This window comes from Silurus meridionalis, chromosome 11, assembly GCF_014805685.1.
Source record: "Silurus meridionalis isolate SWU-2019-XX chromosome 11, ASM1480568v1, whole genome shotgun sequence".
In the NCBI taxonomy this organism is placed as follows: Eukaryota; Metazoa; Chordata; class Actinopteri; order Siluriformes; family Siluridae; genus Silurus; species Silurus meridionalis.
In genome coordinates this window covers 17246326-17387178 of record NC_060894.1, presented here as the reverse complement: position 1 = coordinate 17387178, position 140853 = coordinate 17246326, and the positions used below count along the sequence as shown (strand labels likewise).

At 37.4% G+C, this 140853-nt stretch overlaps 14 protein-coding genes, 1 long non-coding RNA gene, 3 other non-coding genes and 1 pseudogene across 52 annotated transcripts in view; 9 read left to right on the top strand and 10 right to left on the bottom strand.

Annotated features, from left to right (window-relative positions):
* The window catches only part of dlg2 (discs, large homolog 2 (Drosophila)), a 243802-nt gene extending 217590 nt beyond the window's left edge, over window positions 1-26212 (top strand). For 20 of the 34 annotated variants that reach the window (XM_046861013.1, XM_046861026.1, XM_046861015.1 and 17 more), the window contains 11 exons: window positions 7328-7442; window positions 11993-12169; window positions 12737-12812; window positions 15027-15126; window positions 20054-20104; window positions 20257-20358; window positions 20891-20914; window positions 21213-21385; window positions 21610-21719; window positions 22013-22104; window positions 23193-26212. In XM_046861013.1, the coding sequence (XP_046716969.1) occupies window positions 7328-7442; window positions 11993-12169; window positions 12737-12812; window positions 15027-15126; window positions 20054-20104; window positions 20257-20358; window positions 20891-20914; window positions 21213-21385; window positions 21610-21719; window positions 22013-22104; window positions 23193-23299 (1127 nt within the window). In that variant the 3' untranslated portion in view covers window positions 23300-26212. Of the gene's footprint in view, window positions 1-7327; window positions 7443-11992; window positions 12170-12736; window positions 12813-15026; window positions 15127-15361; window positions 15408-20053; window positions 20105-20228; window positions 20359-20890; window positions 20915-21212; window positions 21386-21609; window positions 21720-22012; window positions 22105-23192 lie in introns of those variants that run through there. The other 14 variants (XM_046861033.1, XM_046861027.1, XM_046861014.1 and 11 more) reach the window with 6 other exon arrangements.
* LOC124393311 lies at window positions 8416-16842 on the bottom strand. The gene is made up of 3 exons (XR_006927311.1): window positions 16486-16842; window positions 12034-12156; window positions 8416-9118 (listed from the first exon to the last, which is right to left on the bottom strand). It is a non-coding gene; the product is annotated as an uncharacterized LOC124393311 (long non-coding RNA).
* LOC124393309 lies at window positions 25946-31614 on the bottom strand. 2 transcript variants are annotated; one of them, XM_046861042.1, is made up of 8 exons: window positions 31444-31614; window positions 30877-31200; window positions 30679-30750; window positions 30186-30314; window positions 29637-29669; window positions 29402-29433; window positions 29084-29247; window positions 25946-28738 (listed from the first exon to the last, which is right to left on the bottom strand). In XM_046861042.1, the coding sequence occupies exons 1-7, from the start codon at window positions 31493-31495 to the stop codon at window positions 29092-29094; spliced, it is 798 nt and encodes a 265-aa protein (XP_046716998.1). In that variant the 5' UTR covers window positions 31496-31614; the 3' UTR covers window positions 25946-28738; window positions 29084-29091. The 2 variants fall into 2 exon arrangements, with proteins under 2 accessions (XP_046716998.1, XP_046716999.1); XM_046861043.1 differs by having other exon boundaries at window positions 30186-30251.
* Window positions 31615-31674: 60 nt separating this feature from the next.
* Window positions 31675-39001, bottom strand: ift46 (intraflagellar transport 46 homolog (Chlamydomonas)). The gene is made up of 12 exons (XM_046861038.1): window positions 38845-39001; window positions 36269-36365; window positions 36111-36187; window positions 35307-35452; window positions 34336-34410; window positions 34071-34164; window positions 33799-33927; window positions 33518-33636; window positions 33264-33330; window positions 32884-32944; window positions 32726-32811; window positions 31675-32123 (listed from the first exon to the last, which is right to left on the bottom strand). The coding sequence occupies exons 1-12, from the start codon at window positions 38866-38868 to the stop codon at window positions 32031-32033; spliced, it is 1068 nt and encodes a 355-aa protein (XP_046716994.1). The 5' UTR covers window positions 38869-39001; the 3' UTR covers window positions 31675-32030.
* Window positions 39002-43068: 4067 nt separating this feature from the next.
* On the bottom strand, window positions 43069-45719 carry LOC124393789 (carcinoembryonic antigen-related cell adhesion molecule 2). The gene is made up of 4 exons (XM_046861812.1): window positions 45631-45719; window positions 45100-45423; window positions 44740-44985; window positions 43069-43900 (listed from the first exon to the last, which is right to left on the bottom strand). The coding sequence occupies exons 1-4, from the start codon at window positions 45683-45685 to the stop codon at window positions 43836-43838; spliced, it is 690 nt and encodes a 229-aa protein (XP_046717768.1). The 5' UTR covers window positions 45686-45719; the 3' UTR covers window positions 43069-43835.
* A 3645-nt stretch (window positions 45720-49364) lies between these two features.
* vps11 (VPS11 core subunit of CORVET and HOPS complexes) lies at window positions 49365-59711 on the bottom strand. The gene is made up of 16 exons (XM_046860971.1): window positions 59529-59711; window positions 59121-59269; window positions 58867-59002; window positions 57861-58024; window positions 57466-57713; window positions 57092-57293; window positions 56764-56915; window positions 56482-56668; window positions 54442-54585; window positions 53450-53647; window positions 52923-53084; window positions 51557-51690; window positions 51064-51266; window positions 50227-50398; window positions 49847-50069; window positions 49365-49753 (listed from the first exon to the last, which is right to left on the bottom strand). The coding sequence occupies exons 1-16, from the start codon at window positions 59668-59670 to the stop codon at window positions 49586-49588; spliced, it is 2784 nt and encodes a 927-aa protein (XP_046716927.1). The 5' UTR covers window positions 59671-59711; the 3' UTR covers window positions 49365-49585.
* Window positions 59712-61985: 2274 nt separating this feature from the next.
* On the top strand, window positions 61986-75133 carry hyou1 (hypoxia up-regulated 1). The gene is made up of 24 exons (XM_046860969.1): window positions 61986-62306; window positions 63120-63192; window positions 63420-63513; window positions 63631-63709; window positions 63801-63955; window positions 64886-64962; window positions 65060-65241; window positions 65326-65441; window positions 65649-65835; window positions 65957-66091; window positions 66205-66287; window positions 67365-67497; window positions 67593-67777; window positions 68481-68619; window positions 68751-68808; window positions 68924-69000; window positions 69796-69975; window positions 70110-70303; window positions 70419-70506; window positions 70955-71211; window positions 71489-71573; window positions 71688-71937; window positions 72041-72145; window positions 73229-75133. The coding sequence occupies exons 2-24, from the start codon at window positions 63126-63128 to the stop codon at window positions 73276-73278; spliced, it is 2976 nt and encodes a 991-aa protein (XP_046716925.1). The 5' UTR covers window positions 61986-62306; window positions 63120-63125; the 3' UTR covers window positions 73279-75133.
* A 3299-nt stretch (window positions 75134-78432) lies between these two features.
* LOC124393445 (histone H2B 3) lies at window positions 78433-79323 on the bottom strand. Its single transcript, XM_046861285.1, has one exon. It carries the CDS (start codon window positions 79254-79256, stop codon window positions 78876-78878), a length of 381 nt encoding a protein of 126 aa, XP_046717241.1. The 5' UTR covers window positions 79257-79323; the 3' UTR covers window positions 78433-78875.
* A 172-nt stretch (window positions 79324-79495) lies between these two features.
* On the top strand, window positions 79496-80417 carry LOC124393444 (histone H2A). The gene has a single exon (XM_046861284.1). The coding sequence runs from the start codon at window positions 79588-79590 to the stop codon at window positions 79972-79974; it is 387 nt and encodes a 128-aa protein (XP_046717240.1). The 5' UTR covers window positions 79496-79587; the 3' UTR covers window positions 79975-80417.
* A 153-nt stretch (window positions 80418-80570) lies between these two features.
* On the bottom strand, window positions 80571-89862 carry zpr1 (ZPR1 zinc finger). The gene is made up of 13 exons (XM_046861283.1): window positions 89625-89862; window positions 89364-89525; window positions 87873-87963; window positions 87716-87786; window positions 87020-87106; window positions 86792-86914; window positions 86529-86655; window positions 84842-84912; window positions 83615-83704; window positions 82412-82522; window positions 82223-82312; window positions 81136-81201; window positions 80571-81038 (listed from the first exon to the last, which is right to left on the bottom strand). The coding sequence occupies exons 1-13, from the start codon at window positions 89739-89741 to the stop codon at window positions 80916-80918; spliced, it is 1329 nt and encodes a 442-aa protein (XP_046717239.1). The 5' UTR covers window positions 89742-89862; the 3' UTR covers window positions 80571-80915.
* A 2129-nt stretch (window positions 89863-91991) lies between these two features.
* pwp1 (PWP1 homolog, endonuclein) lies at window positions 91992-93773 on the bottom strand. The gene has a single exon (XM_046861282.1). It carries the CDS (start codon window positions 93633-93635, stop codon window positions 92178-92180), a length of 1458 nt encoding a protein of 485 aa, XP_046717238.1. The 5' UTR covers window positions 93636-93773; the 3' UTR covers window positions 91992-92177.
* A 2025-nt stretch (window positions 93774-95798) lies between these two features.
* On the bottom strand, window positions 95799-99912 carry LOC124393441 (annotated as a pseudogene).
* A 3405-nt stretch (window positions 99913-103317) lies between these two features.
* On the top strand, window positions 103318-108081 carry LOC124393855 (cytotoxic and regulatory T-cell molecule). The gene is made up of 12 exons (XM_046861898.1): window positions 103318-103386; window positions 104489-104632; window positions 104776-104928; window positions 105156-105275; window positions 105529-105690; window positions 105969-106058; window positions 106247-106300; window positions 106440-106505; window positions 106846-106977; window positions 107155-107304; window positions 107419-107505; window positions 107621-108081. The coding sequence occupies exons 1-12, from the start codon at window positions 103323-103325 to the stop codon at window positions 107758-107760; spliced, it is 1362 nt and encodes a 453-aa protein (XP_046717854.1). The 5' UTR covers window positions 103318-103322; the 3' UTR covers window positions 107761-108081.
* Window positions 108082-110296: 2215 nt separating this feature from the next.
* Window positions 110297-114817, top strand: LOC124393854 (heat shock cognate 71 kDa protein). The gene is made up of 9 exons (XM_046861897.1): window positions 110297-110450; window positions 111098-111307; window positions 111714-111919; window positions 112021-112173; window positions 112428-112983; window positions 113192-113394; window positions 113620-113818; window positions 113904-114136; window positions 114339-114817. The coding sequence occupies exons 2-9, from the start codon at window positions 111103-111105 to the stop codon at window positions 114531-114533; spliced, it is 1950 nt and encodes a 649-aa protein (XP_046717853.1). The 5' UTR covers window positions 110297-110450; window positions 111098-111102; the 3' UTR covers window positions 114534-114817.
* Window positions 112247-112343, top strand: LOC124393999. The gene has a single exon (XR_006927417.1). It is a non-coding gene; the product is annotated as a small nucleolar RNA SNORD14 (small nucleolar RNA).
* On the top strand, window positions 113025-113121 carry LOC124393998. Its single transcript, XR_006927416.1, has one exon. It is a non-coding gene; the product is annotated as a small nucleolar RNA SNORD14 (small nucleolar RNA).
* On the top strand, window positions 113428-113524 carry LOC124394003. The gene has a single exon (XR_006927420.1). It is a non-coding gene; the product is annotated as a small nucleolar RNA SNORD14 (small nucleolar RNA).
* A 1459-nt stretch (window positions 114818-116276) lies between the features above and the next one.
* Window positions 116277-131863, top strand: jhy (junctional cadherin complex regulator). Its single transcript, XM_046861895.1, has 9 exons — window positions 116277-116358; window positions 116659-116949; window positions 120768-121344; window positions 124821-124925; window positions 125794-126209; window positions 126363-126633; window positions 129373-129459; window positions 129971-130105; window positions 131264-131863. The coding sequence occupies exons 2-9, from the start codon at window positions 116660-116662 to the stop codon at window positions 131507-131509; spliced, it is 2127 nt and encodes a 708-aa protein (XP_046717851.1). The 5' UTR covers window positions 116277-116358; window position 116659; the 3' UTR covers window positions 131510-131863.
* Window positions 131864-134057: 2194 nt separating this feature from the next.
* bsx (brain-specific homeobox) lies at window positions 134058-135339 on the bottom strand. Its single transcript, XM_046861911.1, has 3 exons — window positions 135087-135339; window positions 134397-134587; window positions 134058-134300 (listed from the first exon to the last, which is right to left on the bottom strand). The coding sequence occupies exons 1-3, from the start codon at window positions 135337-135339 to the stop codon at window positions 134058-134060; spliced, it is 687 nt and encodes a 228-aa protein (XP_046717867.1).
* Window positions 135340-140853: the final 5514 nt, after the last annotated feature.

Genomic DNA, 140853 nt, shown 5'->3' with positions numbered 1-140853 from the left:
TTCTTCCTAGCATTTGCATCTCCATTCACTGCTGGTGATTTTTGGACCTCATCAAAACGGATGCTTTGTGAAGCAGTAGTTATGGTGGATCTTTTGCACCCTGATTGATTCTACAAGCTTTCCATATCTGTCAACCCCGGTATGAATTTCTACACAGAAACCTTGAAATGTCTGTAATAAGATCATTTTCCAGGGCATGCATTTTTCTGTGAAATAGAAACCTCTGGCATCTCTGGATGTGTTTATCTTCTTTTAGCAAAGATTCCATAACCTTTGATAACAAGTAATGATGAGCTGCATTGCTATATGATTTTTGCAAAAGGCCGAAGAGTTTGAAGTACATTTTCGATAATTTCACGTCAGCATGCAATACTACAAGGTTCTCTTGGGGTGAGATCTCACGGGCTAACATGACATAAAAATGCTGTTCCCCCACTTGGTTCTGACTTCGGAAAAATCTTACAGGTGTAGCCAGGGATGTTCTGGTAACTAATACTGCTTAAGTCACCCTCTTATTTCCCTCTTTGACCTATATAATTGTTAGCAGTTGGTACCAGGCCCATTGTTGTCGTCATGGTTGGGCAAAGATACATCAAAATGTATTTTTAAACTACAAAATACAGCAGTCACACCATGTATTAAACTACTGTATTTGTGTATTTTAAAAATACTAAAAAATACTTTTATAGGGGAGCATTAAATTTCTTCCCAAAACATCTATCAATTGGCCTATTTGATCTGTTCCTTCACCATTACACTGACAAATTTAAAAATGTTTGATAGCAACAGCTTTTCAGTCGTGCAATAAATCTGACATATGCAACCAGTTAACAGATCAAATATTTGCATATATATCTCTGTGATCTCCCAGATAAAGTTTAGTTGTAAAGTAATCAACAGTTTAATGCTGAACAGTTTGTGAATGACTCGTAATTTATCCTAATTTAGTTACTTTGTGTTTGGTAACAAAGGGCTACTTTGCATCAGCAACACTGCCTCAATGACAAACAAGTCATGCATAAGAAGACAACTGATTGCACCTGTTTTCATAGCATCTAGTTTCTAACTAATTAATTTGATTGTTATGTGTCAGGTGGTCATTCATGCAATGGTGTGCAAAATCATGATTCTACTAAACAGCTTTAATTAGGGTGCAATATTCGGCAATCAAATATTTATTTATCAGTCATTGGACACCTATTTGAAAGCTGGGAGCCTGCATGTTTCTTACCACCTGGATTAATTTTCTGTTTTGATCTTAACAAGTCTGGCAAACTACTGAGTAGGCACCAATCAGAGGCTGCATTTTTAGGATGTCATCATGTCGACTTATAAAGTATTTTACAGTATTTTAAAACTACAAAAATACAAAACACCTAAGTATGTTACTAAAGTATAATATGAAGCCATTTTTATCAATCCTATTAAATACAAATTACTAAATCCTATTTTATTTTTATACGTATTTGAAATACTTATCTTGTAATGAATGAGAGAGAGGGGTGGATGATGTGGAGATGGTGAAGCAGGAAGTGGATAGGATTAGTAAGGAGGAAGTGAGAGCAGCGATTAAGAGGATGAAGAGTGGACAGTGGGTTGGACCAGATGACATACCAGTCGAATCGTGGAGATGTTTAGGAGAGATGGCAGTAGAGTTTTTAACCAGGTTGTTCAACAGGATTTTGGAAGGTGAGAGGATGCTTTACGAATGAAGATGGAGTGTGTGGGTAACAGTTTTTATGAATAAGAAAGATGTGCAGACCTGCAGTAAATACAGGGGAATAAAGTTGATAAATCACACCTTGAAGTTATGGGAAAGAGTAGTGGAAGCCAGGCTGAGAGAAGAGGCGACCATCTGTGAGCAACAGTATGGTTTCATGCGGAGAAAAAGCACTACAGACTCATTATTTGCTTTGACAAGTATAGAGAAGGTCAGAAGGAGTTGCATTGTGAGTTTGTGGATTTAGAGAAAGCGTACGACAGGGTGCTATGAGAGGAGTTGTTGGTGGTGCAGGACATGTATGAGGACAGTGTGACAGCTGTGAAGTGTGCAGTAGGAACAGCCCGAGCCCTTTCCTGTTTGCAGTGGGGATGGACAGGTTGACGGACGAGGTCAGACAGAAGCCTCCGTGGACTATGATGTTTTCGGATGATATTGTGAAATGTGGTGAGAGTAGTGAGCAGGTTAAGAAGAGCCTGGAGTGGTGGAGGTACGTGCTGGAGAGAAGGAGAATAAAAGTCAGTAGGAGTAAGAGAGTACATGTGTGTGAATGAGAGTGAGGGCAGTGGAGTAGTGTGGTGAAGGTGAAGGAGTTCAGGTACCTGGGGTCAACAGTGCACAGTAATAGAGAGCGTGTTAGAGAAGTGACGAAAAGAGTGCAGGCAGGGTGGAGTGGGTGGAGAAGAGTGGCAGGAGTGATTTGTGATAGAAGAGTATCTGCAAGAGTGAAAGGGAAAGTTTATAGGACTGTGGTGAGACCTGCGATGTTGTATGGTTTAGAGACAGTAACATTGACTAAAAGACAGATGTTGAGATTTTCATTGGGAGTAACAAGAATGGACAGGATTAGTAACTAGTTTATAAGAGGGACAGCGCATGTAGGACGTTTTGGAGACAAAGTGAGAGAGGCCTGATTGAGATGGTTTAGACATATGCAGAGAAGGGACATGGGGTATATTGGTACGAGAATCCTGAGGATGGAGCCACCAGGAACGAGGAAAAGACGAAGGCTAAAGAGGAGGTTTATGGATGTGGTGGATGGAAGACATGCAGGTTGTTGGTTTGAAAGACAGATGAAGAGGACAGAGTAGTATGGAGACGGATGATCCGTTGTGGCGTCCCCTAATGGAAGAAGCTAAAAGAAGAAGAAGAAGAAAATCTGAAACGCTTATCTTAAATACTGCTCATCACTGGTTAAGCTCAGTGTGAATGATTTGGGGGAATAAACCGCCTAGTCAAAAAATGTGAAAAACAATGAATAAAATTATCCAATCAGGAGAGTAAATTACACTTGAAGGAAAAATAGCAGATTATATGTACTGTTGAAGCACTTAAAACGCACTGAAGTTAATTATTTACCTGTCGCATTTTAAATTTTCCTTTAGATGACTTCTTGGTTATTGCTTATATGAATATTCAACATGCTGTACGCTATATGTACAAAGTGATTACTGTAAAGTGCCACCTCACTATTATTAAAGCGTAAGGCTGATTTTATAGTCAATGAATTTATACTCAGTGTATTACTGCAAATCCTGTAACTTCATTCATTTTTTTTTACCATGCAATAGCGCACGTATTTGATTATCTGTTTATTGTTTGTATTCCTCTTTTTAATAAGTCTTGATGAATATGTAAGAAGGTACCCATATCATTGTAAAAAACATACTTTGCATGCAGATTTGTTCTGCTTTTTGGTTTATATATTCCTGAAACCTAAAAAAAGATCCGGGGTTGAATAAAAGGACACCGGCAAACAGATAGAATAGGATTTGACCCTTTGTGATGGGTTTGTGAGCAGAGACACATTGATGTACAGTGTTATTAATATGCTGCAGTAGTAGAATGGCACTGTAGTATAGGGAGAGCCAGGACACAGAGAAAAGGAAAGAAAGAGACTCATATTGTGCGGTAGACACATTTTGTGTGTGTGTGTGTGTGTGTGTGTGTGTGTGTGTGTGTGTGTGTGTGTGTGTGTGTGTGTGTGTGTGTGTGTGTGTGTGTGTGTGTGTGTGTGTGTGTGTGTGTGTGTGTGTGTGTGTGAGAGAGTGAGAGAGAGAGAGAGAGAGAGAGAAAGCGTGCATATGGGGAGCGGCCAATCCCTCTCACTGCTGCAGACACTCAGCATCTCTCTCTGTCCCACTCGCATCCTCTTCACCATTCCTCATATTCATTCACTTGCTTTCTCTCTCTCTCTCTTTCTCTCCCTCTTTCTCTCTCTCCATCCTTTCTGTGCTCATTTCTTTCAGTCCTTTTCTCTTTCCCTGCTTGCCCTGTTCTCTTTACAATCTCTGCCATTCTTTCCTTTTCACTAGCACACACTCACTCGCTCCATGCTGGTCAAGTCTTTGTTCTTTGGAGCACTTTTTCATCTGTGTGACTGCTAAGCACGGTGTGTGTTAGTGTGCTTGTTCGAATGTGTGTGCTGGATATGGACTAAAGTGTAAGATTAAGAGGTTCAGAATCTCTCTAAGACCACAGCTGTAGAAAGCAGGGGGTGTGGACGCAGGACTCAGAACGGTAAGTGGGTACTGTACTGGTACTTTCACTGGTTTCCTGGTGGTGTGTATTTATAGGTGTGTGTGTGTGTGTGTGTGTTGTGTGCATGTGAGCTGGTACAAATCCTCCATCATGTGTGAGGAAGCTGTAGCGTAAACCTATGCCATGAAGCAGTCTCCTGTACAGATTTTTGTTCCTGGTTGAGATTAGGTCACTGTTATGTTCGAGATCTATATTTAGAAATTATTCCTATGGCAGTGCCTTCTTTCTGCCATGTGGTGGTTTTATATTTGTGATCTTTTCACTAATGTGTCTCACAGATGCATCGAAGAAGCCACAGTTCTCTCTTTTTCCATTTCAAACAAATGCTCAGAGAATATTCACTCTTGAAGACATTAGATATAAGTGAGTCTTTCAGTCATTTCCTGAAGCCTTTAAAAAATGTGCTTGCCTGCAGTTACACACTCTCTCTCTCTCTCTCTCTCTCTCTCTCTCTCTCTCTCTCCCTTTCTCTCTCTTCCCCTTTCTCTCTTTTTCATTCTCTATTTTTTTCTCTCTCTCTTTGCTTATTTGCTTTGGGTTATAGAAAGTCTACTATTTGAGTGTCAGCTGCCTAAACTAATTTATTTCATTGATTATTTGTTGAATGTTTCATGTATATATTTAATGGAATAACTGATCTTTTTCATCTTACAGAGACACTTGACTGTTACACGAAAGGAAAACTTGTTTGCTCAGAAACTGCAGCTTTTTTTAAAAACTAATAGAATTAATAGAGTAAATGTGATTTCTTTTGGTTGCTGAGGATATCTAAGGTTAAGGTGTACATTAGACATCGCATTGAATGGTCAATGGAAGGTCCTTAGAAAGAGACTCTCTGAAAAGTGCGCCATCACCTGCATAAACATCACTTTTTGCAGTCATTACTATGTAATTATGAAAATAATTAAAAGTACAGTGTGTAAAAAAAAGTATATACAATGTGTAAAGCTATTGAGTTAATACTGTGATGGAGAATTCTCTGTCTGAGTTTTTTAGCTGTAGTTGTTAAAGTTTTGCCCTGCACATGTGATCATGCCTGTGTGACTGGACTGTCCTTTCTCTACTCTACCATTGTGTTCTGAAGGTCATGATTGCCAGCCAGCCAGCTTCTTTATGGTGTACCTTTTGAATCACACATTCTTCTCTCTACAAATACTGGTCTCAAATTGTAGACTTGTCTTTAAGTGGATTTACTATAATACAATGATAAATCATTATTTGGATACACCTACACATTTTCCCTAGAAGTAAAAAATATATTCTTTGAAAGCATTGTCATCTGAAGTAACACCAAATAATTACTATATTTGGTTGCTTATTTTATTAATAAGCATCCCTATATATTACAACGCTTATGGGTGACAATTTGAAAAAAAAATTTATTAAGTAAGGTGTTGGTCCACCAAGAGACACCAATACATCTTCTGTGTTTCAAAATCAGAATACTTTATTGATCCCCTAGGGAAATTTTTTAAGTTGTGTTTTAACAGTACTTGAGAAAAGAACACCATTTTTCCAAACAATATACCCTGAATTAGTGCTGTGATGCTGTGGATAGTGGCACAGTCTAAAATGTTCTATCAAAATCTTCCCTAGATGTTTAGTTGGATTTTGATCTGGTGACTGTAAAGACCTGAACACATGAGTTACTCCAGTTTTATCCTCATCAAACCATTTCGAGAGTTCTCATTCCTGTCATGGGGGGTGGGGGGTCTATCATGGAGATCATTTCCATCGAACAGTAGCAAAGTTCAGCCGGAATAATTTTATTGATATGCAGTAACACTTCTCTCTAAGGGAAGAACCCAAGCAATGTGTCACTTTATTGTTGATGAAACTGTGACAGGTTCGTGAAGCTCCTTTATTATACTTTTCTCTTCGAAAGCAGGACACATGACATCTCAGGCCATACACTTCCACTTTTCCATAGAATTTTAAGTCTGATTTTTGCAGTGATTCCTCTGTAAATTGGTCTTAGAGGGAAGTGTTTCTGCTTTGTTGTACTTTGAAAATGAGAAGTGTGGTGTTTTTTATGTAAAACTAAAGACAATTAGGCTAATGAGTGGTTTTGTATTCATAGACCATTTTTGACTGTCAATAATCTTTCATGTGAATTTATTTTTTTTTAATATATGAGGGGGACTTTCAGAAATTCAATTCAATCAGTTTTATTTGTATAGTGCTTTTAACAATGTCACTAAGCAGCTTTACAGAAATTGGGGGGAAAAATTGGTTTTGGTACAGTTTTGTCTGCTAGCCTTTTTGTTTAATAAAATTCTAATGCACAAACACAACCAGACAAAATGCTTCTATAGTTATTCATCAAACACTTCACACTTCATTTTTTTATACTTTTAAATTATACATTTAGATTGTAGTGTACATTTTTATTTTTTTATTTAATTTTTTTGCCAGTAACTGAACTGCAAGTATAAAGACATTTTGTTAATGCAACACTTATCCATAAAATGCTTTTGTACCACTTGCTTACCTAAATGGAATTATGGTTAATCATATGGGTAGGTTGTGTTTTAGGGAGATACAAACTCTTAGAAGTCTCTCAGATGTGTCTTCTGGTTTAGTTCAGTCAGAATGAGAAGCAGCGGTTTCTTGGTTTCTTGGATGTACTTTCACTGAACTCTACTATTTTAACCCTTACCCTAGTAACTCTAGTATACAAAACCTAGGTTCTTCCCCCCCCCCGCTCCCTCTCTCTCTCACTCTCTCTCTCTCTGTGGCTGTATTGTATTGTGATGGTGGCTTGACCTTGAGCATTTCAGAGCACTTTACTACTGTCAGAGCTCAGCCACAAAAGGACTGTGTATTGATGTTTGGTATTGATCCCTACAGGCACCTCATATCTCTGCAGATCAAGGACAAACTCCAAGAAGAACCCCAAGAGCATCTATGTCAGTTTTTAACCTGTGAAGAGCTCGTGTGTATTTTATGTTTGGCTCTCCCATTTGCAGTGCACTTTGTCAGAGATGGGAGTGCATTAGTAAATATGTGTATGAAAGTTACAAGCAGCAACGTGTTGACAGGAAGTGTTTATGTCTGTGTTCTCAGAATACGCACGCTTCGAGGCCAAGATTCATGACCTGAGAGAGCAGATGATGAACCACAGTATGAGCTCCGGATCAGGGTCCCTCCGAACCAATCAGAAACGCACCTTATATGTCAGGTACACACACATGAACACATCGGACACATGCTCATTTATCCACTGTACACCAGTAACTGCTAATAGAAGCATAATCAATGTCTACTATATTCTTTGATGTAAAAGAAAGAAAATTATCTTCAGGAAGCTGACTTGAGTTCTGGTGTTGCATCATAGTCATAGATATGTACTCTCATGCAAATCCTTTGTTTTACAGCCGCTCTACCTTTGTACTGCAGGTGAAAGATAAACGACCTGTAACATACTGTAGCACCATGCTGAAAGCGTACTGTAGGTAATAGAGTAGAGGGAGAGGAATAGAAAGAGAGCTTAGCTTGCTAAATGTAAATCCCACTGGGACTCATTTACCTCCTGGAGAGTAACAAAGTGATGTTTCTAACGTTATAATAGCTGTACAAGCCCATAAATCACCTTGCAAACGCTCACAAGACACAAAACCCGCTGTTGTTCTCTGTGTTCTAACCTTATCTCTTACCTTAACCCTTAACCTTATCCCTAAAACCAGCAGCAACTCATAGATATTGTGATTGTAGATTTGGGTCATTCTTTAATAGGCAGTTGAGAGTCATCCATCATATAATCTACTAGCTCATTTCTAATGAGCTTTTATCCCATATATGTAATACCCATGTTTGTCAGGTCTAGTACAGCCCATTTAGTTACCTTGCATGCACTTACAATTTCTTTGCAGCAAATTATTAAATGTTTTATTTTATTTTTTATCGTAAATGAGACCTTTGCAGCCACTGAGAACCAATCTGACAACCCCATTAAAAGTCATATTAGCGGCTTCTCTCCATTCAGCTTGGGGAAGCATGATTCATTCCCCAATGGGCCTCATTATTTAAATGATTGGCCACTCATATTTTATTTCAGCTGAATTTTAAATGGTTAAAGTTTATTATTATAATATACATTTGTTGGATGTTTGGGTTCTGCCCCACCTCCCCTTTTAACAAGCTACCACTTGTTATGTTGTAAACCTCAAATCTATCCATATTTTATTTTTTGGATCATAATTTTATACTTACATGTAATCCATTCTTTATCCAGGGGCCTAATCTAAACCATCTTAAACCAAAATATAACCTTAAGCATTCCAAATCTCAACCTGAAACTAGTCCTAAAGCTGAATAAAATGTATTGGAAAATGCTTGTTTAGGATTTTTGTTAATTTCAATTCAATCAATCATAATGCTGTGAGGAATTAATGTTTAATGGAAGCCTATACCAATGCATAACAAAAGTCGATATACACACAGTCAAACTCATTCATATGAAAGTCCCCAAATGTTTTTATTTTATTTTTACAAATAAAACAGAAATATTCATGATGGAAATATTCAGGTTTCATTATTTATGCACTGTTTACCATCTCAAAAGATGTAACCATAGGAACAGACCCCATCAATTCACCTCTCTTTTTTGCAAAGATATCACTGTGTGCATATGTGTGTCTGTGTGCTTGTGTGTGTTTGTGTGTTTGTGTAATATTGCAGCAATGGCAGTGTTTCAATTCTGACAGCAGTGCCATATGATAGACCACGCCACTGCATGAGTAATCCAAAAGACTATTGCAGATACTTTGCCCATAATACCGTAAATTCGACTGCATATCTCTGGTATCTTTGTGTATTTTCCACTGGTCTCTAGATTTATCCTTTTTGACTGATGACCTGACAAAACACAGACACTTTAATTGGCAAAAAATATTGTAACCAATCTGCATATGCTCTTCAGGGTTTCCATGGAAGCCAGTTTTCTTTAAAAGACAGTGGGTGTGCATGTTTTCTGACTGTGTATATGTATGTGTGTATGACTGTAGGTCATGTGTATATGACTGTAGGGGGTGTGTGTGTGTGTGTGTGTGTGTGTGTGTGTGCGCGCATTTCCCTATTCACTCTATGAAGTTTTGCTAATGATAACATAATAATAGCAAGTATTATATGTTTTTGTGGTGTACACAAACAATCAAGGTGTGTTCCTTTGATTACTTGCTCTTGTTGTCATCATTTAGAAGGAATATATAAATATACAAATAGATTTTTACATTGAATTCTGAATCTATAATATAGAATTTGATGTTGACAGTGTAACAACTATATATACAGACGCTCCCCACCTTACGAACTAGTTACGTCCCGAACGTTCGTACCATGAATTTTATTTGTTCGTAAGTTGTTATTGTGTTCGTTATTAAATACGCATGTCTCCTAATGATGTAAGCACTATAAATACTATCAAATAAACAATACAATATATTAAAACAAATCGAAATAATGTGTACAATATTTTGTATTAAGTTATAAAAAAATCATAAAAATTATTTTTTTTTAAATTTACTTAAAAAAATTAATTGGCCCTAGTCCAGTGCACATCATGTAGACTCATTATGGTCGATGACTACTTAGCAGCGGCTCTTCTCTGTTCTGAATTCTTTCAACTCCGAACAAATTTCAGTTTGAGGACAGGTTTGTTCGTATCCGCGGAAGTCCGTAAAGTGAATGTTCGTAAAAGTGGGAGCATCTGTATATATAACAAACCCTTTCCCTGGCTGAGACACGTTAGCTAGCTTTGGGGTTGTCCGACCTCTCCTCACGATGACCAACCATTCAGAGGACAGAAAAATGCTGATGCTATTCTGGGCCAGCTAGCTGGAGCTGTGAGGCGAATTTTGATTTGAGCATAGCTTGAATTCTTTTCTTCCTGTTGCCATTCAGCATGCCATTATTATAAAGTTACATTTAGGAAAGGTTTCTACTAGTCACACAGGAAACAGTAAAATTTTATTTATTGCTTCAGCTCTGTCTATTGTAAACTTAGAGTGCACTTTATTAGGAAAACCTGTAAATTTGGGCAATGATATAATTACCCAATCATATGGCAGCAGTGCAAAGCAGAAACTTGTGCAGATTGTGTATTTTTGTATTTTTGAAATGTGATAGTGATTTTGACTGTTGGTAAAAGATTTGAACTGGTTAAGGTATTTCTGTAACTGCTCGGATTTTCACATAAACATTCAGCTCTGAACATGGAAATGAGAGAGGTCAAGAGAATAGCCAGACTGATTGAAAGGCTGCAGCAACTTAAATAAACACTCTGTACAATTGTGGTGATCAAAGAGACATCTCAGAACACAACATATCAAACCTTGAAGTAAACAGGATACGGCAGCAGAAGACCTAATTGGGTTCCACTGAGGCCGCAGTGGGTACAGGCTCATGAAAACTATACAGTTGACGACTCGATAAAAACATAGCTGTAGCTAAATCTGGGTGATTTAGTGGTTTTGGTGTGATTTAGTGATTTCACATTCATTGTTTGCAGGTGTGTGTGTGTGTGTGTGTGTGTGTGTGTGTGTGTGTGTGTGTGTGTGTGTGTGTGTGTGTGTCTGTGTGTGTGTGTGTGCAGTACTTATGTTTAAATACCATTTCCTATTCCCAAATGCACACACAAAACCTGCAATGGCACAAGCTCACTCTTTCAACCTCATAGGTTTTTTCACATACCACATTCATTTAAAGCAGACTGGTTGTGTACTTTATATCCTGTATGTAATTGTTTATTGACCTGCATACTTCATTCAATTTTTTCTTCTGGATGCAAGCTTTCCTTATCTAAATCAGGCTGAATGAGAGCCCAGAGCTGGCATAGTAACAACTGAGTGACTCACCAGCACCAGAAGGATTGGAGCAGGAAATATAGACCACACAAGGAAATCTACACACTGAGATTTACTAGAGAGTTTCAGACTTTTTCAATCAAAATGTCTTTGTTCTTTAACTGTAATGTTAATTAGTGGTTTTCTCAAGTTTGCTCGGAGGATTTTGGTGCCCTCTGGCTTTGTTAACATTAGGGCCCTCAGCTTTACCCACTTTACTGTTTTCTTGGAAAACCAGTTACATTTAAGATCAATTAAAGCTACATTCAATTCTAGTTGAATTTATGGTCTTCCCTAAAATGTTCATTCCTGTGTACCCCTCCTGACACTCATGTTGGAATTGGGCATCTTTTATCAAAATTATTTGTGAGATTGGCTTTCTTCTGATAATGTCAGTGGGCGTCAGGTTTCCTGGGAGATTCGACTGCAGAATTGAGATCCTGCAGTTGCTTCCCTTTTCCTCTGTCTCGGAAATAGAGAAGCAAAAAAGAACAGAGCGAAAGAGAGAGACAGCCCAGAGCTGTAAGCCAAGCCACCGCAGACAAGACCACAGTTCTAACAGATTGTATCATGCTTTCACAGGAAATCAGTCGCAGGTGCTAACCGATAGAAATCTGCTTTTTCACAAAATTAACCTAGTTCATTTTTACTAATACTCATTTAACATCTAAAACATGTAAAAATGCTGTAAGGTTGAGTGTGAGATATATTCTCGTGGAACTTTTTTTGTGCTTTAAGACACATTGAGCCATTACTCCCAATTTGGGTTGTCATAGAGACAGACTACTGCAGACAAGGATGTTTGTACTAAGTGTGTGTATACTGTGTGTGTGTGTGTGTGTGTGTGTGTGTGTGTGTGTGTGTGTGTGTGTGTGTCGTATTTCTGCAGGGCACTGTTTGACTATGACCGGTTGAAGGACAGTGGCTTACCCAGTCAGGGACTCAGCTTCCGTTATGGAGACATCTTGCATGTGATTAATGCGTCAGATGATGAATGGTGGCAGGCACGAAGAGTCACTCCAGACGGAGACAGCGAGGAGATGGGGGTGATCCCTAGCAAGAGGAGGTATACACTATTACAGTGGTTTTCATCATATATTTTAGTTTGGCACACAATTAATCATTAAAAACCAAAGTTGCCAGTGTGTTGTGGCCAAAATCACACTTTCAGCATCATGTTTACCAGGGGCACCATTTACCAGGATACACGTATATTGTACACCATCATGGTCATTTTAACAAGCTGTCAAAGCCAATTTGCATACTGTTTATTTATATTTGCACAAAGGCAAAAGCCTCGAAGCCTCGAATCAAACACCAAAATCAACCATGGTGCACACATACGTTTGGAAACATAGTAGAAGTTCTGTTTGGTCTCCTGATGATTTACGTTATTTAAAACACTATTATTAATTTAAACCATTTACAAGAATATTTTGTTTTCATGCTCTATGTTAAATATGGTTTCACTAATAATAGACATGCATTTGCATAAAGCATCGATATTTAGCCATGTTGAACAGAGTATCAAAAATCTCAAGTAGCCTTTTATTAGACATACAATTTATTAATCATATTTTTATAGGCATATCTTCTCTCTCTCACTCTCTCTTTCTCACTATGTCTCTATAAGGGTGGAGAGAAAAGAGCGTGCTCGCCTGAAGACAGTCAAATTCAACGCAAAGCCTGGCAGCATTGACTCTAAAGGGGTAAGAATGGAATACTTTAACATATTTCTTTCTCTCCAACTCGTCTCTATGGCGAGCAAGATTTATCAGTGCCAATACAGTCCATAAAATGCAAATACTGTTACACTTGACACAAAATTTCTTTACTTGCCACAGTGTTAAATTTGCTGTCAGTCCAAAAGAGTCTCAACATAGGATCAGTTTTGCTATGGCATTTTTTTTTTTTTACAGGAACACACAAACACACACACATATATATTAATCCCAGATTTTCATCAGAGTCGTATTCACTGTTTCCTGCCAAATCAGCCCTCTAATTGTATCAATTTCGGCCTTTTATATACATGAGAAACTCAGGTAAATATAATTGGTTGTATCACAAATTGTGTCTTATCTATCAATGGCCATTTGAAATATACTGTAATCAAAGACAAGAATTTTTTCAGATATCAAAATACATTCCTGTTCACATTTTGATCCCTTGCTGCAATATGTAAAAATATCCATAGCAACAGCATATACTTGTTTTTTTTTTCTTGGTTTGTGTTTTTCAATAGCACTAGTTCTGGTGGCTTTTCAGAAGCAGAAGCAGAATACGTTAGAGATCCCACATGAAAATTGTTAAACTTGTTTAATTTGTAAGAAATGTTAACAATGTGGATAATGTGTTAACAAGAAGGATTTCTGTATAAAATTGGCACTGAGGAATCTGGACCTTTCTGGCCTGACATGCCTGCTGGCAAATGATGTCTATAATGTATTATATGTATATTGCATCATATTAGTGTTTTATTAATGTCCTTCTGTCAAACTGTGATTTAAAAGAAATATATTGTTGTTGTAAAGGCTCTGAAATGGTGTATTTACTGTCTTAGAATTAAGAGAATATGTTGAGGCTTCAAACATATATATATATATATATATATATCTGATATACAGTGTATATAATAGTGTGAAATGTGAAAAAACATATGAGACATGAATGTTAGTACAGAATACTGCACTGTTTAAATGAGCACAGGCAGACATGAAGCATAACATTATCATTTAACAGGTCCGTTTTACTTTATCAAAACACTTTTCTCCAAAATCACTTTTACTAGATCATTACTAGAACATTAAGGGCTGTATTTAGAGTAAGTACATATAGTGGAAATTTAATATAGCAACATCTGCGCTTCTGTATTTAGACTTCGGACATATAGACTGAATCACAACTCAAGCAGCTTTTGCATTACTTTTGCATTGGGTATTAATGTCAAATTCGAACTGGATTAGTCATATAGCATTATTGTGGTAATATACTAGAATCCTACTAAAATTTCACTTGAATGCTGGCTTCTGCATATTTATATACCAACTTATGTTTTTTATTTTGTTTGTTTTATTTTTAAATTGTGTGTTGCTTCTAAGTTACGTCATAATGCAGTTGACAGCGGAAACGTTATCTGCATCTTCAGTCTTCAGTCTAGATGCTATTTTACAAAAAAAGAATGAAATAATAATCTTACATATTTTCATAATAATCTAAATGGGCTGTCGATACTTAAGGAGCTATAATAACGTAAATAAATCCAGATAACTTTCACCACATTTGTACTAATGTGAGATTTGTACTAAAGTCCTCGATGTAACTCTAAATACAGCCCTACATAGACATAAACTGCAATCGTGCTCTAGCCCATTTCAGCATATCAGCTGCGCAGTTTATGTAGCACTACTGCTGAGTCGAGCCCCGAAGCCTCTCAACATCCTGCATGCTTGATTTCTTTATTTGAAATGCTGTTGAATGTTACATGTGTTTCTCAGCATGACTCGGCTCCCCTCTGCTGCATGGCTGGAAACCAGCTTCAGGCGTCTCCTGTCTGGTTCTGTGTCTGATCATGTTGCTTTGGTTTCTATTTGTTTGACTTGTCTGGCAAGTCGGCCAGGGTAGAGATGCTATGGACAGCAGCGATAGTGTCGAAAAGATTTTATCAGTGAAGCATTTGTTAAAAAATAAGATAAGTTAAATCACTACCAGTACATTGGTTAATAAATGAGAATAGATATTTGCCAAGTCTTTGATTTGAAATCCTTTCATTTTTCAAAGATCATGCATTATGCAAATGGTTTTATTACTTTAGCCATGGCTGCTGTTCTTCTCAACTCTCTTTTGGCCCATTATTGTTTTGTCAGCATGAATGTAATGCACATCAAGCCCCCTGTCTGCCCCATGCTTTCTTTCCCACACAGTCATTCAGTGAAAATCGTAGAAAGACCTCCATCTTTTCACGAAAGTTCCCTTTCTACAAGAACAAGGAGCTGGATGAGCAAGATGGCAGCGATTCAGAACGTGAGTAGCTGCACACCCATTCGCACATGCACGTAGGCACATGACTGCACACACGTCTGCGGTAGGGTGTGAGGTCTCCGAGTACTGTAACTCCAGGGATGCGAGTGTGTGCACTCTCTCTCTAACTGTACTGCTATGGATATTCTTCTTTCCTCTCTCTGTCTCTTCTCTGTGTGTCCTCTCTCCTCTCTCTTTAATCTTTGCCACTGTTTCTGTGGACGGCTATCTCATGTAGGACATCTCTGGATTAGGGGACGACGGGTATGGGACAAAGACCATGAGTAAGTCTCTAAAGGAATGGTCCCACCTCTTTTAATCCCACCCCCACAAAACAAGTATATTTTTACATTTTATATATGTTTATTTATCCTGATTAATCTTTCATTCAGATTTTTTTTTTAAGTTTTACTTTCTTTGTAAAAATCTAATAATGTAATGACACACCACTCTTTTAATGCCATCTTTCTATTCGGTTAAAATTAAGGTGTAGCATGAGTACACTAAAACATTCTCATTTAGAAACAACTCAGCCTGGTCACTATCCCACAAAAGGCATGCCATTTTAACCCAAATGGTGTTTATCCATTATGATGCTTATTACAATGGCTTGTGGTGCAGTCACCATCCAATTTCATCCCTAAGGTGTTTAGTGTAGGTGATATCACGGCTCTAAGCATCCTACTCCAGTTCTCAGTAAACCATCGGGCACATGGGTATTGTCATAGGTTGGTGTGTAATGTTAGCGCTTGCAAAGATATTATGATTATGTGCTTCAGACATGGTTGCAACAGTCGGAGAAGATCCACATATGGTTCTGATGGACATATAATGTACTACACGTTCAACAGATTATATGTCAATACATTGTACACATTTACATGTTGTACACGTGTTCATGTACAAGGAATGTACAGAGAGGAGAAACCCAAATGCTTATTAAAATAGTGCACATGATGAGCAATGTCAAATAAAAAAATAGAGCAGCTTTAATAAGACCTCTAATACTGACCTCATTTCGTAATGTAACAACCTGAAACAGATTTTTTTTAACCAATTGATTTATACTTATGTCTAAACACTGTTTTTCAAAAGGTTTTTCAAAGCCACCACCATGCTTTGTTGTGTAAATGACAATTTCAGAAAGATTGCTCTTGGCAGGTTTGAATTTTTGCCAAATGTACTATTGTGCCAAGGCTAAAAAAGGCTTTCTAGGTGTCCAAATATAAATTTATTCCAAATGGCATGTTTTGTATGTTTTTTTTTCCATGAATGGCTTTTTTCTCGATACTCTTCTATAAAGCCTGGCCATGTAGAGTGTCCAGTTACTTTGATTGCTTCTTTTTTCAATGCCATCCTTACCTGGTCACAAATGTTTGTTGGATAGCCTCCTTTAAGCATTAAAGTCATCACCGTGGCATATTCCTGACATTTTAATAATGGTGGCTTTAATGGTGTACCACTGGATCTTTAAAAAAAAAAAAAAAAGCCCTGATGGATGTTTTTTTTGTTTTTTTGAAAGTTCTTCTGTTTTCACGGTGTAATCTGTTTAGGTATGTTCTCTAACAAACTCTGGGGCCTTCTAGAGACAGAAGTATTTATACAGAGATCATGTGACACTTTAATTGCATGCAGGTGGACTCAACTCTTTCAACTAATTATGTGTCTTCTGGTGGTAACTGTTTGCACCAGAAGTAATTTATGGCTTCGGCAGCAATGCGGGTAAAAACTTATTCAACTTTTGCTAATTTTTATATACTGTATGTAAATCATTTGGCAAAAATTTTTGACTTTTTGTGTATATTCATATCACATTTTCCATTAGAAAGTTGTTAGTTGAATACTACAAAATTCAGCAGGGATGAATACTTGGACAATGCACTTTAAATGTTGAACACAGAGATTTGAATGAAAGATTCTGGTGTATTCCCTTAATATCCAAAATGTGCAGCAGCTAAGTAGTTTACAGTGAATGATTTTAGGACCATAGGCAGTCCAGAGAGAGAGATTCAGCTCCAGAAATGTATACTAATCACTATCAAAAGGAATTGGTTCATTTCACACCAGCTATTATCCCTCCATGGCTTACGACTCTTAAGTGCCATTTAATGAGCTGGAAATACATGAAATTCTTTGTATTTTGGTTCTAAATACATTTCACTGAATGAGTTTTTGATTGCTTGAAAAAAAAGGAAACACAGGTGTTGAATAAGAAAGTGTAGGCTCTGGGTATTTTCGGAGAAGAACAGTAGAGTGGAGAGACTGTATAGACAGGCAGTAGAAAAGGATGACAGGCAGTTGTGGGGTTTCCAGTGCATATTTAGAAACCTAGAGCCCAGTGCTCTTCTCTTATCTCTTTGTCTATCTGATCATATCTGGTTCAGGAAACTGTTCTACTGCATGGCTCTCAGCTTGAAGGGGCACGAAGCATCATCGTTGCAAAACAACTTGATTTTGTTAGCCTGGTTACTTCCATCTTTTTTCTGAGCTAATTGTCTCCGTTCATATTTTGTGAAATAAACAGTTTAATTGCATACTGTGATCCATCATCTTGTCTCTACTGATAAAGACGTTTGCACTGCAGAAGTGATGAAGACGTTGATGCAAGCCATTGCAGTACCTCAATACTTGAGAATATGAGGAAACCACAATGGTATTGGCACCAAAACAGGAAGTGGCCTCATTTATCCTGGTGTATGAGGATGAAAAGTACCAATATGCACAAAACTAATAAACATTACATTAGTAGATTGTTGCAGAGGAGAGAAGTAATGATAAATACTTTGTTACGGTACTTAAGTAGATTTTTCTGGTATCAGAAGGCAACAAGAAGTGCAGTATAGCTAACAGACGGAGACTGATGATCACCTGATCATCATCATTGAAGACTTGTGTTCTATATGGTGGATGTTCAGCCTAAATACATTCATTAGTTAACAAAATGTGAAATTCGATTTGTATTATTAATATATTTATTAGGGCTGTCAAAAAAAACGTGTTAACGCAAATTCATTTTAACTGCACTGATTATATTAACGGGTGATTACGCACCGGCGCGTTTTGTGGCAGTTTTGCCTCCTTTTCAGATAAGAGCAATACATCATTAGATTCTGTAAAGGGTCTACTTTTATTTGTAAAAGTATTGTATTGGCACTCTCTCGTCTCTGTCATCTCTCTTCACAGACACATAAATAAAACAACCTGAATCTCAGTAAATGCTCGCCTCACAGACATAATAAATATTTAAATAGCAAGCTCTAAATGTCTACTTTTAAACAATTAAATTAAAAATATTATCTTATTATTTAACCCGTATGAAAGTTAGATGAGGTACAGTTTCTTACTTCATTAACCATCCATGTGGAAACATAGCAAAAGTTCCAATTGGTGTCCTGATGATTTACGTAATTTAAAACAAATTTAAACTTTAACAAGAATATTTTGTCTTGATGCCCTATCTTGAGTTTGGTTTCACTAATACATTTGCTTTAAGTATTAGGGTAGTAATGCTTAGAGTATAGTTAATGAGAAAAGTATTAATTTAAGATACATTCAGAACAGGTAAAAATGTGTGATTAAGTTGCGTTATGACAATCATGCAGTTAATCACAATTAAATATAAATATTTTATTAAAATGATCATAATTTACCCTAACTGCCCTAAAATGAATATAATGTGACGTCCAGTTACCAACATGTAAAAAGTCAGACAACAGACAACCAACAAGTAAAAGTCAGAGCTCAGACTTCTTTACTTAAATTCGAGTAAAACGTATAGTCAGAACTTTAACTTTTACCAGAGTATTTTAAAACATGAGTTTCTGTATTTCTACTTAAGTGAAGAAGAAATACAGAAACTGACACTTTTGCCACCTCTGGATTGTTGTAATGATTTTACTGGTTCACTCCTTAATTTCTGTTAAATCCCTGATTTTGCACTCACCCTGAAATGTCCTTCTTTCACCAGTCATTACCAGTGCAGTTTATTCTTCACTCCACTGTAGCTATGCACAATAGTTTTGGAATTAGCTTTTTTCAGTTTTTACAAATGCCATCTTGCAGAATAGTCAGAAATTCCTGACGTCTAATACTTTCTACATCAATCAGGCCTAAAATTAGGACATTATAACATTATGACTGGTGAAGTAAATAACACTGATTATCTCTTCATCATAGCACCTGTTAGAGTGTGAGATTTATTAGTCAGCGAGTGAACATTTTGTCCTCAAAGTTGACGTGTTAGAAGCAGGAAAAATGGGCAAGTGTAAGGATTTGAGTGAGTTTGATGGGGGCCAAATTGTGATGGCTAGACGACTGGGTCAGAGCATCTCCAAAACTGCAGCTCTTGTGGGCTGTTTGCCTTGATGCGTCAGGACTGTTTTAGCAGCAAAAGAGGAACCCACACAATAATAATGAAATGTCTGATTGGCATATATATATATATATATATATATATATATATATATATATATATATATATATATATATATATATATATATATATATATGACTTTTTATACCATTCTGCTTTTATCAGACGAAGAAGTCTGCTTTCGCTGTCTGCAGCGTTCACTTTAATTCTCGTTGGTGTAACATTCGTGTTCACCTGAGCAGAGGGTGTTAATGTAATCTTGATGTGACCTTGCCTATTTGCATGCAACGATGTTACACATTCGGTAATCTATTTACAGATCGCCTGAAGCTGCTGTTCTGCTGATATAGCCGCTTCCTCAAACTCCATCCTGTACACCATTCACACATGCAGTTAAACAGACATTGTGGTTTAATCCTGTGGCTTAACAAGTATTTGTTCCTTCTTGTTCTTTCTCTCTCTATATCTATCGCTCTCATTTTGACACTTACTTTCTATCTCTCTCTCTCTCTCTCTCTCTCTCTCTCTCTCTCTCTCTCTCTCTCTCTCTCTCTCTAGGGAGCCAAGAGGATGTTGTCCTCTCCTATGAGCCTGTGATTCGGCAAGAAAGTAAGCACCACACTTGAACCAACAGAGCATGACCCAGCATTAAACACTACTGTGACTTAGCAAGTCTTGTGTTAGATTTGTTTCCTTTTAGCCTCTATTTTCAGTGCGTAATAACTCAGTACAGACTGGTTGTTCTTTTCCATTGAATACAGTCACCTATGCCAGACCTGTGATCATTCTGGGGCCCATGAAAGACAGAATCAATGATGATCTTATCTCTGAATTTCCAGACAAGTTTGGTTCATGTGTGCCACGTGAGTACACCCACTCACACAGACACACACTATACTTTCATGAAAACCCTTTTTTTTTACTCCAAATTGAGTATAATTATTTTCATGTTATATTAGATCAAATTTTTTAGGTTAATCGTTCAAAAAATGATTTCCCCCAAAACATTTCTTTAATTCGCACCATTTAGGACCGTTGACATTTGTCAGGTATTGTGCAACTCAGATAGGATGTACTTCCTGTTCTCAGAAAGTGTTACTCATTTATTTTTACTGCTGCATAATGATTTTTGTTTTTTATCTTGATGATGATTGATCTTGATGTCAAATTCAAGCCACTGAAGCTTCCATTTCACTACTAATTTAATAGTGTGGTGACTTGATATAATTTCCAGAAGCACACTATTGAAGCAAAACATTTTATTTGCGTGCAATTTCATATGTTGTGTCCTTTTGATTTATGTCTTTTTTTGTGTGTGTTTTATTTTTGCTTAACCATTTGCATGTTTTTTCAAATTTAATTTATTGTTGTTCATTTCTATAATCTTCGAAAAAGCGGATAACAGTGCAGGGCAAAAGGGTAAGTGTGAAAAGTTCTCATCAATAAACAGCGAGTTTATTGATGTTTCGTAAAAGCCTAAGGGTTTAATGTCTTGTTGGTGTAGTCTAAAGTTAACCCCAAACACTGACATAATGCAAACTGAAAGAAAAAAAGAATTAAGGACATTTACTAACAAATAACTTCACACTCTACATAAGACCACAGATTATGTATATTATTTGTCATGGAAAATTTTTTTTGTGATTGTCTGCCTTTACACATTTGTTTACATTGTAGAAGGATTTGGACTTACATGGTTTGTTCTGGTGTAATTCAGATACCACAAGATCAAAGCGAGATTACGAAGTTGATGGACGAGATTACCACTTTGTCATGTCGCGAGAGCAAATGGAGAAGGACATACAAGAGCACAAGTTCATCGAGGCCGGACAGTACAATGAGAACCTGTATGGGACCAGCGTCCAGTCGGTTAGATACGTGGCTGAGAGGGTTAGTGCAATGCAGCTTTGCACTTTAGCAAGATATTTGCTATATAGGAAAAGGAAATGCGAATGCAAATGAAGAGCAAAGTGCAAACGTTCCTGTGAATTGAAATGATTCTACTGCACATAACTAACTGTCTTAGCATTTTCAGTCATTGTCGCACATTGTGTTTGAATTTAGGCTAGTTTTATGTTACGTGTTATTGATGTTTTCTGTTTGTGTTATTGCAGGGAAAGCACTGCATACTTGACGTATCAGGAAATGCCATAAAGCGGCTACAAGTAGCACAACTCTACCCCATTGCCATCTTTATAAAGCCTAAATCCATCGAATCATTAATGTAAGCACACTGTGTTTGCAGTATTTTATGGTTTAAAAGAATGGATCATTCTGTTACACACACACACACACACACACACACACACACACACACACACACACACACACACAATCCTCTCTCACAATAAACATACATTACAAGCCATCAAGTCAGATAACTATTATAGAGCTACTCTGATGTTATTATACTGTATAATGGAGAATTATTATAGCCAAAACCTAAAAAATATGTTTTACACACACACATACACACACAAATACACACACATTTGAATTAACTTGTCTTGTTTTCAGGGAGATGAACAAGAGGTTAACGGACGAGCAGGCGAAGAAGACTTATGACCGGGCCCTGAAGCTTGAACAGGAGTTTGGCGAGTACTTTACAGGTAACTACAGAACATGCTCTGCAAACTTTTTAAATGTATTTCGTAACCTTTCCGGGGGAATTAAATTATTGCACGTCCTAATCTGTACTGATAACACTGTATATCGGTTGCCAATATAAAATACCAATAGATTTCTTTTTCTCAGGTATCTGAGAACTACTATCTGATTAACTACTGAGATATCACAAATCCCACGCACACATATCTGTCTAAACCGCTTAATTTCCACAGATAAATGAGTGCATGGGTGTAGATGTATCCGTGATATGAGTGCAAATTCCCCCACCAAGTAATGATTTATTATTAAACATACAAGTGCACCCACACAGAGTGCCTGAGAAAACAGAGAACGGTGTACTATAGTAAGGCAATTGCACAGAGTCATGTGCCCAGATAAAATGTGAAATGTACAGTATGATCATAAAACCTGACCTGATGTGTCCACAATTTAATCCAGATTGAGTGCTAGTCAATTTGTTATAATACTTACACCTTACACTTACAATCTTATTCAAATATTACTGCTCACATGTTCTACTGTTGGTCATGAGTCATGGCTAACGGCCAATCAGGCATAGCATTGACATTATAACATTACAACTGGTGAGTGAATAGCACTGATATACTGATTATCTCTCTATCATCATACATGGTGGTGGGTGAGATACAAGGGAACATTTTGTCCTCAAATGTTATGTGTTAGAAGCAGGAAAAATGGGCAAACTTGAGGCTTTGAGTGAGTTTGACAAGCATTGTGTCGGCTAGACGACTGGGTCAGAGAATCTTCAAAACTGCAGCTCTTGTGAGGTGTTCTTGGTCTGCAGGGGTCAGTATTTTTCAAAAGTGGTCCAAGGTGGTGAAACGGCAACAGGGTCATGGACATTCGAGGCACATTGATGCATGTCGGGAGCAAAAAAGCTGGCCCGTGTGGTCCGATTCAACAGACGAGCTCCTGTAATTCAAATTGCTAAAGAAGTTAATGCTGTTATTTTTTTTGGGAGTCTACCAAAAACTTTGATCAATAATAATATTAAAATCAATGTAAATTTAGCAAATTAACATTCCAATGTGTTTTCTCTCATTCATAGCACTGGTGCAAGCAGACACTTTGGAGGATATTTACACTCAATGTAAGATGGTAATAGAGGAGCAGTCAGGACCTTATATCTGGATTCCATCCAAAGAGAAGCTATAAGGGGAATAAACCCTGCCCGGGACATCTGGACTACAAAAAACCACATAGGCACCATTTGTAACATACGATAAATTATTATGGTAATGTTTCTTATTGATAATTCTAGTGACTATAATTTCATTTGTTTGTTGTTTGTTTGTTTATCAGTTATGTTGCGATTTTTTTTTTTCTCACTTTTAATATGAATGTTTCCGAATGTACACCACGAAGTGTTGGAGACATTTTTTGCCTCGAAAAAAAGGGACTGTTTGTATATATATTGGATAGTATTTTTCATTAAGTGAAAAAAATGTATCAAGATGCATCAAAATGTACACTGGCCGTTTTCCTTTATGATCATCCCGGTATGAGTTTGAACAGGAAGGACGAAGCAGACAGGGTCAGGACTGTGGAAGATGGACGATCTTCACACCACCGACATCATCGCGAACAATTTAATTTTTTGCCAGCTTTGTTGCCAGCCGTTGCCCTGCAGGACCCTTCTCCCCACTATCAGCTTTCTCTGCATTACTCTACATCTCGCCCAGTGGAGTTTTCGGATCTATGCATTCCACTTTTCCTTATTTTGTACATTGATTTATGTATTTAGTTTTGTTTCATGTCATCCCCTTAATTTGAGTGTTTGCTTGAAGATTTCTGATTTCGAATCCTACCCATAGCTGTTGAACTTTCCAAAAAAAAACAAAAAAAAAAACAACCTGAACGTTGAACGATGCTTTAATTTGTGAATTGTAAAAAGGGGATACAGCTAGGTATAAGAAATATGACACTATATTTTGCTATTTATATTGCTATAGGGCACAAGAGAACAGAACTATTTATAAATATGTATAACTTTGTTTTAAAAAGGAAACACTTTTGAAAGAAGAAAAAAAAAAAGAATTTTATTGGTGTAAGATACAGTGGTGGAAGTAGAAGTAGAAATGGCTGGGGTGTTGTGCCTCCTGTGAGAACTAGTCTTCATTAAGGAAGTGTGGCTGTTTGGGTGGGTGTGTGTGTTTGTTGGTAATGCATGATGGTGACCAATACTTTTCCTGATCAAACTCAAGCGGTTTGACTGCAAAAAAAAAAAAAAGAAGCGCAGAAACACAACGTTGTCTAAATTCTGGCTTCCAATTAGATGTCTAAAAATCGCAGCGAAAGTAAAAACAGTTTTATTTAGTTGCCGAGGTCGGTGCCATGTTTCAAGTTGAGTTCCTGTTTGCTGTGCAAGGCATGTCTCTATTAATACAATACAACAACATACAGAGGCTTTAGATATGTATATGGCCAGAATCTCTGTGTGTGTTTGTGTGCGCAAAGCTGCATTTACATGCAGAGTAAGGCATTTTTATATATATATATATATATATATATATATATATGTATGTGCCCGTACACTGCTTAGAACAAGGACTAAGCGTTTTTCTAGCGGAAAGTTCAACCACAAAGGTCAAAACGCAACATGTGCAGAGCAGGAAATCATATTGTTCCAGTCCTTATGCTGGCATGCAGGGTGTTGTATAGAGGCCTACTGATTTATTGGTCACCACTTGCCTTAACGATGAATGATGATTTTTCTTTTTTTTTTTTTGACTGAGAGGAAATTTTTCTATTCGCTCTGACTGATAGCATTTTTGCTGAATTTCATTCTAGTTCAAATTGTGTGACCGATGATGTGAGTAAGCAAGAAAGTAGAATATTCATCTTCTATATACAGAGTGAATGAGGCTCACGATGATTTGCCGTTCAAATAGAATCAAATATAAAGTCAATTTTCCAGAATGTCCTCGTTTTTATGCAGCCTATTGTTCCTAAAATGTTAAATTGTTAATATATTTAAGGCCTGAATATGCTGGAGGAAATTCATTGTCAGGAGTCTTTACAATCACATTTTTATGAACTGGAGGGGAAAAAGAGAACTCCTGCCAGGAGTCCATTCACTACAGCGAGCCTAACACACAAGAGACAAAGCAATAATTTGCATAATACCAATCTAAATTCGTTATTATTGTCACAGTGGCACTGCTTGTGATTCAACCCGAACAGCTGGCTGTCATTTCAGCATATCCAGGCCTTTGTGCATCCACGTCATGTTTCATTTCACCATTTCATATGTGCATCAAATAGTTACCTTTTTTCCTCTGAGATGCTTTTCAAGATGTAACCGTACAGACTGTGTGCACTGGAGAGAGGGTTCCTGCAGCATTATGGTGCTCCCTGTGTCATCTAGTCCCCTAAAACCAGTCACCGTAATAAACAACTGTCAGAATATGGAGCTGTGGTTTTTTTCTCAGGGTTGCCACATAGGGCGTAATTACTGATCCACCAAACCCCAGAGGGCAACGTGTTCAAATTAGTTACAAATAAAGCCTTTTAGTTTCTCTCCTGAACTTCCTTAGCACACTAAAGTACTGTACTTAATTAAAATAGGATTACACACCTCCACTTCCCCCACTCATCCCCCACTCTTTCACACCTAATAATGTGCAATGTTGTAAATAACGTTCCATTAGCACTTTAGTCATATTGAAAACAACTTCCTGCCCAGCACCTTTTTTTTATTGGCTTTATTTCTCTTCAAAACCTTTCATGCTCCCCTTCACTTCATTGTACATACAGAGTTGTTTCATTCCATGGGTGTAAACATTTAAAGCACACTTATCATGTTATCACTATCATATGTTGGTTTAGAAACCGTTTTTTTTTTTTGTTTGTTTATTTTTGGTATTTATATTTTCAAAGGAGAACAATGAAACGAAGGAACATGTCTTTTTGCATCCTGTTGCAGTATGTACCCCCAATTGCTTTGGGGAAAAAAAAAAAAAAATCACAATAAACCTTTGCTTTAGGCATATAAAAAAAAAAAAGCACTCCACTCATGTCTATTAATGTAAATTAAAGATTTGGTGGGACTTTTCCCACGCAAGCCAACTACGTGTCTTCGCATCATGTGCTTTCTCTCTGGACCCACTCCCTCTTTCACCCTTCACTGGTTTTATCTGACTCACAATGTTACTGTCTGTGCCCACAGTGTGAAGTTACAGTTGTCACCTGGCTCCCATTGGCCCAGATACGGACCCACAAAGCATTTCAGCAACCGGGCATTTTGAAACAATACAAGTGAGCTGACGATTGCATTAAAAAATGTGATGTCTTGAAGGCAGTTCATCAGACCAGACTGTAGCTAAAGGGGTAAAAAGTGGAAAGTACCACAGCCGGTACCAACCAAAACCATTTTAGATCGTGTTATGTTGCCATTTTGTGTGAGGAGAAAGGAGATCATCAAGAAAACAAAACTAGACTAGCTGATCTTTTGTAAAGCATCTCTGTACCCAAACAAAACATTTCCTGTGGTAAGAAGCTTCAAAAGCAAAGGAAATAATATGTATAACACCACTTATTGCTGTGCGAGCAATAAAGTGAGGAGATCACGATCAGAAGTATGGATCCTTGGAGAGAACGTCATGCTTTGACAGCTATCACATAAATTATTTTCAATATTTCACCATTTACAGCCTGAGACACACTTTGACTGTGTAACTGATAAAGACCTGAATAAAACATCCTGTTTCTTTGGAAACCGTATACAATATGCTGCTCATTTTACTACCTTTATACACTGCTACGGTGATCGGAAAACGAGCATAAAGTGACAAAAGGTGACTAAAAGGGTGACAAAACCTGCCATAAAATGAAAGAGAGAGAAAAAAAACTAAAGACAAAAAGAGATTTACAACACATTGATTCAGAACTGAAAACACCTTCTGGCTGTGTTACACAAATTAGTAGAGACAGACAAACTTCCTCATGAGTCTTATTGCATGATATGTGCATAAGCCTTAGGTTAATGATAGTTTCTACAGAAGGACCACAAGAGGTTCATGTGGTTTGTGATTTTTAAGCGTTTTTTCCAGCACCACTGCAACAATGGACTCAAATTTCCCCCCTGATTTTCCTTGATTTCTGCCTGATGAGTACATTGTATTCATTTGACATTTAATCTTAGGTAATAAACTTTGCAAATGAGCAAGGCTGACCTTTTCAGTATTTTATCAGTACGTCATATTAACGAAAACCGATGTTATAATTTTCCAAATTTTCTGCATGTGCAGTTGAATCTGATTTAAAGATTATCATATTGTGTCATCCAACCGATTGTAAAAAGTTCTTGAAATGAAAAAAGTGTCTCTGTGTGCTTTATTTAAAATAACAGACTAAACATAATACATGCAAATATGCAAAAAGTGATCCAGGATACTGACTGCAAACTTATTGAGATATTTCAGATTTTTTTTTCCCCTGACACTTTTCAGCAATTTTATCTTATATATAAAAATAAATAAATAAATAATAAATAAAATATTTCTATCTAACCTATTTTAAAAAATTGTATTTGGAATTCTAAAATTATTATAACATTAAGTTAGTAAAATCTGCTAGCAAGCTGTTTGAACCTAAATCATTAGGTTCAAATGCAAGCATACACAGAAATACCATCAGAGACACATAGAGGGGAAGTCAGACACCAGAGAGACAACATAAGTGACAAAAAGCAAAAGAGGTCCCCAAGCTGTTGAAATTTGTAAGTCGTCTTACTGAGGGTGAACAGAGATGGTGCGTGTTTTCTAATCCTCAAGCGACAGCACACTTCTTCCATACGGACTGATACGCACACAAGTTGCACCCCTGTGTATCATAGCCTAAACGTACAGAGCTTTTTTTGTAAGCAGTCTTTTGCAGGCCAGAGTAATGCTTCAGATCAATTTGTGAAGAAATCCATGGCTACCAGAATGCACTGTTGTTGACACCATTGAGTTGCTCAGTAGTTCCTGGTTCCATAACTTCAAATGACTGTATAAGACTGTAGAAAGGACATTACTCATAATCTTACTTATGTAAGATTTGTGTAAAGCTGCTTTGAGACAATGTCTGTTGTGAAAAGCGCTATACAAATAAACCTGACTTGACATGTAAGTTCTCACTCTCCGGAGATGTGATCCAATTCCTCATTCCCCTTTTGAGTCTGGTTCTTCTCAAGGTTTCTTCCTCATAACATCTAATGGAGTTTTTTCTCGCCACAGTCACCATAGGCTGCTCACCAGGAATAAATACACATCGCTCACCTTAACTCTTAATTCTGTAAAGCTGCTTTGAGGCAATGTCCGTTGTGAAAAGCGCTATAGAAATAAACTTGACTTGACCATTGAAGGGAAAATGCTATTTCTCCTATTTTATCCAGACGAATATCTTCAAAGTAACACTGCAATACAGGGACTCTTCAGAGGCATGGGAGAACTGACTTGTCCACGTCACGACAGCTGGGCAAATGGACATCATATGCTGGATAACTGGGTTGTCTATATCCACTGGCCCATCCACTAGCAGTTGCCAAAGCATACAACCAGGAAAAGTGTCCTCTCTGTGCTGATTCACAAGACTGGAATGGACTGGGAGTCACTGTGAGTGACAATAAGACACTATTAAGTATTGCAGTTTTTTTTTTCTTAAAAAATTTATTTGCGACATAATAAATAAGAAAATGCAGTTTGAACATTACATTTTTAGCCCACAAAAACAAAAGAAATAATTAATTAATAATGTCTGTATTCTGAAATACAAGTGTCTTTTGGTCCTGGTACACAAACCAGGAAAACATCTTGTTCTCCCAAAAAATGATGATTCATTCAGAATCACTACAAGTTCAGTGGAGAAAATGAAATTTGCACAAGAACTCAGAACGCAGAATTGCAGTCTATGTTATACACCGTACAAAGTGACCCATGCTCCTAATAGGTCTTTTACCTTGCTGCTTATGTAGGTTGTGAAAGCTGTATTCTCTCCAGAACATCTGGAATGGTGGAGTAGCCAAAGTCTTCTGACTGTTCGAACTGATGGGAATCTTTTGGTTTTATAAAGTCTTGATAGACAACTACCAACGGGTTCACAGACAGGGGTATAGCTTCTTCCTGAAGAATATGCACAATACATGTATGCATCAAAATTTGCTGAACAAAATCACAGATATTATTTTAGATAGTAATAAAATGAACATCTATGTTGCATTCAAAATATTATTATTTTTTTATTTTTCCTTTGATTTCGGAGTATTTTTTATTTTACCTGAACAAATGTGACTTCGTTGTAAATCGCTTCTGAAAAGAAAAAAAAAGAAAGAAAGAAAGAAAGATAGAAAGAAAGATAGAAAGAAAGAATGAAAGAAAGAAAGAAAGAAAGAAAGAAAGAAAGAAAGAAAGAAAGAAAGAAAGAAAGAAAGAAAAAGAAAGTGAGACCACTTTAAAAAGAGACTCTCAACAACAAGATACATTATGTGTACAAATCTGGGGAATCTTAATACCTTCCGTTGAAGGCGGTTTCATATTTCTACGCCCTGAAATTAAAAAAAAAATGAACGATGTGATGAGATTCATCAAAATCAGAAACATCAACTAAGTGGACTTTGTGTACTTTTATACAGCCTATAAAACTTTATAAAACTCAGACTCAAGGCTTCAACAAGTCTTTTTTAGATCTTTAACAAGAAATAACCTCTTTCATCCCCTAAATGTATTTATTCTATTTATTCAATTCATTCATTCTGAGAGTTAAACTTACAAGTTCATGGGAAATTCTATCGTTAATGGTTTAAAATCAGTGACATGAAATTATAATGAGTGGAAACCATTGAGCTGATTTGAAACCACCTGTCATTTTTGGTAGCAAAAATGCTGAAAATTGAATGCCAGTGGTAAAATCATTATATCTGTTGAACCATTCCTTTATGTGTTTACAACTAGAATATTTAAGATGAATATATTAAAATCTATGCAGTGAGAAAGTGTTTCATTACCATTCAATATAATAATAATAGTAAAATAATAATAATAATAATAAATGCAATATTTACTGGAACGTTTGCAGATGTAAATGAAAATGAAGCACAAAACCAGCAGGCCAGCGAGGGACGATCCAGCTAGGAACACAGGGTGTTTCAAATGATCAAAAAATGGTGAACTAGTACTGTTTAGATAAACTTCTAGAATAAAAAAGAAAGAAAGAAATGCAATAAGAAAACAAGTAAAAATATGATAATTACTAAATCATGTATTTTTCTAATTCAAAATATTTGATGAATATGAACTAATGCTATCTGTGTATCATTTTGTTGTCTAGAGACAAAATTACAGGCAAGACTTGGATTCGACATACAATAATAAAAATAATCATAATAATAATAATTTTCCGTATCGCAAACACATTATAAAATATTGTTGTTAAGTTCCCAGTTCTTTAGATTAGGAGTGGCATAACTTGTTGACTTATGTTTTGAAATTAACAGTATAAAACACCGTGACTGAATTCACCTGATTCACTTTTTAAGGAATGTACAAATTCCTCACCTGTGACCGTGACTTGCACCTTTGATGTGGTCAGAGAGCCAGGAGTAGAAGAGATAGTGGTGTTGGATCCATCTGGAGAAATTAGACCCGAAACCATAATTAGAACACAAAGTACCCTATGTTTAAAATTGATAAGCTAGCTAGCAATAATATTAATCATATTCAGTAAAAGCAGTAAAGGTGAAATATGATACTCACCCAGCAAAGACAACGTGAAATTAAAATATATAACTGTGTTATTTTTCAGTGTAGTTTTCTCCTCATAAGTGCCTTCATCTTCTAGTGTCAAATTAACCAGAATAAGACTCATATTCTGTAAATTAAAGTCTATATGCCTGCAGGGATCCATGCATGTAGTAATGTTTGGCTTAAAAACCAGAAATAGCAATTTCCTTGTTGAATTATCAGGTGGATATTTAGCCCATTCCACTTTGTCCACATCTGGACTTTGTCCATAACGTCCATGAAGCTCCACTCTCCCATGTAACACTCCAGTCACTCTCTCACCATCAGCCCCCCTGCCTGCAAAACAATGTCAGATGTACCAGTGCTTTCATGATTAAAAGTTATTAAGTTTTGAATGCCGGTAGCATGTGCTAATCATTTAACCATGCATATAAACTTCTTTCATAGGCTCAGTACTTATATTTTGTACAATGAATATAAAATCTAATCTAAAAATAAGTTTTTTAAAGCTTCAACATGCCTAATGTATGTTATGAAAAAATGTAAAAAAAAAAAAAAAAAAAAAAAACAGATTCTTACCAATTAATGTCCAAAGAAGAAGCATCACAATGAAAAAGTCTCCTCTTGGCATTGTGAATATAATCCTAATTCATTTTACTGCTGAGCAACTAAACACTCTAGAATGAATTCTACTTACTAGAGCAGCATTAAACACAGTACTGATGCTTATAAGCACAGTCATTGCAAAAGTGAGTTGATGTCAGCACCACGTGGTTTGACGTGTTAAAGGAAGGAACAACGATGCATTAATCAGTCTGAGAGAAAAAGGTTTTTATTTGTAAAATCAAGGCACAGAGAAAAAGGTGTAGCAATACATACAGTTGGTAAAAAGTATATTATTTTATATTATATATACAGAAAATACCTTATAAAAAAAATTATAAATCATACTGACAACTTAAATGAATGCTGCTGACACTTGGGAGGGGTGGGTGTGGAGTGGTGCTTAACGGCTCTTCTATAGGGTCTTTGTGGGTTAGGGTTATGTGCGGGCATGTGTGTGAGTGAGAGAGAAAGAGTGGCAGAGAGAGAGAGAGAGAGAGAGAGAGAGAGAGAGAGAGGGAGGGAGGGAGGGAGAGCAAAAGGGTAGGAGAGACAGAGATAGATCACTCTAGCTTGAACGTCTCAGCTTCTGCAGTAGCAACATGTCGACTGGATGACGCGTTGGACTTGCGGCCCTCTGCCAAATTTTTAAAATGCTAAAGAAAAGGAGATTGAGAAATATTTTTGTAACGTGCTCTCATCAGCTGTGATGCAAAGCTGGTGTTTTACACAGACATATCAAATTTACGCACTGTGCTGACGTCGTTTGAAAATGTACAGGAAAGCAGAAGTTTATCAGATTTTTCCACCGTATTCAGTTCCTCAAAATATTCTTTTTAGCGCATAGTGTTTCGCTCTGAAAACGATGTGCCAATATCGCTTGTTGTAGGAAGGTCTTTATAAATAATTAAGCTACAGCATTTGAAGAATGATAATATACCATTACACTAAGACATGCATTGTAGTGGTAAGGAAATAACAATACAGATGTTCACATATGGGTTATTTTTGTATCTATAGTAAAGGTTCCGTGATGAAAGATCTTCACTGTAGGCAAAAGCAAGGTGTTAAACCACAATCCAGTGTTAACTGAAGCACCCCTTTTTCTAACGAAGCTGGTAACAGATTTCAACAGATTTATCACTGTGGAACAAATCTACTCTAAAACACACTTTTACATCCATTTTTTTTCCAGAAGCTATTTAAGCTGCACAATGTGGGGACAAATAAATCTGACATCTCAGAAAGTCAAACAAACCTGGGAGTTTTTAAATTCCGAATAGAGTGTGAACAGGACATGGAGAGACTGGATTCGGTTCTTATACACCGGAATATCCAAGATACCTATAGAAAGTAATGCAGATATTAAAAATGAAAAGAATAAATACATAAGAAAAAAAAATTAGTGTCACTAACCACAAATGATGTCAATGTATTCTGCAAGGTCACAACTGATATCGGCTGTTGGAAGGTTCATCTTGAAAAGAGAGAGAGTGAGAACGAGAGAGAGAGCGAGAGAGAGAGAGAGAGAGAGAGAGAGAGAGAGAGAGAGGGAGAGAGAGAAAGAAGTTAGGAAGCCATCTGTTAGAAAGTCAGGTTTTATTCTACTGTACATTCCCTTAGCGTGATATCACTAAGAAATACACTATAAAAATGTAATACTCTTGCTTGGAAAAATAATAAGATGCATAGTAGACTACATTTTTCCCAGGCAGAATTTTTCAAGCAGTATTTGTTACACACCTTAATATAAATCATATAAATAGAATTAGTTCCAAAACTGTTTCCAAACTAACCTTGTTTAAAAGTTCCTCAAACTCAGGTGGCCACTCCTGCATCAGGGTATCGATATCTGGCATTGGTCTAAGGAAATGAATGCAGGAACTAATTAAAGATGCCATTTTCTTTCTTCTACACCAGCTGTACCATCTGAACCATTTTATGTTGTTGTACAGACTGTGTTTAATCGGTATTGTGTTTACAGGATGTGAATGATTGCTATACTAAGTGTTATTATATGCTGTAAAGTACAATGTGGTAGAATTTGTACCTTGTGTAGTGTACAGTCGCAGGTGGTTTGGAGCGATGTAGGTCACTGATGTTCTCAATCCAGTTATCTATAGCTTTTGGGTTCTTCTGAGGGTTCTCAATGCTCTTCACTTTTACCTCCTATCAAAAATATGTTTGTGTTTCATTGTGCAGTGGAAAGAATAATGATTTATCTCACAAACTACATGCTCAATTCATGGCTCTGTTTCTACAGTATGAAGCAGCTTCAAATTTATTTCTGCACTGCATTTCAGACAATTGTTTGTGAGTGAAGACACTCACAGTCACATTGTGTTGTTTACTGTTCTCTGAAAGCCACAGGGAGAGCACTGTGGGGTCTGACTGCTTAGCACAGGGTTCATCCAACACCAGCAAGCCCAGTCCGTCCACCTTTCCATCCGGCCGAGGAACCTTGAAATTAAATAAAAAATAAAAGAAACACAATGTTTAAACATGGGCTCTCCAGGTTTTTAAGGTTTAAAAATGATTTTATGATTTAGAAAAGAAGTTTTTGAATCCCTTATTATTATTGTTATTATTTTATTACTACTTACTTTAAGGAAAGCATCAATGTCGCCTACAGCTGGAATAAAGTCAGGAATAAAAGGTTTCAGCTTATGGTCCAATTCAATAGTCTGTGGTGTGTATCTGAAATGGAGAGCCAGTTATATTCATAAGATCTTGTGTTTGACTATAGGAAAATGTGTGAGCACATATAATTTCCAATTTTACATAACACTTTATCAATTTAAGCTATAAGTCAGAAGTGAGAATGTTTGTGGTTTGTGTGGGACTTCGTATGGAACGTTTACATCTTACCGTGTGATGTACTGGAAAAGTTCTTTAATTTCTGAGGTGACACGAAGATGGTCATAATCCGCCGGATCGTACGCGCTGTAGGCAGACACGCGCCCAGATAAGATTAGGACAAGCACTAACAATGGCGTGTAGTTCAGTGGGTTCTGAAAGTATTCAGATATCCAGGTGTGCAAAGCTTGTAGAGAATACTCCAAATAAACTGAAGCTGTAATTGATTCTACTAGAGACTGAACAAATGGTGTGAACACTTCTCTCAGTTTCAGATTTTCAGTAAGTTATGGATTATTGTGTTTAAATTGGTAGACAAAAAAATATATGCTCTATTTTAAATTTAATCTATAAAACAACAAAGTGTACAAAAATGTAAGGGCTAAATGCTCTTGGAGCCCACTGAATTTAAAGTTCATTATAAAACAAACCATTTATTATGTGGTCATTTGTTTTTTTTAAGTAGATTTAGTAGAACTTATTTGATTTCTGTTTCTTAGACATGTGATAGCAAAATCTGTTATAATATTTTATATACATTTAATATTGTAATATTTTATAGAAGTGTCAGGCTGACGACGCGGAAGCGGAAATAGCTCGAGCATTGTCTTTATTCACACAAAACAGTTCAACAAACGAACACTCACTGCTGCCGAGGCGAGAAAACAAACAAGGAAAATCCGCTCGAGACGAGTAATCCAAAACTGAAACCTAGAGTCCGAAACGAAAGTAAACAGCAGTGGCTAAGAGTAATCCAGAAGGAACAGAACCAGGATACAAAACCAGCGGGGAATGCTGGCGGTCGAGCAGCCACGGATATCACCAGCATGACAATACAAGAACCGACAGCCTGTGACTCGAGAACGTGTGTTTATATAGTCTGCACCATAACGAGTCACAGCTGTCGGTGATCAGGCAGGCACAGGATATTGATAAACAAATAAATAAATAATATGACAAATGGCATGCAAGGGGTTACCTACCCTTCCGGAGCTAAACCTGGCTCTCCATCATCTTCATCTGACTCGGTTTCATCAGAATCATCATCATCATCATCATCGTCATCATCATCTTCGTCGTCATTATTTTCGGTTGCTTCACGTGAACTAGCAAGTGGACTCTTCTTTTTCTGTTGTAAAATTTCAGCATGAATTCAAAGCAAGGTTTATACATATACACACACTATATTTCCAAAAGTACTGGGACACCTGAACTTTCCTGCTATATGTGGTTCTTTTCCAAACTGTTACCACAAATCTGGAGGCACTCAATTATATAGGACGTCTATAGACGCGCTATAATAAAATTTTGCATTCACTTCAACTCGGAACCCCAAATGTGCATGCCATGGCAATGCCCCTGAGCTCCTTGAAGATATGCTTTACATGCTTTGAAGAGGAAGATCTTAAGTGGCCTGCTATAGAGCTCTCATCTCATCCCGACACCTTTGGGATGAATTGGAACGCTGCACCCCAGTCCTCCTCACCTACATCTTTTTAATACCCTTGTGGCTGATGAACACAAATATCCATAAGCACACTCCAAAATCTAGTGGAACATCTTTCCAGAATATATACATATATATAAACAACAGTGTGTATTTTCTATACACTGTTAATCACTCGTTCAAGCATATAAAGGTAGGAGATAGATTTTCTTAAGGCGTACAGAGGGTTTGTTTGAGTACTAAAAAAGCGTCACTATCGGATCAGTATCAAATAACACTCACAATCTGAGGTTGGTATCATGCTGGTGCATTTCCTGGAGCTTATAGCAGACTCATTTACCTTAGTAACATCTTCAAACTCATCACTACCACTATTAGCCATGTTAGTCAGCTGCTGTCGGCTTGTGTTCTTCAAGACTGAAATCACAACATACTGTATTTTAGCATTATATTCAGCATATGGTTTATTATATAAGACATTAGGAGTCTTCAGATGACCTGCTTGCCGTGGAGTAGGTGTGTATAAACTGGCCACTTCCTCTGTGTCGTTGATGTCCAGAGACTCGTCGTATGGCTGGTTGGTGATCAGCTGAGTCTGAAAAGGAGTTATAATTAGTGTTGGCAACTCTTGCATGTCAAATAAGCTTCCACACGTCCACAGCAACTGTGTAAATTGATGTAATAAATGAGCCTGCAACATATTAAAGTGAAACCACACAGAATTTATGATCACCCAGCAAAATTTGATCAGAGAGATGGAAAAGGAGAGTCGGACAGTAATGGGAGACCATGTAACATAACCATATAGTTATAGCTTAATACATTAGAACCATATGTATGTGTCTACTACAACTATACACCTGATCTATATACAGACCGCTTGACCAATCAGGTCTTTAAGATGCTTATCCTTGTACTGTGTTGTACTTTGTTTTGCCATAATTTAATCACTTTGTGGGTGGCATTCCCTGTGGAAATGTACATGTGTCTATTTATTAGTGGAAGGCCATCAGGGCCAGCAAGGATTCGCTGATAATTATTAATGCACATTTTTATTTAACGGCAAGAATTTGAACATGTATTCATTAAGGTGATTGCAAACAGTGGCTCAGAATGTCAGGTTGAACAAATTCATCAACAAATTTACAGATCAAATACCTACGATGTATCAATCTTTATACACTGCAAATGAAATACAAGATAGGTTTAAATTAAACAAAATTATATTTAGTGCAAAGTAGCACATGCATCAGTTTCCAATTATATCATGCTTTACACCTTCATGTGGTTTGTGAGGGCAGATCTATGTTTTTTTGTGTCTTGACATATGTTTGCTTTATGAATTCTTAACGGACAATAAATACATTTCACAGACATGATTTTATCTAACAAGAGAAGGTTCATCTAGGACACAGGTACCATATGACAATAATGTGTAAAACAAAATAAAAGTTAGAGGGGAAAAAAAAAACATATGCATGTGCCTACTTATCAGTGGAAGGCCATTAGGGCCAGCAGGGCTTTCCCTGCTAAACACTTTTAGAATTACTGACTTATATTTTAATGTTTTTGTCCATGAATATGTATAAAATTATTCCCAATAGTATATTCTCTTCATTTCATAGCGATTCCCTCAAGTGTCTGGTTATATTAGAGTTTCTATCCAATCATATTTCAGCCATCATTTACATATTGAAGCCTTTAAAAAGGAACAATGCGGGAGCATGCAGTGTACAGTTCATGACGCTTGAAGGCTGTTGCTTTAACCAATCAGATTTCGAGTTACCAGTTGCTTTAACCAATCAGATTTTGAGTTAGCAGCACTGGGGCCATTTAGCAGGCGTTCAATAACATCAGCATTTTCACGTCGTTTGATTGGATGATCAGAGTGTGCACAAGTCTGAGCTCGCAAATCAGATCTGTAGCAAAGTGTGCACGCTCAAATATATTATTTATGAAGATTTAATAGCTTTTTCTTATTCCGCAATGACTGACAGAGGAGAAGAAATTAATTTACTTACAAGATACACTTACAAGGACATTTACAAGACTGACTTTTCGAGAAAAGCTGGACATCACAAGGAAAGATTGTCCAATTCAAATTCAGTTGTTAAGTTTTTGGGGTTTTTTAAAGACCCATTTATACTTTTAGTTTTAATCTTTTCTGTAGAATTTGCACAAAAAAACACAATTTGCCTTCATTTCAAATTCCCAGGAAAATTATAATGCATTGAAAAAATGCAGTGATCCTGTATTCAGTTAATGAGCTTAATTCTTCTGCTAGAGATGATGTACAAGGGCAGTGCAGCTGTGGCTGCAGTAAAAGAAGACTTGCTTAATTGTGGTCATTGGGTTTCTTGCTTTAGTAATATCTTTCATTCTCATTGTATGAGAATACTGTCTGTGATGCAACGCCCTGTTATATTGTGTCTCTATAATATTGATGGTTTCTATAGCCGTGGTTTCATAAGGATTGCATTGTAAGAGGTGTATTGAAATTAGTGTTTTTTTTCTCCAATAAAGGGAAGGTAGAAGGCGGTCTATGTGGGGGGGTTCAGAATTACACTACAGCAGAGATATTTATGAGCCTGTGGGTAGACAGTGTCAGTCGATGCACTGGAAAAAATAACAACAGGGGACACGTGATTTTTTTTTCAAGTCACATCCAAAGCCGCGTATTAAAAGCGGATATGGCAACACTTTTGTATAAGTCACACTGCAGGGACCATAATTGATGTACTCTAAAGATACTTGTTAATGCCAAATTGCCAAATAATTAGAATTAACACTTTAATAAATGAAAGCATCATGCAGTAAATATCAGTATCAGTATAAGGCAGTAGAGTGCATCATATACGTGCATATATATGCATTAACTATCCTATACTCAGCATCCATACTAGCTACTAAGACTTAGCATTGATAACATTGCTAGCTAATTTCAAAGCTTAGCTAGCTAGCTACAACGCGTTGAAATATAATTCTGGGATAATTAACATTAATTCTGTACGCAACAATGAAACGTCGTTGTTCATGTTAATGTATATATATAAATGAATGTGCAACATGGTTACCTTCTGTCGCCCAGACCTCTCCATGAAAGCTATGTGATGTACAGTTACCAAGCGACCCTAATCTCGCGATGTTTTCTGCGATACTTGGATCGACGCATATTACCGGATGGTTGCGTCTAAAATCGTTTACTCGTTCACTCAGTCCCTAAACCCTACCTGGTGCATGGGAATAAAAACGAGGGCGCAAAGTCAGACAGTGACGTAAACATCATGCGACGGAGAAGAGAGGCTGTCTCCTCCTGTCCTGTAGCAACATCTTCATTCATCACACAAACAATTTAGCCTTTTGTCACTCAGTCAGAGAGCAGATGTAAAAGATTTTACTGATAAATTACTAATAACTTTTAAAAATACACCATGAATTAAAAAAACAAAACAAAACAAAAAACAGCATTTCATAAAGTTATTGGCACCAGTGTCATCGATTCTGTCTTTGAAAGTACTTAGTATTGGATCGAAAAGAAAATAAGTGTTATCACCTATACTATAGTGCATCCGGAAAGTATTCACAGCACTTCACTTTTACCACATTTTATGCTACAGACTTATTCCAAAATAGATTAAATTCAATATTTTCCTCACAATTCTACAAACAAAAAGATTTCAAACACACTTCTTTTACAATGTCATTATGGGGTATTGTTTGTAGAATTTTGAGGAAAAAGAATGAATTGAATCCATTTTTGGAATAAAGCTGTAACATAACAAATTGTGGAAAAGGTGAAGCGCTGTGAATGTTTCCAGATGGCTTTCTCAAATGACACAATATTAGTTTCTGCATCAAAATTTCTACACTGCTGCACTTAACAGTATGCTAAAGATGCATGTAACCTGCAGCAGCATACTATATCACTTTGCACACAAGCACAGGCTGTTATTTAAGTGGGTGATATAAATAAATATAAATAAATATAAATAAAAATGATAGAAATAAATATCCAAATATTGCCCTAACTCTAACCCTCCAGTTTTGCTAAGATGACAAATAATTGAAGACTTCAACAATATGTGCTTCACTGGCTTTTATTTAATGGCAAGATGAAAGATAAAACAAACAAAATGAAAGATAAAATAATTTACAGGATCGTTATACCTTTCATTTAAATATGACCTAACACACATGACCTAAAACACAACAAAAAGTACGATTTGAATATAAAAAAGAAACAAACTGCCAGATAGTAAAACAAAATCATTCTTATTGACCTGATTTTAAATAACTTGCAGGCTTTTATTGCAAAATATGATGTATGACCTGAATGTATGTCTTTACCAGTAAACTGTGTTTGTGTTGTAAGAAGAAAATAATAATACAACAATCAACGATTGTATTACTTGCTCCTAAAATGACTGCCATATTTACCATAGTTTTAGCAAATGTAGATTAGACTGAAACACAAAAACAGTCATCCGATGAAGGAGAATCTTTACAAACTTCAGTATTTTCACCTGGAATAAAAATTAAATAAATCAATGAGAGAGTCAGAACATGATATATTGTATATATTTAGTGTTTTTGCAAGTGATGAAGAAAGAAAGAAGAAAGAAAGAAAGAAAGAAAGAAAGAAAGAAAGAAAGAAAGAAAGAAAGAAAGAAAGAAAGTAAGAAAGAAAGAAAGAAAGAAAGAAAGAAAGTATGTTTATAATCGAAACGCAGGCACCAAGAATATTAATCATATTCAGTATTTAAAAAAGTGACTGAATTCACCTGATTTAATTTTTACAGAATATAGAAATTCCTCACCTGTGACACTGACTTGCACCTCTGATGTGGTCAGAGAGCCAGGAGAAATAGTGGTGTTGAATTCATTTGGAGAAATTAAACCGAAACCATAATCAGAACACAAAAATACTGTATGTTTATAATCGATAAGCTAGCTAGCAAGAATATTAATCATATTCAGTAAAAGCAGTAAAGGTGAAATATGATACTCACCCAGCAAAGACAACGTGAAATTAAAATATTTAAATGTGTTATTTTTCAGTGTAGTTTTCTCCTCATATGTGCCTTCATCTTCTAGTGTCAAATTAACCAGAATAAGACTCATATTCTGTAAATTAAAGTCTATATTTCTGCAGGGATCCATGCATGCAGTAATGTTTGGCTTAAAAACCAGAAATAGCAATTTCCTTGTTGAATTATCAGGTGGATATTTAGCCCATTCCACTTTGTCCACATCTGGACTTTGTCCATAGCGTCCATGAAGCTCCACTCGCCCATGTAACACTCCAGTCACTCTCTCACCATCAGCCCCCCTGCCTGCAAAACAATGTCAGATATACCAGTGCTTTCATGATTAAAAATATGATATAATTTTATATGCTAGTAACAAGGCTTAATCATTTTCTGTGTATAAAAGGACATTATGACATAAAAACGTTTAATGTGGCAGATATTATCATTTACTTTTGTTCATGTGATGTAGATTCTTACCAACAAAGGTCCAAAGAAGAAGAAACATCCACAGGAAAAAGTTCCCTCCTGCCATTTTTCCTTCAGCAGTGAAGTTTTGTAAATTTGTACTAATCGAGCAGCACTACGTACCGACACCTACAAGCAGTATGTAAAGTGTGAATGTGAAAGTGAGCTAATATTAGTGCCACATGGTTTCACACAGACATATCTGATCAAGGAAGTATTAGTGTTTATTGTAAAGACATTTGAAAATTTGTAAATTTTACTGCAAAAACACATATTTGTACAAATTGTATATCGATGTAAAATTTTTTGTAATTTGATAATATATTGATGCCACAGTATGTAAATAAAACAGCATGATCGCTTGTAAATTGAGGAGTGGCCATGGGTGATTTGAACAAGAGTGAGAATAGATAAGGATATATACATTGAAAAAGTGGGATGAACCAAAAAAGAAGATTCAACAAAATAAATAAATAAATGACAGTACAGATCCTAAATTAACTTTGTACACATTTGAAATGTTAAAATGTGTACTAAAGTTGCTGTGATGTAACATCCTGGAGACAACAATGTGTTCCACAACAAACCACTTTTAAACCATAGCAACCCCTTTATCACACCAAGATAACAGATTTGCAGAATAAACCTCTTGTAAAGGACAGACACAAAACCGTTATTGTTAAAGGAGTTGTTGCGGGTTCAAAAACAATATAATAATAATAATGTGGGGTTTTTTTTATTGTTCTTACAAGGAGAGCACAGTACACCCAGTGAGACCAGTCTCAACCTATTTGGCTGTGGAAACTCCACACTTCAATTATGATTTGAAAAATGATGATTATTATTATTAATATTAATTTTAATTTTAGGACTGCACTCACATTAAGGATAATATCAATGTCACCTACAGCTGAAATCATTTCTGGGATTAAAGCCTTTAGATAATGAATCCATGTATGAAGAGCCATTTATATTAATTAAATTTAATGGTCGACTATAGAAAAATGTTTGAACATGTAATTTTAATATTTAAGAAATATTTCAACCAATTAGTCAGTACTGAGAGTGTGGTTTGTGTGAGACTGTGTGAGAGCATTCAGATCATTGTTTATCATATAAAAATACAATAAATATAAAAATTATTAAAATATTCACTACTGTATGTCACTTTTCTTTATTTAAAAAAAAATGAAATAAAATTCAACAAGAATAAATAGGTATATGGACATACATTATGTACAGAACATGTAATGTACAGTTATGCTAATTTGCTCATTTTGCTTTTGGTGAAACTTTTTTCCTAAAGAGAAGATTTTCACTTGCACTTAGTCACACAGGAGTACCAAAAATAATTTGTTAGTGAGTATACATCAGATGTGCATTCAAAATCAGAGTGCATTGTGAGTACAAAAAAAATTTGTAAATGTAGGAAATTAAGTTAGACGCCTGGGACAATTCAGGCTCTGGTGTCTCTAAAGGCTCCACTTTACATAACCTCTGCTGGGTGTGCATCAGTTATGCTTGGGTTTACTATTTTGAAAAGGGCATTTCATCACATGACAGGGAAGGAAAATCAGAAAAGAGAGATTTATGGAACCTCCAGAGTCAAAGACCCCAGTCATCTTATGTATTTCTTTCTGATATTTCAGCAGTCACACATCATGATTACATATAGATTGCTATAGATACAACCGCAATTACAAAAAAAGTTGAGACATTGTGTAAAATGTAAATAACAACAGAATGCAATTATTGAAAATCTCATAAACCCATGTTTTATTCACAACACAACATAGAAACAAATTAAACAGTTGGAGAAACATTTTGCAACTGATTAGGTTCATTGACAACAGGCCAGTCAGATGATTGGGTCTAAGTAGTGTATCTTAGAGAGGCAGAGTCTCTTAGAAGTAAAGATGGTCAGGACTTCACCAATCAGTGAAAGACTGTGTCTACAAATTGAGGAACAATTTCAGAATAATGTTCCACAACATAAAATTGCAAAACGGTTGAATATCTAATCATTTACTGTACATTATGTCATCAAAGTTTCAAAGAATCTGTAGAAATCTCTGTGCACAAGGGACAAAGGCGAAAATCAAAATTGGATTCCCATGATCCTCGGGTCCTCAGGTGGCACTGCATTTAAAATCACTGCATGGACTCATTAACACCTCCAGAAATCGTTGTCTGTCAACACAGTTTGCCATGACATCCAAAAATGCAGGTAAAAATATAAAGAAGGCATACGTGAACATGATCCAGAAATGCCGCCATCCTCTCTGGGCCAAAACTCAATGCTAACCGCATACTGCACCTATTAGAGTAGTCTGAGTTTGTAGTAAAAGGGTCCAGGAGCTAAACTGTCCTGCCTGCAGTGTAGACCTTTCACCATGGTGAAAATCAGCTCATTAGCATGACCAAGTAGATTTGATAGTATTTAGCTCTGGAGTCAGCTGACTCTGACTCCAATAGACTCTGACTCCAGCTGACTCTGACTCTAGCTGACTCTGAATCCATATGGTCCTGTAATGGCTGCCATATTTACCATAATATTATTCAAATGTAGATTAGACGTTTACACAAAACCAGGCATCTGATGATGGAGAATCTTCACAAACTTCAGGAATTTCACCTAGAATCAAAAACATTTAAAAATAAATCAGAGAAATTCAGAAGATGGTAGTTATTACAACATGGTGTTTATAATTGAAACTATTTTAGCAGTTAGAATAAAAGAAAGAAAGAAAGAAAGAAAGAAAGAAAGAAAGAAAGAAAGAAAGAAAGAAAGAAAGAAAGAAAGAAAGAAAGAAAGAAAGAAAGAAAGAAAGAAAGAAATAATAAATGCAGGTGGCGAGTAAATGGTATCAGTTTATCATTTGACAAAATAAGCAGTCTGTTGGACAAAACTTGTTTTAATATAAATAAATTCAACAACAACAAAAATAATGATATGAAGTAAAAAAAGAAGAGGAAGATTCAAGGGGACTCGGTGAACTTCACATTCACTAATGCATTGTAACTGTTTATGCTATGACTTTAGACAAGGACAGTGGTGGAGCTTTCTGACTGTAGAAAGAAAGATCTAGATAAACTAATAGGGTGGAGTTTTAGCAATAATGGTAGTTACATTTTAGGAATGTATTATTGTTATTAACTATTTACCAGTGGTATAGTAGCAGGACATCATAGTCCTAAAGAAGTGTTGTGTACATTTGAAATAATAAAAACTTGTTACTTCCTGCTTGGTCACTGTGCTGTTGAGGTATTTATGAGCCTTCTGCCAAATTGTATAACTTCATAACAACAACAACAACAACAATAATAATAATAATAATAATAATAATAATAATAATAATCATCATAATAATACAATTCTAAAAATTTGTTATTGTGTAAGTCCCCAGTTATTTATAATTAGCCTGATTAAAGTTATAGGATAAGACGTTTTAAGGAAATGCACAAATATCTCACCTGTGACACTGACTTTCACTTCTGATGTTTCATTTTCATTTGAAACTTGACATGTGTATGTGCCACAGTCTGATCTGACTGGATTGGACACCTTCATGGTCTTGTTGTTCTCAGTGAAGGAGAATCTCTGGTCATCTGGCAGTGAAAGGTCATTTCTGAACCATCGCAGCAGCTTAAACTCCCCGAAGATCTCACACTTCAAGGTCAGAAAGCCAGGAGAAGAAGAGATAGTGATGTTGGATGCATCTGGAGAAATTGGACCAAAACCAAAATGTAAAAATATGTTTATAATTGATAAGCAGTTACCAAGAATATTAATCATATTCAGTAAAAGCAGTACAGGTGAAATATGATACTCACACAGCAAAGACAACATAAAATTAAAATATTTAACTGTGTTATTTTTCAGTGTAGTTTTCTCCTCATAAGTGCCTTCATCTTCAAGTGTCAAATTAACCAGAATAAGCGTCATAGTCTGTAAATCAAAGTCTATATTTCTGCAGGGATCTGTGCATGTAGTAATGTTTGGCTTTATAACCATAAATATCAATTTCCTAGTTGAAGTATCAGCTGAATGTTTAGTCCATTCCACTCTGTCCACATCTGGACTTTGTCCATAGCGTCCATGAAGCTCCACTCGCCCATGTAACACTCCAGTCACTCTCTCACCATCAGCCCCCCTGCCTGCAAACCAATGTTAGATGTACCAGTGCATTTATAATTAAAATTAACAATGGTTCAGAGCCAAGATTAACAAATGTATATGTTAGTTTTATGGTTTAATCATTTTCATGAAAAAAGTACACTATAAAAGGATATTATAAAATAAAAACTTTTAAAGTCACAGATAGAATCATTTCTAACTTTTGTTCATGTGATATAGGTTCTTACCAACAAAAGTGCAAAGAAGAGGAAACATCCAAATAAAAATGTATCCTCCTTGCATTTTCCCTACAACAGTGAAGTTTTCTAATTTTGTACTGCTATAACAGCACTTTGTACCAACACTCTAAAAGCAGTAAATAAAGTAATTGTGGAAGTGAACCATGTGGTTTCACACGAACAAAACTAATAAAGGAAGTCATTTTTTTGTATAGATATTTGTAAATTTCTAATGTTGAATCCAAAAACACATATTTGCAACTATACATATATTTTGTTCAGACTGTATATTGATATACATTTATAGTATTACAATATATATATATAAGATATTGATGTCACAGTATGTAAATAAAACAGCATGTTCTTTTGTATGGGGAGGAGTGGCCATGGCTACTGAGAGTGCATGGGTGTACATAAAAGAGGAAGACAAAGGAAGAGAGGGGTGATTAGATTAGAACAAAAGTGAGAAGAGAAAAGGCCAAATACATAGAATGATATGGGTAGTGGCATGAACCAAAAAAAGAACATTCAACTAAACAAACAAACAAATAAATAAATAAATAAACTAATTAATTTATTAGTTGATTGATTGATTAATTGATTGATTTAATGATTGGTTGATTGATTGGTTAGTACAGGTCCTAAATTAAGATAATTTTTTATTGTTAGAATTGCTTAAATGTGTAGTAAAGGTGCTGTGATGTAACATCCTGTAGGTAACAAGGTTTTCCACAACCCACTGTTAAAATTTAGCTAACCATTTCTCACAGATTTGTCAAATACAGCTGTTATGAAGAGCAGACACTAACCCAGTATTGTTTCAGAAGTTGTTGCAGATCGGAAAACTACAGCACATAGGAGTAAGCCCCGTCTGTCCACCATCCTATCCGTCTACAAAAACTCTACACTTTATTGTGATAAAAATCATTAATGTTCTAATTATTATTGCAATAATTATTATTATTAGTACCGCTGCACTCACATTAAGGAAAATATCAATGTGATCTACAGCTGAAATAAAGGCAGGGAGTAAAAGCTCCAGCTAATGAAGGTGTGTATCTGAAAGGGAGAGCCGTTTATATTTATTTATTTATTTAGATTATAGGAAAATGTTTAAACATGTAATTTCCAATGTTAAGCAATATTCCAACCAATTAAGCTTTAAGTCAGAACTGAGAGCGTTTGTGGTTTGTGTGGGACTGTGTAAGAACTTTCACACAACTTATCATGTGTTGTACTGGAAAAGTTCTTTGGCATCTGATGTCACACTAAGGTGGTCACAATCTGCCGATACATATACTCTGTAGGCATAAAGACCACCCCACATATACACACACACACACACACACACACACACACACACACACACACACACACACACACACGCACACACACAGGCACACATACAAAAATTTTACCCATTTTAAAACAATAACGTATGGAAAAACTTTATACTTTCCAAGCCAATTTCTCAAGGTTCATTAAAAATAACATTTGGAAAATAGCATTTGGAATGTACACTAATGGGTAGTTATTTAAAAACAAAAAAACATAGATCATAGTAGAAATGTACAGTTCAGTGTCCGATATCAGGATAAAGTGATAGTAGTTGTGTTTACTTCAGCGTTTAGTTTGGCATTCAGTAGGCTGACAGCTGATGGGAAGAAACTGTTTTGAGCGTGCCAGTGTGACAGCGAAGACTCCTGAAGCATTTTCCAGATGGTAAAAAAGTAAACAGACAATAATCAGAGTAAGAGGTGATCATGTTTCTCACTCTTTGTAGGCAGCATTTGTGTTGGCAGCCTTTGATCGACAGTAGTCAGACACCAGTGATGTATCGTGCAGCTTTTACTTCTCTCGGAAGGACCTTCTGACCTGAGACGGTGCAGTCGCCATAAAACACTGTGAGAAAGTTTGTGAGGATGCTTTTAATAGTACAGCGGTAAATGTTATTGTAGCATAGCTGAGCTTTTCTTAGTTTCCTGAGAAAGTAAAGATGCTGTTGGACATTCTTTATTTGTCTTGTCCATTAGAGATATGGACAGCATGATATAACAAACATTAAGTAATACAAGCATTTCTGTAAACATCTGTTTAGCGATATCAAATGCCTGTGCGCCAAAGACAAGACCTTGGAAAAATGTCGTGAAGTGGTGCACAGTAGGCCTGCACTATTTTTATACTATCTAAAGCCCATCTGGTACATAGCACAGTGACTATATTTGCATAGCATGCATCTCCACTGCTTATTTAAGTTACATTTTTTAAATAGACAACAGTTAGTTACCATAAGCCACAAGTTCATATGTGCTCTGGTTTTTACCATGACTGGCCTGACCTCGGTCTGAGATGTGGTTTAAAAACAATACTTGTGTGCTGCACTTGATGCGCATTACACTCACGTCTAAAATAGATTTGGAAACACTTCAAATGTCATGCTGCCAGTGGTTCACCAGAAAATAGTACACATTTAATAGAATCATTTAAATCTAATCTGCTGTCAAACAATCTTTTGAAACATTGCCATACAATAGATTTCATACATATATTTTAACTGAAAATGATTAAATAACACCAATAATGCAGAAATTGTACCTTATGTAATACATTCTGATCTACTATTCTTTTTGCAGTAAACTCATGCATCTGCCCATTAAATTAATTAATAAATCTGGCACTCTGATTAACATTATTTTGCATTTTTTCATTTTGCTGTGCAACCAGTAGTGGACAGCAAAGTAGATAGTTACTAAATGTAATTTGTTACTGTGCTTAAGTAGATTTTTTTTGGGGGGTATCTGTACTTTACTTGAAGCATTTCCATTTGTCCATATATATATGGATAAAAACTGGTCAAGCATGCAGCAAGCCACCAATCAGGGTAGCGTGCAACCTCTGTTTTGAACTTGTTTTGATTGTGGCTTGGTGGTATCTACTTAGCCTCCAACATACAGCAGAATATTTTGAGATGGAAGAAACTTTTGACTTGCCACAACACCTTATTTGCATTATTTTGAAGTTGAAAAAAGGTTTTTGGGCTCATGATCATTTTAAAAGATATCAATCAGTGTTTGACTGATTAATAACATTGTTTTAATAGATTGTTGTGCTAAGCGCAACATTAGGGTCTTTTCACATAAAAGTTGATTAAGAAATAGTCTTTTGACAAAAATGATAATAGGGCATTATAGCCATAATAAATCATAGTACTTTGGATAATTAAGTACACTCTTTTATACTTTTACTCGAGTGAACGTTTAACAGGAGCATGTTTACTTTTACTGGAGTAATATTTTACCTATTGTATCTCTACTCCAACTCAAGTACATGGTTTGTCTACTTCGTCCGCCACTTCAATGAACTACATTAAAGAAACAAACATGCTCAATTTTTACCGACAAACAGGCAAACAATCTTAAAACCATCCATCATGGCTCTTCAGATATTTAGACTACCAATGTTCAATTGATTCAAAGCCAATTTGTTGGCAATAGGATTATAAAGTCACATAACCAGTTCAGGCTTCTATATAGGTAGGTGTATTATGTATTATAGAACCAATTACCCAAGTTTGCTAACACAACAAATAACTGAATATTACAACTCACATGCTATTCATTGCCTTTTATTAAATGCCAGAAATTCAAACATGTATTTATTAAGTCGAGAGACAAACGACACAGACTTTACACCAAACATGCAATCATTATACAGTGCAAATAAAGAGCATACAAGAAAAGCAACGTCCATAAATTTATTGATTAGATTTGCTCATAAGCTATATTAGATTAACAGGGTTTTATTATCAGTTTGGGCCTGAAATTCCAGAAGGTCCATCACAGAGAAGAGTAGCACAATAGGATTTAGTAATAACTAACCTTTGTCCTATAATTCAGTCATATTTATGAGAGTATAACTGAAAAATCACATTGTCTTCCACTTTGAGAATCAATGTGATTTTTCAGGCATTTCTTTTGGTATGAGTGAGGAGGTCTCTCTGTAGATCCGCTTCGAAATTCCCAGACCCAGTCTTGCCCCCTGGAGGATCTGTTATCAGAGTTAGTTTATTGAAAACTCCACGGCCGAAGTAGTCCGCCACCACCGAGAAGCCATCGTTAGAACTCCTCAACTGCAAAAAGGAGAAAAAGAAAAAAAAATTTTATTTCAAAAGTCATTAAAAATGTGCCATATAAATTATTTACTGCACATTTATTCACTGTACCTGTTGATTAAAGTGTTCGTGTAGATCTCGTTTTTGCTCCTGCGCCCGTAACATGTCCATCACCTTTCTGTTTTCAGGAGTGCACGTTGGACACTCGGCCTCATTCTCTGCATAGCTCTCGAAGCAGTGCTGATGGAAAGAATGACCACAAAGGAAATGCACCGATGGCAACTCTAGGGGGCTGTTACACATGCTGCACTTTGTCTTCTGGAAAATCTTTGCACTGTGAGGAAAAAGAATTAATCAACTGATGAAGATTATTCAGTCCTGTATAATTAATCTATGAATAAAATCTCTATTAGAAAGAACCACGGAATATAGTTTTAACGACAGAATGTTCATTTATTCCCACATATACACAGCCTTCTTAGTAGTTCTACCTGGTGCTGAGTTCCTGGATCTCGGCGCGCAGGTGCGCGGTCTCCTCGCGATACTGATGGATCTTTCTTTCATCTTCTTCAATCTGCTTGCTCTCTCTTTGCAATTTGGTAATCAGATAATCTTTGATCACTGACAGTGTTGCGGTGGAGTTATGGGCCAAGGTCTGTACAACTGAAACAGGGGGTGGTTGGTGTCAAAATAACCATACTTCCTTGTACAGTCATGGGAAAGAAAATACCATCATTCAATTCTATGCAACAATTACAGAACAAGTATAAAGAATTGTGTAATATAGTTCTAGAAAAAGAAGACCTTAGTTGACCAAAAAACCCACTAGAGATTTCAGTAAGTAGTCATTTTTGCCAAAAAAAAAAAAAAACAAAGCAGGCAGAATAATGCAAGTACACCCAACAACTTTAACAACAATAACATTATCTGGTTTTTATACAACTTTGGAGAACATCTAACCCACTCTTCTTTACAACACTGCTTCAGTACATTGATGTTTGAGGGTTTTTATTTTCATACTTACGATTCAACCAGAACATCTCAATGTGGTTAAAGTATTTCAGGTATACAAAATTATTTATGTTGTGAAATGTCAAACTTTCTTTTCCCTATTACAATATGTTTTTGAGGCACAATAAAAAACTGCTTAACTTAAGCAGGATGAATCTTACTATTAATGCAATTAATGAAATGAACATATTACTTATCACTCATTTTGGCAAAGCATCAAGCTGCAAAATATATGCTGCAAACAATGTGCTGCCCCTGAAGAAGGTGTGAAAACCAAAAAAAAAAAAGCACAATGCGTCTGTTTACTGGTAACTTACCGAGCAGTGGAGGCATGAGGTTATTCAGGTCTATATGTTCTAAGACCTCACTAATGTAGGTTTTGCAATCTTCTTCTTTGCGTGCAAAGTAGCCCAAGGCCTGTTCCCACAGACAAACTTCCTGATCGCCGTATCGCTTACACGCCTCCACCACTTTAGAGTACTCTTCATTCTGCATGTGGTAGTGCATGATCTGCTGGTACCTACAGAAAAACATGTTCATTTTGAACAGTGGTACAGAATTGATCTGTGTTCAGTTTGTGTCTGTACAAAGTCATACTGGTCCTATACATGTTATGTTAACATGTATAATGTTATTTGATGCAAATGATCACAAAACCAACAAAATCCAATTTGTTAGGACTTTTTTAAGAAATTGTTAAACATTTTATTTTTGCCATTGGATTTATTTTTTTTTATTTTTTTTGCATTTTCGCCATATTTGATCCTAAATGAAGAATAAGTACTACAACGGTGTTATGGTAGTACTTACAGTTTGCCCTTCTCATACAGATAAAGCACTCCTTCTTTAAAGTTGTGCATTTGGCAGAGAACCAGCGCTTTATCGAAAACTGTGTTTTCAGTCGTCAGCAGCAGCAATGCTGCCTCCTGCAGGCTTGACTTTTTCTGGACAAGAATAAAAGGGTGTTAAAGAACTACACCTACATTTTCTAAATGATCTTTAAAATATTTACTTCATCATTCAGTGAAAATGTTTGTCTACCGAATTCTGCAATCTGGTGATCAGCTGGACACCTGACCAGAAGATTTGTATGTATTTTTTTTCAAGATCCCATTCCACATTTAATCCCCATTTGAGGTTATAATAACCTCCATTCTTCTGAGATGTTCCACTATATTTTGGAGTGTGTTTGTGAAGATTTGTGCTCATTCAGTCACAAATGCTTTAGTAAAGTCAGGTACTAATGAAGGCTGCAGAGCCCCAAAATATGTTAAATGGGGTTGAGGTCAGCACAGCAGGCCACTCAAGATCTTTCAAGATCGTTGTGGTAATGGTTTGAGGAAGAAACACATACGTGGAAAACTCAGGTGTATTACATATAGTGCATAATAAAAGCCATCTTCATTTATAATTTATTATTATTTAATTTGATTTTAATTTTGAAGAAGCAAAAATGTAAATTGAAATAAAGAGAATATAACTGAATTTGGTAAAACATTTAAAAAAAAAAATAAGGATCAGCTTCATGTCCCTTATTTTAACTAGAAAACCTTCAAAGTAAAACTGCATTTGTTACGCAGATTACAGAGTAATGTTTTCCAGTAATTTATTTATTTCTAAATAGTATATAATCATAAATGAGCTGAACCATGGCAACTTTAATTTTAATATCATACAGTTTGGTATAATGTAATTTTCGGCCCATGGTCCTTAAATTTTTGGCACTTCTTTTCAAGTCAAGTTTATTTCTATAGCGCTTTTTACAACAGACATTGTCTCAAAGCACCTTTACAGAATTTAACAGTTAAGGTGAACGATGTGTGTGTATCCCTGATGAGCAGCCACAGTGACTGTGGCAAGGAAAAACTCCCTTAGATATTGTGAGGAAGAAACCTTGAGAGGAACCAGACTTATAAGGGGAACTATCCTCATTTATGCCATTTATGATCACACTCTTGATGTCACCCTCAAGAGTGTGATCATAAATCTTTAAACAATACAGAACACTGGAGAGAGAACTAACATGAGCACCGGAATGTAAGATTATGAGTAATGATCTTTCTACAGTCTTTTGTGGTTATAAAACTAGGAACTACTGAGGAACTCATAAAATAGCTCAACATTTGCGATCATCATAGAATTAACTTCTTTTGAAAAATAAATATACTGTGTTTACCTCAGGGTCTTGTTCATGGGCCCAGTCCTGCAGCTGAAGCTCAAGCAGCGTATCGTACACACCTTGTGGAGAAAATGGTTCTACCACAATCATGTGCTCAAGAAATGCTCGTAGCTCTCTTCGGTTATTAGCAAAGATAGGAATGAATTCTTCTGAATTGGCCTGAGGAACATAAAAAATGTCAAGTTGAGAGTAAGACCAATTAAGACCAAACACTGCTTAAACTGTGTATTACTCAAATTGGAGATGATACAATCTTTGAGTGTGCAATATTATTAGTGTTTGTGTAAATCAGCATCATGCAACATTGATTATCGACTGCGCACTTCAATTAAAATCGGTTTAAAGTGTCTTTTACTCAGGGTAAATAACCGCAGGGTAATTTCTCGGCAAATCTTTTAGAACATTATTCCTTTATATACTACATTAACATTCACAATTGCATTAAACTTGAATCTGATCCAGTAATGTTTTCAGTAAAATGCACTGCCCCAATGAGCTTCTACAAGACACCTCAGACTAATCACCTTGTTCACTGTTAATTTGTCCACATTATCCTGGTCAGTAGAGTCCTGGATAGGTTGGTAATTGGTACAAAGCCTCTTTAGCAGCACAGTGGTATCCTCAGGAACATGGTGCATCAGAGTTTTCCCATAATGCTTCATGTTAGTTTCGGCCTGCTCAAATGGCAGCCGCCCAATATAGCGCAAAGCCTCCTGGTAGTTCTGTCCACAACAACAAATAAAAATAAATAAATACAAGAATTCAAAGAATTACATGTTTTTATTTTTTATTTTATTTAAACTAGTATGTCTCAAATTGCCCACATTAAACAATTATTAAATTCAAACATTTACAAATATTTTCTATAATATTTAATGATTTTAATGCAAACTATTTAGGACATAGGCAGCATTTTACTTTAGAATTTAGTGTATTAAGACACTAAGTTTCCAAAGGTTTGTGGACACCCATATGTTCTTTTTAAAAATTCCACTCCACATTTTGACCCCAAGGAAAGCTTTCCGATAGATTTTGGAGCATGGATGAAGGACTTGCCCATTTAGCCACAAGAACTTTAGGTCAGAGACTGAGGTTAGTGAGGAGGTCTGGTTAGCAGTCAGCATGCCAGTTCAGTCCAAAGGAGTTCAGTGGGGGGTGAGGTCAGGGCTCTGTGCAGGCCACTCAAGTTATTCCAGCACATCCATCGCAAAGCATGTCTTCACAGACTTCACTTTGTGCACTAGAGCTTTGCCATGCTAGATCATGCTTGGGCCCTTAACTCTGTTAACTAATTTTAATGCTACGGCATACAAACATGTACAATTGTGTGCTCCCACTGTTACAGCAAAAGCTATGGGTAGACACACACATCTCGGGTGTGATGGTAAGGTGTCCACATACTTTTGGTCATATGGAGTGCCTCTAAGATTGACGCAAAATACTAGTCACTAATTCAATTCACCTCCACAGTGTTGAAGTTAGACATGTAGTACATTTCTGTGAGGATCTCCCTTACCTTTAAATCCTCTAGCTGAATCTTCAGGTACCACTCATGGTGGAAGTGTTTCTCTGCCAGGAACACTGCGTGGCTATGGTACCCGGCCTGGCGCAGAACCTTAATGGCGATCTCCACATCAAAATGCACTTCGCTCTCGCTGCTCTGAAGGACACAGAGAAATTAATATAGTGATCAGTCTGACTTGTGATTTTTATAAAAAAATAAAAAATCTTATTGTGGCAGCAGGGACATGTTCTAGTGCTGGTTTGGGAATGGAGGCCAGAGGTAGGGAAATTTAATAATAAAAATTCCACACATGGGTGAAAATATTGATTACTGATTGCCCTGTTTTTTAAGGAGCAGCGGCAATTAAAAAGTGTGGAGAAAAGAGCTCCCGGAAAGAAAGAGCTGTAAAGCATAATGCCTTGTATGGTTTAAAATACTGAATAGCGACTAAAAAAGACGGTAAAATAACACAAACCAAGAAACTGTAAACCTTAAAAAAAAAAAATAATAAACCACACAAAAAGAAAAGAAAACCCTTTTTGACTGAGTTTAACAGCATTCTTCTTCTATGACATTCGCCTGTACTAGGCAATATATACTGTATGTAACTATACAGCACAGTGCATCACTGCTCTATATGTTTTATATTTTCGTGTCTTTTTTTGGCATTTTCTCACTCAGCGTAAAGAGGTAGTCACCTGGAATTTCCAACAGTCTTGAGGAGTTCCCAGAGGTAATGAGTGCATGTTGGCTGCTTTTCCTTCATTCTCTGGTCCCAAACTCATCTTAAACTATCTCAACTGTACGTAGATCAGGTGAATATGAATGCCAAATCATATGATGCAGCAATCCACCACTCTTCTTTTTGAACAAAGGGGTCTTACATAAACTAGAGGTGTGTTTGGGGTCAAATGATGGCCCCACCAAGTGCAAACCAGATGGGATGGCATGTCAATGCAAAATACTGTAGTAGCCATACTAGTTATGTGTGCCCTCAGTTTGGACTAAATTCAGCAAAGCACCTCCATACAATTACACCTCCTCCTACATGCTTTGTGGAGGGAATCACCCATCCAGGAACTGTTTTCTCACCTTCTGTACATCTAACAGAGACTGTTTGGTTAGAACCAAAAACCATACATTTGGACTCATCAGACCAATGGACAGTTTTCCACTGATCTAATGTCCATTTCTTTTGTTTCTTGGCCAAAGGAAGTCTTTTCTGTTTGATATTTTTCCAAAGTAATGGTTTCTTTGTCACAATTGGACCATGAATGCTTGACTCATGCGGTCTGCTTCGAACACTGGATGTTGAAATATGTCTGCCACTTAAACTCCAAGAAGCATTTATGTAAATTGGTGGTTTCCAAGGCTGGTAATTCTAATACAATGTATACATTTATTATCACTCTGCAGCAAAGGCAGCTCTTGGTCTTCCTTTCCTGAGATGGTCCTTAAGAAAGCCTGTTAGATCATAGCATTTGATGGTTTTAGAGACTGCATTTGGGAATTAAAGTAATAATGGACTGTTATTTCTTTTTACTTAACTGAAGGTTTCTTGCCACACAATGGATTTGTACGATAATTGAAGTAACACTGATAGGACTATTGACTCTGTACACACACTTTCCTTTGCACAAGACAACTGATGATCTAAAGCACATTAAGAAGGCAAGAAATGTCATGAATGAACTCTTGATAAGGCACACCTGTGAACTGAAAACTATTCCAGGTGACTACCTCGTGAATCTGATCTGAGAATGCCAGGATTTTGCCAAGCTGTCATTAATCACAATTTCTGTTTACTACATTATTCTATATATGTTTTTTCATAGTTTGGATAATTTCAGTATTAATGTGCAATGTTAAAAATAAAGAACGGCAACTGGTACTGTATCTGTACACACTGTAGTCATACCATTCAGAGGTTAAAAATCTGAAAAAAAAAAAATGATCTGAAAAGTAAGCAAACATCACCATCAAATAAATAATTTGTGGGTTTCCATGGTACTGTTTTCTCCAGACCAACTCAAACTCTGTGTTTTAACAAACCTTAATGAACTCCTCTAGCTTGGAGCTGTCCTTCAGCTTGGTGTAGCAGTTGAGGAGCAGCGTGGTGTGATCTGCATTGGCTAGCGATTTCCTGTGGAGGGCCTGCAAATATGCAGTAAGGTTGTGTATTCTTTGAGTGTCCAGAAATTTACGGATGACATATGATGGCTCTAGCTTCCCAATGGCTCTAGAAAAGGAAATGTAATTGTGGTTGTTGTTACTCTGTATACGTGGAGTAGAACTAAGCATCATTTTAGAAATGACAACAAAAGATACTCTTACAGAATATACTGTTGGATAGCGCCGTCATGGTCGCCTTTGATGTACAGATGATCTCCGTATTGTCTAAATATCTCAGAAAGGCCATCGTTATCCCGATGCTGGCTCTTTGCAAGATTAATTGCCATTGCATACAGGTTCTTTTTAAACAGCATCTATGACAAAAAGGACAAAATATTTAATTAATGAATTAATAATCACTATTGAAATTGAGCAGTTTTGTACAAACTTCCATTTACTACAATACTGTTCGTCGTGTGATGGAAATTATTGAAGTAACAACTATTAATTTTTACTCTGCAATATTAGAAAGCAGTAGAATTAAACAAACCTCTAGCTTAGTCTGGGTGTCCTTCTCCTGTAACATAAACATCTTTCCATCTCTTGTCAGGACATAAAACGAGCCCCACTCTGCCAGGACATCTACAATGTCATCAAATGCTGCGCTGTAGGCAATGAACTTATTGTCCAGATCATAAATAGTCAGGACCTGCTTCTCTGTTGGAGACAACTGTCTTGATCCAAAGTCAGGCCTGCACCAAAAAAAATAATATTTCAAGTATAGATTTTTACTGTTATGCAAAAAGTAGGTCCCATCTACAGAAAAGAATATTTGAATGCTTTTCAGTATGTGCATTGCACATACACATATATGAGATAATATCGTGGTAGAAATCGAAGATGAAATATTTTAGTGACTCCTACTTGTTAGGTGACTTGGCGTCTCGGGAAATCAGCAGTAAGTAACCCCTGTGCCAGTGCGCCAGGAGTTTCTGTCCATCAAAAGCAAAGCAGGGTCCTCTTTCATCAGGCTGATACAGATATACACAGTCATCACCTGCTACAATGAACTGCGAGTCCTGAGAGGGATCAGTGAGGGCGGAGCAGCGTAAAGCACAACCGTGGGTGTCCAGCTCTACGCGAGGATACTCCTTCATAGACAACGTGTAACACTGACAACACAATAAACGAAGGCCGATCATAATGGATTCGAATAACACTTTTGCAAACAGCTCATTTACACAATGCACAGACCAGGCCCAGAAAAAAGAAGAGAGTATAAGCTGGAACATTCACTCAATCAAACAACTAAAGCATACCTGTACTTTCTCAAGAGTAGCCACAAACAAGTGGGTGACTTTTCCTGCCTGGCGAAAAGCCAGACCTGTGACAGGACAGCTCCCTTCATGCAGGGTTAGTGTTTTACTGTGTCTGTCTCTGGTGATGTCACCTTTGGTCAAAACTACACTGCCATCTGTAAAGCCTGAAAAATAATATCACATTTAAAAAGTCAGTATTTTCATATTCTATCTTAAAATTAAGCCTGATTTTTTATAAGCTTAGTAGCATAAGGCAAACACAATTACTGATTTTACCATTATTTTGTAATCACATCCTATTTTATTACGTAAGTAAACCTATTATAAAGATCAACAATTACTGAGACTGCCGAATATATGTTAGTGGGTGGGCCGATAGTAGAGGCACCAATGGTTGATTGCTGAAACTATCAGCAACAATCAATACTAATAGTTTTTCCGGGTTACATCTTAGAAAGTACGTCATTATGAGAGCGGCCTCTAGAGGCGAATCACTGATGCCAAGTGCTGTTTGTTTTTACACACGTGACTGTGCGATGGACAGGGAGAGCATGGTATTACAATTATTATTTATTATATACTGTATTTATAAATCATCATTTATTATTATTTATATAATTATATTAATACAATCAACACTATACTGTTTTTTTTCTATTTTTTTTTAATACAGTAATATTTTACATGGAGTGTCATTTTTGTTTTTTATTTATCCAGTATACATTTGAAAAACTATTGGCCAATATAATATAATATAATATAATATAATATATACACACACACACACACACAGATACACACATAACTACACACACACACACACACACACACACACACACACAAAACTATACACATACAAAGAGTATTTACAAAGGCATGCATCTGTAATAAAGTGACCCAGAAGAATAAAGTTTTTAAACATCCCAATCACTCAGCAACCCAGACACCGGCATGGTACCATCAGTAACGTTCATCAAAAACAAAAAAGGCAGGAGTACAACTGTACCTATGGCCATAAAATTGAGGTTCTCATGTACACTGAGGCAGGACACTTCTGCAGGTTTGTTTCCAGGAATGGCTGGAAAAATACGAGTGCACAGAGGACTGCCACTGTCTCTTTTATCAGTGTTCCACACCTTCACCTGATTGACGTACGTACACAGACAGACAAAACACAGACATGTGTAAGCATCAGTTGATTAGGAGTGAATTTAGATTGTTTTAACTGCAGATCTTCTATGTCTTAAGTAAAGGACTTACCAATGGATTAATGCCATGCTCATCCTGACCCACTGATACAAGGATGCTGTGTTGTTTCAGCTGGAACAGATGTGTTACTCGCAGTTTATATGCCTGGAAGGATGTCAGCTGCAACGATCGTGATAAAAACCAAATCTGGCCATCCATATGTACAGCAGATGAGTTAAGGAAATCAGAGAGATATTCAATCCACAATAGTTATTGCTTAACTACAGCTTCTACCCAAGATCACGAATCACTTTCAAAGCCCAGGTGAATGTTTTGTCAAGTATACAAACCACATGTAAAATCACTGAGAAAGAGCAGATGTTATAAATTGATTATAAATGCTCTGATTACAGGACGCTGGCTAGTCATATGAAACTATCAATATCAACAACAAACAACAAACATGGCAGTAAAGGATATCTCCGAGAACAACATGCCCCCTGCCTGAATCACAAGCCGATATTCCTAACGGCAACGCAAAGTTCTTCGCATTTTCTACCGGATCTTTCACTGTTTCTTTATCGAAAAAAACAAATCGCCTCCACTGCAAGAACGCAGCCATTTTGCCACCAATCCCAGTTCAGATCATGTGACGTACGTCTTGGTCACGTGAGCTAAGTTCCTCTTAGTGACGCCACAGCAACCCAGACACCGGCAAGGTATCATCAGTAATAAATCAGAACTCAAAGACAAAATAAGCAGGAGTGCCACTGCCTTATCCATGTAGTATAGCTTTACCTGATTGAAATACGTACACACTGCAGATCTGAAGGTCTTTAATTGCATAAGTAAGAGATTTGTGAGGTAATAATGTGGGTTTTCTTCATTTGATATATCAGGGAAAATCCCTAATCATTCCATTTCACAATACCTTTCAATACTCACTGTTATAATAAAAATCTCTACATGCTCCACATTATGTAAAAATTATATTTTGATTGGATAACTTACCCCTACATCCCTGTTTGTTCATGTATTAAGATAAATTCAAATATTTTTGTAAGTATTATATTTCTGTCCAATGGCAGCACATGGTGTCTGAGATTCAAACAGCCTAAATGAACAAATCTTCAACCTCAAACTGAGTAATTATGTGACATAATGTGTACAATAAAATGACAGATCTAAATCTCTGTTTAAGCATTAGCAGGTTTACTTAGTGTGATACATTGGGGAAGGTCACAGTGTAGGTAACAGTAATTACCAGGTAATAATAGGTTATATGCTAATAACAGAACCCTGGGTAGCCATGACTGTTTTCTGTTATACTTTAAATATATTTGCATGGCTTAAACAGCCATAACAATGTAAAATGTAAAAATCAACTAAAGTAAAAAAAAAAAAAAGAAAAAAAAAAGAAAAGAGGTTATAATAATCTATCTATCTATCTATCTATCTATCTATCTATCTATCTATCTATCTATCTATCTATCTATCTATCTATCTATCTATCTATATTATGACTCACTACTTACTTGTCAGTTCTTAGATTTTACATTTTAAAGGTTAATCTTTTGAGTAATCTCTATATCGCAAGTACCTAACCTGTATTTGGTTTGTTGTAAAAAATAGCATTGTGTTAAACCTTTTTATTTGTGTTAAGTAATTGTCCTGAGATAAATAAGTCGACCAAAATGAAATAGTTTTTTTTTCTTTTTGTTTTAATTTTTTATCCTGCAAAGCACACATGCACTTCATTCATGAGAACATATAGATTTGATTACATCTGAATTATATTTATTTCACCTATTATATTTATATCACCTTATAAACACTGTGGTGTCACCTGAAACTGAAGTATTTCACAGTCATCATCATGACCATTATAAAGGTGCGATAACTTATTGAGAAGACTCTGTGTTTGATACAAAAGTAAATCACATTGCAGAAAGCATTATAAAATCTTCTTCTGTGTAAACAATTAGCAGATGATTGCCTTTTTTTAAGGAATAAATGGTTTCTTCAGGAAGTAACCATAACTATCCAACCATAATGCTGATATCACTTTCATCAGTGTGTTGCAATCACTGTCTAATCACAGCCCTAACCTAATATTGTCGTTTCATAAGGCTTTTCTGAAATGCCCTTTAGAGTTGTTTATTGGTTTGTTGCTGTATTTCCTAATCTTTGCTGCATACGCTGAACCCTTATTCATCATTGGAAAAACATTTCAAAAGGTGTATATGCTATACACCAATCAGGCATAATATTATTACAATATAACATTATCACTGGTGAAAAGAATAACACTGATTATCTCTTCATCATGGCACCTGTTAGTGAGTGGGATATATCAGGCAGCAAGTGAACATTTTGTCCACAAAGTTGATGTGTTACAAGCAGGAAAAATAGTCAAGCTGAGGATTTGAGTGAATTTTACAAGGACCTAATTGTGATGGCTGGAAGACTGGGTCTGAGCATCTCCAAAACCTCTGCTCTTGTGGGCTATTCCATGTCTGCATGCTCAGTATCTATCAAAAGTGGTCCAAGAAAGGAATGGTGGTGAACCTACGACAGGTCCATGGGTGGCCAAGGCTCATTGATGCATGTGGGGAGAGAAGGCTGGTCCGTGTGGTCCGATCCAACAGACAAGCTCCTCAAATTTCTGAAGAACTTAATGCTGTTAATGCTCGACGGCCATAGAGTTATGCTAAATCTATGTAGAATGTAGTACTGTATTGTAGAACAAAACGAATGACATCAAAGCATCGCATAAAAACTACAAATACGTCGCATGTATAACACGTAGCGCGTTTGCGACGCCGATCTGTAACGTGGACCAATCAAAGGCGCCCCTTGAAGCCATGCTGGACCATTCCATTCAAAATGCGCGTGGCACGTGGACCAATCAGGGCGTTGTATTTAGAGCGAAGGGGCGGGGCGAGCAGGCTACCGGGTCAGCGCTTGACTCGCGGAACAGCGAGGCTTGTAGATCCAATGAGATCACGCCGCGTCCGGGGCCCGGTGGTTTGCAACGAGCCGGTAACTGCTGTTAACCCTGAGAGCAAGACGGGACTGTGCAGCGCCGCCACCGTATGGGATTCGCTCAATCGGCGTGAGTTTGACGTTTACCAGTAAAGCAGTATTGAAGGCGGAGAACGTGCACGAGGAGCTTTTTTCCCTTGTTGTTCACACTGTCAGATCAGGTTCACCTGCACCATCCGTGCAGATCCGATCTCAAAACTTCTACCGCTCGAGGTAAGTTTCAACACCTTTCACGTGTAACCACGAGCGCTCTGAACTTGCCTTTTGGATACTGTAACATCTGCGTATCGGTATGTTTTAACATATTTCCGGTTCCCATCATTAGATCTAGTCAGCGTTATAAGATCTTAGGCTTTTTATGGTCTAGGAATCCGCTAGCACGCTAAGCACAACCTGCTAGCTGATCTATTCCTGCTCTTCTCCTACATTTGATCACGCCTGAGATTTGCCTTCATCTCCAACCTCCAACACACGACCGATCGTTTTTGTGTGTGTATAAATTGATCGGAAGCATCCGGGTTTCCTGTGGAGCTCTCGTGGCCCCCCGGCTTTCAGGATCCGGGTATCAGCTTTGTGTGCGTCACTATTAGACAAAAGGCAACAGGACCAGAAGTTTCCACGCGCCAGTGCTGACTTCTCCTCCTAAGGAGAGCTGGTGGATCTACTTAGTGATCAAGTCCACGTGTTTGAAAGCAGGATTGTAGAAGTTACAATTTGGTCTGGTTTGAGGAAGCAGATCTTGCATGTGCATGTCAGAGCGGGCTTTTTATATACTCTGGATCAGGTGCCTTCAAGTGAAATCCAGAACAGTTGTATACAACTCATTAGTTAATTACTTGGTGTGCTCAAGTTTGGAAATCATCAACGGTGTCCTGAACTAAATAACATGGCCGTGGGTTCTAAGATCCAGCGTCACCCTGATCACCCCCTTTTGAAATATTTGCATGGACCAAACGGCCATCACAATGCAGATTCCTTCAACTGAAGCAAATTCTAACTGCTGTCTTGCCTTTTTTTTCCTTCCAGGTTACAATGAGGAACAAACTGCCGTTGTTGGCGTTGTTCTGCCTCGCCTTCGCTCTCCTTCCTTCTCCAACAGGTGAAGCACAAGCTACAATCATTCTAGGCTTTGATTTAAAGCTTTGCCAGGGGATGGACACCAGAATACCATCCTTGGCATTCTAGGAAATAGTTTTGCCTTTAAAGAATAAACATGTTCCTGTAATGGTGATGTTTGTAATAGTACTAGTTGCTGTACATTTTGCAACAGAGATGTTCTCACATTTTGCTGCTCCTAATTATGCGCATCTCTTTCCCGTCGTACAGCTTCAGTTGCCGTGATGTCTGTAGACCTGGGAAGCGAATGGATCAAAGTAGCTATAGTTAAACCTGGTGTGCCAATGGAAATCGTTCTAAACAAGTATGGATGTTAAGCTCAAATATCTTTAATAATGAAGACATTCATTCAGCAAGTTCTGCGGGTTTTTTTTTTTTTTGCTTCAAAAATCCATAATATTTGTGGTGTTTCTTTCTTCAGGGAGTCGAGAAGGAAAACACCAGTGGCTGTATGCCTAAAGGAAAACGAAAGACTTTTTGGGGACAGTGCTTTGGGAGTGGTGAGTCCTTTTCCCACTGTGTTAGAGCTTATGTTTAAGTGTGAATCTAGCCCTCGAAATCGAATTAATTTTGAACGGATCCTTATTTCAGTCTGTGAAGAATCCCAAAGTGGTGTACAGGTATCTCCAGAGCCTTTTGGGAAAGACTGCCGATAACCTACAGGTTGAACAGTATCAGAAACGCTTTCCTGAACACCAACTACTCCGAGATGAAAAGAGAGGAACGGTGTATTTCAAATACTCTGAGTGAGTAATTTTATTCCTATGTCCAATTTATTAGGAACACCTGCACATTCATTCAGTTATTGAATCGTATTGATCTAGCAGAATACATAGACAGGTCAAGAGCTTCAGTTAAGTCAAAACTGCTATCTCTATTTTACTTGAACTGTCATGTGATTGCTGGTGCCAGATGGGCTGGTTACAGAAACTGACCTCCTGGGATTTTCACACGCTACAGTTTTTTAGAGTTTACATAGAATGGTGTGGGAAAACAAACAAAAAAAGCATCAAGCTTGCGTTTTTTTTTTTTATCGAACATTTTCAAAACATTGAAGTAATCAGAGAAAGGGGAAAAAAAAAATGAAGTGAACGTGTGTAAGCAGGTGTTACAAAGAGTAGCGGAAAATTTTGACAAGCACTGATGCCGTATGATGGTTGTAATCGTAATATATTTGTGATCATTTATATTCATATCTTTTATATTGTACTGTATTATAGTAGATGCAATACAATGTGAAGCATTCGGTTTCCCTTTTTTTTGTGTTCCTTTCACTGTTTTGCTTAAACTATATTATAGCTACTCCTTAAATATGTATATCATTAAGCTATCAAACAAACTTCTATTTGGGTCTGCCGCACCTTTTTGCTTGACCGAATTTAATAAAGAGAATCTGAAATGCACTCACTGTCCAGTCTTAAAGGAACAATCAAAAATCTGTGTGTAAACTCTAGCGACTGTTGTGTGCGTGAAAATCCCAGGAGATCAGCAGTTTCAGAAATATGCAAACCAGCGCATTTAACTGCCGCTTGGGTGAAGTCATAGATTACACTTGAACTCCATGATGTTGGATGTTCAAAGCTGGTAGACAGTATTAAATGTGCAGCATCACTCACTGTAGAAAGGACTAGTGTAAATGCGTCATTTACTACAGTTTGCCTTTTTGTATTCCACAGGGAGATGCAGTATACTCCGGAGGAACTCTTGGGCATGGTACTGAACTACTCTCGAGGCCTGGCTGAGGATTTTGCAGGTTTGCCTATTCAAATTGTTTGCCTGTCTGCTTTTGCAAAATCCTGGTGACCCATGCTGTTATAATGAAACCTAAGGATGGTCATTTGTCTTCACAGAACAAATCATCAAAGATGTAGTTATCACCGTGCCAGCCTTTTTTAACCAGGCAGAGCGTAGGGCAGTACTGCAGGCTGCTCGGATGGCAGGTTTGAAGGTCCTTCAGCTCATCAATGACAATACAGCTGTGGCTTTGAACTATGGACTCTTCAGGAGGAAAGACATCAACTCAACTGCACAGGTACTACAAATGAAGCAGGCAAGAAGCAAAATCAAAATCTCATTTCAAACTCATTAATATTGTCTACTATTTTTGTTTCTGCAGAATGTGATGTTTTATGACATGGGATCAAGCAGTACAACAGCCACTATTGTCACTTACCAAATAGTAAAGACCAAAGAAACCGGCACACAGCCTCAGCTCCAGATCCGTGGAATTGGGTTAGTGTTTCACATTGTGTTGTTATTTTGGAAGTTGGAGAACTATGGTATCTGGGGGGTGCCAAAACTGGTTTGCTTTAAATTGTAATGTTTATATCATAAAGTTCTTTTGGGGTTGCAACTGATTATTTCAATCTTTTTATTTTTTTTTTATTATTTACAATACATGTGCATCTATTGAACAGTGCTGCTGTTCTCTGTGTTTAGTTTTGATAGGACACTTGGTGGTTTTGAAATGGAACTGAGACTGAGGGACCATCTAGCCAAACTTTTTAATGAACAAAAGAAATCGAAGAAAGATGTAAAAGAGAACGGACGTGCCATGGCTAAACTGCTGAAGGAGGCGCAAAGACTCAAGACCGTGCTGAGTGCGAATGCTGAACATAATGCTCAGGTGAGATTAAGACACAAATACGCACTTACCGATTCGGTTCGAATGTTGTTTTGTTTTAGCTTAAATATATATCATAATCAAATGAGTAGATTTTGAAACTTTTCCCGCTTTTTTCTTCCAGATTGAGGGGCTGATGGATGATATTGACTTTAAGGCAAAGGTGACCCGGGCCGAGTTCGAGGCACTTTGTGCTGATCTGTTCGACAGAGTACCTGTACCAGTGATGGAGGCACTTGCTGCTTCTGAGATGTCTTTAGTAAGAGTCTCTACATAACATTTTTCACCAATACAGCTTCTCATTGGTATTATTGGTCCAATGTGTGGATTTTAAAAATCTTTTTTTAATGTGCACACGATTTTTGTTTGCAGGATGAGATTGAACAAATCATTCTGGTTGGAGGAGCTACGAGAGTTCCCAAAGTGCAAGAAGTGCTTCTTCAAGCAACAAAAAAGTAGGTGTTCCTCTCACAGATGCCACTATTCTAGTGAGTTTCTGTGTCCGTCTGGGAGAAGTATGTGTGCAATTCCATCACAAAAAAATAGAATTAAATAAATGGATTGTGTCATATTACATACACTATATGGACAATAGATTGTGGACACCGAACCATAAGCTTGGTGTGTGCCATTCCTCATTTAGTCCTTATTTGCTGCGATGATAACCTCCACTATTCTGGGAAGATGTTCCACTAGATTTTGAAGCATGCTTGTGGAGATCTATGGGTGTTAGTAAAGTCAGGTACTGATGTGCAGTCAGCATTCTAATTTACCCCAAAGGTGTTTAATAGAGTTGAAGTCAGAGCTCTGTAGAAGGCCACACAAGATCTTTTATGTTATCCCATATAAAGCTTCTTCAAAGAGCTGGCTTTGTGCACTGGGGCATCATCATGCTGGAACAGGTTTGAGTCTCTTAGATCAAGTGAAAAAAATGTAATGCTTCCTTTATTGCTACTATCTAAAGACATCTTCTGCAATTGAAGGAACTACATATGGCTGGAAAAGTCTAGTGTCACAATACTTTTTGTCCTGATAGTGTGCTTTGACACTCTATTTTTCATAAGAACAACAATTTCATTTATAGTGTTTAACTTCCAAAAACACTTTGATTAGATGTAATTGATCAAATTCTTTAATATAGTTGATTAGATTCAGAGCCTGAATCAGTTCAGTTTGTACAAATCAGGTAGCAGATATTGGGTTTTAAAACATCTGCACTTACATTTTTTTTTTTTTTTTTTTTTTTTTAATCAGATTTTTCCCTTTTTCTTTTCAGATTTCCAATTTTTTTTTTTTGACTCTAGATGAATGTAAAAGAAAAATTTATTTTTGTGAACAGAAAACTTTAAATCGGTATAGAAAATTAAAATTCTTTAAAAAATCAGATAATCAAAATGAAAAGTACAATTTCTCAGGCTGTCTCACACTAATGCTTAACACTTACTGATCCAAAGAAAATAACCCATTAGACAATTAGTTTATTATAATGGTTTTTTTTGTGCTTTTATTCTAACCCGTCCTCTTTACTGTAGAGAGGAGCTGGCAAAGAACATAAATGCTGACGAGGCAGCAGCTTTGGGTGCAGTGTATCAGGCTGCAGCTCTGAGTAAAGCCTTTAAGGTCAAACCCTTCCTTATTCGAGATGCAGCTGTTTTCCCAATACAGGTAGGAAGAAGACTACTTGTCAAATCTGATTTTGAATAAAATAAATGTTATATTGGTAATATTTTATGCTCCTATACGTCCCTTTCTCTGTTTAGGTGGAATTCAGCCGCGAGACTGATGAGGAAGGTGCGAAGGGAGTTAAGCACAACAAGCGCATCCTGTTTCAGAGGATGGCGCCATATCCCCAGCGCAAAGTCATCACCTTCAACCGTTACACCGATGACTTCGTTTTCAGCATTAATTACGGCGACCTCAGCTTCCTCAGCCAGGACGATCAGAAGTGAGTTTCATGCACAAATATAACGATGCGGACTCTGCTATAACCTGTCGAAACATGAGTGAAATAATGATACAGCCAGTGTAGCGGCGTTATTCAATGAAAATTTGAAGATTAATCTGTGTTACTTTACAAAGATTCACATGAATGGCATCAATAGTTATTTTTTTTATGTTTAATCATTAATAATTAGTTTATGGCTATTAATAAAGCACTTTGACCCTTTTTAGTTTATAGTGGTATATAACAAACAAAGGAATGACAAACTTTTTTCTTTGTCATTTAAAAATCTACTTTCATTGTTAACCTTTTTTTTAACACACCATATCAGTTCATTAATCAGACCATCGAGAATAATGAACAGATTTCCTGTTTTTGAAAAAGATTTCTATTTTGACTTCATGTCTAACACTGTAGATGCTCTGTGGTATACATACATATATACATATATATACATACACAGAGAGAGAGAGGGATGGATGGATGGATGGATGGATGGATGGATAGATAGATAGAACAAATACATATAAAGGCTCTAGGCAGTATGAAAATAGTAGGAAAAAAGTAGGTGAGCAAGTACACTAAGAATAAATACTATATGTATATATATATGTATGTATATGTGTGTATGTATATACGTGTATATATATTAAACTGTACATATATAATATATCCGCAACATACATTGATGATTATATTCTATCAGGATGTTTGGCTCGGTGAACCTGACCACAGTGAAACTCTCTGGAGTGGGCGACAGCTTTAAAAAGCATTCTGATGCCGAGTCCAAAGGCATCAAGGCACATTTCAACATGGATGAGAGTGGTTTGCTCATTTTAGACCGGGTTAGTTAAATTATATGCTCTCACCCTTTTCTCACTCTACATTATATTACAGTTCTGATTATTCTAACTATTTTTGCATTTGCGATTGTAAATGTAACCGTTGACAAAAGGAACTGCTTAACATGTTGCAGGTGGAGTCAGTGTTCGAGACTGTTGTCGAGGAGAAAGAGGAAGAATCAACTCTCACTAGTAGGTTTTGTTCTATTTTGGTATCTGCCCCGTTTCTGACAAGTTTACTGTTACATATTCATGTTGGATTTTGTTGAAACGTTGTACAAATCTATAATTTGATCTGTCCTTAAAGAATTAGGGAACACAATTTCCAGCCTGTTTGGAGGTGGGAGTACAGAGCCGGCTGTGAATGTGACAGATCAGGCACAGGTACAGTTCATCATTAAAAATCTGAGCACTAGTCTAGAACACAGTAAGGTTGAAATAATTAGAACATTATTATACTAGTATTATTACTATAACTGAGTGTGTAAGGCCTGCAATATGTGGCTCAGTCAAAATTTATTCTCCTTACTCTGCTAAGAAAGAACTATTTTACCATCAACCAGCTTGTGCCTTTGATAGTGCTGTATGTAGTTCATCAGGCTTCAGGAGTCAGTATAGTTTCCTAGTTATGGCACCATTTTTACACATCACTGCATAGCAAGTGAAAATGTGTTGCAAAGTTCAGTATGAAGTATTTTTTGCAAAATTGCATTTTGTCTGTACTTTGAAAATAAAAAAATACACCTAGAGCCCAGTCTATTTAAAACAAATACAAAAACAAAATAAAAATTTGTTCTGAGTAGACGTTGTAATAGGAGTTCAAACGTAAAGCTAGAAAATGATGCCCTCTAGTGGCTGACTGCAGTACAATTTCTAACCCTGTCCATTTTATTGTAAGCCAACGATGCTCTTGAGAGTTCTATAGAAAATCAGCTGTACAAACAGTTGTAACAAATATTCATTGCAAATTTACCTGGATATTGCTGGATTCTGATAAATAACCTGGTATAAACAAATACAGCTCACACTCAACGAAAAATAAAAGCCAAATTAGACTGTGTTTAAATAAACTCCACTAACAGCGTGAATGGAGCTTTGTAGTGCACTTCCCTATTCAGGACTCACCGAGTCATTGGTCCAGTATCAAGACTGTAATTTGAAGCCATGTTTTTGTTTCAGGATGAAGAGGAGGTTTTTCCTGAAGCTGGAAAAGACCAGGAAGAGGTGGTGGAGAAAAGCGCTGAGGCTGCCCCAGAGCAATCCGAGACCGAGGAGAAAAGCGATGAAGGGAAAAACAAAGAAGAGCCTGAGACTGAAGAGAAGAAATCTGATGAAGGCTCTGACAAAGAGGAGCCTCAAGTAAGGAAGCATGATTTAATCTTTATCGATCGCTAAATATAGTGCATTTCCTTGCTGATATGTTCTAATATGAAATAAATATTTTAAGCACTGCTGCAAAGTTCTAAATCAAATGCCAAATTCTCATTACACAGCCAGAGAAGGAGGCTGATGAATCCGGAAAATCTGACGACGTAAAAGCAGCTGAAGCAAAGGAAGAAGAGAAAGAAGCAGAAACGAAACCTAAACCCCAGAAAAAGAGTAAAATCTCAGTTGATATTGCAGTGGAGCTGGAGGTTAATGATGTTCTTAATCCCAGCCCTGAAGCTATCGATGTCTCAAAAAAGAAGTAGGTGTTTGAAGTACATATATGTTAATTTTGAGTGGCATGAATGAGAAAGCATGTAAACTTATGATCAAGAGCCTCTTAAAAATAAGCTCTGTTTCCTGCTGTTTTATTTCAGGCTGCAGGATTTGACTGACCGAGATCTGGAAAAGCAAGAGAGGGAGAAGTCACTAAACAGCCTGGAGGCGTTCGTTTTCGAGACACAGGTATAACTCGTTTGCTTCTCTGCTGCGTAGCTAGTGCATATGTCATGAGTGATTTATTTAGTGGCACTTCTAATAGTAAAGCTTCGAGTGCTTTTCAGTATTTCTGTGCCTAGTTGTACATTACCCTTGGCTTTGACGGCCCTGTTTATTTAGGGCGCTTTTCATTTACGCAGTTTGTATTTCCTTCCTTTTTGGTGCAGTTTATTAAGGTGGTATAAAACTAAAAAAGCATGCTCTGGTGTAGATTAAATTAACCAGGAATATCTCGTACTGTTAAAATAGGTCAAGGAATGATTTGTCTTTTTTTTTTTATTGTGTAGTATAAAATCAAATGAACCAGATGTTTCCATTTTGGTCGGATTTGTACACATTAGATGTACAAGTGCCCTTTTTTTACAGACCTGACATTTATTGCTGTCCAAATAACCCATTTCTGCTCCCACTACAGGATAAGCTGTACCAGGATGAGTACCAGGCTGTGGTTAGTGAAGAGGAGAGGGAAGCAATCTCCAGCAAGCTCAGTGAGGCTTCAGCATGGTTGGACGACGAGGGTTATTCAGCAGGAACCAAAGAGCTGAAAGAGAAGCTGACCGAGCTGAAGAAGCTGTGCAAAGCCATGTTTTTCCGAGTGGACGAGAGAAAAAAATGGCCAGACAGACTAGCAGCACTTGACAGCATGCTTAACCATTCTACCATGTTCCTGAAGTGAGTCTTACGGTTATAATTGTATTCTGTTTAAAAATCACCGTATTATTTGGATGCATACTGCTTAAAACCATAGGTGATGTCTGGACATGGATTGCTCCAGATCTGCCAGCTAAGGAGGATTTACTGACATTTATAGCATTTAGCGGATACCCATATCCAGATCTCAGTCTTCCACTTTTTTTTTTAATGACTAAGGCATTTCAGTGTTTGATTTGAAAAGACAATAAAATATTTGGCTTCTGTTTAATCGGTTGTATTGGTTTTGTCCATGTAGAGGGATTCAATTGATTTCAGCCGATGACCAGATTTTTACTGAAGTTGAGGTGAAGACGTTGGAGAAGGTCATAAATGAGACTACGGTATGTAATAAGTAATTACTCAACTAATGTGTTTGTTGTTGTTTGTTTGGTTGTTTTTTTTATATATAATAATAATTTTCCCTATGATGATGATGATATTATTATTATTGGTAGATCTGGAAGAATGAAACCGTGGCTGAGCAGGAAAAACGCTCTCCTACAGAGAAACCTGTGCTGCTATCTAAAGACATTGAGGCCAAAATTTCCCTCTTAGACCGGGAAGTCACCTACCTGCTTAACAAAGCCAAGTTTGCCAAGCCAAAGCCCAAACCAAAACCTAAAGACAAGAACACAACTAGCTCTGAGAATGGCAAAACTAACAACACAGATGCTGAGAAAGTCCTTCCACCCAAAGATGAGTCCGGTAAGACAAAAACGACTGGTTGGTTGAAAGACCTTGCAGTCGAGTCCCTAACTATTTGTTGCTGTTTCTATGTATGATTTTTTTTCTTTTTATAATATTTAAGATGGAGCCAAGGAGGTGAAACCAGCAGAGGAACCCCCTACTGAGGAGAATAAAAAAGAAGAGACCGAGACAGAGTCAACAATAGCAGAAGAAACAGAAGACAAAGGTAAGTTACTTAATACACAAACATACATTGTGTTTGTATTCATAGTATGCATAGTGTTAGCAATGTTTGCACAATTGTTTCAAGAGGATATGAGTAACTCCATTTTACAGTAGCCTGAGCATGTCAAATTGTTTGAAATTTGCCACAAGGCATCATGGAGGTTCAGCAGTCAGGTTGGAAAAGGTTATCTGGTCTGATAAAAAGTGCTACATTTGGCAGAAACACAGCACTCTGCTTATCACCTTCATATCAACAGCATTCCATCAGTGAAGCGTAGAAGCGGTAGCATCATGTTGTTAGATACCATTGGCCTCTTGAATGCATCTCTCACTAATTTCCTTTTCAATAGTTTGTCATATGTACATGAAACAGTCTGTTATAGTGGTTAACTGATAGTGGATTTTATCAATACTGATGGCTAGGAAGGAACAAATTTGCCGATAACCAAATAATCAGCCGATTTAAATGGATACTGTATGGGAACACTAAATGCAAAATAGTTCTTTATTACACACACACAAAAAAAAAAAAAAAAAAAAAGAGAACTGAATCGTGAAAATGTTACAATAATTCAAATCAAAAATCAAATTTTATTTGTCACATACATACAGGGTACGACATGCAGTCAAATGCTAAGTAAATATGAATATATTAATAAATAATGATAAAGACGCAGTCAAACAGAAACAAATAAATAGTTACATCCAACATGTATTTATTTGTAATTTATCTGAAGCACTTTAAAATAAACAGCACGTGGTGTCAGTAATTTGCCTTCAGAGGCCGTTCTTGTACTGTATAACGCAACCCTGAAAAACTATCGGTATGGATTTTTTGCTGATAGCTGATTAATCAGCTAAACCAAAGAACTGGTCGACCTCTAGTCAGTTACACCATACAATGAATGCCCATGTTCACCTGCCATGTTTAATAATCACCAGCATTTAGCCAAAAATAATACAGTTGTAAAAAATTTCAATCACTATTTGACCTCTAATATGAAACGTTATTTCAAATTAAAATGGGCTGGTTGTTAGATTACGCCTATGTAAATGATTGTCTTAATTTTTTTTTTTTTTACAGAAACAACGGAGAACAATGAGTCACAAAACCATATAGAGGATGAATTATAACAACTGGAACATCTCATTTTTGTGTTATCGTATTTATTGACCGTGATTTTTTTTTTTTTCTTTTTTTTTTCTCTCTCAGCTCCGCATCACACCATCTCAGAGCATTTTAGGTAATGTCAGAATTTTCGTACAGTAGTTCTCCATTTGTTAACTGCGACTCTACTGAAACTGAATCCATTCAACTTGAAATTCTGTCTGCCTCTATGGAATATTGCATTGCAGAATCTCCCTTCAGTCTGTATGCACTTGTTATTGGGATTATACGACACAAAAATGAGCTCCCTCCATAAAAAGTTCTTAGATTTACAAATATTTGAACATTTTTGTTCTGGAGTCCAGGCTTTCAAACTGTAATTGTAAATGCGAGGTTAATTTGAAAAGTGATGCAAGATGAATTTGGATAGGATTACCACATTTTTCCTCACTACTAGGTCATCCACAGTAGAATTTTTGGTCATGTCAATAACCAGACAAGATTAGGACAACTCCTTTTCTGGGCTTTAGTTATGCTTCGGTATACCTGTCTAGAAATTCTGCATTCTCTGAGTGGAATACAGTAACCAAAAATGCCCTTTCTATGAATTCAATTTCTGTATGAGAATTATGTCACACCAATATTCAGCCTCATTGTCACTGCACTTGCATTATATACTGACTGGCCATTTTATTAGGAACGCCTGTACAGCCTCTAGTTCATGCAGCCACCCAGTCATGTGGCAGCATTGCAGGTACAAGTCAAGAGATAGATGTTCACATTAAAACAGTGGGGCTGGTGCCAAACAGGTAGGTTAAAGTATTTCTGACACTGATCTGTGATTTGCATGCAGTTTTTAGAGCATTCCAAAAGCAAAAGCCACACCTGATGGCTTATTGAATGCAAAGACTGACTAACAGGTGGAATCTGCTTGATTGAAATGAAAACCTATACCACAGTGGCTTATTGCTGATAACATCGGACACCTCTGCTCTAGAGTCACAGAATCATGAGAAAAAAAAAACTAATCTGTAAATTTCCCTCTGGGATGAATAAAGAGGTCTATCGACTGATTGGTCAGCAGACCTCTGAGTGGACAGGGCTTACTGATGATTAATACCAGATGGCAATGGCTTGAACCAGAAGGTAAATTCAGATTAAGTAATCCCATGTCTATTGTATCCTCAAACTACTATAATTGGTTGATAGTAGTGAAACTCCAGTATATGGAATACCAATGGTCTTTTGATGTAGGTTTAACACGTTGCTGGTTTTAAACTACTTGGTGAACCAATCTAGCAATTTTCCTTTCTGCCTACAGTCAGACTACTCTCTCAGTGGTTGTGCTTGTTTAGCAGTTTCTAATGCATTCAAACAAGTCATTAACGCAAACAACTCCCACAGTCCAAGTGGCTTGTGGATGCATCCCCCAGAATTGATGTGAACATTAACTGGAGGTCTTCACTTGTGCCTGCATGGCTGTACTTTTGCCAGATGATTGGCTGTTTTGAATAATTGGATGAATGAGCAGATGTACATGTGCTCCTAATATTATGGACAGTAAGCATAGGTTTATGCCACTGATGAACACACCACCATTTTGTTTTATTTTTAATATTTTTGTGGCCACATCCACTTACCTGTATTTCCATGAATGTCTCGGGAATCATTTGACTGCACTGACATTAAGGAAGTTATAATCCCTGCCACCACATCAGAGCCTTTGCTGTTCCAAGACAACAGTGCAAACCATTTTCTTTCACTTTTTCATCGACTCCCATTGTTTGTCTATGTTTCTGGTTTGTTGAGGAAAGAGTGTATAATGTCTGGGAAAGGGATATTTTGTTTCTAAGCTGTTAATAAAATCTTTTTTTAAATCTCCCTCCATGTCATCTAGTGTAGTTCAATAACTGTTTCTTCAAATATTCACAAAGATGTATAAATACTGCAGGTACGACGTCTACAATTGTTTTTTTCAGTATCCATGTGTATGATTTCTTTTTTTTTTTTTTTTTGGTAGATCTTACATCGAGCAACACTGTGTGTAACCTTATTTTCTAACCTACAGTGTGTAAGATGGATATAATCAGTACATATATTCATTGAGGACTTTATTCTGAGCATTATGCTAATACCAAGTGGGGTTAATTGCTCTTAAAAAAAAAAAAAAAAAAAGCTTTATTACTTTCTGATGTTTCCAAAGATTCCTTTGGGATTCCATCACTTTTCCGTGGTGGTCTATTTGATTCAAAACTGGTGAGTGGGAAGGACACTGAAGAATTATGTACTACTTGTTATCAGAATCAGGTTTATTGGCTGAGTGTGTTGAGACACAGGGAATTTGTTTCCAGCTGTTGGTGACTTAAAAGTACAGACATAAATAACACTATACATTTACCTTAGACTATATGAGACAATACAGATGTTCACAAAACCAGATTAAGCCATTTACTATTTTGTGTCATAGTGCATTTTCATTATTCTGAGATCCTGACCTAGAGATGAACCACCTGGGATGACCAGCAGTTCAGTTTTGTATGGGGTTGAGTTTCAGTAGATGAGCACTCAGATTGTGGCAAAAAAGGGATGCAATGTTATTTATGTAGGCTGTGGGATTGTGATTGATATTAATGGGTACATAATAGTCAATGGTGCTCAAAGACTACAATCTGAATGCCACAGCAGATTAATATCTCAAGTAGACTCCATTTTTCAGTTTTCAGCCAGCTAGATTTGGTTTAGGTTCACAACACTTGGAGTAAACTCTAGAGATTGTGGTGTATGAAAATCTTAGAACCACACCTATTGAAATACACATACCAACCTGTCTAGCACCAACAATCATTCTACAACTTAAGGAAATCATTTTCCCCTCATTTCAAAAGCTGACATGAACATTCAACACAAAGCTGCTAGTCTAGATCTACATAACTTTCCACATTTCACTGCTCTCATGATGGAACGACTGGAAAATAGCGTGAATGGGAAGGGGTAGAAAATCTTAAAGTGCTCTGTGAGTGAATACAATGTAAATTCCATGCAAAATAAAAGATGTTGGAAAATAAAGATGTCTAAACAATTTGTATTTAGTTGAAATAAAATGTGGTCTTTAACGTGTTAAATTCCCCTCTCCTTCTTCAACACTTTTATGTTTGGCCTTGTGCTTCTCTTTCAGTATCTATTATTTCAAATCCAGACTAAACACAGTGAAAGCTTTTGATATGTAATGTTATTACTAGAACAAATGTATAATCTAATTCCAAAATGAATTAAAATGGATTAAAGTTTCCAACATTTTGGCAAAAGAAGTGAACGTAGGAAAGTCCCTCAAGTTCCACAACATTACCAGACTGCTGTGCCTCTTCCTCCTGGCTGGGTGTAGCTGGTTGATTTAAAGCAGTCCTACATCCTCTCTTAGTGAGATTTTTAACTTGTTAGTACTATTTAGACCTTTATTCTAATTAGCATGAAAACATGTTTTTAAGCCCACAGAACACAGAGGTGCACTGGATAAACGTGTCTGGTGGGTTTTTTTTTCCTTCATTGCAATTCGCAACTCAGCATGATAATGACGTGTTCGATGCTAAGCATGCCAAGTATTCTAGCAGCTAACACCAAAACAAACCCTCCTTTCTTTTGATGCATGTTCAAAAAAAAATAATAGATGCAAAATCAATAGTTTCCGTAGAGCATAGTCACTAAAACAGGTCAGTATGATCCAATTTTAGTTGCTAAGAGTGTTCTGAAAGCCTCAGATGCTGTATACTCAGATCTTTGGGATGTGCTGGAGAAGATTTTACAAAGTCATTTGGCTCTACCGTCTTTGATACTTGATCTCATCAGAAATTAAAATGAAACTCACAAACGAAATGAAAGTTCTGATGTTGCATAAGGTTGCCAAAACAAGGCCACAGAAAATGTGAGGTAACAGACAATACTGTATAACCTGAATAACACACTGATTTTAGTAACTGATACTAAATTATTTGCTTTTTACCAAGTAACATTGGCAATCAAGGTCTAACAGAAGCTAGTGTAGCTGTAATATCTTAAATGTTAGCTAGCATAACCATGATAATACAAGAACATACAGTTGGCACAATGAATTTTTGGTAACTTACCTGCGTTTTGCCTTTTTTTTTCCATATACATGTACAGTACAGACAATCAGTAGAAATTGATGTCATATGTATGTAAAATAAAATCTCAGAAATCTTAGTCGAAATACTGGCTTATATCTATTAAAATTGTAGTATGGCTGTAATATAGACCAAACATTACTACTGAAAAATTTATCTACCAATCATGTGAGTGAAATCCCACTGTACAATTTAAGAAAAAAAAGATACTACACTGTACTTTTCCTTGTCACAAGAATGGTACACTTAAGTGTATGCCTTTTTGTACCTGTAGTATATATAATTATATTAATTTTGTTTATATTCTCTTGACCACTTCTGTTCTCCAAATCAGACCACAGTTTGGCTGCGATTATTTGCTATAATTATTTTTGGACTACAATTGCTATCAACAATCATCTCCATCAGTAAACGGTTCCTTCAAACACAATAGACCTCAAGTTAAAACTATAGTAAATTTGATCTATTAAAATGTTATATTCTGAGTCTGCGTACGTCCGTAAATCTGCTGTGGAAATATCTGCTGTAAAAAGTGCGATACAAATAGAATTAGATTGAATTGTTTTCTTTTTTTTGTACATTTAAAACAAATTAGTGTTCAAGGTAAACAATACTGTATTAAAAATACGAACGATGGTACAATCTCTGCTACCACCCCAGAGCTGAGGAAAAGAACAGTTTGATTGTAGAACATAATTTCTTACAGATTTCTGATACTTGAAAACTCACAAGCGCCCTTGTGATTTTATATTACTAATGCGTTCAATATGGTAATAACACAATCTATTATATACTTCTATACTAATTATAACACTAATCCTAATACAATAGTAATACTGAAAGGCGTACACTAGTATGAGTGTTTTTGTTGCATATTTTATGAAACCTTCCACACCTTAGAATGCAACCTATACTCACACTGGGTTGTGTTTATAACCTTACTGTACAACTTATCATAAAACTCCTGATCTCTGATCACAACGGTGCTGTTAGGTACACCTTTATGAATAACCATATCGACGAACATCAAAAATACATCTGTGCCGAAATGAATCAACTTTTTTATTCTGTGACTTGACAAAAGAAATCATTGTGGACTGATGTTCATTATTAAGACACAGTTTTAAATCCATACAGTACAGGAAATCTGTCCCCAGGTTTTTTTTTTTTGTCTCAATCCACAGCAATGTTATGATGTGCACTCAGGAGCCATCAGCACCCAAAGTGTTACATATGAGAGGAAACCTGTGCATTCGTTCACACATGCGAACAAGTAGGAGAGACATTAAATAAAAGCAGCACAGAAAAGGCAAATGGCTGTACAGTTTTTTTTATCGTCCTTCAAAAAAAAGAGGATCAGGCAGTAATTTTGAGCAGGATGAACAAAAAAACCCCGTGATAGACATGCGGTATCAAAGAGCAGACAGATCTCTTCATTCCTCCGTTGGCGCCTCTTCCATTCAGTCCATCTTGTGCTCCTACCTTCACTTGGAGCTGGTGTACTTAGTCACAGCCTTTGTGCCCTCAGACACAGCATGTTTGGCCAGCTCTCCAGGCAAAAGCAGGCGCACAGCGGTCTGAATCTCTCGGGATGTGATGGTGGAGCGCTTGTTGTAATGAGCCAGGCGTGAAGCTTCGCCAGCAATGCGCTCGAAGATGTCGTTCACGAATGAATTCATGATACCCATCGCTTTGGATGAAATACCAGTGTCCGGATGGACTTGTTTTAACACTTTGTATACGTAAATGGCATAGCTTTCTTTCCTGGTTTTGCGCCGTTTCTTGTCCCCTTTCTTCTGGGTCTTGGTCACAGCCTTTTTCGAGCCCTTTTTAGGTGCCGGGGCGGATTTTGCAGGGTCAGGCATGTTTTTCTGCTCGACAAGGAAGCGTCAGATGTCTTCAGCTCAGCTCTGTATACTTTCTGCGCGGTCCATTCACCTCTATTTATAGAATTCGCTTGCAAATGAAAGGAGCCTCAGACTTTCCTCTGATTGGTTGCTCTCTTTGCCTTGAAGTACACATAGCGTTTTAGGATTGGTCGTCTTTATTAGATGCACCGTATCCAATCGGATTCAGGACTGGGGTATAAATAACAAACCCTGCTTACATCATAATACAGCGCGGTGACTGCAAGTGAAAAACAGAGTCAGTTCGACATCACAGGCTCGCCTCTTTTTTTTGTATTGTCGTGTCAACATGTCCGGAAGGGGGAAAACCGGAGGAAAGGCCCGAGCTAAGGCTAAGTCTCGTTCTTCCCGAGCTGGACTTCAGTTTCCAGTGGGTCGTGTCCACAGACTGTTACGCAAAGGGAACTACGCAGAGCGGGTGGGCGCGGGGGCGCCCGTGTATCTGGCCGCGGTGCTGGAATACCTCACGGCTGAAATCCTCGAGCTGGCCGGAAACGCGGCGAGAGACAACAAGAAGACGAGGATCATCCCCCGCCATCTTCAGCTCGCCGTCCGCAACGACGAGGAGCTCAATAAACTTTTGGGTGGCGTTACCATCGCCCAGGGCGGAGTGTTGCCCAACATTCAGGCCGTCCTTCTGCCCAAGAAAACCGAGAAACCAGCCAAGAGCAAGTGATGAGTTTCGAGGACACAGACATCACGGCTTCGGTGCCACCATTTTGAGTCTCTAAAGTAGTAACACGTTATTGTTTTGTTTTCCTTCTTGCTCTGATTCTGCATTGTCTTAAGGTGTAAAGAACCCAGTGATGCTGTTGATGTACTGTATCTCGAAGAAATGGCTTGTGTATATAAATATATACACACACACACACGTATATTCACATCGATCCGGATGAACGGCGGACATGTTCAACCTGCAGCCGGGGAACAAAGGTGGACTTGGAGCGGATTAAACACCACAAATACACGGGCTGAGCATTTACATACACTCTTGGTAGTTTTTAGACCAGTGCTTATTGTCGTTCTTTCTGCTTTTAAAACCATATTGTAATTTTTTTTTTTTTTCCTTTTCTGTTTAATTCAATAAATGTTTGAGAGCCTGAGGAAGGCACCAAACTCCCCGTGCATCAGTGTGTTATTCACCGCAGAAGGTTGCCTGAAGGAAACTCCTCCTTTTATTCATATTAAATCGCATTATGTGTATTATTCACACCTTTAGTCTATTATGTAGATTATTTTTAATCTGGGACTGTCATTAACGCCATCACAGAACAGATTCAATATTATTTATTGTACAAAGACAATGCATACATTATGTACACTTGATTAATTTACCTGTTTAAAGAAAATCAATGCACTGTAGCACTAAGTGCTATTTAACTATGCATTTTATACTGTAATTTCATAACATCTTGGTGGTTATCATGACCTGATAAACACAAGGCCGAAAAACAAAAAATCTCGTATAGATGCAAGAAAGCCTGGGCATTTTGCATGCAATTAAACAAGACAGTGCTCATGTTTCTTTTTTTTTTTTTGTACACTTAACTACATCGTCACTCTTAAATAAAAACAATAAAAAACGTTTAACTAATGTTGACCCCTGGCTGAATTCTCTCAATTCTCAGTGCTATAGCCCTCGGTTTTCATGTCGTTAAGTCCCAAGTCTTCGTTATGTTCAAACGTTCGAACGTACTTCTCGATCTTCAACTCAGGATCAGGGTCCGGAGCGTAAACGTTCTACAGAAAGAAATGTCAGGTTTAATTTCGTTTGAAACCTCAGTTTTGGTCATTATACATTCTGGGGAAGGGATTTGTGCAAAGAGAAAAAGTGTACCTGCAAGTAACTGTTTCCTGCTGGATCATCCAGGATGATGTGGACGTCCATTTCTCCTGACATAATCTTGACACAAAAGAGAAACATTAAAAAATAAATTGGATTTGCTCATAAATGATGGCTGATGTGTTCAAAATCTCATCACTTTTGTAATTAACTGACTAATAAAAATACAGCATTTTCCCAGACTTGCATAAGCAGATGGGATGGCTCTCTTACAAAGTTTGTGCTGGTTATTAAAATATATACACACAGTAATTCCCCGCTTTACCGCAATTCAAATCTCGTGCCCCCGGTTTATTGGGAAATTGCATTTGCCACATAACTAATTTGTTTGGCTGATTTTCCTGTTCTCTCAGGATAGCATGATAGACCAAAAACCTTATAGGGAATACATTTCAATACAGTGCAGAACTGTATACATAAAATAACATTTTTGGTGTGGCGTTCGTTTATCGCAGGCGGTTTTGGTACATAACCACCGTGAAAAAACAGGGATTACTCTGTGTGTGTGTGTATATATATATATATATATATATATATAAATAAATATATTTCCATTCATTTACACGCATATAATCATCTTCTTTCAGTAAGTACTTGAGCCTGGTTATGGTTGTGGTGGATCTGGAGCCTATCGTAGGAAGATTAGACATAATCTAGGAATACAGCCTGTATGCCAGTCCATGCACAAATACATTTACACGCCAGGAGTAATTTAGAGAACTTACTCACAGCCGTGTGGAAGATATGTGAAACGTATTCTGTAACCACAGTCTTTACCCTCTGTAAGCACAGACTGTAACCTGAGCGGAGGATTGAGCTAAAAATATTGGAGTTGTAATATAACTATACTCACTTTGCCACTACAGCACCTGTAATTTGTACAAAACATGTAATTTTAACACAAGTGTATATACCTTCAACAGCCTAATAGCATAATAGGTGAAACTCTGACATCTGACATGAACCTATCTGCAAAATCTTCACTAACCTTTGGCCAGGAAGTAAATGATCAGCTCTGAATAAGATATGTAATAAGGGTAGAGGGTTGAACATTGTGCATGTAACAAGGAAAAGTGCAAACCTTGTCGATCTTTTTCCCAAATAGCTTCAGTTTCTCAGATGTGTCGGAAACTGCGCTGTCTCCACAAATAAAGGGGTTTTTCATGACGATCTAAACCATACGTTGAAAAGAAAAAAACAAAAACAAATAAGGAATAAATTCTAAACACCTAAATAAATAAAATGTAGTTACACCCTACCCTAAGCTTACCTGTTCTTTGATGTCCTTAAGAAGCCCTTCCAGAGTGGTGAATTTTCCTCCTAAGACCGCCATACCCAGCTCAAACTCCAGCTCTGGAATCTCCACACTGCACGTCTCTGACTGTCAAAGTAAATAAACCAAGGACTTGTTTTGTTTCACTTTGCAGCAGGAACTTCAAACATTGCGTTTAGTATTGAGGTACAAAAAACAACCCCAATCAGAATGAGTGTTTCTCGATAATTTCTGTTCTATTTTGTTTACTACAAATTGAGTTCTACATTACAGTGGAACCTCGGGTTACGAACGCCCCGGCATACGTATAATTCAGGTTACGAATCGCAGTTCATCAAAATTTTTGACCCTGGTTACGAACAATATATCGGGATACGAACGTCACGCACCAAAAAAATCGCAGGCAAGTTGGTTGTTTTTGCTCTATCCACGCAGCTCATCACATCAGTTAGCGTCCTGTGTCCCTAGCGAGAGCATCGTGTTACTTATCCGCTTGAACTTTTCCTGGCAGCAGCGTAACAACTCGTTAGTTGATGCTCGTGGAATGATGAGATGGACAACATTAGCCGATGCATAACCACTTTACTTGTTTTTATGAAGATAGATTAGCAGGGTTACAGTCTTTTCCAGTACAATACCCATAATGAATTTCACTCTGGACTTCAATACCAACTGATAGTAGCCTTAAAGAAACAGCTCTCATTTTCCCTCTAATGCAACAATTGTCTCAGCGTTCATGTTAATAACACTGTCTTTAATATTCTATAATATAATATATAATAATATATAATAATATAATATAATAAGATTCTCCTTCAAACAATAACTCTCCCTCCTCCCCTTCTCTGACGTCGTCTCCTGCAGCGAGTCTTCTCAAAGGAAAGTACCGGTAAAGATCTTTTCCTCTTTTGTATGTTTTTATGTGGTATGATTTTAATATAACATGTTAAAAGTAAATAATATTAGTGAATATTGTCTTTATTTTTATTTAAGTAATATTTTTGGTTGTCCAGAACGAATTACCGAAGTTTCTGTTCATTATTATGGGGAAATTTGTATCGGGATACGAACTTTTCAGGTTACGAATAAAGTACCGGAACGAATTAAATTCGTAACCCGAGGTTCCACTGTACTTGAATATATTAAATCAACATTATTTTTGTGTCTAGAGGATAAAAAGCTTGTGAGAAATCGGAGTACCTTCAGCAGGTCTCGTGACATGTCTGACGGGTCTGTGAGGTGGAGAGTGATTTTGGTTCCCAGCTCCTCTGTGGCACCACCTGATTTCACCTGTTCATGTAGAATGACACAAATATTAACAGATTTCCTTTTCTACAGCGCTCATACTCGGACACACACAAAAAAAAAAAAACGTATAAAGGATAATGTGCACAGATGGCCAAACTGTTTGTGATGGCACGGACACGAGACGGGCATCTATTCCGCATTTCACTTTCTTTGAGATTGAAATAGATCAACCAACACACTGGACACAAGCAACGGCAGATTTTTACATTTGTGTGTGGCTGCCCATTAGTGTAAAATAAAGGTGGTAAGGACATTGAAGAGTTCTCAAACACATCTCAAAGCCATATCAATTCGTATCAGGACAGAAAAATAAGACGATGGGCAAGAGAATAATAATAATAATAATAATAATAAAAATAAATAAATAATAAAAAAAAAAAAAGAAAGAAAGAAATTAAGAAAGGATGGTGATGTCCAAGTGTTCATGAATTAGTACAGCGGTCCCCAACCTTTTTTGCGCCACAGACCACTGTGTTGTTTTTTGTTCATTTTGCTAGCCTGGGGGTTTCAATTTAGCGGTAATATATTGTGAGTTACTGGCCGGAGCAGCAGCTTTAAGAGGGTAGCGGATGAAGGTAAGACATGTTACCGAGGCATCTTGACATGCATCAAGAGTGAGTCATAGACAGATGTGGCAAAGAGAATCTGGTAATTTTCCCAAATAAAACATCGTTCAGAATCAGATAACAAATAAAACGGAAATAATGTAAGTTATGTATTCTTTCAGTGCCAGACCACTGGATTTGTATATACAGCACTTTGTAGGTTATATAATGCATTAAGATTTATTTAAATTTGGATAATCAAGGAACAATAAAACAGTACTGTACTCCCTCTATATCTTGCAGCTCATCTGAAAACACAGATTGGTTTATTGTTGGCACATTGATTGCTTATTTGTTTTCAAAGTAAAAAAACAAAAACAAAAACCCCACTGTGCTGTGTCTAATTTGGGGATTGGAAAATGCAATGAATATTTTTTGGAAACATCTGTTTTGTTACTGTTTTTGAGACAGACATATTCCTTTTGTATCTATCCAACAAACTAGGTAAGCGCCAAAAACACACAAGAACTGGACATATAGAGAAAATTTTATAGAGTAAAACTGCTTTTCTGACCTCATTAGTTCGATGTCCACAGCTGTCACAGTTTGTTGCCATGATGATAACTTCTTTGAAATGTGGAATTTCTGATCAACAGTAAAGGAAGAAATCTTGACACGGTAAAATTCTTTTTAAAAAACAAAAAAAAAGTTTAAAAGAGCTGGTAAAGTGTAACTTCTGGCTAATAAAGTATATTTATTCATCGTGTCGTATGCCTATACAACAATATAATTAAATATAGAATTACATTCAAATGAATAGTTCACAACCAGCCTGCACAATTACAAGGTTTAGTTTCTGTATTTTTAGTTTTAGTCTCCCATTAAAAGAAATTTAAACCAATACCTTAAGAAGCATCCCTCTAATCCCTCTAAGGGGTGGGCAATTATTTTTTCCATGAGCCACATGAGAAACAAAAAATATTGTGGAGGGCCGAACCAAAAGGCTGAACTCAATTCTGCATAATATTAATTGTATTTCTTTATGAAAAGCAGCACATAGCATTGTTTTGACAGACTGGTAAGAGAATGTTATAATTAAGCAATGAAAAAGTGAAAAGTCATTTATTCAATCAATTTTCACAAAACGAGAACATTTTACCATTGTGACTCATTATTTTTCAGTGGGAGAAATCTTGTATCTGCTGGGCTTTAACAAGTGCATCAAAGTCAGGTTGAAAGTCTGAGGTGGAGATTTGTTTGTTCACATATGTAGGTAGAGCCAAAGAGAACCAACATCATCTGAGCATGTCTTCTCAGGTTTGGAATGGTTTCTTCCTTGAGAGAAGAGTAAAAAGTGCTCTGCCAGTATCACATTAAACTGCAGGTCAATTAGTTCCAGCTGAACATCACTGGGTGCATTATCCACACTGCAGGTAAAGGGAGAGGAAATCATGTGCATTTCATCCGCGAGTGTTCGGAGATCTTCCAATCGCCTTGAAAACTCACCATGGAGATCCGCTAACATGGATAAGTACCTGCGGAGGTGTTCATTTGATAGTCTGACTTCTTTTAGGGTTTGCATGTAAGTGAGAGTGTTGCTCTTCATTTGGCTTAAAGGAAATTGCAACTTTCTCATGAAAGCCCTTACCAGGCTGTGCATTTCATGAACAAAAAGGCCCTTGCCTTGCAGTTTGGTGTTCAGTTCATTCATCAGTGCAGTCACATCAACAGCAAAGGCAAAATCTGCCACCCAGTCCTCATCTGAGAGCTCTGGGATACCTTTGTTTTTCTTCTCGCAAAACTCTTGAATCAATGCTTTCAGGTCCCGAACTCTTTATAAACCTTTGCCCAAGCTGAGACACCTGACAGCTGTGTGGTAGCCGATGTCCCTATGTTTAGTCTCATGCTCCTCCAAAAGTGCAACGAACTGTATGTGATTCAATGCTCGCACCCATCGATTTCACTCATTTTATCTTGCATAAGTTTCAAAAGTCAATTTTTCCGTCAGATTTGGACAACTGTCCGATGTGACAGCTGCCAGTTTGTCCCATTTCAGCCCCAGCATGTCCATGCATGCATTTACCACTGGCCGGGCCGGTCAGAGTCAACCAATGCTCAGGTGTGCTCTAATAGCTTGAATGGAACAGTTCCTCAGTAATAACCAAACCAGTATGCTGGGTTACTGCAGTTATTAGACATGGTCTCCAAAGTCAAACCTTTCCACACCAAACAAAAAGAAAACCTCAGCCTTGAAAGGATACGGACAAGTTTCATGTTTGTCGAAGCAGGAGCGTTGCATTCTGGGCAGTTGGTGTTGAACACCAGGACTTCGTTCCTCATTGACTCCGGATCGTTGTCATTTTCCTCCTCTTGTTCCGGTTCACTTTCCTGAAAGGAAACATAAAGAAGGTTACTTGAAGCAAACAATGAAACTTTGGGAAGTAGCATTTGTATAAAAAAATTTGAAGAAATCTAAACTCCTTTCCAAATACAAATTTAATGGAAAGTCGAATGGAATTCTCACCTCTATCCCAAGGGCTGTGTTTTGCTCAGCTGTCCTTTTGTAATAAGAGACAGAGAGTGCTTGGTCTTTCTGAGGTGCAAATGGATTCTCAATGAAACTGTTCCCTGAGGGATCATCAATGATCTGAGAGGTAACACAGAAAAAACACAGGGATGCATAAACAGGAACTTTTGTCTTAACAGTAGCTAATAAAAAGTTATATTGTAGTAGGGATATAGTTGGATTTACTAGTGTAAATTCTTCTTGGACATCTTTCAGATTTTTCAGCCTCTGAATAAATTGGTCTATTTTGTCTGCTACTTTCGGATCAGTGGTCTAAAAAGAAAAAAAATAAGCACACATGAGAACATGCAGACTGCAAATATGTGTGTTTTATCTTCTGGCTCTCCCTTTTAGTTATGCTGCAATGACTAGTCTTCCCTATTTGTACCCTGATTTTACGGTATAGTGTCTTTATTAAGTATCTTTATTGCTACATTAATCTCTGTTCGTTAATCTTTGCTCAGCATGTATACTCCCATCACTAAGCAGAACACCTCAGCAATGATAAAAATAATGAACTGGCCACAGATGAGGACTGGTTGCCTTTTGAGTCTGGTTCCACTCAAGGTTTCTTCCTCAGATCATCTCAGATTTTTTTTCTTGCTACTGTCACCACTGGCTTACTAAGTAGGGTTAAACTCACAAAGACCTAGTACAAATTTAAGTTTTATAACATTGATCTCTCCAAAGCTGCTTTGGGACAATGCCCATTGTTAAGAGTTCTACAAATAAAACTGAATAAAAATGTTATATACATACACACACACCAAAATTAATGCTACAATCTTGATATTACTATTAAAGCCCTGGGGTGAGAACATTAAATTGATTTGTGATAATCAAACACCTAAGCTCTAAACCACAAACAGAAACAGCACACACCCGTCGTTTTGGTTGATCTTGCTCTAAACCGGCAACCGCTCTGTCAAAAAGTCCCTCAAGAGTAGACAATGCTGAAAAATAAAGTAAACAGATTTATGTCACACCAGTTAACGCACAGTTATATGGGCTCCTTCATCGTTAATGCGGTTCTACTCACAGCCTTTCTGTGTAAATGCAGGTATTTCAAAGTCCAACTCGGGTATTCTAACAGTGGCACTGTCGGTCTTCACGACCTCACGGTTCATATCCTAAACCACAAAAACAACACGCAGCTTAGAAACACAGCATAAACAAACCACAATAAAATTTTATGAAGAAACCAGAAAGGACTGTAACCAGTACTTAACATCCTGGGTTAAGGCATCACTGCATAACATAATGAAAGCAGGACAATAGATGAATTGCCATCATACTAAAAAAAAAAAATAACCTCCATGCTGAACATCAAGCTGGTGTGACTGGACACACATTACAATTTTTGTGATTAACAATGTGTACTTGATTCGTTGTGCATAAATGTGTGTTAATGTGATAGTCAAACTAAACGTATTTTGTCTGTAGTTTCATAACAGATAAAACATTTACAATTATATTTGCTTATAATGTCCTCTAAAATAGTGATGAATGAAGAAAATGAGAGAGAAAGTTAGATGATGTGGAGATGGTGAAGAAGGAAGTGGATAGGATTAGTAAGGAGGAAGTGAGAGCAGCGATTAAGAGGATGAAGAATGGAAAGTCGGTTGGACCAGATGACATACCAGTAGAAGCGTGGAGATGTTTAGGACAGGCAGTGGAGTTCTTAACAAAATTGTTTAACAAGATTCTGGAAGGTGACAGAATGCCTGAGGAATGGAGAAGGAGTGTGCTGGTACCAGTTTTTTAAGAATAAGGGAGATGTGCAGACCTGCAGTAACTACAGAGGAATAAAGTTGACCAGTCACACCATGAAGTTATGGGAAAGAGTAGTGGAGGCCGAGTAAGGAGGTGACCATCTGTGAGCAACAGTAAGGTTTCATGCTGAGGATTATTTGCTTTAAGAATGTTGATAGAGAAGTATAGAGAAGGTCAGAAGGAGTTGCATTGTGTGTTTGTAGATTCAGAGAAAGCGTACGACAGTGTGCCGAGAGAGGAGTTGCGGTATTGTGTGAGGAAGTCAGGTGTGTCAGAGCAGTATGTGAGGGTGGTGCAGGACATGTCTGAGGACAGTGTGACAGTAGTGAAGTATGCAGTAGGAATGACAGACTGGTTCAAGGTGGGGGTGGAACTGCATCAAGGATCGGCTCTGAGCCCTTTCCTGTTTGCAGTGGAGATGGACAAGTTGTTTGTGGACGATATTGTGATTTGTGGTGAGAGTAGGGAGCAGGTTGAGAAGAGCCTGGAGAGGTGGAGGTACGTGCTGGAGAGAAGGGGAATGAAAGTCAGTAGGAATAAGACAGAGTACGTGTGTGGATGAGAGGGAGGGCAGTGGAGTGGTGTGGTTGCAGGGAGAAGAGGTGGAGAAGGTGGAGGAGTTTAAGAACCTCTGCCCAGTCTCTGCACCTAGACATCTGATACTCTACGAGTAATAGTATGTAGTACTATTATAAGTTATAGTAACACAATGTGGGGAAAATAAGCATTAGTACAAAGTCACTGTGATGACAGTCACCTCTTTAGTCTTTATATGGAGTGTGTAGCTGACACCTTGCTCTTGGATCCGACCTGCAGACTGGATTTCTGTATTGGTCCAGTGACAGTGGGAACATGTGAAGGAGCTTATAATGATTTCCCTGAAGAATGGAATTTTGGTCATAAGAAGACGTGTCATTCCCTGGAGAAAAAATAATAAAAGAAGAAGACATGCGATAAAGACACCATAGAACAAAGATATACCTTTACTGTTAGTCATGCACCAATGAAGTCCACTTACATTCTCGTAACAGTTCATGCACAAGCTCTCGATTTCCGTGGGCTGAGCTTCGTCCTCGTCCGCGTTTATGTCTTTAAACATGACCCCGCGGACAGACTCTTCGCCGATCACCGACATTGTATGGAGAACCCCTTTGCTGCCTTTCAAAAACAACTACAACCAGAAGTTTGGAGAAAACGTGGAAGCGTCTAGAAATGTCGTCACAATAGTGCGCACATGGATCCGCACTATTATTTCCGGTGCGCCAAAGAAAAAGTCCGGGAACGCCATAGGCTGTAAAATAGTTCCACCAGTCTCAGAGCCTCAAGTTAATCATAGAGACGAGTTCAAACAGGAAGAAAAATATTTCCTAACATTTGGCAATCCCTTTATCATTTTTAAAAAATAAGGTATATATTCTAACTTTCGAGCAAATTTTTTTTTCTTATTTCTTGATTTTTCTAAATGACTTTTATGCAATCCCTGTCTCTTCCGGTTTTGAGTTCATGCTGTAATGCTGGTACACTCCCACTGATGTCCACACTCTGGCTGATATTTTGAACATTTTCCGCTAGGTTTTGTGTCCACTAATTCAATTAAGTTTATCCTAATGCTCCTTACCCAATGCAATAGTAGAAATGTGGTAATAAAAATCAGAAAAAGTGACCAAACAGACTACAAACTATAAGAACCCAATAATAAATGTATGCTTTTGACCATGTCGGTTATTTTTCATCATTGTGAAGTAAAAAATAAATAAATAAATAAAAACAATGCACTTGGATCCAAAAAAATAACACTGGCTTTTATATTTATGGCATGTGGCAGATGACCTTGTCCAAAGTGTCTTACAATGATATCTTCTATAAACCTGAGGAAGTGAGGAGTAAAGGGTGTTGCTCAATGGCCCAATAGTGGCAGCTTGATGGTGCTGAGATTTGAACTGACAACCTTCCAACCAGAAGTTGAATGTTATAATAACTGAGCTACCGCTTTCATATTTATGACTAGTGTACAATTCTAGGAAACTTTGACATGAACTACAGTAAACTATAGCAACAAATGGCCAGATTTACTGGTACTCTACTTACACTGACTAGACATAACATTATGACCACTTGCCTAATATTATGTTGGTCTCCCTTTTGCTGTCAACACAGTCCTGACCTGTGGAGCATTAACAGCATTAACTACTTCAGAAATTTGAGCTTTAGTAGCTCGTCTGTTTGATCGGACCACATGGGATTCGCTCCTCATGTGCATCCATGAGCCTTGGCCACCCATGATCCTGTTGCTGATTCACTATTGTTCACTCATTGGACCACTTTTGATAGTTACTGCAAACCAGAAACACCCCAAAAGAGCTGCAGTTTTGGAGATGCTCTGACTCAGCTGTCTAGCCATCACAATTTAATATATGCCACCCAGTAACAAGTGTCATGATAAAGAGACTATCAGTGTTATTCACTTGACCAGTCATAATGTTATGCCTGATCAGTGTATTCAATACTTTGTAATATTAAAAAGCATGGTTTCTAAGGAACGAATTCAAGAGACGTCATGCAATGTGCATTGCATTGTTACACCATTTATTTTGCATTCTGTAGCTTTCTCATTTTAAAAGTTTCAAGATTTTGTCATTTAAACCGGATGAAGTCTGGTACACCACAGATAAAAATGCTGTGACAGACTGTTAGTTAATTACAACTAGCATAATTTGACATTGAATAAATCCTTTTTTCAGCGAATCAACTGTTATAGGATGTATACCCTGACCATGTTTAGAAGAACAGGGGTGAAATCTCACCTAGGGTGTGAAAAAAGGTAAGAAAAAGACCTGCTTTAATGGCTTCCCTAATGGCACCCATGATATTTTTTTAAGAAGAAAATGAATATAGCAACAACATATATTCTGTATGTAAGTTTTATTTTTGTACTTTCTTATCATGACATTTAATGATGCTACATACATCTCTTAGTCCTGGTCATGGACTACGATGGCATTTTTTACTACTCGAACACACCCAGTTCACCTACAGACTTGTTATATCAGGTAAGTGATATGTCAATATTAGCACTTTACATAGAATTATACAATTTTTAAAGGTAAAAAGTTACCAAAAATTAACAATGTATGCAAACAATGAATGTCAATACCTATCTTAACATACAGCTTTCCTCTGGTTTCCTCTTACTTCCCAAAAACCTGGCAGTGTTTGCACATAGTGCGTGCGTATCTGTATGGTTCCATGCCACATACTACTCAGACTGTATACTGAATTAAGGCTCTGAATCCTCAACAACTTTGATAATAATAGCAATTGCTTAAGATGAATTTGATTGCTTTTTTAATAGAATAGAAACAATGTTTGATATTAAAAACACAAGTTTTGAGAATTAAACATCTGTTTAATGATTTTTTAAAAATGTACATATATTTTTGTACTAATTGTATATGTTTTCATCTTGTATACCAGAAACAAAGTATAAACTGATGTATTTTCTCTAGACACAATTAGCCTTTTTTAGTATTTGAGAAACAATTCTTTGTACAAAAAGTCTCTGGCTGTTCTATTAAGAGATCTCCATTTCAGCCGCACTGCTGCTTGAGCCCGAAGTCATGGTGTTGGCAACCAAGCGCTCCCGACTGCCAAAAACCTCTGCCACTGCAGCTACATCACTAATGTCCCATACTCGCAGCCCATCCTTCTGTCCTCCAAATGCATAAACAAAGGGTAGATCAGGACAGCAAGCCGCACAGAACAGTATTCCCATTTTCATGTCTCTGGAATGAACGAGCTTGGGCTTGTTTCCGAGAATATCCCAGACTTTCACGTGTTTGTCAGCAGAGCTAGTAACCAGACAACCGCTCACTTGACTGCTCAGGTCCATACCGGACACCTCTCCTTCATGTGCCCTCAGCGTGAAGACCAGCTTGTCTGATCTGGCATCTAAACAGTAAATAAAGCCATCCTCTGTACTGGCAAGGAAATTGCATGGGGAGAAGTGATTCCACGCCAGGCGCTCCACCTGACCACTGAAGCGCCAGACACGATTGCTGGATTCTGGATTGCGACAGTCGTACAAGATTGCCGATTTATCATAAGACCCGGTGATAAGAGTCTGCGCCTCGAAAGGGTGGAATTTCAGAGTCTGGACCTTGTCTGTGTGACGTCTTAGAGTTGTTGCTGGTTTGCCCTGCACAAGGTCCCAAAGAACCACTGTCTCATCAGCAGAAGCACTTCCCAAGACATTCCTAACCATCTTGTTCCAGGACAAATCCAATACCGCATCGGTGTGGCCCTCAATTGGCTGGGCAGCATTCTTCTTCTTTTTCTTCTTGGTCTTCTTGCTGCCCAGAGAAAACACAGGCTCCAAGCTATCCACCACATCCAGATCCCACACATCAATAACCGGGGTCATGTTTCCTATAGCCGCATAATTCCCTGTACCTTCATCAGGGCTGGGATCAAAGTTCAGCCACTCGACACTCAGCGGATAAGCAGGCAAGAGGATGTCGTGGTGGACATACAGGGAGTTCTCTTCAGAATTATACACATAAACTTCGAGGTTGCAACAATCCTTTTCAGCCCTACCGGCCAAAATGAGGTTATCGGTAGGTTTGATCTGGAAGTCCTCTCGTTCATACTGGTCTGTGTCTTTAATGGTGACATAAGGATCTTCTTCGTTACTGCCATACACTGCCAGACCTGCCAGACCGTCCCCCAGGTTAGCAGTTTCAAGGTCTTCCTCATCATATTTGTCCAGTTCATACTCAGCTAAATCATCTTTCTCTGGGTTTGCTTCATCAGCAGCTGTCATGTCTGAGGCTGACTGAGATTCGGTCGTCTCCTGCTCACTCACGGTGCACGCTTCCACTTCTTCATCCTCATCCTCGCCATCATGACTTAATTCATCTTTTGCCTCGGCTATGATGCGCTGCAGCTCCTCTTTGCTCAATTCCACTTTATCTGGTGTTTCCTTAGTCACTCCTCTCCTCACCCATCCAACACACGTTATCTGAGAGCTCATGATCAAACCACCTATTGACGAATAATTATTATTTAGATTGGCTTTTAGTGTCAGATGTATCAGCCGCTGATAGAATGACAGACACTACTGCATGCGAAAACACGAGGCGTACCGGGGTCCTCTTACAACCTGGCGCGTTTTGATGACGTAGCGGGTGTCTCCTATAGCGCTCCTGCATTTTTTTTTCATATTAAAAAACAACCAAAAAAATAAAAAAGCCAGTGGCACATGACTGTAATATACAATGTTAGCGATATATGTATGATATATATGCAAAGCTAAGACTTAATTGTACTGGGAAAAAAAAGCCAGCTCTGTGAGCCAGCTCTGGGCTTCTTTTATGCTAATCTGTTTTTTCCACAGTGGAGCGGTTGTTTTATTTGGACACATGCCAATTTCCACTCATCTTGTACACATAACCTGGTTGAGAATAGGTTAAATTCAGGATCATTAAACTTTCCCTGTATCATCACAGAGACATTATAAGCTGTAGATCCAGCATTCTGTGAAGCTAGACACGTTAACAGCACCACCATCTTGGAAGGGGCAACTTTCCTTATTGAGCCCACTGAATAATTATGTATCTTTTTTAAAGTACTTTATTCATCCCAAAGGGAAATTTTTTCACATATGTGTAGTTTTCATGTGTAGTTTTCACATATCTCACATTGTTAGGAAGCTGGAGTAAAAGCACAGGGTCAGTTATGGTACCGCACCGCAGCTAGGGCATGACGAGTGCCTTATTCAAGGGCCCTACTGTGGCAGCTTGGTGGTTAAGCTTGGGGCTTGACCCTCCACAATTCTGATCAGTACCCAGAGATTTAACGAATGAACCACCCTGCCCTACCTGTAATCTCCCCTTATGTTGTTCCTTTCAACAAATGGGCCACTCTGGCTATAAGTAAGAACTAGCTATCAATAATGAAACATTATTGAAAACAGTTAATGACTGAAGTCTCACAACACCACTCTGGGTCATGGAGGGTTTGGAGACATGCAGAGGGGCAGGTGAGGCAGTGCCTCGTTTGTTAAATTCCAACAAGAAATAAATGTATTGAAATGTGAAATTGTAATTTTTTTTTCTCTGATCTGTTATAAATGGCATTTCTGTATGATTCTGGTCGTTTTTATTGTCAAAATCAACGATTTGCATCCAGGTTTAGTTAAAAATCACATAGAAACTGACCTGAGCATTGGGAATAAGTGCATTCCTATAACTATTTGTGTGAATATCACCAAAATACGTAGACTTCTTGTTTGCATATAATTGCTTTCCAATTATTTTACATATTTGTTGCTATTACCATTACTGCTATGATTGCTATTTAAATGCTAACTGCATTTAAAAATAAGTACAATAAGGGGCAGCCATTACCCCTTGTGCAATGATGAGGGCCTGCGAAAGGCTGAGTTCTGATCGTATAACACCCAAATTACTTTGCCTAATCAAACTAAGTTATTGTAAATTTAATAATTTAATCTTTTTGGGGTTCATATATGTGTAAATCTGGCTGTGCCCAGTGCCTCACCCGGCCTTGACCTCACTGCACATCACTGAGAGGGTTAACACTATTGTTGTAGGTTCATCCACTCAAAAGAGGACATGCTACTGAGTCATATCACTTTTTATTTGACAGAAAGAGACCCAATGATTCCTACAACCAGGTTGAAAACATCTATTCATTCAGCTTACAGGACAACCTCTTCTTGCAGTGTAAACATGTAAGCATGCATGACACGTGGTGCAGATTCTCAAGCTACAATTTACCAATCAATTAATTTTTACAAAAGGAAGCATAGACTTTCCTTTTGGCTTATGCGAGTAATAACATTAATTGAATTGTTAATGTCCTGGAATGAGTGTGTGAATGTGTGTGCATTCTGTGCAGTGGGCATGGTGTACTCCTCCTGCCTTATTACCAGAGATTCTGGGATAGGCATCACTGCAAAAGAATTTGCTGAAATAGAATAGTCTCACATTGTTTGTACATGCAAGACTAATCCACAAACGGAATCCAAAAAACATGATTTACCCACTATATCTGTAATACAATGCACTGTATTGTCAGTGTAATAGCACAAGTACATGTAAAACACTTATCACTTGCATATTAAATATGATATATAAACAATTGTTTACAATGCGCTGGATGACAAGAAACGTGACATTCAGGAATTGTTTATTCACTCAGTGTAGGGTCTTCATACTTGCTTTAAAGTGCATTTTTTTCTCAGCTCACAAAATAACTATTTAATTATCATAATACACTGCATACAGATCAGGCCTACTGGGGAAAAAAAACAGAATATAGTTAGTCTATGCCAATGCTATCTTTAATCAACTTCTTCAATGGTTGGTCCAGAAGATCCACCACCAGAGGGAGCACCACCAGCACCAGGGAATCCACCGGGCATTCCACCTGGCATTCCACCCGGCATACCTCCAGCACTTTGGTACAGTTTGGTGATTATGGGGTTGCAAACTTTCTCCAGTTCCTGCTGCTGATGCTCATATTCTTCTTTTTCTGCAGTCTGCAAAATGAATAAATGTTATAGACATCTAATAGCAAAGATTTTGTCATCTGGCTAAGCTGTTAAGAAAGCTGCTAGCGAGAAAACAGTTAAGATTACCTGGTTCTTATCAAGCCAGCTAATTATCTCATTGCATTTGTCCATGATCTTCTGCTTATCCTCATCACTGATTTTACCCTGCAACTTCTCATCCTCCACAGTGGACTTCATGTTGAAAGCGTAGGACTCCAGGCTATTCTTAGAAGAGACTTTGTCACGCTGAACATCATCCTCAGCCTTGTATTTTTCAGCCTCCTGCACCATGCGCTCAATGTCCTCCTTACTGAGACGACCTATTGAAAAAAAAAAGAAAAAAAAAATCTAAGAAACCAGAATGAAACTGAATAGGAAGTCACCCTGCAAAAATAAATCAGGAAGTCAACCTACCTTTGTCATTAGTGATTGTGATCTTGTTCTCTTTGCCAGTGCTCTTGTCAACAGCAGATACATTAAGGATACCATTAGCATCAATATCAAATGTGACCTCAATCTGAGGAACACCACGAGGGGCAGGTGGAATTCCAGTGAGCTCAAATTTGCCCAGCAGGTTGTTGTCCTTGGTCATAGCTCGCTCACCTTCATACACCTGGTGAACATGAAATCTCACTTAAATAACCAAGTAACAACAAGTTAGCATTTAACATGCCATTGCTCTCAAAGAACATCACAAAATACATCTGGTTCCAACCTGAATCAGCACACCAGGCTGGTTGTCGGAGTAGGTGGTGAAAGTCTGGGTCTGCTTGGTTGGAATTGTGGTGTTGCGCTTGATCAGAGCAGTCATGACACCACCAGCAGTCTCAATACCAAGAGACAGAGGGGTGACATCCAGCAGCAGCAGGTCCTGAACATTTTCAGACTTGTCTCCAGACAGGATGGCAGCCTGGACAGCTGAAAATTACAACTGAAGATTAGTCTTTTCAGATGGATATTGGGAAAATTTTAACTATTTTCTGTCGCTCAGACATCCAAGGAAGGTACTTGGGCCGTCTTTGGTCTTTTACAACCTCTGGTGGAAACTACAAATGGCAGGAATCAACTTCATCATTGCGAGATCATTAATCTGAAAAATAAATAAACCTATTGTTACTAACCTGCACCATAAGCCACGGCCTCATCAGGGTTGATGCTCTTATTCAGCTCCTTGCCATTAAAGAAATCTTGGAGGAGTTTCTGAATCTTGGGGATGCGGGTGGAGCCACCAACAAGGACAATGTCGTGGATTTGAGCTTTGTCTAATTTAGCGTCACGGAGAGATTTCTCGACTGGGTCCAGGGTTCCACGGAAGAGGTCAGCGTTGAGCTCCTCGAAACGAGCTCTTGTGATGGAGGTGTAGAAATCGACACCCTCGTAAAGGGAATCGATCTCAATACTGGCCTGAGTGCTGGAGGACAGAGTGCGCTTGGCCCGCTCGCAGGCAGTGCGCAGACGGCGTACAGCTCTTTTGTTGTCACTGATGTCCTTCTTGTATTTTCGCTTGAACTCAGCAATGAAGTGGTTCACCATGCGGTTGTCAAAGTCTTCACCACCCAGGTGAGTGTCACCAGCAGTGGATTTGACCTCAAAAATACCATCTTCAATTGTCAGGATGGAGACATCAAAAGTGCCACCACCAAGATCAAAGATGAGAACGTTCCTCTCTGAGCCAACCTAAAATGTCAAATACTAAATATTTACAAGCCAGCTACTAAGAAAGTTTAAATGAAATAAATAAATATAAATTGATTTCAACCCCACAATGTTCTTACCTTTTTGTCCAGACCATATGCAATGGCAGCCGCAGTGGGCTCATTAATAATTCGTAAAACATTCAGACCAGAGATCGTGCCAGCGTCTTTTGTAGCTTGACGCTGAGAGTCGTTGAAGTAAGCTGGTACTGTTATCACAGCATTACTGACAGACTGCAACAAAAGTTTTACTGGTACTTAAAATCTTGTTGAGTGATAAACAATAAACATGCTCTTTGATTCTGTAAGACATCATCAAAAACAAAAACAATCCCACACTCACCTTTCCGAGGTAAGCTTCGGCAATTTCCTTCATCTTGACCAACACCATGGAGGATATTTCCTCAGGGTAGAAATTCTTAGTCTCTCCTTTATATTCCACCTCCACCTTGGGACGTCCGCCATCACTGATGACCTTGAAAGGCCAATGCTTCATGTCAGACTGAACCACCGTATCCTCAAATCTTCTGCCAATCAAACGCTTAGCATCTGAAATGAGATCGTACCACACCATGTTCATTCGAGCTTAACAATTTGCGATTGAATTAACAAGAAAACATTTTAGACATCTACAAATTGTTAATAGTATAAAGGGAAAATTTGTACGAACCAAAGATTGTGTTGGTGGGGTTCATGGCCACTTGGTTCTTAGCTGCATCACCAATCAACCTTTCAGTATCGGTGAAGGCCACATAGCTTGGTGTGGTCCTGTTTCCTTGATCATTGGCAATAATTTCAACTTTGCCATGCTGGAAGATTCCCACACAGGAGTAAGTGGTCCCTAGATCAATGCCAACAGCAGTTCCCTTTGACATGATGTCTGTGGGGGAAAAAAACCCAAAGGAGTCATGTGTCTAAATGGTCAAATAAACCTGATCCCACATTGTACTTTGAAACCTGAAATGCACCAGTGACAATCCGTACAATCAGACTAGACTATCCACAGAAATGATGTAAGGCTATATGCCACAACTTGTTTTTTCCACCTAATTTACTGCAAATAGTCCTAAAATTAGATTTTTTATTGTTGTTGTTATTATTGATATTATTATTATTATTAATAAAAAGTCTCTGAACTAGAAGATAATATCATTTAACGCTCCGTTCTCAGATGACAACGAAGTAGGATGAGGTATGGCTGTAAAATATTCATCAGGGCTGGGTTTTCCAGAACCTTCCAAGCCCAATAATACCCTTAATAAAGACAAGTGCAAAGTATAGCCATCTAAGCTCAGTACAAGTGAATCACCTCATATTAACTACAGGTTTATTCCACAGATTTGAATCCGAATTCATAATTTCGGATTATATCTTGAACACAATTAACATTTATAGAATCGATTCTTATCGAGACAAATAGAATATAGGTCGTTGAAATAGGAGCTGAAGTACTGATGTAACATATGAGGCCTTTGGATGAATATCAATGTACAAAATGTTGCAAAATGCTTCATACCTCCTCCCTGTATACTGTATATCGATACAATCCGCCTGCTGCGCAAAACCTAATAACGATGCAGTGTTTGGACAGACGCTTTTAAATGGCAATGTCCAACCAATCCATGATTAACCCTATTACCAGTCTACAGACAGGATCGAAATAATGCTCCCCTTTCCCCAACCGATGGTCTCTAGATGCCTACATCCAGCACCTTCCCCGGTATCCCCAAATGTATCATGCACAAGCTGCTACCATAATAAAAAAAAATCCCATCTAATGTTAAAATCCATTTTCTTACATGACAGTTTTTACTGATTTGAACTCATCATGCAGGTTCATTCTGAAAACATAATAAGATATGAGTAATAGGGAATGTGAGTTACCCGATGCTTTCTTCCTTTGCCGTGCCCGTTCAGCCGCTCCGTGGATGTGCGGTGTGTGTGTGTGTGTGTGTGTGTGTAAGAGCGAGAGCTGTTTAGTGTTTGTGTGTGTGTGTGAAGGACAGAAGACTGCAGAGAGCTTTATCCCTGAGTTCCGTGTGCAGCCGACAGCCAATCAGATTCCGCGCAGCCGCAAGAGAACGCATCGCACCTGCAGATGGAACGTTCTGGTTACTTCGAGATCATGCTGGACTGAAACCTCCATGCAAATCCGACCAGACTTCCCAGTTTACCTCAACCCGTGGGATGTGTCATGGAATAAACTTATTTAACAGACGAAATTCTTCCATCTGCCACACTGAACTGAATTATTTGATTTTGTAAGGAATTTACATTTTCAATGTAGGCCTCCGTCATCATGACCTCTTGACACTATAGAGGGGATTTCCTCACAGAAGTTCTTAAATGTTCCTTTATGTCTTTAAACTTCCACTTTGGGATGTCCATCATCAGCAATGACCTTGAAAAGACCATCAGATCTCCAAATCTTCTGCTAATCAAGCATCTGAAGATAGACCATAACACAATATGGTCACTCAAGCTGACATACTTATTTTGACTTTAGTTGCAACAAAGGAATAAAGTGGAAAATCCATATTAAATTGAAGAATTATAGTCACTTGGTTCTTGGATGCATCACCTTGGGACGTACAACATGACTGACCTTGAAAGGCCAATGCTTCATGTCAGATTTAAACCACAGAGTTGTAGAGCTTTTTGCTAATCAGACAATGGCATCTGAAATGAAACTGTGGTCACTGAAGCTGAACAATTCACTTATAGCCATATACATGCCATCGAAGTGACAGCAATATAGCCAACTAACCAAATGACAACCAAAATCTAGAGAAACATCATACTAACTAAAGATTCGTTTGGTGTTGTTCATAGCCACCTAATTCATCACCAATCAACCTTTCAGTATAAATACAATTATATTTATAAATTTTTAGATTTTAAAGTAAGTGGTCTTAAAATTAATATCAACTGCAGTTCTCTTTGAATAACAGAGGAAGGATGTGTCTAAATGGTAGAAAGAAATCTGATGCCACGTTGTACATGTGAACATTAAATTTACAAATAACAACCCTTACAAGTTGAGTATGCAATGACCACTTGATTATGTAAGGTTACATGTCACAACTTTAAGATGGCTACATAAGTCGGGACTTTCTTACCCTTATAAGAACCACATTCAGAAATAATGGAGTAACACCTTTAGTGAGTGTCATTTACCCAGAAAATGCTTCACGATGTGCTATTGATAAGCGAGAGTAAAGCTTCAGTTGTCTAATTAGGAACTTAAATTATTATGTAATTATGACATGTTTTACTTTAAGAGATACATGTTTAAAGAGAGACTGTACAACCCCAGTGACAAAGTAGCCTACAGTTTAGAGTGTCTTCAGATCATCTAAATTTAAACCTATTGTGAAAGTAAAAGTAACAGTTATAGACAGTTATAGATAGTTAGGTAGTTTCTGTAGATATGCTGTTTTTAAATATTCAGTTAGGAAAGTTAGGCCTGTGGTCGTGTGTAAAAAATCATAATTATAATCAAATATTGACCATCCTAATTTTTTTAAATAAAAATATTGCATTTTGTTGTGATCTTCGAAAGTTTTTATGATATTATAGAGTTTTTTACTTATAATGATCTCTTTTGTAATTATACAAACAATAACACTACTATTATAGCTATAAGGCAGGGAAAAAGGTGAAGTGGGATTTATAAATATACTTGAATATGTCAGAATAAAATAATTTGGATAAATCCTAAATTAAAGGTGCACTGTTTTTATTTTTAAAAAATTAATTGACTTCATAACTGCTAAAGAAGTTCTGTCTTAACGGCAACTACAAATTACAACGAGGTCATGATCCTATCCAGGGTATTAGGCCACACAGTTTTTTTAAGTCCTGTTTTTTAAAGTAAAATATAAAAAAAAAAAAAACCACAAAAAAATTATGTAATGTCCACTGATCTCCCCAAAATCTAACAGGAAGCACTAACAAGAAAAGGGCAGAGAAACAGCGTGGTGAAATGAGAAGTAAAAAGTTTCCCCAGTGTAGTTTGGTCCTAAACAACATCTTAGATCAAATCATTTTTTTAAAGAACAAAATACAACATGCAGTAAAGCATATATCCCTATTATATAGATAAACTGAGCTCAGGGGCATTCCTGTTTTTAATCAGTGTCAACTAACAAAACAGATGCTGACAAACAGTGAAATATGTAACATATAAGATCAAACTGGGAATATTCAAAACTACCTTTTGTTCAAATCTTAATAAAACAATTTTTAATAAACAAAAGTATATATAGCAACAAGGCCTGTATGGATCACTGAAGAGTATAGTGTATGAGTGATAATAACTGTAAATGTATGCCATGCACAAAGGTGCCCAAAAATCACCCCACAATGATGCAGTCATGAATGGTTAACCATTTGTACCAAGAAACAACGTAATGGACAGCTTACACAGCTGCACACAAACACACCAACACATGTCCCCAGATTTGCTCTTCAGTTTTTTCTTTTACACTCATTGGACTTACTGTTATGTCAATGCACTATACTATCAAACAATCACCTTCCATTACCAGACCACAATCAGACTCTCAATGATGCATGTCAAAGACATGACTTATAACCCTCACCCACTTCCATTTACACCCCAACCACCCACTCTCCAGTCCATGAGAAATGTGGTCGACATACAGAAATCTGTTTTTTAGGTTCCTCATGTTCCTACCTTTTCAGGAATATGTATATATATATATATATATATATATATATATATATATATATATATATATATATATATATATATATATATATATATACGTATATAGAGCTATACTGTATATATGAAAATATTTGAAAACCAGCATACTGAAAAGGCAAAGCATGCAGAAAAAAAACAATTAAACAAATAACAATTATTCTACACAAAAGTTAATCCAGACAAGAGTAAATAGTAGTAAATAGTGTGGTATCAGTGGAGTACTGGGGGGGCAAAGTAAAAAAAAATCTGTGCGTTTCTGTTTAAAACTAGTTTTTATAGTCAATTGTTGTTAGTAATAATTTGGCGCTATAATACTGCTAATCATCCCATTGTCCAGAAAATAACATTTGTCACCATATTAACAATGCTTCCATTGTGGGTGTTGGTTAATTAATGTAGCTTATTTATGCTGTATTTATGCAAATACAGGTTGTAAAACCTGACTTTCATTTTGCAGGACAAATAAATGAATGACTTTACTATAAACCAGGCTTGGATTCTTTTCAGGTATTATTGTTCTTGGACTGCCCCAATCAGTATCACGTAAGCAGTCACTGGTCACTTGATGAAAATACAGAAGCAGCGAATGGACAAAATGCCCCTGAAAGTTAAAAAAGCAAAGTGGTACGTGGGACTTCCATGACATATAAATGATGTCATGGAAGCCTTTGTGTTTATAAAAGCAGTGAGAGAGGAAGTCAGCTTCAGACCTCACTCATGCCTTGCACTATGCAGTACACACTGAATACACACATTCGCTTTCTCTTGTTGATCACAGGAGGTGAGTAAGATCATGACTATATTATTTATTACAGTTTCACTAGATAAGCCCATTCAAGGGTATTGTATTATTATTTTAAAATTGAAATAATTTGATTTTAGAATGAATTTTAACTTATCTGTAGTGTGTGCAATTAGGAACAAGATTGTACATTTCTTGTTCAATAGAAGCATTGAGTTTGATACCTGAAATGATTTATTATAATGTTCAAATTGTTTCTTAAAATGCAATCTTTGTGCCGAACCACTGCAATGTAATCAGGGGGAACTTATAAGGTTATAATAGATATTTATTTACAACAGACAAGCAGTAATCATGTGTAGTTAATCGTAAACATTGTTAAGAAGTTTGATTATTTGTGGCTATTATATAAATAAAAAAATAGAATACACAAATATTTTCATTTAAAACTAACATACCTTATTTCATTTGGAAAAAGTTTAATTGTATATACGTATACATTTACATATATACGTGTATGTACTGTATATACGTATATATAAAATTAAACTTTTTCCAAATGAAATAAGGTATGTTAGTCACAGGTCATATAAGGAAAAAGAAAAAATATTTAGAGAATTTCCCACTCAGACCTTCACCTACAGTTCTGGACATAGATTTAGCAGAGGTGTTGATCACCCACATGTCTTCTTTGTGCATATGACTAAAGAAATTACACCTACAGCCATGAATGTTATATATCTAAACTCAATTTCCTGTTTAACAACATTCTCACCACATACACACATATATATCGACCACTCTCAGTTTACACTCATGCTTGTGCCGAAACCCTCACTTTCCTGTCTGCTGTCTGCAGCCCCCCTGAGCACAAAGAGAGTAGCATTATGAGTCACAGTGGAGTAAATCTTATCTGCCCCCTTATCTTCCATTTACAAATGGCAATTATACACTTTTTTTTTTTGCCCACTCATTGACTGTACTGTACTGACATTTTAAACAAGTAGTAAGTAGCCACAGAGATGTTGCAAGTTTACAGTAGGATATGGTTTGCTTTTAAGACATGATGCACATTTAAAGTGTTGCATAGTCAATATTTATTATACCCTTATGTCACACAGACATGCTGTTTGTCTTACAGGTTTAACACAGTGCTTGGCACTGAAGCATATTTCGGTAATGCGAGGAGACACTCTGACTTTGACATGCCCTATCAAAAGTATGAAGGATGCAGTGGAGTGGAGAAACCCAGATGGCTTAATTATGTTCTTCAACAAAGACAAAGGTAAAAATGCTGTTTGGGCTACTCTGGTAGTGATGCTATTTAGAAGGATAGAGATTAAACATAGTTATGAGTCTACTACTGGAATTCTTTGATTTTTCTATCTAACAAAATAATCATATGTCTCTCCCCATATTAATTTTCAGTTTTGAAGGAGAAAAGGAACCAATTCGTCGCTTTAACCAAATCGAAATTTTCAATACAAGTGACTGATATAACATTCAGAAATGGAGGTGTTTACAAATGTTTACGTTACAACAAGCAAGCCTCGACGAAAAGATATAAAGTTATTGTTGTAGGTGAGTACAAACCTTTTTTCTATTAGCACTGTTAAATTAACAAATAGGATCAAAATGGGTTTTAATACTGCATAGGGCTTGCATGGTTGAACTAATTTAACTGCTTAATACTTTAATCTGAGATGAGATTTGAAAAGGAAGAAAAGATTCAATTATGTGTTATCCATGTAATTCATGGATTCATTGTCATGCTGAATGCAAAAATCTATTATTTGCTAAACTCATAGGTGCTCCAAAGCTGGAAAAGTTCGAGCAAGAGGATAAAGTTATTGTTAAATGCTCTGCTTCAGCGAATGAACATCCACCCAAACTCTCATGGATAATGGACAATGGCCTAGAGATTCATCGTAAGTACATATCTATGTAATCGGCAATGTTTACACCAAACAAAACCACAAATGAATTGACAATATCATATGTCAAAATGTTTATAGGTTGGATTATTACATCAGATTCCAACTGTTTATTATCAAATATTATATTTGTAGATTTATGTGATTTTTTTATTTTTATTTTTTAATTTATTTTCTGCTGTCATATTTGTGTGCTATAATCAAACTGAATAGTTTTCTTAAAAAAAAAATCATTATTTATTTTCAGCTCTCCCATACTATGAGTTAAAAAATGCATCCAACAAATTCACGGCTAGTAGCCAGCTGAATGTCAATATTCCTAAAAAGAGAGTTACAGTGAAGTGCGTGGTTCGTCATCCAGCTCTCTACGGTTCCACAGTGGAAAACTTCATACACTTAGGAATGCAGAGTAAGTACATGTGCATGTGTAAAAAAACATCTGAGAAGAGCAGTATGGTATAGTTCTCTGACCTTAATAGGCATTTTACCATTAATAGGAACAAACTATTTTGGGGGAATTTTGTGGTTTCGGCTAAATTGAAAGCACATATTACGGAGTGGATCTTTGGTGTCTTCCTTTTTTTAGCTTTCAACATAACACATGATTAACTTCTTTGAAATTTTTTTTTTTGTGAAAAGAAACAACTACTTGTTTTAATTATTAATGTATTTTATCTTTTTGTGCAGATGAAGACACAACAACCTCATCAAAACATTTAACTACCACACTTGGTTCTACAGAGAGCACAGTCATTCCAACCATTTTTAGCAGTACAAGTAAGCACAAGTATTTTTACAAAAAAACAGAAATTTAATACATGTTCAGCAAAGCATTATACATGAGAAAGTGGTTTGCAGGAATCTGGACTATTGCGTCACCTAGTGGTGAATAGTTAAATTGAACACAGACTAAGCAGAATTTACTTCCACCTGCATTATTATTAAATATGATCTTTTCTTTTCAGGCTTCACCAATAGTCATTCAGAGTCAAAAACAACAAATGACAGTAAAACAACAGGTAAGAAATTCATAGACACTGACCATTCTAGATGTATCCTGTATGTTGACACCAACTCAACAAATGCTTTAAAAACAAGTTACAAATGTCTCTGTAATGTCAATATTAATAATTTGTTCTCTGAAATGTTTTGTTGCAGTAAACGAAACCACAGAAGACACTTCATCAAATGGCCGCACAAGCATTTTAAGCAACAACACTACTGGTGAGGATGTACACAGTCTGAATTTTAACATCACATAACAGTGCAGAAGAAGTGTGTCTTGCACAAACCTGGTGTATTAGATCTTTTTCACAGCAGTCATTTTGGTTTGAAATAGTAGGGCAAATGCAAGTATTAGCAATGACATTAATTAGGGTTCCGTTCCATTTAGGTTTATGATAACCAGTTTCCTGCTATTGCTCGAGGTCATGCTGAATACCTGCCATTTTAGCCTATAAAAGCAGTTTTTTATTTTTATGTTTTTACTTTTCTTGACCACTGTGCACGACAACATACATACACAATTATGTTACAATTACTTATCTTACAATTTTCATTGCAGCAAATGAAACTACAGAAACAATATCTGAAACAACAGAGGGCACATCAGCAAATAAAACTACTGAAATACTATCTGAAACAACAGAGGGCACACAATTAAATACCAGCATCGAGTCATCAAGCAATAATACTGGTAAGTAATTAAACAGTCTAAAACTAGTCATAGTTACAGTTTATAAGATAGGTGTGTTAAATATGATAAACCTTTCCTTAGTTTTTAAGTAGTGATAGATTTTTTTACCTTCTGAAATAAATAGCTATGAACTAGATTGTTTTTTGATACAGAAATTAATCATGTTTGTCCTTTTAGGGAATGAAAACTTGCATGTAGACAGACAAAGAAAAAAGGGAAATTCTGCTTTGCTTGTGATGCTGGTCACATGCCTCATCATCTGCCTGTTTGTGGTGCTTACATTCTTCCTGGTTCGCCTCAGGAAAGCACATGTTGCCTGGAAAAAAGGTAGCAGTTCAAAGAATCTGAAATTCACAAAAGTTTATTATATGCAATGAATCCTAAATATGATTGTTATATAATTATATCTGGTTGCTAACAATTCTTTTTTTATAACCACAGAGAATGAAGAGTCTGATCAGTCAGTAGAGAGCAGCAAATCAAAATCTAGCAGTGAAGAGAGGCAAAAACAGCAACAGAGAGGACAAGGTACAGTCTTAACTTTTAATAAACAATTATCAATGTAGAGATTATAAGTAGGCAACTTTATTCAAACAGCTTAAACTCTTTCTTAATCTATCTCTCTCTCTCTCTCTCTCTTAAGGCTTTTGGAACACCAGTTTCACAAAATACAAAGCAGAGGAAACACCAGAGACGGAGACTCAGACCACATCTGCTTCTGTAAAAGTCGATAACTCACAGCACTTTATCTCCGGATCTGGCATCAAAGAAACTGAACTATGAACAATACGAGTCTGTAATACCTAACGAACCTTGGTTAGACATTGGTGCTTGAATTTGTATGTTTAAATAATAAGCTAAAAACAGTTTGCTTTTTATATATTTTGTATGTTTTTACTATAAAAATGTTGCTAAAATTAATTGTATATGTGAGTATGTATATATTTTGTGAATAAATAAGTTTATTTTTTTATAAATCTTGTTTGTCCTCTTTTATTGAACTCTACTTATAGGATACCAGCAAAACATATTTACTCTCAAACATTAAAATTCTGTTGTCAACAAAGCTAAATGGAGCTACATTGGACAATCTAAAAGAAAAAACATTTCCTTGATTGTTTAACACTTTTTATCTACTTCATTATTCCATGTTCTTTCATAGTATGGATGTCTTCAGTATTAATGTACAATGTCAAAAACATAAATAAAAAAAATAGAAATAAAGAAATAAAAGTCACTAAAAACAACCCACATAAAGAAAAGGTGTTTCCAAACTTTTGACTGCTAATATATATATCAAATTAACATCTTCTTCTTTTGGCTGCTCCCATTAGGGGGCGCCACAGCAGATCATCTCTCTCCATACTACTCTGTCCTCTTTCAAATGAACTACCTGCATGTCTTCACTTACCACATCCATGAACCTCCTCCTGGGCCTTACTCTTTTACTTCGCCCTGGTGGCTAGATCCTCACCATTCTTCTTCCTATATACCACATGTCCCTCCTCTGCACATGTCCAAACCATTTCAATCGCGTCTCTCACCTTGTCTCCAAAACCCTACTCTAAACCATCTTAACATAGCCGGTCTCACCACAGTCCAATAAACTTTCCCTTTCACTCTGGCAGATAGCCTTCTTTTACAAATCACTCCAGCCATTTTCCTCCACCGACTCCACCTTGCCTGCACTCTTTTCTTCACTTCTCTAATAAACTCTACATCCAGGGTACTTAAACTCCTTCGCCTTTACCACCTCTTCTCCCTGCAACCCCACCAGTCCACTGCCCTCACTCTCATTCACACACATGTCCTCTGTCTCAGTTCTACTGACTTTCATTCCCCTTCTTTTCAGCATGTACCTCCACCTCTCCAGGCTCCCTACTCTCACCACAAATCATAATATCATCCACAAACATCATAGTCCACAGAGACTTCTGTCTGACCTCGTCCGTCAACCTGTCCATCATCACTGCAAACAGGAAAGGGCTCAGAGCCAATCCTTGATGCAGTCCAACCTCCACCTTGAACCAGTCTGTCGTTCCATTTGCACACTTCACTGCTACCACACTGTCCTCAAACATGTCCTGCACCATCCTCAGATACTTCCCTGCCACCCTGACTTCCTCATGTCGTACGCTTTCTCTACATCCACAAACACACAATGCAACTCCTTCTGACCTTCTATACACTTCTTCATCAACATTCTTTAAGCAAATGTTGCATCTGAGATGCTCTTCCTCAGCATGAAACCTTACTGTTGCTCACAGATGGTCACCTCTTCTCTCAGCCTTGCTTCCACTACTCTTTCCCTACTACTCTTTTCCATAACTTCATGGTGTGACTGATCAACTTTATTCCTCTGTAGTTACTGCAGGTCTGCACATCTCCCTTATTCTTAAAAACCGTTCCTTCTACATTCTTCAGGCATCCTCTCACCTTCCAGAATCTTGTTAAACAAATTTGTTAAGAACTCGACTGCCTCCCTAAACATCTCTACGCTTCTACTGGTATGTCATCTGGTCCAACCGACTTTACATTCTTCATCCTCTTAATCGCTTCTCTGCCTTCCTCCTTACTAATCCTATCCACTTTCTGCTTCACCATCTCCACATCATCCACCCTACTCTTTTTCATTTTCCTCATTCATCAGTTTCTCAAAATACTCCCTCCACCTTTTCAACACACTCTCTTCACTAGTCAACACATGTCCTTCTGCATCCTTTATTGCTTTAACACATGCTTCACATGCTTCCCAGCTCGGTCCCTCTGCCTGGTCAATCAGTATAAATCATTTTGTCCTTCCTTAGTGTTCAACTTCTCATACAGATACTCATATGCTTTTTTCTTTGATCTCAATTCTGTTTCAGCAGCTTTTTTTCTCTTAATGCTTTCCTGCACTTCCTCATTCCACCACCACGTCTTCCTTTGTCTTCCTTTGTCTTCCTTTCTCTTTCAAGATGTCACGCCAAGTACCTTCCTAGCTGTCTCTCATCACTTTTACATTAGTTGCCCATTCATCCGGCACCTCTTCCAAACACTAGCCTGTCAAAAAAAATATTTTAATTCATATAAGAAAACCAGGAATCTACATCTGTCCTCGGATCAACAAAATGGCAAGGAAACATGCAGGAGTAAGAACCGTGGGCGACCTCATGTTCTAGATGTTTCTTCTACGTTTGATGTTCTGAGATCAGTAGCACATGGTCTTAAACAAATGGTGTTTAAAAGTGAGTTCATGGAAGCAGTTCCTGGATCTGCCATCGAAGGGTTACAATCTCCGACCAACCACGTTTTAGCTTTTTCCTTGAAGGCGGGACATTGGACTGGTGCAGAGTGTTCTTGTATCTGATTGGTCGGCTCGCCGGGGATATATAGAAGCTCTAGAAGGTTCTCTCGCTCTCTCTACCACCGGCGAGGTAAGGCAGGCACCGCCTCAGTACAGCTCCAGATTCCATCGACCGCACCTAATTTTGGTATGTATTTATAACAATTAAAACGGGTTTGTTTAATTTGGATTAAATGTAAGACATTTTTAGGAACTCAATGATGTTAGAAGTACTGTTTTAGAGAAACGTATATCGTGGTGAAGTGTTCAGTCGATTGACCCCATCGGGCCCTGTCTCATTCTCTCTTTCATTGTTTCGCTCAGTTACTCAATTGAAATACATTTTTATTTATTTATTTATTTTAAGAAAGTCAACTAATTAAGTAGACAAAATTTTCTTACTTTTAAAAACCAGTGTGTTTAGTACTGGACATTATTTCGATGGTTTACATGTATAACAAAGGAAGGTGATAAATGAGGTTCTCCTTAAAAAAAATTAATTAAACCAAAATAATTACTTATTTAGTGAAAATGACTTTAAAGAATAATGTTCAGTAGTAAGACAAGATTTGATGGTCTTCCTTTTAGCTTTCATTTTGCTCGTTAGCTTGCACCGCAGGAAACGGCCGCCATTGCAGGCCAGAGCACGTGATCTCGACACGCGGTCATCACTGCCTTGTGGTTCGGGCATCTGTACTGTAGCGCGATATAGTTCAATTAAACCTGTTTTTAGGTAAACATTTTAATGCTTTAAACAATTTTAGTAACCATCTTTTATTTGATTTTTTTTTTAAGTAACCATGTCTAAGGGACCAGCCGTTGGCATTGATCTGGGGACCACCTACTCCTGTGTTGGAGTCTTCCAGCATGGCAAAGTTGAAATCATTGCCAATGACCAAGGAAACAGGACCACACCAAGCTACGTGGCCTTCACCGACTCCGAAAGGTTGATTGGTGATGCAGCTAAGAACCAAGTGGCCATGAACCCCACCAACACAATCTTTGGTTAGTATGTGGTTTCTCTAGATCAGGGGTCACCAACCTTTTTTTGAAACTGAGGAATACTTCTTGGGTAATGATTAATGTGAAGGGCTACCAGATTTATACACTTCTGAAATATCAAATTTGCCCAATTACATTTATTATTAATGATTTTCATCTATCTAGTCATCTATATTGTAAGTCATTTTCAAATTCATACCAATGCAAGTGTGATTTAAAAAAAGAATAGCAACAAAAAATTAGATGCAGCTCACTGGTAAGTGGTGCTATGATGAGCTATATTTAGAAAAGGCCTACGGACAACCTGGTTCCTACCGGCACAATGTTGGTGACCCCCTGCTCTAAATTTTGTTCAAGTATATGGTTTTAAGTGACTTGTTCAGGTTTAGTGACCACAGGCTCATTTCAGATGCCAAGCGTTTGATCGGGAGACGGTTTGAAGATGCTGTCGTTCAGTCTGACATGAAGCATTGGCCGTTCCAAGTCATCAGTGATGGTGGACGTCCCAAGGTGGAGGTTGAGTACAAAGGAGAGGCCAAGAACTTCTACCCTGAAGAAATCTCTTCCATGGTGTTGGTCAAGATGAAGGAAATTGCTGAAGCTTACCTTGGAAAGGTGAGTGTGGGAACTAGTAACTTTTTTTTTCTTTTTTTTTTAATTTTGTTTTCTTACTTTGTGATGGACTAACACTTCTCTCCCCCCTCCCCCCTTCTCAGACTGTCAGTAATGCTGTGATCACTGTACCAGCTTACTTTAACGACTCTCAGCGCCAAGCCACAAAGGATGCTGGCACGATCTCTGGACTGAATGTTTTGCGAATTATTAATGAACCTACTGCTGCTGCTATTGCCTATGGTCTGGACAAGAAGGTAATTTGGTAGTTATTTTCTAAATTGTCAAAGCTTTTTTTTTTTAAAGCGATTCTGTAAAAAACGAGAAGCTTCGCTATGATGAAGTTGATTCCTGCCATTCGTAGTTTCCACCAGAGGTTGTAAAAGACCAAAGATGGCCCAAGTACCTTCCTTGGATGTCTGAGCGAAAATCCATGCACTTCCTGTTGTCTCTTGTTCTGTGATTTGCCTCGTTTCACGTTTCCTCCCCCCCCTCCACCTTTTTTATTTAGGTTGGCTCAGAGAGGAACGTCCTTATCTTTGATCTTGGTGGTGGCACTTTCGATGTCTCCATCCTGACAATTGAAGATGGTATTTTTGAGGTCAAATCCACTGCTGGTGACACTCACCTGGGTGGTGAAGACTTTGACAACCGCATGGTGAACCACTTCATTGCTGAGTTCAAGCGCAAGCACAAGAAGGACATCAGTGACAACAAAAGAGCTGTACGCCGTCTGCGCACTGCCTGCGAGCGGGCCAAGCGCACTCTGTCCTCCAGCACTCAGGCCAGTATTGAGATCGATTCCCTTTACGAGGGTGTCGATTTCTACACCTCCATCACAAGAGCTCGTTTCGAGGAGCTCAACGCTGACCTCTTCCGTGGAACCCTGGACCCAGTTGAGAAGGCACTCAGAGATGCAAAGATGGACAAAGCTCAAATCCACGACATTGTCCTTGTTGGTGGCTCTACTCGTATCCCCAAAATTCAGAAACTCCTCCAAGATTTCTTTAATGGCAAGGAGCTGAATAAGAGCATCAACCCTGATGAGGCCGTGGCTTATGGTGCAGGTTAGTAACAATAGGTTTATTTATTTTTCAGATTAATGATCTCGCAATGATGAAGTTGATTCCTGCCATTCGTAGTTTCCACCAGAGGTTGTAAAAGACCAAAGATGGCCCAAGTACCTTCCTTGGATGTCTGAGCGACTGAAAATAGTGGGGGAAAAAAAATCCCAATATTCATCTGAAAAGACTAACCTTTAGTTGTAATTTTCAGCTGTCCAGGCTGCCATCCTGTCTGGAGACAAGTCTGAGAATGTTCAGGACCTGCTGCTGCTGGATGTCACCCCTCTGTCTCTTGGTATTGAGACTGCTGGTGGTGTCATGACAGTCCTAATCAAGCGCAACACCACAATTCCAACCAAGCAGACCCAGACTTTCACCACCTACTCCGACAACCAGCCTGGTGTGCTGATTCAGGTTGGTAAATTTATTTGGCTTATGCTGTGTGTTTCGCAATGATGAAGTTGATTCCTGCCATTCGTAGTTTCCACCAGAGGTTGTAAAAGACCAAAGATGGCCCAAGTACCTTCCTTGGATGTCTGAGCGAAATCATGCACTTAATCTTTTTTTTAAATTTGCCTTCACTTTAAGTGATGCATAGATTTGATACTATTTTAATTTCCTTTTATTTGCGCTCACCAGGTGTATGAGGGTGAGCGAGCCATGACCAAGGACAACAACCTGCTGGGCAAATTTGAGCTTACTGGAATTCCACCTGCCCCTCGTGGTGTTCCTCAGATTGAAGTCACCTTTGATATTGATGCTAATGGCATCATGAATGTTTCTGCTGTTGACAAGAGCACTGGCAAAGAGAACAAGATCACGATCACCAATGACAAGGGTAGGTTGACTTCATTTATTCTGCAGATTGACTGACTGTTTAGTTGTTTGTGTTTTTGGTATTATATATTTAAATTTTTTAATAGGTCGTCTCAGTAAGGAGGACATTGAGCGCATGGTGCAGGAGGCTGAAAAATACAAGGCTGAGGATGATGTTCAGCGTGACAAGGTGTCTTCTAAGAATGGGCTGGAGTCCTACGCATTCAACATGAAGTCCACTGTGGAGGATGAGAAGCTGAAGGGAAAGATCAGTGATGAGGACAAGCAGAAGATCCTGGACAAATGCAATGAAGTAATCAGCTGGCTTGATAAGAACCAGGTGGGGTTTCATACATTGTAGTAATTTTTAGATGAGTAGTCTAGATTTTATGAAGATTTTAAGGCTCTGTTGGTGCTATATTGGTTAATTTATTTGTACAGCCAACGTGTAGTTTTTTTCAGTTAGAAAAATTCACTTATGCATGTTAATGACGGTTAATTGATGATTAATTCTCCCATTTCACATGGAATTTTCTATTCAGACTGCTGAGAGGGAGGAATATGAACACCAACAAAAGGAGCTGGAGAAGGTCTGTAACCCAATCATCACCAAACTGTACCAGAGTGCTGGTGGTATGCCAGGAGGGATGCCTGATGGGATGCCAGGTGGCTTCCCAGGAGCCGGAGCTGCTCCCGGTGGTGGATCATCTGGACCCACCATTGAGGAGGTTGATTAAGCCATTCTGAATCTGCTCTACCTCACCAATGTTTACTTTTGTGCCCTCTGTAGCAGAATTTCTGAGGCTCTTGGTGGTTTAGGGCTTTGGTTGTATTTCTGCTACAGAGTGATTGCAGACTTGAAGAAAAAAAAATGGGATTATGGGATCACTTGCACCTCACAGGGAACAGTTTTTGTACTTGAATGTTGCACAATTTATCAACTGTTAGATGTTCAGCTTTTTGCCAATGCCTGATTTGCCTTGAAGTAAATCTGAATAAAGTGACTACTTTTCCCCCCCAATCTTGCTTGTTTGTGTATTTGCTTAAGCTAAATCATTTGGACTGATGCATCATCACTACCTGTAGGTAAAACTGGTAATGTAGGAACAGTCACGAATACATTTTCTGCACAACTTATACTAGTGTATAATTAGCACTTTGGATAAAAATGCATAGATAAAATTTACCATGAAACCCTTGCTTCCCTACATGTAACTCGATACTAAATGTGTTGTAGATTTTTAGCTGCCATGTGGGCATACTAGTTTAATGATGAAGCCTTGGAATGCTCAATTTATATGGCTATGAAGTCTTTTTGTTGAACCTTTTGTCCTGTGACGATTCTAGTTAGCAATTGTTGGAAAAACACCTGCTTGTGGCCATATGTAAAGAATGCTTTAAAAAAAATAACTAAATGAACAGGAAATCAATATTTGGTGTGACCACCCTTAGGTTTTATTTTGTAAATTTGCACAGAGTCAGGGAATTTCAAATATGGGTTAAATCATTAACTAAAACCAAAGCAGCTGTGATAAAACTGGAACAGCCAAACTGCTAAGGTGAGGTGGTGGAAAACGGTTTTAAATCACAAGTCATACATCATACACAGCAAGGTCTCTCCCAAGCAAAGATTTCAAAGCAGACCAGGGTTTCAAGATGTGCTGGTCAATCTATTTTGAAGAAACAAAAATGTGCAATGTTGAGGAGTGCAAATTCAGTCAGCCATGACAAAACTTAATGAAGCAGATGAAAGTCTTCATGATTCACTCAGATGTTCAGCGGTGCCATCAATAAAGAACTGGCAGAAACCAGTGGGACCTGGGTACACCAATCTGTCTTGAGAAGCCTGGTAAGAATTGTCCAAAAAGCCCAACCTCAAACATGGAAACAAGGCTAAGGAACTCAACGTAAATTAAGGTGCAGAAAAATGGCAACAGAAAGAACAAGGGGTCCTAGGATTAATAGTTTTGGCCCCTGCAAAGCCAAGATTTCAATATCATAGTGTCTGGGCTCACATGAAGAGACAGAAGGATTTGAGGTAGCCTACATCCACAGATCATCTGTGATTAGTTATCCAAGATGTCTGGAACAACCTACCTGCTGAATGTCTTCAAAAACTGTAACTAGAAGTGCAAATGTACCTAGAGGAATTGATGTAGATTTGATTTGGATTTCACTGTGTTTCATTGTGTTCACTTTCAATTTTATTAAATGATAAAAATAAACAATAGTTTTTGCAATCACTACTAACTATTAACAGTCCATTTACGAGGCGATAAAACTTGTAATTATATATATATATATATATATATATATATATATATATATATATATAAAAAGGTTTTATATTTACATATATATATATTACACACTCCAAAAACAGAACAGTTTAACAAATACAAATGTACTGGATCCATTCACGTTTGAAGCTTCCCTTAGTGCGCATGCGCGAGATAATATTTTGGCGTCTGTGTCACTATGGTAACGTATTGACGCAAAACCAAAGTGGGTAAGAAGTATTTGGAATGGATCTCTGTATTTACGTTACTGAACAACTACTAGGTAATGTTAATAGCGTTTAAATACATTTCTATTTATATGTATAATATGCTGACTAACGTTAGTTAAGGCGAAATTCTAACTAGCTGAGTTTGTAGCTAACTAGGCTAGCGTTACCTTGGTAAAATAATTAGCTACCTTTGTTTGGATGCGTCCATTTTGCACATGTTGTGGAAAGTCATTAATGTAGTTTGCTGATGGGTTCAATGGGACAGACATGGCACATCAGAGGAGTGTTGTAGTTTATGAATGTTGTCTTATTACATCTCTGTAATATGTCTTAATACATCTTAAACCATTCAGAATGGACACGAGCAGCACAGATCATGGACGTATATACAATTCTGCTCGTGATGACGGAGGACTAAGAAACCTCGATCTATGGGACTCCTTAGAATCAGACACTGAGAGCTTGGTGCAGGAGAAAGTTTACCAGAGAGACCTCCAGAAGCGAATACTGAACGATGTTGGTGACATCGGTTTCTCATATAATGACAGGCCTCACAACATCGGAAGAGCTGAGCATGAAAAGTACCGTAACCCCCAACCTGATATCAGTGAATCACGTGGAGACCAGAAGACCACATTCTTAAGGTAGCCTAACTCACTTAAAAGTTACTCTACATAATCTGTGCATGACCTGATAGACACTGCCATATGCATGACATGTAACACCTTATGAACTTACACTACCACCTTAATTTGTGCCTGTTGATGTCACTTAGCAAGCTTACTGGGATTCAGGCTTAGCTCACTGGTCAACATTCCCAGAACTGACCACTGTGTCTACGATCCTTAAAATTAAAACTTCAGTCTCCCAGTACCTGGGAGAGGCCTTGCTGATGTAGTATCTCGTTGAAGTGCTCCATCTTGTCATGGTGTATGACCTGTGACATGAAACTGGCTTCCACAATCTCACCTTAGTAGCAGAGCTTGGCTCCTCCTCACCAAGTTGGAATCCTTTTACACAGCTGTTTAAGTTTCAGTTAACGACTGGGTTATAAACTACATAAAAAATCATAATCATTAGAATCTGCTTGCTATAATTGGTTAATCATACACCTGATTATGATCCTACACAATCCTTGATTTTGGCAAGTGGGCAAGTATAAGAAATGAAAGCCGAATGTGAGTCACCCCAAATCTACAAACAAAAGTAGTGTTAATAATCGACAGACAGGAAACAAACAAAGTCCAATCTGGGGACATGCAAAGTGAGCGAACAGAAGAAAAATTTCAAACAAATTAATATTTGGGGTGACTCCCATTCGGCTTTCAGTTCTTACACTTGCCCACTTCTTGCCAAAATCAAGGATTGTGTAGGATCATAATCAGGTGTATGATTAAGCAATTATAACAAGCAGATGCTAATGATTATGTATTTCTTATGTAGTTTAAAACCCATGAAACAGAATGAAACAGAAACAGCTGTGTAAAAGGATTCAAACTTGGTGTGTCGTACACCTGATATAATTGATTAATCATACACTTGATTATGATCCTACACAATCCTTGATTTTGGCAAGAAGTGGGCAAGTGTAAGAACTGAACGCCGAGTGGGAGTCACCCCAAATATTAATTTGATTGAAATTTTTCTTCTCTTTGCTCACTTTGCATGTTCCCAGATTGGACTTTGTTTGTTTCCTGTCTGTCGATTATTAACACTACTTTTGTTTTACATTAATGAAAAGATGTGAAAGGGTTAGTGACATCATTGGACAGCCTAAATCCTAAACATTCATGTCATTATCTGAGATTGACATGAATGCCCTGTTGAGTATAATACTTTATTATCATTAATGGATGTGAGTAATTAGGTCCTCTAAAACACACTGAGTAAACAATGACAATACCTGACGCAGTCTAGATCATCCCCGAAATAATGAGACCTTTTTTTTTTTTTTTATTGAAGAGTGGCCTGGGAAACATAATGGAAATGATTAACAGCTAGTATTCGCTTGCCTAATAGATAATGGCAGTCTTTGAAAACGATGTTAGAGTACATGCATTCAAATTAATTTGAAAGACCTCTAATTTTGGCACTTTCCATCTAACTACCCTCATTTAAAGGAAATTCGATTTTTATTCTGCTTAAGGTTATCGCAATAAGGCCTCATTTTGAAGTCCATTAAAAAAAAAGCAGATGCTTTGTTGTCCATTATATAGGAGGGCTTTGTGTGCAACATAAGCACAGATGCTGGAATCTGAAGTGATCATCACAGCATCTGTCTCAACTCCTCCACCTTTAGCTTAAACAGAATGAGTTTTTTTTTTTTCATCATTTTATTTATTCATCTTCAGTAGACGTTTTATCCTGGTCACAGTAAATCAGTAGAATGCTGGGCACAAGTGGAAATACACACTGGATGGGATGGCAGTCTAGTGCAGGTCACCATGCACTTTTTTAAAGCTGGTCTATGAGGAGACACTGTACACTTGCAAAATCTAAATCAAATAGTCATAAATTATTGAAGTCAGATATTGTATTATTAGATTCTCAAATGTCAGACTTAACATAATGGTGAAAAGATGCAGTATGGCTGAAAATTATAAGTCCATCGACAACTAGGTTGTTTTTATTTCAATGTTAGTTTTAGTTCATTGTTAAATATATTTATTAGCGCTGAAGCAATAATAAAATATTACTCAAACAATCATTCCCTGACCAAACATTAAACAATAATGTATGTAAAAAAAAAAAATTCTGGTTGAACACAAATTTCCTAATTTATTATTGTATCATTTCCTTAACTAAGTTATTAAAAATATAAGTTCTTCGTAGTAGCTTTATATTTTTAAAATGACTTTGTACCCACATAAAGATCACATTGTTAGTGTTTTGCCCTGTATTTGCTGTGATTGGAGATTTCTGTGTTTATGGTAAGCAGGGGACCTGCATTATGATTTTTTTTCCCCCTAGTAACTCGAAAAGCTTTGAGTGGGTTTTCGTATGTTAAGGAGCCTCTGCAGCTGTGAGCCCACATTGCATTCTCAAGCTCATTTCATTGAGTCATTACTGAGTCATTCGATGCCCCCTTTGCCCTCATTGGCTGAAGAGCTGTACTGCTCGCCAGCACTGTATTTGGCATCATGAGACGTGAAGAGCATCTTGTAGCATTCAGAGCTGTGCAACAAAGAGGCACTCTTCTAATTATTTTAATGAGATCTTTTCATCCGGTGATGCCTTTTGAGTCTGGTTCCTCTCAAGGTTTCTTCCTCATAACATCTAAGGGAGTTTTTCCTTGCCACAGTCGCCACGGCTTGCTCATCAGGGACAAATGCACACCATTCACCATCACTGTTGATTTGTGTAAAGCTGCTTTGAGACAATGTCTGTTGTGAAAAGCGCTATACAAATAAACTTGACTTGACTTGACTTGATGCAAGGAGCACATTAGGTAGCAATTTCAACCTATTTTATACCCTTGAATCTGCCATTTCCAAAACTATGGTGCAATTGTGGACTCTAGACTCTTAGTGATTAGGGGCTAAGCTGGGGGGAAACACGAAGATGAGTCAAAAGAAATGAGAAGCAACCTTTAAGATGTGCCAGATCTATTCACCTTTTCGCTCATATTTACATATTAAGTTCAGACTGCTGTAATGGTTCTTGGGCTACTAATCTCTCAGGTGGATTTAAGTTTTACATGCACACACAGACACAGACACACACACACACACAGACACAGACACACACACACACACACACACACACACACACACACACACACACACACACACACACACACACACACACACACACACACACACACACACACACACACACACACACACACACAGTGTTGCTGCTTATTTGGGAGGGAAATGTTGTCCAATTTGTGTCTAATACAGAATTCTAACTGCTAAACAGTCCTGGGTCTTTTTTGTCATATTTTTTGTTTTATGATGAACATTTTTGAAGGGTTTGAAGTGCAGGCATTCCATGCTGTTATAACAGATATAGTATGCGGTTAAGTGTTTGCTTGCTAAAAAGGCTTTTTCTGAAAAAAAAGCCACATGGATAGAAGCTCATGTTACTCCTAAACCTGTATATACCTTACAGCATTGATAACGCCTTTCCAGATGTGCTAGCTGGACATTAAAAATGTCAGATTTTGGTTTGTCTGACAACAGAATAGTTTTCCACTTTGCCAGAGAATATGGCAGACTTTTTGAATTGTGTTTACATATGGCTTCTTTTTCTTCTAGCCTTAACATGCACTTGTGGATGACTTGGCTAACTGTGTTTACAGACACATGATTTCTGAAGTTGTTTCTAAACACACATATATATATATATATATATATATATATATATATATATATATATATATATATATACACACACATACATATTATATAGATGTCTCCTTAAAGTCTGTTTTCTAACTAGTGCTTCTTAAAAATTTCAGACAAACGCCATCTCCGGATGAATATGATGACTTGCGTTATGATCCAGACTGGAGAAAGAAACTGCCAGGATCTCAGTTTCTCGAGAAGAACTTCAATTCCAAGGATCCTGAATATTTTATGAGACATGCAAGATACAAGTCGCCAACACAAAGACATGAATTTGCAGTAATCCATAGTCCTGTTTTGTCTGAAATGAACACCCCACATATACCCCCCATACCCCTGCAGTCTTCCAACTGCATTCATCCACAAGGAGATCAGAATACAGTGCCATCAGTACCACAAAGTTTACCTGCATCGTCAAAAAGCACACCTCGTTTAAATTTAAATAAAATCATGAAAGTTAAGCAAGGAATTCAGCCAAGTGATGAAGAGAATCAAAGCATTGTTCAAAATTCAGAAAGACCTAATGCATTAGCCATGCAGAGGAGACCCTCCCAAAAATCCAGACCAGACAGGCCAAAAGAGGACATAATAGAGCGTAATAAAGCCACTCTGGGAATGAACTTTTATAAACAAGGGTCATATTTGAAGGCATATAAACAAAGAGGGGAAAACCCAGACAACGCAAATCCGGTAAGTGTTTATTTATATATATTTTTTATAGTTATCAGCCTTTTTGACTGGTCACTTGATTTGAATATAAACCTCCACAAGCCTATAAATAAATTTTTGTGGCCTGTAATTGAAAAATTCAGGAAAAAAAACAAAACAAAACAAAAAAAAAACCCAAGGGTCCAATAAATATAGCACTATTTTGTATATTAATCGCCACTAAAAAATATTTTTTTTAAAGTCTTCATAAAGCAAGAATCTCTGACATTTTGAGCTATTTCTCATCAGTTTTAGTTTTTGGTAATCAGACTTTGTGTGCCTAATTTAAAATAGTTTTTTTTGTACTGTATGGTTGTAATGAAACTGTGATGGCTGATTATGATGACATTTTCTAGTGTATTTTTGTGTTGTATGCATTCTTTCATTGAACCACTAGGGGCTGCAATAACACAACACATCTCATTCTCCTCAGCCAAGTTCTGCGTTCATCTTTTGATTTGAATTGGCCTGGAAAACCACAAATAGGATTACCTAAATCCCATTTTATTGCTTTTTATTACATGACTGTGTTGCATTAGGTTGTGTCTTCCTCCACCCTGTAATTGACTGGTGTCCCAATTGGGATGGGATTTTTTTCACACCTCAAAAATTTACAATGATCCTCACAAGGGTGAAGCAGCTTATGTGTACTTAAGTCTTTATCAACTCTCTAGTTTCTGACAATTTCGTGTGCACATGAAACGCATGAAACAGTTGACCTCAGTGTTTAATCATAGCATCATGATTAACAACCATGTTTTCATTTTTGATAGACCCTATTTTTTTCTATTAATCTTAAGCAGATGTCTACATTGTTTCTGCTCAACAAGTGTGCCATATTTGATATGACCTGACCTGGACTGTTGTTATTGTATTTTTTTTCATTTTTCATTTTATTTGAATGTACAAGTGACCTTGCTATTGTCGTGGTCTCGTTATGAAAGGGAATAAGCAGCCTAATCTAGCTGTAGCTCAGAAATTAATTTGGCAGACACTGGAAGCAGAAAAAGGGAATAGGAAGCATGTCTGGCTATGTAGTGCCTATTATGAGTTGATCTGCACAACAGTAGCTATTAAGAACATCAGAGAGGCATGGTTACCAATAGGCTCTTAGCTATCAGTGCACCTGGCCCTGCCGTGTAATTGGCAGCCTCGGCCTGTCTGTGGGCTGTGTTACATGAGGATTTGCAACATTTCAGGCCTTTCCTGGCCCATCTGAGCCCATATTCACCTTAATCTCTCATGTCAGCTGCATTAGCATAGTGAAGAGCTGTTAGCATTGTGACATGGTAAACACAGCAAAGACTTTCCTCCCTAAACGCTGCGCTGATTGTATTTCCACAGTCCCAAGTCTTTCAGGTTAGATCTGGACTCTGATCTAAAACCACATTATTTATCATTTATTTATCATCCAGGCCTATAATAAAGATTGACCTGCACAATATAAAATTAGGCAAGATTTCACTTTTCTTTCTAAAAGCAAGGCCTGGATTTTGTCTGTTTTATTTTTATTTGGCTTCATATGATGTTACAGAAAGATCACAAAACCCTATCCTGCAGATTTATCATGTGATCATCTATCCGATTGTATATTCTGATATTTGCCCTTCGACTGCTTTTTATTATTTCTTTTTTTTTTCCCCTTCAAAGGAAGATAAAGGCTTCTATTAAATCACATCAGTTTCTGCTTCATTATCTGGCCTCAGCTGCATATGTTGTTGGTTCATTTATAAAAGGCACAATTTGCTCTTTAATGGGCTCCTTACTGCTGACAATTAGCCATGTTATTAAACGTACACAATCTCATAATATGCCAACTTTGTGTTGGCGAGTGGCAGAGCAAAGCCTGAGGCCGCGTAGAGGCTCCTTTGATAAAGACAGAAGTAGCAGAGCAATCTTCTGCCATTGCACTCAGCCAGAGTCCCTCGTCATCTCCCAGACCCTCACTTCAAAGCCAGGAACATAATGTACAATCTCTTAATAGCTCTAGACTGTGGCTCCACGGCTCTCTGCCACTGTACACCCTGCCTCAGTGTAAACACCTAATCAAGATTGCCTGGGCGGCCACAATAGCAACCAAATGCAATTCAAGAACTGCAAGCCTTTGAAGTCCTCATTGCAAAAGCTGTGTTTCTCAGTCTTGAGGAAAATGGCAAGCTCAGATCGCCTGACTTTGTTGTTGCCTCATCTCTTGCAAAGAGGCAATTATGGACCCCCAATTTAACAGAATAGATATTACACAGCTTATGAAGCTCAAAATGCAATTTTGTTTGATCATTTTGTCAATTTGATTGATATTATTAAAATGGTGGACAAAAGGCAGTGGCAGTAGCTCGGGCAGAGGCTGTGGCCTGTTGCTTCAGAGAGGCCATGAAGTACAGGTCTGTGATGTCTGCCACTCACACACACACACACACACACACACACACACACACACACACACACACACACACACACACACACACACACACGTGCATGCACCTGTTACTGCACAATGGCACAGTAGTGTACAATATAAAATATACATGCAAAGAATCGAACAGAAAAGACGTTTGGCTCTGTGACTGTTGGAAAAGTTATCGATAACATCATTCCTTCATTTTAAAGATCATCAAAAGCATTTGCATCATTGTCTTTTCAGTGTTGTTTGTAAGCAATTTGCAAGAGATTGTGAATTGTCTACACAAATGCTGCATTTGAAAATGGTGGCTCTTGTGTACACTGTTGCGATTCAGCTCTTTGCATTTGCGGCCTTTCAGGGAACAGATAAGCCAGCATGGCTGCCTGTTTATTGATGGATATATTACAACTCAATCCACTCACTGCAGCATGCTTCTTTTTCGACCTTCCTCTATTTGCGCTTTCAGAATTAGTCACATTCATTCGGGGACTCTTCAAGCTGTCAATAACATCGATCAGGCCGGATTGTCCTCGGAAGCCAAAGTGACTCCAAGTTTACTAAATGATTTTCATTACAGTATTAGCGGCAAATATGCTCTTGCTGAATGGGTGCATTAAAAAAAATGAAGAGAGTGAATTGATGTAATTATCCTGAAACTGCTCTGAAAGGACTTTGGTAAAAGAGGATCAATAGGTTTCTCAAACGTGCCAGAGACACGTGTGAGAATTGTTTTTAAGTAATTCAAGCAGTTTAATATCTTAGATTGTTTAAAGTAAAACACGGATTATGATTTTATTTAAGAAATTTAAATGCAGTTTTGTTTACATGTAATGGTCTTTTTAAATATAAGAACTGTTGTTATATGGATAAGTGTATTTTCTTCAGAGTTTGGAAAATAAAATCACAACTTTTTTTTTATTAGATTCATAATCTTGTGTATTCTGGCCCCTTTTCTCCATCCATAAAATCTGTGTTTTTATTTTTTAAATTTTTTTATTTCTGACCCTGCTTTTTCCCCTCTGTCTCCTTCTTTATTTTCCTACTTTCTACTTTCCAGTCTCTACAGTCAGTTGAGGACACTGCAAGCTCCAACAGCACAGGAAGCCCAGACAATGCCCCCAACCTGGAGATGATGTGGATACAAAAAACTCAAAAACTGAAGGTAGGACCCTTCACTCCTGTTCACTTTATTGATTTCATCCGTCTCTCTTTCTCATTCCCGTCTTCCTCTGTGGATGTAGGTAGGGCTGCTTGGCACAATCCATTGCCCTAATGCATAACTGTCAGCAAGGGCTTCCTCTCAAGATGAAAATGTCTGCACAGTGGGCGCACTGTCACCCGGGATTTCATTTTCCCTGTGATGGACGCAATTTCTGATAGAGTTGTTCAGGCACAATGGGGCCTCTGAAACGTCTTGAAAAGGAGCCCGTGCTGCAGATAGAGGGGGAATGGAGAAGCATCATTATTTTGAGCACTTGAGCGGTCCCCCTAATGCTGGCAGGCAGAGGAGAGTAAATATTTTCCCATTAGAATGGTGAAAGCTGGTGTTGGCTAAATCAGAGGCATTACATGCTGCGACACAGCCCCAGACCTCACCGAATAATGTGTGGCAAAGCGCTGTGCATTGCCAGGCCTACAGCAAAAAAAAAAAAAATCATCCTTATGCCCTGCTCCTCCTCAGGGTATGACAATGGCCACAAAGCTGCTGTTTTATACGCAAATGTTTCCATACAATAGGCTGAAATGATTCAGCTCCTCTCCTACAAACATTTTTAATTAGACTTCATGCCATGCGAACTCTTATTCTTTATCTTCTGTTTGAAATAAATATGCTCAGCATCCTGATCATATTTGCTGAAATGAATTTATTCATATTAACTTGGAGTCTTTTGGGGAAAGCAAGTTAATAATCCGTTCAAGTGCACCATATCAGGCCTGGTGTTTAATAACACAAGCAAACTAATAACCGGTATACACTTCAGTTTGAGTTTGAATGTAAAATTGCATTTTCTTAATCTGTACCCAATTAGACCCACAACCAGAGTAAACACTTGGGCAAAGCCAGGCCGCAGCACCAAAGAGCCAAATCCAGTGGTCCCACGATTCAGCCATTGAAGAAACAGCACCTGCAGACTCTGTCTGAAAAACAGACTTACAGCCCACCAGACTCCAGCAGCGTCTCACATTGTTCTCACTCATCGACTCCGACCATCAACCTTAACATAAACTTCAACACCTCAGCCAAAGTTGCTGAACCTTATTTTATTTCCGAGCCATGGAAGCAGCTCTACACACTCGTACTTCCTTCTTTACCGCAGTCAGGAATCAAGAATGATGAGTATAACTCACGCTTCAAATGGCCCAGTAATGCTTTACGTCCTCCTCTACCTCCTGCTCCTTCAGTTGAACATGAGATCAAAGAAGTGAATAATAAGAACAGCAATGGGTCAGTTTTCAGTCCTGTTTTTTAATTCCCATATAGTTTTATAGTACAAAATGACCACCAATGTTGCCAGTTGGTTTATTAAGTAAGTCAAGTAATACTTGTTATTTCTTTCTCTCTCTCTCTCTCTCTCTCTCTTTTTTTTTTTTTTTTTAGAATTAATCCAACACGACCGCCACCATTTCAAGAAAGTATTACCTCCAATGATCCTCAGTTAATGGGGTTTTATGAAGAGGGCAAAAAGAATTTTGCTCATGCACTGCAAACTTACGGTGGTGCCTATCCAGTGCTTCCTCCAATAGACAGGTCTAACAGCAGTAAGCTATGTGGTGGCAAACCAGAGGAAGCTACAAACACTATACACAAGAACATCTCAGAGGGATACCTTGCACAGTTTGAGAAACAAAAGGCCAAATCAACTTATAAGGTAAGGGGGGATCAGACAGGGGCATGGATATATAGCTCTTGAAAGGAATGCATTACCATTTCAAAACTAGTGAGTTTTTTGTCTGGTCTTAAAAAATAAGTATTTACCAATGAATCGATAAATGAGGCAGAATTTGAATTATTTTTTTTCATTTATTTTTTTTTTTAATTATTTTTTTCACTGTTCAGAGTTCCACCGGGCACACCATTACAGTAATACACATGCTGTATCTACTGGCATAATTTTAAATATCCGGTAATGTTTAATAATATATAATATTATATATAATAATAATTATCTAGACATACATTCAGGATATCATCAGTGTATTTTATTTTTGAAATCAGAGGAGCAGAATTGGGCAAGTATGCCTTGTTGCAGGACTGGAAGTATGTAGATGTATGTATGCCAATCCTACTTGGACAGAGTCAAACCTACTTGGTGTGTTTCAGGCTGGAAAAGTGTGTTTGTTGGACCTTTGAAACCTTATGGATTATGGTTAGAGTTTGGGGTTAAGGGTTAAACCTGGAGTTTTGGTTCTGGTTCATGTAATCCCTGGTTTTGAAGGGTGCCATTATTCTCTTTCCTGTTAATCAGTATGATTATCCAATCATGGATAGAAAAGGGCAGTTACTGCTTTCTTTCAACAAATTTGAAAGTGAGATTAGCATTTCGAAGAAGATACCGTTTCAATATCTAAGCAGAAGTGCATGTTAGGCTTCACTTAAAATTATAGTTGTCTGTCTTTTAATCTGGAGACTTTGAGTTGTAATTGGCAGTTTACCAAATGTGGGTAACAAACAGGTTAAAAAAGGTACAATGCACAAATATTTTGAGAAGGCAACCATTTTGCTGGCATAACTGTAAAAAAATTAATGTGTTAGAGTAAATGTACACCGATCAGACATAACTTCAAGACATTATAACATTATAATTGTCATCATGGTACCTATTAGTGGATAGGATACATTAGGCAACAAGTGATCATCTTGTCCATGTTGATGTGGTTGAGACAGGAAAAATGGGCAAGCGTAAGGATTTGAGCGAGTTTGACAAGGTCCATGTGATGGCTAGATGACTGGGTCAGAGTATCTCCAAAACTGCAGCTTTTGTGGTATCAGTATCTATCAAAAGTGGTCCAAGGAAGGAACATTGGTGAACCCGGCAACAGGGTGATAGGCAGGCTTGTTGATGTATGTGGGAAGTGAAGGCTGGTGCGCGTGGTCTGATCCAACAGATGAGTACTGTAGCTGAAATTGCTGTAGAAGTTACTGCTGTTAATGCAGGACTGTTTTGGCAAAAGTGGAACCAACACAATATTAGGCAGGTGGTCATAATATTATGCCTGATCAGTGACCATGAAGTTCTGTCTGATTGGTATATGTATGCCAGTGTGCCTAATGGAGTCTCAATTGTTTCCTATATATTGTTTTTCCAGTTCAGTTCTACAAACAGGTTACCATCTTACCACCTCAGATTGATTGTAAAGGAATAATATACAAAGATTTCTTTTCTGATCAAGTAGACCAGGCCTGTCCTAATTGCTTAATACGCTGATTTGAAAATGGTGTGAAAGTTGGCATAGAACCCCCATCAATAATCTATCTCCTCCCTCTTGATGAGCGTAATGATTATGGCTGTGTGTAGATCTGTAGGTTAATTGTACGAGTAACTGAAGATGCTGTTAATTGCGTTGACATGATATGAGGGGCGGCAACTGCAGTGATGCTAAACTGAATTCAAGGATGAGGTGATTAAGTGCCATGTGTCAGGCTAGGCTGTTCTGGGATGCTCATTTGCATTTAACCAGAGCCTCTTTGTCCTGTGTCAGCATGAGGTCTGCAGGTGTGTCCCGCTAAAGATCAAATCTGTTCTCCAAAGACAAGTGTAGGTAGCTAGAGCAGCCATTTACCAAGTATAGACTGTGTGAATAATGTAGAGCTGCTATTTATTCCCAAGGAAAAGGACTGCATAGATCCAGGTTTTCCATTTCCATGTAAACCAAGCAACATTTCAAGACATAGACAAGAATCAGCAAAATAAGTATTGTATTTACAGGGTACATAACCTATAAAACAGTAACTAATGTTGAGCTTGTATTTTTAATACTTCTGGAGAAATCATGTGCATGTAGATTTTACTTAAGCACAAAACTTGGTAGCTGTAATTTTTCCACCAGGGGCTGCTGTAATAACAAAATAAACATCAACTCAGTGGTGGGCACACATAGCCCCAGCGAGGGGTCATTATGTCATGCAGCGCATCCACTTGATGTCATCTCAGGATTAAGTTGTCTTTACGCCATAAAACAGATTGCCTCTTCTCTTCCCAGCACCATGGCTGCCATCATGTCTCATAGGATTATGGGATAAATTTGTAAAACAGGGGGCAACAGATCAGTAGAGAAAGTAAGCATCCTGCAGTGTCCATGACCAATGGCTGAACCAAGGCAGGCCCTAGAGCCTGAAGGAGCCAGCTTGATCTGGCCTGATTAGCCCCTTTTTCTTTGGTAGAGCTTGTGGATTGCTGCTCGAGTGCATCTTAGACATCCATTACGGATTAACTGCTTACTCTTTCAAAAAATTCAAGCCTCACTTTTTTCTTTCATTTATCTGGGAATGGTTGCACAAATATGAGTTTTTGAGTTTATCATAGAACTATAAAACTAATGAGACATTGTTTTTTGTCTCAGAATAATATTATGAATATTGACACACGGGATCTGTTTGCTTCATTCAGGCATACACACTGAAGGACTACAAAAGCTTGAATCTGGAAATGAAGTTAGGAGGTCTCGGACATTCCAACAATGTTGCTAAAGATGTGGTAAGAGCCATAATAGCATAACATCTTGGGAAGACCTCAGCAGAAAAATCTGCATCTAGATGCATCTGATTGGCCCACTCATTCTTTTTTTCTGCTTGTTGGTTTGATTAATGCGGAACAGCTCTTTCCAGCTGTGAAATGGTTTTGCGGTCTCTGTCCTTCATGAATATGACAGACTTTCATCACTGCAAACAAAACTGAAAGGAATTTACAAATCTAATGAGTTTAGGCCTTGGAGTGGGGTATTTTCCTGCTTTTCTTTTGTCACTAATAGTAAAACCTTAAATGAATCTGATTTTCAGATGGGTTTTCAACGAGGCAGACACTGATTTGTGTTTGACACAGGTTCTGGGCAGATGATGAGATTTATTTAGTTTTGTTTGCTGCTGTGAAGTGGCCACCGAGAGAGACACACAATGGGGCAGAGGGGCCTTAAGGGAGAAAACGGCTTAGGTAATTAAACCTCTCTTTTGTAATCTGCTGCTCTCTCTCTCTCTCTCTCTGCTTTTAGACTGAGAAAATTAGACAACAGAAGCTGTATTCAAATGTAATCCGTGAGCAGAACAAGAAGATAAGTAGGATTCCCTCTGTGCCGACCTGGAACGCAGTGGGCAGCAACAACAAGAACAGCATTCCCAGGAACAAGGTGAAGGAGGCCTGAAAACACAACCCTGAATTTGTCAGAAATAATGTATTGTGATGCCCTTACTAAGATTGATGGTTCTGGTATGTGAAGATAATTATGCCACAGTGCTGCTGGATTCTCGATTCTAATTGGTCAAAAAAAGATGTATCTTTATTCCACAGAATTTTAATCTGATTGGTTAGGCATCTGCTTTATTTTCATATAACAGCACATCTTGGAAAGTAGTTTCAGTAGTAACATGACCCATAGCTCATTACTGATGCACTCGTCACAATTTCCTTCTATAGTAGCAGTACGGAAAGTACACAGTGAGACAGAGAAAGAGATACTAGTGAAGGAATAAACAGGAAATAACTTGTCTCTTGGACATATTACAAAATATATTGAAAAACTCTTCATGTGATATAAATGCAGGTGATAAAAATGTACTAAAACACTCCAGACTGCTTTTACATGAAAATAATGCATATTCATATTACAGCAGAGTCTGATACAAGTCTCACAAATCTATTTTAATGCACTCGTTTTAATGCGTAGTAACAACTTACAAATCCCCAAGCTTTTATATGACCACATAATCAAACATAATAATAATAATCAGATTTTAAAGCATATTGCTATATAAGACAGAAAGGCATATGATTGTTGATGTTTTCTGAAAATGTATTTATCATTTATGGGAAGAGTCTCAGGTCAGGGCTTTGCACCAATCAGTAAAATTTCTGTCATTGAAGAGTCTTTGTGCTTTCTAGGTTTGATGAAAGCGAAACTAAAGTTATTCTTTTATTAATTTAATAGATTAAAAAATGGTAAATTGCTGTGGTGATAAGAAGAATAAAACACTGTGCGTTTTTATTGGAAAATAATGAATTCCTTTCAAACTTTCCACACATGTAATCACAAGGTTAATTTATATATTTCTACAATAGTGTCCATGTCATGTACCATTCTGTTCTTACAAAAATATTTTTAGTACTATTTTAAATATTAACACACAAGAACACATGTAGTGCCCGATAGATGCATATGTTTCTAAAATCCAAGCCGTTACAGGTGTTTATTTTAACAAAAATGGTCATTAGGTGTTTAATACACAATATTTGCTCTCTTTCTATAACAATGTTCAATTCTAACTGTTGAATCTTTGTCTCATATCAGGCTCTGGAGTACGCCAAAACCATCGCAAAACCGAAAGCACCTCAGCAGCCGAAGAAGGGCTCCATAAACAAAACTGAACAAAAAAGATTGTTTGAGCACTCTGCTTATCTCCAGTTAGGAGTGGATCTCACCCAGCTATCTACTTTAGAGATGCTGAAGAAACGACATGAGCAGGAGAAACAGGCCGTGGCACGCTTTTCAAACATTCATGGCAATTCATCCACATCCCCATTCAGCAGCCACTAAACTGTACAACTGATATGTAAATAAGCAGTTTGGTTGAATAAATATAGTCGAAACGATATCCATATTTTCTATTATGTCTGTGTATAATATATTAATGTCTTGTTACGGTATTGGATGCGTTGTCTACATTATTGCATTTTTGCTTTTACTCATTTTAATGAAACCCTAAATATATTGTGTATTGGATTTGTATATTTTATCAGCGTGGATTAGCAATAATGACCCGGGAAATAAACTGTATGGTGAAAGATTTGCATGGTGTAAAACATGCACCATAGTTCACAAGAATATAGAAATCAAAATGTACATATGCATTTATATATAACATATATTTAATAAAAACGTGTAACAGGATGCAGATTTGGTTTGTTATTTGACGAACACACCTGCACTGATCACACCACTGTGCTGATTTCTTCAGTCACTTCCGGCCCATTAGTCTGATTATTTCCACTTTACCCATTCCCTTTTCTCTAACTGAGAAAAAAGGGGTCAGACAAAGCTGGCACTTTGAAGCCTCCTCTGATTAGAGGCTGTAAACTTGTTTCCTATATTTTGAAAGTGATAATCTCCCCCCCTCTTAAAACAATCTGGAGCACCTACCCTTTTAATGGAAGCCTTAGATCGTTATCAAAGAGCTATTTGCTCGCATGTAATATTTTAATTAGATTATAGCCTCTATTTAACCCATCATGGCCGCTTTGATGCTTCGTTGTTTTTCGGCGTCAAGCCTCCTCGCGCGAGCCTCATAAACGCACGGCCTTTTGAATTAATGAGGACTTTTCTACGACTCTCTTTACGTCTCTCTCTCTCTCTCTCTCTCTCTCTCTCTCTCTCTCATGCACTCTTTCTCGCCATAGAAATCGGTTAATTGAAGGAGTTTCTCTCTCTCTCTCTCTCTCTCTCTCTCTCTCTCTCTCTCTCTCTCCCTTTTTCATGAAGGAGGTTGCATTAGCATCCCTCTTTCTTTCTTCCTTTTTTTTATTGGTCCCAGGCTTTGATGTGCGCGCGGCGCCGGGGCCCTTTTGCAAATGAGCTGATGAGGCCGCCATTAGAAAGAGCGGCGCTCTAATCGAACGCTTAATCTTTTAATTGATCACCTTCCTGCTCGCCCAGACAGCTTTTTTTTACTAATCAAAGTTATTTATTTATTTATTTATTTATTTATTTATTTATCAAAAACGGCATTTCGTATTGTTTTTTTTTTCGAAGGTGCACACATCCTCCTCCCCTCCATTAAGAAGAAGAAAAGGAAAAACATGCATATAAGAACGCTTTAAAACTGGCGCGAGCTTCTGTAAATGTGTGAGCTGATAATAACATGCAATACTTATTTTTTAAAGGTACTATTAAACGTAAAATATTTGATCGAAAAACATGCATTTACAAAGTAGTCTTATTTTTCATAATGAATGCATGCAGTTTATACGTATAAAAAATGCATCAAATTCGGTTCTGTAATAATGCAAAAAGAAAGAAAAAAAAGAAAGCATATATATCCGTATTTAGAGTGACATGCAGAAATGGACACCCACAAATAAAGGTGTGTAACTAATCTTGGTTTAGTAAACCTATTTAATAATAGCCTGATAACAGAAATGCAAAATATAAAACGAACGTTTAAAAAAAGATTTAGACAGATTCACTCGCACAGTTTTTTTCTTATTTTTCATAAAAACGTCGTTTAAAAAAAAAAAACTGCTTTAGCTTTAAAAAATGTTTTATTTATAAATTATTTGTGAAATAAATACTAATAATCCAAAATCATTCAGCGCCTTACAAGCTTTGTAATAAAGCGTATAAAAATGAGCAGCGTCTGGTGTAATAATAATAATAATTATTATTATTATTGTTATTATTATGTAAATATTATTGTAATATAAATAATATTTTTTATTTGTTGTATTATAGTTTTTACTTCTTGTGGTTCCTTGAAACTAAGGTATTCCAGACCTGTTATAGATCAAATAGCAAAAAAACGAAAGGATGAGCTGAAACTGATATTTTGCTTTGAAAAACTCATAATTTCTTTGATAGTTAATTTACTGTACATTCTTTTTTTTAACATGTATTTTTTGCATGAACAAAAGACACACCACAGTTTTAGAGCTGATCAACATTAGGCGTCAACAGCATCCGCAATCACTGCCGCGCTCTCGCTATCCAGCAAGTGTAAACTGAACAAGTGCTATTATATACCAGGATCATATTTACAGATTGTCATATATAATATTTACTACCCATCCCATATTTACAAAAAAAGAAAAAAAAAACAGTTTGGAATTGTGCTATTTCAGATCCGATCATTTCATTATAGTCAACAGTATGGGCGAATGGGCTGTAATAATTAATAATAATAATAATAATAATAATAATAATAATAATAATAATAATAATAATAATAATAATTTTAGAATAGCCATAAGCGCTTGGAAAATAAATGGATATTAATTTAAATATAAAAAAGGAACAAATCTCAATAAAATTTTCTATCTAAAAATGGAGTAATCGGTATGTACATGAATGGCTTAAGTTCATATTTTTCATTTTATAGTAAATGTTCAGGGGAGCAGATGTCGTCCTCAATATCGACCTCGTCTTCGTTTTCGTCCACCGTGTATCTATCCGGACTCATGCCATCTTTCGGGTCTCCTGCGCTTTTGTCATGCAGCTCGTTTGCGCTTGAGTTCTCCAGAGATCTGTCCGAGTCTCCTGGGATCTTCTGGTCCTCCTGTGTTTTCCTTAACTGCTTTTTATGCTTCATCCTTCGGTTCTGAAACCAGGTTTTCACCTGCGCAAAAATGGATCGGAAAGAAAAAATACGGTTTAGGAATGAACTTCCTGACCTTCTGCAGGTTGGGTTGATGTTGAGCTCCTGTGGTTTTACCTGTGTTTCTGAGAGGCTGAGTGCTGTCGCCAGCTCCACGCGCTCCGGGGTTGAGAGATACCGCTGCATTTCAAAGCGCTTTTCCAGTCCGGAGAGCTGCGAGTCTGAGAACACGGTGCGCGCTTTCCGGCGCCGGCAGTGTTTTCCTGGGAGCTCGGGGTGATGCTGGAACAACGATGGCATCTGCATGCCTTTACAAACGGAGAAATTGTTCATATGAGAAAAAAGTATACCAGATGTAAAACATGCACGTGCGAAAAATATCATAGAATGCCATTTCACAGGTTTGTCATTTACATCGAAAATGAGTTCAATCCTATTTGATAATAAAATATATTTAAATTGAAATATCTATGTTGAAACATTGCGTCATATTTCATTCCTATTTTAATCATTTTAATATTCCATACAAAGTTTATGCTCTTTATACAAAACATTACAGTTCAACGAAATAATATTAGTCAGAGATAAAAAATAAAGAAGCTTGAATTTTTTCATCCCTTGGTTTCATGCCGAAATGATGCATTGCACAGACCCTGTGCCATATGCCGGGTTTTAATGTAAAAAAAAATAATACAATTTAAAAAATTAAAAAAGCAAACTGCATTAAAAAACAAATTTTTAGCATGTAGATGAAATGGCAAAAATGTAGTGCGCATTGCACCAGATGTGCAGAAAAATAGTTCTTACCCGAGGTGAAGAAGTAGGGGTGATGCTCTGGTTTGTGCAGCGGATGGTGCGGATGGGAGGCGAGGATCGGGGTGGGCATCAGTGGGTATCCGTATTCGAGCAGAGGCATCCGGGATGCGAGCGAGTTGGAGAAAGGGGATGGAAACACATCCCGCAAAGGTTTAGGCTTGTGGAGCAAAATGTCTTCGATGAAGAAGGACGTTGACCTCTGTGTGGGCATCTGCGCGCCGGGAGACGTGTAGTTGAGGTTCATCTTGAAGGAGTCGGGCCGGAGCGCAGTTGCTGGTTTGCGCACAACGAAAACCTCCAGGCCGCTTTACCTTCTTCTGCAAAGCTTATTTTAGGGGGAGGGAAAAAAACAGAAAAAACGTAAATGTGTCCGTCTATTGCACGGTCAGGTACATTACTATTTATTGGGGGGTGAGTGACAGGCGGTAAATTGCGGTGGAGAACGTGCGCTTGGCCAATCACGCGCGTGCGGGGCGGAGAATTGAATTAGTCCTCTATGGAGTAATTAGAGGGGCGGTGGCGCAGAGGGAGGCCGAAAAAAAACCCTCCTGCACTCAAGCTCGACTCTTGTCGCCTTTTAACCAGGCCAGGGCTTATTTAAACTACACTGCTTTATTTCTGTGCACAGATAGTCTATATCCGATTATTTCACCAGTGATCAGAAAACCTGCTAATGTTATTCCGCAAAGAAAAATGCACTAATGATTCATTTTCACATGCAATAATCATTTCATATTATTTTGCAACTTTTAGACGCATGCATAATAGGTCCAGATATGTTGTTTGTGAAATGCAACCTGTTGTTTTCGTGCATGAGCTGCATTCTGGATTTTGCACCTTGTTTTTGCGCAAAATGTTGCACCCCTAACCTAATCCGTAGTCTGTTACTATGAGATTGTGTTTAATTGTAGATATTGAAACCCGCGCAGAGACAAGTGTGCTTGAGCTGCGTCTCAGCTGAGGGGGCGTAATTTGCTGCGATCGTGCTGTCATCACATCTCCAATCACTGCGGTTAACGCTCAAAAGGGTTTCATTATTGGCAGGAGTCTTGCAGCAATGCTATTAGATAATTAGGGAGGATGTTACAGTGGAAGTTGTAATCCTCAGGCGCGAGCTCAGAGATTTTCATCTGATCAGGTGGGTAGAGCAAATAAAAAATGTTTAATTAAGGATTGCAGTCACTAGCTTTTTTTTTGTATTTGAGAAAGAAAATATGCATATTGGAAATATTGCCATATAGTAAATCTGTCTTAATAAGCATGCATGTATTAGTGTTTCTCTTTTCCCAACTTGAAACATATGAAAATCAAATCAAATGACACATTTGCAAAAAAAAAAAAAAAAGATAAAATGTGTGCACACGAATGGCGAATAAAAAAATATTGCAAGCCACTAAGTATTCAGTGCGATTTCAACGAATTCTCGTGTTGCACATGTAGTTTCTCACGAGCTCAACGCCTCGTATAACTTGATACTTTCATTGCAACTGCTTATTTGGCAAAAGGTGGTAACTAGTTACTTTTTAAGGCAGCCTGAGAAAGTAAACGAATTAATGGTGATGAAATCGCCTTTGCTTTTGGAGGGGTCGATGGAATCGGCGCAGTTAAGCGGCTTTCAAAAAGCCATTTTAATCAAGGGAAATTGGGAGCGCGCGCGCGCGCGTGCTCTGCGGCGTCCCACCTGAGCGGCGCGCGCTGCTGTAAGAGGATTGCGGTATTACCGACATGGACGCATCTGCTGAAAACGACACTGCTCACCCTGACACCGTGGGCTTACTTATAAGTCCTGAGAGTAAAAAAAAAAATAATAAATCACTTGTCATTATATGGGGTTTTAAATAAACAAACAAATAAATAAATAAATAAATAAATAAATATTGATCTTGCAGTACAGTTGAAAAACAATGAAATTAATCATGCATGCAAAAATAAACAAACAAATAAATAATTATTGATTTTGCAATAGAGTGAAAAAACAATCAAATAAAAGATAAACTGTTCTGGAGCTTATGTCAAGAGACATGATCATACAATTTTTTGGGAACTAATTAAGGACCAAATAATTTTTTGAGTAATCGAAATGATCGTGTCTATTCTATTTTTTATGATAACGAGGGGAAAAGGTTTATTAGGGAGTAATTTTTATTTTGCTCATTTTGAATTTCAAAGATTTTGCACTGTATTCTAGAAGATATTGCTTTAATGCTGCTAATAATGTCTGATCTACTTCTGCTCTCACAATACATCCAATATTTATTCGAGTGACATTCAAAGTGTCATGGATAATAATAGCCATTTCTTTTTATCTTATGATGATGCTCATATCATAAACAATGCAGTTTATCATCAGTTGATTAAATACATCTTTTTATCAATGTATCAGCATAAACAATCATTAAGGACTAGACACAGTTATCTTACACATTGTTTTTTATGACACCACTATAAATAAACAGGAGCAGACACAAATTTAATAAGAAGGGTAAAACTAAGTATTTTCTATGTAAACTTTAGTTCCTTTGTATGCAGATTAATGAATAATAACAAATAAATGTGATGAGAAAGCAACTCGTAGTGAACATCATAAATGGGGAAGCAAATATGATAACATTTCATATAGACATACACTAAAAAAGTGTAATATACTCAGTTATAGATGCCACACTTGTATGACAAAATTCTTTAAAAAACAAAGCAATAATCAGTGAATACTAAAAATGGTCTGCATTTTCTTAAATGAATGAGTGCACAAAATGTATTGTGTTGAACACCTGAAAAAACCCTTGAAGCCAAAATGCTATCCAGATGCAGGATAAAGAGAATCATAGCAAACATAACATCTGGCATATTCATTTATAAACACATTTATTAACTCAACCATGGACAAAACAAATAGTGCATTTTACTATTACTGCTACCATTATAATAATAATAATAATAATAATAATAATAATAATAATAATTATTATTATTATTATTATTATTATTGATATTATTAATATTATTATTATTATCCTCATCACTAATGTTAAAATGTTAAAGTAGTAAGAAAATCATGCATTGCAGATGCTACTGCGAGGTAGCAGTACATTTTTACATTTCACAGAGAAATTAAATACAAAATTGCAAAATAGACCTAAATAATATTTTACTCCAGACTTTTATTTTGTATCATATCTTGCATTTAATCATTAGACTTCTTACTAAAGTCACTTTAAATACTTTGACCACAAATAGGAATAGTCATTAACTTATGCTGGAATGAAGAAGAAACTATTATTATCCCCGTAATTAACTAATTAACATTTGAATATAAAATTGCTCTTATAAGAATTGTCCAATTGTTCAGGTTAGAAAACAATTTGTGTAAAGTAAAGTAAATTAGAATGCTTGTTTATTATTTCAAAAACATGCACCTACAATTACACCGGTTTTCATATTTTCTGAGAGAACTAAAAAGCCATTAAATTCAGAGCATCCACGGTATTAACAGAACACGTATTAATTAGAATTATGTTCCAGGTTATTTCCTACATATTTTTTTAGTATCATTTCCCATGTGTGTTGTATCTTCACTGACCCTGGTGAATATAGTAGCTTGAGTGATGGCACTGCATCCAATAATCTGTTGCTGTGGAAACGATCAGAAGTATATTCCTCACTCCGGCACAGAGCAGCCCTCCCATAAAACTGCGCAGTCTGTGAGTGCAGAAAAATCTACACACACAGCCAAGGGTATATACGCAGACACAATAACATGTATACACACACACACACACACACACACACACACACACACACACACACACACACATACACATACACTCACTAGGGTTATGCTAGCATTAAGGGCCAGCGGTGCCCCCTCTCAGCAGCTCAGCTCTTCACTCTGAGGGGCCTAAGTGTCTGTAATTGCATTGTAATGAACACATTATTTCCACAGAGTGATCTGAGAGGTCACAATCATGAAATCTCCTCTCATCACACCCCCTCTTTCCATCTCTGTGTCCACATTTCTGCCTTTCTTACAAAATTAGTCTGCACAAGCTGAACAAACATAGAGCACATATATACCTATTACCCATTAGCAGCCACCAGATTGATGAAAAAAATGGGAAAATTATATCAATTTCAATATTTTATGTTCACACCCAAAACCATTTCATAAAAACGAAGCAGACCCATTTTCACTTCTGATGTGTTGCTATTCTTAAATCTATCATTCTCTGCACTGTTACATTAAAACAACCCCTTTTTTCTTTTCAGACTGTTCAAATTTCACACAGTTTCACAATACTCAGACATAAGGCAAAAGAAAGTCTGAACCTTGAAGTCAATTGGCAGGAGGGGGCATCCCGGCTTTTACCTGACACATTCAAGTAAGTGTGTGTAATGTTAATACATGCTGTGTTGAGATTTCCACAACATTTCACCAAAAATAATTCTCTTTAGTCCAGGATATTTATATAGATCTATTCCAGTCCAGATATAATTACACCAACACAGCACAACAATTTCATTCCCCCCATAGCATAACCACAAAGTACTTACTGATAATAGACAATATAGTAGAAGTTACCAAACCTACCTTTATTCATAACACTTTCCAGCGCTATGTTTAAACAGAATGTGTGGTTCACTTGTCAAACCCTGTTGGAGGATTAGTGATGGCAGTGCCAGCGGTGCTTCAACATCTTTTTTTCCCGACACAAGTGATTAGTGGCTCAATAGGAAGAGTAATAATAAGAACTGATACAGTGCCGAGACAAAGGCACAGTCAGACACACAACCAATCAGCTCAGGCTAATTTTGTGATTTTTGGATTCTTGCTGGAAAAGCAAAGGCAATGTGGAGCCTTCATTCATCCTCACAGTTTAACCACATCGGAAAAAAAAGAAGAAAATCTTGAATTTAGTTGTTCTGATTCTTCTAAAATATACACTTGAATGAGTACGGTTGATGTCATAATTTTTGCACATCAAATTGTCATTTTTTTATTTGAAAAATAAAAAATATAACATAAAATGATACATAAACATAATCTAATATAAATTTAATTTAAAATAAATATAAAAAATATAAAAAATAAAATAAATAATACAATAAATTTGTACAATAAATAAAGTATTCAATTTGCCACAGTTACTGTATGTATATATATATATATATATATATATATATATATATATATATATATATATATATATATATACACATTCACACACACACACACACACACACACACAAACACACACACACACATAGATACATACAGTAACTGTGGCAAATTGAAGAAGATAGAAGGGAAAAACAACAAAGATAGAAGAAGAAAGATTTAATAGACATGTCAGTGTTGCCTCCTTTTGTTTGGAAGCATTCTCCATATTTTTAATCCCAAGCATTCGACATCCAGCCAACAAAGAAACACTGCATAACCAATCATTGTAGTACATAATGCAGAATAGAATAAAATGCCATTTATTAGACACTGGATTGTAGATCAGCTTCCATGAAAACTGGCCTCTTCAATGGAGTTCAGCTATGCTTGGTTTAGCTCTTATGTGTGTTACAGACTGTGTGTTAGTGGGGTGGGCTGGGGGGAGCCTGTCCTCTCTTCTGCTCGCAGGGTCTGAAGATGAAAGCACCTCAGTGGCTCCATTACCTGCATTAGAGCAAGTTTCTCAGACCAATTGACGACTACAAAATGCAACAGGAAAGGCTCTTTTTTCCCTTCCAGGGATGTGAGTGGCGTACTTGC

What these genes read in the sequence shown, in the direction of transcription:
- LOC124393309 (XM_046861042.1), bottom strand. Translation starts at nt 31,495, where the DNA reads ATGCCAAGAGGAGACTTTTTCATTGTGATGCTTCTTCTTTGGACATTA. An exon ending in TCTTCTTTGGACATTAATTG is followed by an intron (nt 31,201 to 31,443) that starts GTAAGAATCTGT and finishes ATTGTTTTGCAG; the next exon opens with GCAGGGGGGCTGATGGTGAG. An exon ending in TTTCACGTTGTCTTTGCTGG is followed by an intron (nt 30,751 to 30,876) that starts GTGAGTATCATA and finishes TAATTTCTCCAG; the next exon opens with ATGGATCCAACACCACTATC.
- ift46 (XM_046861038.1), bottom strand. Translation starts at nt 38,868, where the DNA reads ATGGAGAGGTCTGGGCGACAGAAG. An exon ending in ACCTACTCCACGGCAAGCAG is followed by an intron (nt 36,188 to 36,268) that starts GTCATCTGAAGA and finishes TTGTGATTTCAG; the next exon opens with TCTTGAAGAACACAAGCCGA. An exon ending in ACATTGATGCTTTCCTTAAA is followed by an intron (nt 33,928 to 34,070) that starts GTAAGTAGTAAT and finishes TTTAATTTCAAG; the next exon opens with GTTCCTCGGCCGGATGGAAA.
- LOC124393789 (XM_046861812.1), bottom strand. Translation starts at nt 45,685, where the DNA reads ATGCAAGGAGGATACATTTTTATTTGGATGTTTCCTCTTCTTTGCACT. An exon ending in TCTTCTTTGCACTTTTGTTG is followed by an intron (nt 45,424 to 45,630) that starts GTAAGAACCTAT and finishes ATTGGTTTGCAG; the next exon opens with GCAGGGGGGCTGATGGTGAG. An exon ending in TTTTATGTTGTCTTTGCTGT is followed by an intron (nt 44,986 to 45,099) that starts GTGAGTATCATA and finishes CAATTTCTCCAG; the next exon opens with ATGCATCCAACATCACTATC.
- vps11 (XM_046860971.1), bottom strand. Translation starts at nt 59,670, where the DNA reads ATGGCTGCGTTCTTGCAGTGGAGGCGATTTGTTTTTTTCGATAAAGAA. An exon ending in ACACCCAGACTAAGCTAGAG is followed by an intron (nt 56,916 to 57,091) that starts GTTTGTTTAATT and finishes TTTTTGTCATAG; the next exon opens with ATGCTGTTTAAAAAGAACCT. An exon ending in CCTCATGCCTCCACTGCTCG is followed by an intron (nt 50,399 to 51,063) that starts GTAAGTTACCAG and finishes CCCCTGTTTCAG; the next exon opens with TTGTACAGACCTTGGCCCAT.
- hyou1 (XM_046860969.1), top strand. Translation starts at nt 63,126, where the DNA reads ATGAGGAACAAACTGCCGTTGTTGGCGTTGTTCTGCCTCGCCTTCGCT. An exon ending in TCTCCTTCCTTCTCCAACAG is followed by an intron (nt 63,193 to 63,419) that starts GTGAAGCACAAG and finishes CCCGTCGTACAG; the next exon opens with CTTCAGTTGCCGTGATGTCT. An exon ending in TCCACCCAAAGATGAGTCCG is followed by an intron (nt 71,938 to 72,040) that starts GTAAGACAAAAA and finishes ATAATATTTAAG; the next exon opens with ATGGAGCCAAGGAGGTGAAA.
- LOC124393445 (XM_046861285.1), bottom strand. Translation starts at nt 79,256, where the DNA reads ATGCCTGACCCTGCAAAATCCGCCCCGGCACCTAAAAAGGGCTCGAAA.
- LOC124393444 (XM_046861284.1), top strand. Translation starts at nt 79,588, where the DNA reads ATGTCCGGAAGGGGGAAAACCGGAGGAAAGGCCCGAGCTAAGGCTAAG.
- zpr1 (XM_046861283.1), bottom strand. Translation starts at nt 89,741, where the DNA reads ATGTCGGTGATCGGCGAAGAGTCTGTCCGCGGGGTCATGTTTAAAGAC. An exon ending in TGCATTTACACAGAAAGGCT is followed by an intron (nt 87,787 to 87,872) that starts GTGAGTAGAACC and finishes TTTATTTTTCAG; the next exon opens with CATTGTCTACTCTTGAGGGA. An exon ending in TGTCACGAGACCTGCTGAAG is followed by an intron (nt 82,523 to 83,614) that starts GTACTCCGATTT and finishes TTACTTTGACAG; the next exon opens with TCAGAGACGTGCAGTGTGGA.
- pwp1 (XM_046861282.1), bottom strand. Translation starts at nt 93,635, where the DNA reads ATGAGCTCTCAGATAACGTGTGTTGGATGGGTGAGGAGAGGAGTGACT.
- LOC124393855 (XM_046861898.1), top strand. Translation starts at nt 103,323, where the DNA reads ATGCCTTGCACTATGCAGTACACACTGAATACACACATTCGCTTTCTC. An exon ending in AACCATTTTTAGCAGTACAA is followed by an intron (nt 106,059 to 106,246) that starts GTAAGCACAAGT and finishes TTTTCTTTTCAG; the next exon opens with GCTTCACCAATAGTCATTCA. An exon ending in ACATGTTGCCTGGAAAAAAG is followed by an intron (nt 107,305 to 107,418) that starts GTAGCAGTTCAA and finishes TTATAACCACAG; the next exon opens with AGAATGAAGAGTCTGATCAG.
- LOC124393854 (XM_046861897.1), top strand. Translation starts at nt 111,103, where the DNA reads ATGTCTAAGGGACCAGCCGTTGGCATTGATCTGGGGACCACCTACTCC. An exon ending in AGCCTGGTGTGCTGATTCAG is followed by an intron (nt 113,395 to 113,619) that starts GTTGGTAAATTT and finishes TGCGCTCACCAG; the next exon opens with GTGTATGAGGGTGAGCGAGC. An exon ending in GCTGGCTTGATAAGAACCAG is followed by an intron (nt 114,137 to 114,338) that starts GTGGGGTTTCAT and finishes TTTTCTATTCAG; the next exon opens with ACTGCTGAGAGGGAGGAATA.
- jhy (XM_046861895.1), top strand. Translation starts at nt 116,660, where the DNA reads ATGGACACGAGCAGCACAGATCATGGACGTATATACAATTCTGCTCGT. An exon ending in AGGCCAAATCAACTTATAAG is followed by an intron (nt 126,634 to 129,372) that starts GTAAGGGGGGAT and finishes TGCTTCATTCAG; the next exon opens with GCATACACACTGAAGGACTA. An exon ending in ACAATGTTGCTAAAGATGTG is followed by an intron (nt 129,460 to 129,970) that starts GTAAGAGCCATA and finishes CTCTGCTTTTAG; the next exon opens with ACTGAGAAAATTAGACAACA.
- bsx (XM_046861911.1), bottom strand. Translation starts at nt 135,339, where the DNA reads ATGAACCTCAACTACACGTCTCCCGGCGCGCAGATGCCCACACAGAGG. An exon ending in CCCCTACTTCTTCACCTCGG is followed by an intron (nt 134,588 to 135,086) that starts GTAAGAACTATT and finishes CCGTTTGTAAAG; the next exon opens with GCATGCAGATGCCATCGTTG. An exon ending in TCAGCCTCTCAGAAACACAG is followed by an intron (nt 134,301 to 134,396) that starts GTAAAACCACAG and finishes ATTTTTGCGCAG; the next exon opens with GTGAAAACCTGGTTTCAGAA.